Genomic DNA, 144,179 nt, shown 5'->3' on the forward strand with positions numbered 1-144,179 from the left:
AAAAAACAATGTTGCTTACCGTTTTAGTCAAACTTAGTGTTGCCTCCTTCAGGCTAGTTCCCTTCTGATTGCACACACTTCTTCCAGCGCTTCTGCCACTGATGGTAACATTTCTAGAACTCATCTTCTGTAATATCCTAAAAAGATAAAGAATGTAATTCTTTGTTTTTGGACACCACAGGAGAGCTAGATATATGAGGTGAGACAATAAAGTAACGAGACTGATGTGAAAAAACAATGTTGTTTACCGTTTTAGTCAAACTTAGTGTTGTCTCCTTCAGAATAGTTCCCTTCTGATTGCACACACTTTTTCCAGCGCTTCTGCCACTGATGGTAAAATTTCTGGAACTCATCTTCTGTAATATCCTAAAAAGCTAAAGAATGTAATTCTTTGTTTTTGGATACCACAGGAGAGCTAGATATATGAGGTGAGACAATAAAGTAATGAGACTGATGTGAAAAAACAATGTTGCTTACCGTTTTAGTCAAACTTAGTGTTGTCTCCTTCAGAGTAGTTCCCTTCTGATTGCACACACTTCCTCCAGCGCTTCTGCCACTGATGGTAAAATTTCTGGAACTCATCTTCTGTAATATCCTAAAAAGATAAAGAATGTAATTCTTTGTTTTTGGATACCACAGGAGAGCTAGGTATATGAGGCGAGACAATAAAGTAATGAGACTGATGTGAAAAAAAATGTTGCTTACCGTTTTAGTCAAACTTAGTGTTATCTCCTTTAGAGTAGTTCCCATCTGATTGCACACACCTTTTCCAGCGCTTATGCCACTGATGGTAACATTTCTAGAACTCATCTTCTGTAATATCATATCAAAAGCTAAAGAATGTAATTCTTTGTTTTTGGATACCACAGGAGAGCTAGATACATGAGGTGAGACAATAAAGTAATGAGACTGTGGTGAAAAAACAATGTTGCTTACCGTTTTAGTCAAACTTAGTGTTGTCTCCTTCAGAGTAGTTCCCTTCTGATTGCACACACTTTTTCCAGCGCTTCTGCCACTAATGGTAACATTTCTAGAACTCATCTTCTGTAATATCCTATCAAAAGCTAAAGAATGTAATTCTTTGTTTTTGGATACCACAGGAGAGCTAGATATATGAGGTGAGACAATAAAGTAATGAAACTGATGTCATAAAACAATGTTGCTTACCGTTTTACTCAAACTTAGTGTTGTCTCCTTCAGAGTAGTACCCTTCTGATTGCACACATTTTTCCATCGCTTCTGCCACAGATGGTAACATTTCTAGAACTCATCTCCTGTAATATCCTATCAAAAGCTAAAGAATGTAATTCTTTGTTTTTGGATACCACAGGAGAGCTAGATATATGAGGTGAGACAATAAAGGAATGAGACTGATGTGAAAAAACAATGTTGCTTACCGTTTTAGTCAAACTTAGTGTTGCCTCCTTCAGACTAGTTCCCTTCTGATTGCACACACTTCTTCCAGCGCTTCTGCCACTGATGGTAACATTTCTAGAACTCATCTTCTGTAATATCCTAAAAAGATAAAGAATGTAATTCTTTGTTTTTGGACACCACAGGAGAGCTAGATATATGAGGTGAGACAATAAAGTAATGAGACTGATGTGAAAAAACAATGTTGCTTACCGTTTTAGTCAAACTTAGTGTTGCCTCCTTCAGACTAGTTCCCTTCTGATTGCACACACTTCTTCCAGCGCATCTGCCACTGATGGTAACATTTCTAGAACTCATCTTCTGTAATATCCTAAAAAGATAAAGAATGTAATTCTTTGTGTTTGGACACCACAGGAGAGCTAGATATATGAGGTGAGACAATAAAGTAATGAGACTGATGTGAAAAAACAATGTTGCTTACCGTTTTAGTCAAACTTAGTGTTGTCTCCTTCAGAGTAGTTCCCTTCTGATTGCACACACTTTTTCCAGCGCTTCTGCCACTGATGGTAAAATTTGTGGAACTCATCTTCTGTAATATCCTAAAAAGATAAAGAATGTAATTCTTTGTTTTTGGATACCACAGGAGAGCTAGGTATATGAGGCGAGACAATAAAGTAATGAGACTGATGTGAAAAAAAATGTTGCTTACCGTTTTAGTCAAAGTTAGTGTTATCTCCTTTAGAGTAGTTCCCATCTGATTGCACACACCTTTTCCAGCGCTTCTGCCACTGATGGTAACATTTCTAGAACTCATCTTCTGTAATATCATATCAAAAGCTAAAGAATGTAATTCTTTGTTTTTGGATACCACAGGAGAGCTAGATATATGAGGTGAGACAATAAAGTAATGAGACTGATGTGAAAAAACAATGTTGCTTACCGTTTTAGTCAAACTTAGTGTTGTCTCCTTCAGAGTAGTTCCCCTCTGATTGCACACACTTTTTCCAGCGCTTCTGCCACTAATGGTAACATTTTTAGAACTCATCTTCTGTAATATCCTATCGAAAGCTAAAGAATGTAATTCTTTGTTTTTGGATACCACAGGAGAGCTAGATATATGAGGTGAGACAATAAAGTAATGAAACTGATGTCATAAAACAATGTTGCTTACCGTTTTACTCAAACTTAGTGTTGTCTCCTTCAGAGTAGTACCCTTCTGATTGCACACATTTTTCCAGCGCTTCTGCCACTGATGGTAACATTTCTAGAACTCATCTTCTGTAATATCCTATCAAAAGCTAAAGAATGTAATTCTTTGTTTTTGGATACCACAGGAGAGCTAGATATATGAGGTGAGACAATAAAGGAATGAGACTGATGTGAAAAAACAATGTTGCTTACCGTTTTAGTCAAACTTAGTGTTGCCTCCTTCAGACTAGTTCCCTTCTGATTGCACACACTTCTTCCAGCGCTTCTGCCACTGATGGTAACATTTCTAGAACTCATCTTCTGTAATATCCTAAAAAGATAAAGAATGTAATTCTTTGTTTTTGGACACCACAGGAGAGCTAGATATATGAGGTGAGACAATAAAGTAACGAGACTGATGTGAAAAAACAATGTTGTTTACCGTTTTAGTCAAACTTAGTGTTGTCTCCTTCAGAATAGTTCCCTTCTGATTGCACACACTTTTTCCAGCGCTTCTGCCACTGATGGTAAAATTTCTGGAACTCATCTTCTGTAATATCCTAAAAAGATAAAGAATGAAATTCTTTGTTTTTGGATACCACAGGAGAGCTAGATATATGAGGTGAGACAATAAAGTAATGAGACTGATGTGAAAAAACAATGTTGCTTACCGTTTTAGTCAAACTTAGTGTTGTCTCCTTCAGAGTAGTTCCCTTCTGATTGCACACACTTCCTCCAGCGCTTCTGCCACTGATGGTAAAATTTCTAGAACTCATCTTCTGTAATATCCTAAAAAGATAAAGAATGTAATTCTTTGTTTTTGGATACCACAGGAGAGCTAGGTATATGAGGCGAGACAATAAAGTAATGAGACTGATGTGAAAAAAAATGTTGCTTACCGTTTTAGTCAAACTTAGTGTTATCTCCTTTAGAGTAGTTCCCATCTGATTGCACACACCTTTTCCAGCGCTTATGCCACTGATGGTAACATTTCTAGAACTCATCTTCTGTAATATCATATCAAAAGCTAAAGAATGTAATTCTTTGTTTTTGGATACCACAGGAGAGCTAGATACATGAGGTGAGACAATAAAGTAATGAGACTGTGGTGAAAAAACAATGTTGCTTACCGTTTTAGTCAAACTTAGTGTTGTCTCCTTCAGAGTAGTTCCCTTCTGATTGCACACACTTTTTCCAGCGCTTCTGCCACTAATGGTAACATTTCTAGAACTCATCTTCTGTAATATCCTATCAAAAGCTAAAGAATGTAATTCTTTGTTTTTGGATACCACAGGAGAGCTAGATATATGAGGTGAGACAATAAAGTAATGAAACTGATGTCATAAAACAATGTTGCTTACCGTTTTACTCAAACTTAGTGTTGTCTCCTTCAGAGTAGTACCCTTCTGATTGCACACATTTTTCCAGCGCTTCTGCCACAGATGGTAACATTTCTAGAACTCATCTCCTGTAATATCCTATCAAAAGCTAAAGAATGTAATTCTTTGTTTTTGGATACCACAGGAGAGCTAGATATATGAGGTGAGACAATAAAGGAATGAGACTGATGTGAAAAAACAATGTTGCTTACCGTTTTAGTCAAACTTAGTGTTGCCTCCTTCAGACTAGTTCCCTTCTGATTGCACACACTTCTTCCAGCGCTTCTGCCACTGATGGTAACATTTCTAGAACTCATCTTCTGTAATATCCTAAAAAGATAAAGAATGTAATTCTTTGTTTTTGGACACCACAGGAGAGCTAGATATATGAGGTGAGACAATAAAGTAATGAGACTGATGTGAAAAAACAATGTTGCTTACCGTTTTAGTCAAACTTAGTGTTGTCTCCTTCAGAATAGTTCCCTTCTGATTGCACACACTTTTTCCAGCGTTTCTGCCACTGATGGTAAAATTTCTGGAACTCATCTTCTGTAATATCCTAAAAAGATAAAGAATGTAATTCTTTGTTTTTGGATACCACAGAAGAGCTAGATATATGAGGTGAGACAATAAAGTAATGAGACTGATGTGAAAAAACAATGTTGCTTACCGTTTTAGTCAAACTTAGTGTTGTCTCCTTCAGAGTAGTTCCCTTCTGATTGCACACACTTCCTCCAGCGCTTCTGCCACTGATGGTAACATTTCTGGAACTCGTCTTCTGTAATATCCTAAAAAGATAAAGAATGTAATTCTTTGTTTTTGGACACCACAGGAGAGCTAGATATATGAGGTGAGACAATAAAGTAATGAGACTGATGTGAAAAAACAATGTTGCTTACCGTTTTACTCAAACTTAGTGTTGTCTCCTTCAGAGTAGTTCCCTTCTGATTTGCACACACTTTATCCAGCGATTCTGCCACTGATGGTAAAATCTCTGGAACTCATCTTCTGTAATATCCTATCAAAAGCTAAAGAATGTAATTCTTTGTTTTTGGATACCACAGGAGAGCTAGATATATGAGGCGAGACAATAAAGTAATGAGACTGATGTGAAAAAACAATGTTGCTTAGCGTTTTAGTCAAACTTAGTGTTGTCTCCTTCAGAGTAGTTCCCTTCTGATTGCACACACTTTTTCCAGCGCTTCTGCCACTGATGGTAACATTTCTAGAACTCATCTTCTGTAATATCCTATCATAAGCTAATGAATGTAATTCTTTGTTTTTGGATACCACAGAAGAGCTAGATATATGAGGTGAGACAATAAAGTAATGAGACTGATGTGAAAAAACAATGTTGCTTACCGTTTTAGTCAAACTTAGTGTTGTCTCCTTCAGAGTAGTTCCCTCCTGATTGCACACACTTTTTCGAGCGCTTCTGCCACTGATGGTAACATTTCTGGAACTCATCTTCTGTAATATCCTATCAAAAGCTAAAGAATGTAATTCTTTGTTTTTGGATACCACAGGAGTGCTAGATATATGAGGTGAGACAATAAAGTAATGAGACTGATGTGAAAAAACAATGTTGCTTACCGTTTTAGTCAAACTTAGTGTTGCCTCCTTCAGACTAGTTCCCTTCTGATTGCACACACTTCTTCCAGCGCTTCTGCCACTGATGGTAACATTTCTAGAACTCATCTTCTGTAATATCCTAAAAAGATAAAGAATGTAATTCTTTGTTTATGGACACCACAGGAGAGCTAGATATATGAGGTGAGACAATAAAGTAATGAGACTGATGTGAAAAAAATTGTTGCTTACCGTTTTAGTCAAACTTAGTGTTGTCTCCTTCAGAGTAGTTCCCTTCTGATTGCACACACTTTTTCCAGCGCTTCTGCCACTGATGGTAAAATTTCTGGAACTCATCTTCTGTAATATCCTAAAAAGATAAAGAATGTAATTCCTTGTTTTTGGATACCACAGGAGAGCTAGATATATTAGGCGAGACAATAAAGTAATGAGACTGATGTGAAAAAACAATGTTGCTTACCGTTTTAGTCAAACTTAGTGTTGTCTCCTTCAGAGTAGTTCCCTTCTGATTGCACACACTTTTTCCAGCGCTTCTGCCACTGATGGTAACATTTCTGGAACTCATCTTCTGTAATATCCTAAAAAGATAAAGAATGTAATTCTTTGTTTTTTGATACCACAGGAGAGCTAGATATATGAGGCGAGACAATAAAGTAATGAGACTGATGTGAAAAAACAATGTTGCTTACCGTTTTAGTCAAACTTAGTGTTGTCTCCTTCAGAGTAGTTCCCTTCTGATTGCACACACTTTTTCCAGCGCTTCTGCCACTGATGGTAACATTTCTAGAACTCATCTTCTGTAATATCCTATCAAAAGCTAATGAATGTAATTCTTTGTTTTTGGATACCACAGGAGAGCTAGATATATGAGGTGAGACAATAAAGTAATGAGACTGATGTGAAAAAACAATGTTGCTTACCGTTTTAGTCAAACTTAGTGTTGTCTCCTTCAGAGTAGTTCCCTCCTGATTGCACACACTTTTTCGAGCGCTTCTGCCACTGATGGTAACATTTCTGGAACTCATCTTCTGTAATATCCTAAAAAGATAAAGAATGTAATTCTTTGTTTTTGGATACCACAGGAGAGCTAGATATATGAGGTGAGACAATAAAGTAATGAAACTGATGTCATAAAACAATGTTGCTTACCGTTTTAGTCAAACTTAGTGTTGCCTCCTTCAGACTAGTTCCCTTCTGATTGCACACACTTCTTCCAGCGCTTCTGCCACTGATGGTAACATTTCTAGAACTCATCTTCTGTAATATCGTAAAAAGATAAAGAATGTAATTCTTTGTTTTTGGACACCACAGGAGAGCTAGGTATATGAGGTGAGACAATAAAGTAATGAGACTGATGTGAAAAAACAATGTTGCTTACCGTTTTAGTCAAACTTAGTGTTGTCTCCTTCAGAGTAGTTCCCTTCTGATTGCACACACTTTTTCCAGCGCTTCTGCCACTGATGGTAAAATTTCTGGAACTCATCTTCTGTAATATCCTAAAAAGATAAAGAATGTAATTCCTTGTTTTTGGATACCACAGGAGAGCTAGATATATGAGGCGAGACAATAAAGTAATGAGACTGATGTGAAAAAACAATGTTCCTTACCGTTTTAGTCAAACTTAGTTTTGCCTCCTTCAGACTAGTTCCCTTCTGATTGCACACACTTCCTCCAGCGCTTCTGCCACTGATGGTAACATTTCTAGAACCCATCTTCTGTAATATCCTAAAAAGATAAAGAATGTAATTCTTTGTTTATGGACACCACAGGAGAGCTAGATATATGAGGTGAGACAATAAAGTAATGAGACTGATGTGAAAAAACAATGTTGCTTACCGTTTTAGTCAAACTTAGTGTTGTCTCCTTCAGAGTAGTTCCCTTCTGATTGCACACACTTTTTCCAGCGCTTCTGCCACTGATGGTAAAATTTCTGGAACTCATCTTCTGTAATATCCTAAAAAGATAAAGAATGTAATTCCTTGTTTTTGGATACCACAGGAGAGCTAGATATATGAGGCGAGACAATAAAGTAATGAGACTGATGTGAAAAAACAATGTTGCTTACCGTTTTAGTCAAACTTAGTGTTGTCTCCTTCAGAGTAGTTCCCTTCTGATTGCACACACTTTTTCCAGCGCTTCTGCCACTGATGGTAAAATCTCTGGAACTCATCTTCTGTAATATCCTAACAAAAGCTAAAGAATGTAATTCTTTGTTTTTTGATACCACAGGAGAGCTAGATATATGAGGCGAGACAATAAAGTAATGAGACTGATGTGAAAAAACAATGTTGCATACCGTTTTAGTCAAACTTAGTGTTGTCTCCTTCAGAGTAGTTCCCTTCTGATTGCACACACTTTTTCCAGCGCTTCTGCCACTGATGGTAAAATTTCTGGAACTCATCTTCTGTAATATCCTAAAAAGATAAAGAATGTAATTCCTTGTTTTTGGATACCACAGGAGAGCTAGATATATGAGGCGAGACAATAAAGTAATGAGACTGATGTGAAAAAACAATGTTGCTTACCGTTTTAGTCAAACTTAGTGTTGTCTCCTTCAGAGTAGTTCCCTTCTGATTGCACACACTTTTTCCAGCGCTTCTGCCACTGATGGTAACATTTCTGGAACTCATCTTCTGTAATATCCTAAAAAGATAAAGAATGTAATTCTTTGTTTTTTGATACCACAGGAGAGCTAGATATATGAGGCGAGACAATAAAGTAATGAGACTGATGTGAAAAAACAATGTTGCTTACCGTTTTAGTCAAACTTAGTGTTGTCTCCTTCAGAGTAGTTCCCTTCTGATTGCACACACTTTTTCCAGCGCTTCTGCCACTGATGGTAACATTTCTAGAACTCATCTTCTGTAATATCCTATCAAAAGCTAATGAATGTAATTCTTTGTTTTTGGATACCACAGGAGAGCTAGATATATGAGGTGAGACAATAAAGTAATGAGACTGATGTGAAAAAACAATGTTGCTTACCGTTTTAGTCAAACTTAGTGTTGTCTCCTTCAGAGTAGTTCCCTCCTGATTGCACACACTTTTTCGAGCGCTTCTGCCACTGATGGTAACATTTCTGGAACTCATCTTCTGTAATATCCTAAAAAGATAAAGAATGTAATTCTTTGTTTTTGGATACCACAGGAGAGCTAGATATATGAGGTGAGACAATAAAGTAATGAAACTGATGTCATAAAACAATGTTGCTTACCGTTTTAGTCAAACTTAGTGTTGCCTCCTTCAGACTAGTTCCCTTCTGATTGCACACACTTCTTCCAGCGCTTCTGCCACTGATGGTAACATTTCTAGAACTCATCTTCTGTAATATCGTAAAAAGATAAAGAATGTAATTCTTTGTTTTTGGACACCACAGGAGAGCTAGGTATATGAGGTGAGACAATAAAGTAATGAGACTGATGTGAAAAAACAATGTTGCTTACCGTTTTAGTCAAACTTAGTGTTGTCTCCTTCAGAGTAGTTCCCTTCTGATTGCACACACTTTTTCCAGCGCTTCTGCCACTGATGGTAAAATTTCTGGAACTCATCTTCTGTAATATCCTAAAAAGATAAAGAATGTAATTCCTTGTTTTTGGATACCACAGGAGAGCTAGATATATGAGGCGAGACAATAAAGTAATGAGACTGATGTGAAAAAACAATGTTCCTTACCGTTTTAGTCAAACTTAGTTTTGCCTCCTTCAGACTAGTTCCCTTCTGATTGCACACACTTCCTCCAGCGCTTCTGCCACTGATGGTAACATTTCTAGAACCCATCTTCTGTAATATCCTAAAAAGATAAAGAATGTAATTCTTTGTTTATGGACACCACAGGAGAGCTAGATATATGAGGTGAGACAATAAAGTAATGAGACTGATGTGAAAAAACAATGTTGCTTACCGTTTTAGTCAAACTTAGTGTTGTCTCCTTCAGAGTAGTTCCCTTCTGATTGCACACACTTTTTCCAGCGCTTCTGCCACTGATGGTAAAATTTCTGGAACTCATCTTCTGTAATATCCTAAAAAGATAAAGAATGTAATTCCTTGTTTTTGGATACCACAGGAGAGCTAGATATATGAGGCGAGACAATAAAGTAATGAGACTGATGTGAAAAAACAATGTTGCTTACCGTTTTAGTCAAACTTAGTGTTGTCTCCTTCAGAGTAGTTCCCTTCTGATTGCACACACTTTTTCCAGCGCTTCTGCCACTGATGGTAAAATCTCTGGAACTCATCTTCTGTAATATCCTAACAAAAGCTAAAGAATGTAATTCTTTGTTTTTTGATACCACAGGAGAGCTAGATATATGAGGCGAGACAATAAAGTAATGAGACTGATGTGAAAAAACAATGTTGCTTACCGTTTTAGTCAAACTTAGTGTTGTCTCCTTCAGAGTAGTTCCCTTCTGATTGCACACACTTTTTCCAGCGCTTCTGCCACTGATGGTAACATTTCTAGAACTCATCTTCTGTAATATCCTATCAAAAGGTAATGAATGTAATTCTTTGTTTTTGGATACCACAGGAGAGCTAGATATATGAGGTGAGACAATAAAGTAATGAGACTGATGTGAAAAAACAATGTTGCTTACCGTTTTAGTCAAACTTAGTGTTGTCTCCTTCAGAGTAGTTCCCTCCTGATTGCACACACTTTTTCGAGCGCTTCTGCCACTGATGGTAACATTTCTGGAACTCATCTTCTGTAATATCCTAAAAAGATAAAGAATGTAATTCTTTGTTTTTGGATACCACAGGAGAGCTAGATATATGAGGTGAGACAATAAAGTAATGAGACTGATGTGAAAAAACAATGTTGCTTACCGTTTTAGTCAAACTTAGTGTTGCCTCCTTCAGACTAGTTCCCTTCTGATTGCACACACTTCTTCCAGCGCTTCTGCCACTGATGGTAACATTTCTAGAACTCATCTTCTGTAATATCGTAAAAAGATAAAGAATGTAATTCTTTGTTTTTGGACACCACAGGAGAGCTAGGTATATGAGGTGAGACAATAAAGTAATGAGACTGATGTGAAAAAACAATGTTGCTTACCGTTTTAGTCAAACTTAGTGTTGTCTCCTTCAGAGTAGTTCCCTTCTGATTGCACACACTTTTTCCAGCGCTTCTGCCACTGATGGTAAAATTTCTGGAACTCATCTTCTGTAATATCCTAAAAAGATAAAGAATGTAATTCCTTGTTTTTGGATACCACAGGAGAGCTAGATATATGAGGCGAGACAATAAAGTAATGAGACTGATGTGAAAAAACAATGTTCCTTACCGTTTTAGTCAAACTTAGTTTTGCCTCCTTCAGACTAGTTCCCTTCTGATTGCACACACACTTCCTCCAGCGCTTCTGCCACTGATGGTAACATTTCTAGAACCCATCTTCTGTAATATCCTAAAAAGATAAAGAATGTAATTCTTTGTTTATGGACACCACAGGAGAGCTAGATATATGAGGTGAGACAATAAAGTAATGAGACTGATGTGAAAAAACAATGTTGCTTACCGTTTTAGTCAAACTTAGTGTTGTCTCCTTCAGAGTAGTTCCCTTCTGATTGCACACACTTTTTCCAGCGCTTCTGCCACTGATGGTAAAATTTCTGGAACTCATCTTCTGTAATATCCTAAAAAGATAAAGAATGTAATTCCTTGTTTTTGGATACCACAGGAGAGCTAGATATATGAGGCGAGACAATAAAGTAATGAGACTGATGTGAAAAAACAATGTTGCTTACCGTTTTAGTCAAACTTAGTGTTGTCTCCTTCAGAGTAGTTCCCTTCTGATTGCACACACTTTTTCCAGCGCTTCTGCCACTGATGGTAAAATCTCTGGAACTCATCTTCTGTAATATCCTATCAAAAGCTAAAGAATGTAATTCTTTGTTTTTTGATACCACAGGAGAGCTAGATATATGAGGCGAGACAATAAAGTAATGAGACTGATGTGAAAAAACAATGTTGCTTACCGTTTTAGTCAAACTTAGTGTTGTCTCCTTCAGAGTAGTTCCCTTCTGATTGCACACACTTTTTCCAGCGCTTCTGCCACTGATGGTAACATTTCTGGAACTCATCTTCTGTAATATCCTAAAAAGATAAAGAATGTAATTCTTTGTTTTTGGATACCACAGGAGAGCTAGATATATGAGGTGAGACAATAAAGTAATGAGACTGATGTGAAAAAACAATGTTGCTTACCGTTTTAGTCAAACTTAGTGTTGCCTCCTTCAGACTAGTTCCCTTCTGATTGCACACACTTCTTCCAGCGCTTCTGCCACTGATGGTAACATTTCTAGAACTCATCTTCTGTAATATCGTAAAAAGATAAAGAATGTAATTCTTTGTTTTTGGACACCACAGGAGAGCTAGGTATATGAGGTGAGACAATAAAGTAATGAGACTGATGTGAAAAAACAATGTTGCTTACCGTTTTAGTCAAACTTAGTGTTGTCTCCTTGAGAGTAGTTCCCTTCTGATTGCACACACTTTTTCCAGCGCTTCTGCCACTGATGGTAAAATTTCTGGAACTCATCTTCTGTAATATCCTAAAAAGATAAAGAATGTAATTCCTTGTTTTTGGATACCACAGGAGAGCTAGATATATGAGGCGAGACAATAAAGTAATGAGACTGATGTGAAAAAACAATGTTCCTTACCGTTTTAGTCAAACTTAGTTTTGCCTCCTTCAGACTAGTTCCCTTCTGATTGCACACACTTCCTCCAGCGCTTCTGCCACTGATGGTAACATTTCTAGAACCCATCTTCTGTAATATCCTAAAAAGATAAAGAATGTAATTCTTTGTTTTTGGACACCACAGGAGAGCTAGATATATGAGGTGAGACAATAAAGTAATGAGACTGATGTGAAAAAACAATGTTGCTTACCGTTTTAGTCAAACTTAGTGTTGTCTCCTTCAAAGTAGTTCCCTTCTGATTTGCACACACTTTTTCCAGCGCTTCTGCCACTGATGGTAAAATCTCTGGAACTCATCTTCTGTAATATCCTATCAAAAGCTAAACAATGTAATTCTTTGTTTTTGGATACCACAGGAGAGCTAGATATATGAGGCGAGACTATAAAGTAATGAGACTGATGTGAAAAAAAATGTTGCTTACCGTTTTAGTCAAACTTAGTGTTGTCTCCTTCAGAGTAGTTCACTTCTGATTGCACACAATTTTTCCAGCGCTTCTGCCACTGATGGTAACATTTCTAGAACTCATCTTCTGTAATATCCTATCAAAAGCTAATGAATGTAATTCTTTGTTTTTGGATACCACAGGAGAGCTAGATATATGAGGTGAGACAATAAAGTAATGAGACTGATGTGAAAAAACAATGTTGCTTACCGTTTTAGTCAAACTTAGTGTTGTCTCCTTCAGAGTAGTTCCCTCCTGATGGCACACACTTTTTCGAGCGCTTCTGCCACTGATGGTAACATTTCTGGAACTCATCTTCTGTAATATCCTAAAAAGATAAAGAATGTAATTCTTTGTTTTTGGATACCACAGGAGAGCTAGATATATGAGGTGAGACAATAAAGTAATGAGACTGATGTGAAAAAACAATGTTGCTTACCGTTTTAGTCAAACTTAGTGTTGCCTCCTTCAGACTAGTTCCCTTCTGATTGCACACACTTCTTCCACCGCTTCTGCCACTGATGGTAACATTTCTAGAACTCATCTTCTGTAATATCCTAAAAAGATAAAGAATGTAATTCTTTGTTTTTGGACACCACAGGAGAGCTAGATATATGAGGTGAGACAATAAAGTAATGAGACTGATGTGAAAAAACAATGTTGCTTACCGTTTTAGTCAAACTTAGTGTTGTCTCCTTCAGAGTAGTTCCCTTCTGATTGCACACACTTTTTCCAGCGCTTCAGCCACTGATGGTAACATTTCTAGAACTCATCTTCTGTAATATCCTATCAAAAGCTAATGAATGTAATTCTTTGTTTTTGGATACCACAGGAGAGCTAGATATATGAGGTGAGACAATAAAGTAATGAGACTGATGTGAAAAAACAATGTTGCTTACCGTTTTAGTCAAACTTAGTGTTGCCTCCTTCAGACTAGTTCCCTTCTGATTGCACACACTTCTTCCAGCGCTTCTGCCACTGATGGTAACATTTCTAGAACTCATCTCCTGTAATATCCTATCAAAAGCTAAAGAATGTAATTCTTTGTTTTTGGATACCACAGGAGAGCTAGATATATGAGGTGAGACAATAAAGTAATGAGACTGATGTGAAAAAACAATGTTGCTTACCGTTTTAGTCAAACTTAGTGTTGTCTCCTTCAGAGTCGTTCCCTTCTGATTGCACACACTTTTTCCAGCGCTTCTGCCACTGATGGTAACATTTCTGGAACTCATCTTCTGTAATATCGTAAAAAGATAAAGAATGTAATTCTTTGTTTTTGGATACCACAGGAGAGCTAGGTATATGAGGCGAGACAATAAAGTAATGAGACTAATGTGAAAAAACAATGTTGCTTACCGTTTTAGTCAAACTTAGTGTTGTCTCCTTCAGAGTAGTTCCCTTGTGATTGCACACACTTTTTCCAGCGCTTCTGCCACTGATGGTAACATTTCTAGAACTCATCTTCTGTAATATCCTATCAAAAGCTAAAGAATATAATTCTATGTTTTTGGATACCACAGGAAAGCTAGATATATGAGGTGAGACAATAAAGTAATGAGACTGATGTGAAAAAACAATGTTGCTTACCGTTTTAGTCAAACTTAATGTTGTCTCCTTCAGAGTAGTTCCCTTCTGATTGCACACACTTTTTCAAGCGCTTCTGCCACTGATGGTAATATTTCTAGAACTCATCTCCTGTAATATCCTATCAAAAGCTAAAGAATGTAATTGTTTGTTTTTGGATACCACAGGAGAGCTAGATATATGAGGTGAGACAATAAAGTAATGAGACTGATGTGAAAAAAAATGTTGCTTACCGTTTTAGTCAAACTTAGTGTTATCTCCTTCAGAGTAGTTCCCTTCTGATTGCACACACCTTTTCCAGCGCTTCTGCCACTGATGGTAACATTTCTAGAACTCATCTTCTGTAATATCATATCAAAAGCTAAAGAATGTAATTCTTTGTTTTTGGATACCACAGGAGAGCTAGATATATGAGGTGAGACAATAAAGTAATGAGACTGATGTGAAAAAACAATGTTGCTTACCGTTTTAGTCAAACTTAGTGTTGTCTCCTTCAGAGTAGTTCCCTTCTGATTGCACACACTTTTTCCAGCGCTTCTGCCACTGATGGTAACATTTCTAGAACTCATCTTCTGTAATATCCTATCAAAAGCTAAAGAATGTAATTCTGTGTTTTTGGATACCACAGGAGAGCTAGATATATGAGGTGAGACAATAAAGTAATGAGACTGATGTGAAAAAACAATGTTGCTTACCGTTTTAGTCAAACTTAGTGTTGTCTCCTTCAGAGTAGTTCCCTCCTGATTGCACACACTTTTTCGAGCGCTTCTGCCACTGATGGTAACATTTCTGGAACTCATCTTCTGTAATAACCTAAAAAGATAAAGAATGTAATTCTTTGTTTTTGGATACCACAGGAGAGCTAGGTATATGAGGTGAGACAATAAAGTAATGAGACTGATGTGAAAAAACAATGTTGCTTACCGTTTTAGTCAAACTTAGTGTTGCCTCCTTCAGACTAGTTCCCTTCTGATTGCACACACTTCTTCCAGCGCTTCTGCCACTGATGGTAACATTTCTAGAACTCATCTTCTGTAATATCCTAAAAAGATAAAGAATGTAATTCTTTGTTTTTGGACACCACAGGAGAGCTAGATATATGAGGTGAGACAATAAAGTAATGAGACTGATGTGAAAAAACAATGTTGCTTACCGTTTTAGTCAAACTTAGTGTTGTCTCCTTCAGAGTAGTTCCCTTCTGATTGCACACACTTTTTCCAGCGCTTCAGCCACTGATGGTAACATTTCTAGAACTCATCTTCCGTAATATCCTATCAAAAGCTAATGAATGTAATTCTTTGTTTTTGGATACCACAGGAGAGCTAGATATATGAGGTGAGACAATAAAGTAATGAGACTGATGTGAAAAAACAATGTTGCTTACCGTTTTAGTCAAACTTAGTGTTGCCTCCTTCAGACTAGTTCCCTTCTGATTGCACACACTTCTTCCAGCGCTTCTGCCACTGACGGTAACATTTCTAGAACTCATCTCCTGTAATATCCTATCAAAAGCTAAAGAATGTAATTCTTTGTTTTTGGATACCACAGGAGAGCTAGATATATGAGGTGAGACAATAAAGTAATGAGACTGATGTGAAAAAACAATGTTGCTTACCGTTTTAGTCAAACTTAGTGTTGCCTCCTTCAGACTAGTTCCCTTCTGATTGCACACACTTCTTCCAGCGCTTCTGCCACTGATGGTAACATTTCTAGAACTCATCTCCTGTAATATCCTATCAAAAGCTAAAGAATGTAATTCTTTGTTTTTGGATACCACAGGAGAGCTAGATATATGAGGTGAGACAATAAAGTAATGAGACTGATGTGAAAAAACAATGTTGCTTACCGTTTTAGTCAAACTTAGTGTTGTCTCCTTCAGAGTCGTTCCCTTCTGATTGCACACACTTTTTCCAGCGCTTCTGCCACTGATGGTAAAATTTCTGGAACTCATCTTCTGTAATATCCTAAAAAGATAAAGAATGTAATTCTTTGTTTTTGGATACCACAGGAGAGCTAGGTATATGAGGCGAGACAATAAAGTAATGAGACTAATGTGAAAAAACAATGTTGCTTACCGTTTTAGTCAAACTTAGTGTTGTCTCCTTCAGAGTAGTTCCCTTCTGATTGCACACACTTTTTCCAGCGCTTCTGCCACTGATGGTAACATTTCTAGAACTCATCTTCTGTAATATCCTATCAAAAGCTAAAGAATGTAATTCTATGTTTTTGGATACCACAGGAAAGCTAGATATATGAGGTGAGACAATAAAGTAATGAGACTGATGTGAAAAAACAATGTTGCTTACCGTTTTAGTCAAACTTAATGTTGTCTCCTTCAGAGTAGTTCCCTTCTGATTGCACACACTTTTTCAAGCGCTTCTGCCACTGATGGTAATATTTCTAGAACTCATCTCCTGTAATATCCTATCAAAAGCTAAAGAATGTAATTGTTTGTTTTTGGATACCACAGGAGAGCTAGATATATGAGGTGAGACAATAAAGTAATGAGACTGATGTGAAAAAAAATGTTGCTTACCGTTTTAGTCAAACTTAGTGTTATCTCCTTCAGAGTAGTTCCCTTCTGATTGCACACACCTTTTCCAGCGCTTCTGCCACTGATGGTAACATTTCTAGAACTCATCTTCTGTAATATCATATCAAAAGCTAAAGAATGTAATTCTTTGATTTTGGATACCACAGGAGAGCTAGATATATGAGGTGAGACAATAAAGTAATGAGACTGATGTGAAAAAACAATGTTGCTTACCGTTTTAGTCAAACTTAGTGTTGTCTCCTTCAGAGTAGTTCCCTTCTGATTGCACACACTTTTTCCAGCGCTTCTGCCACTGATGGTAACATTTCTAGAACTCATCTTCTGTAATATCCTATCAAAAGCTAAAGAATGTAATTCTGTGTTTTTGGATACCACAGGAGAGCTAGATATATGAGGTGAGACAATAAAGTAATGAAACTGGTGTCATAAAACAATGTTGCTTACCGTTTTACTCAAACTTAGTGTTGTCTCCTTCAGAGTAGTACCCTTCTGATTGCACACATTTTTCCAGCGCTTCTGCCACTGATGGTAACATTTCTAGAACTCATCTCCTGTAATATCCTATCAAAAGCTAAAGAATGTAATTCTTTGTTTTTGGATACCACAGGAGAGCTAGATATATGAGGTGAGACAATAAAGTAATGAGACTGATGTGAAAAAACAATGTTGCTTACCGTTTTAGTCAAACTTAGTGTTGCCTCCTTCAGACTAGTTCCCTTCTGATTGCACACACTTCTTCCAGCGCTTCTGCCACTGATGGTAACATTTCTAGAACTCATCTTCTGTAATATCCTAAAAAGATAAAGAATGTAATTCTTTGTTTTTGGACACCACAGGAGAGCTAGATATATGAGGTGAGACAATAAAGTAATGAGACTGATGTGAAAAAACAATGTTGCTTACCGTTTTAGTCAAACTTAGTGTTGTCTCCTTCAGAATAGTTCCCTTCTGATTGCACACACTTTTTCCAGCGCTTCTGCCACTGATGGTAAAATTTCTGGAACTCATCTTCTGTAATATCCTAAAAAGATAAAGAATGTAATTCTTTGTTTTTGGATACCACAGGAGAGCTAGATATATGAGGTGAGACAATAAAGTAATGAGACTGATGTGAAAAAACAATGTTGCTTACCGTTTTAGTCAAACTTAGTGTTGTCTCCTTCAGAGTAGTTCCCTTCTGATTGCAAACACTTTTTCCAGCGCTTCTGCCACTGATGGTAACATTTCTAGAACTCATCTTCTGTAATATCCTTAAAAGATAAAGAATGTAATTCTTTGTTTTTGGATACCACAGGAGGGCTAGATATATGGGGTGAGACAATAAAGTAATAAGACTGATGTGAAAAAACAATGTTGCTTACCGTTTTAGTCAAACTTAGTTTTGTCTCCTTCAGAGTAGTTCCCTTCTGATTGCACACATTTTTCCAGCTCTTCTGCCACTGATGGTAACATTTCTAGAAGTCATCTCCTGTAATATCCTATTAAAAGCTAAAGAATGTAATTCTTTGTTTTTGGATACCACAGGAGAGCTAGATATATGAGATGAGACAATAAAGTAATGAGACTGATGTGAAAAAACAATGTTGCTTACCGTTTTAGTCAAACTTAGTGTTGTCTCCTTCTGAGTAGTTCCCTTCTGATTGCACACACCATTTCCAGCGCTTCTGCCACTGATGGTAACATTTCTAGAACTCATCTTCTGTAATATCCTAAAAAGATAAATAATGTAATTCTTTGTTTTTGGATACCACAAGAGAGCTAGATATATGAGGTGAGACAATAAAGTAATGAGACTGATGTGAAACAACAATGTTGCTTAGCGTTTTATTCAAACTTAGTGTTGTCTCCTTCAGAGTAGTTCCCTTCTGATTGCACACACTTTTTCCATCGCTTCTGCCACTGATGGTAACATTTCTAGAACTCATCTTCTGTAATATCCTAAAAAGATAAAGAAAGTAATTCTTTGTTTTTGGATACCACAGGAGACTTAGATATATGAGGTGAGACAATAAAGTAATGAGACTGATGTCAAAAAGAAATGTTGCTTTCCATTTTAGTCAAACTTAGTGTTGTCTCCTTCAGAGTAGTTCCCTTCTGATTGCACACACTTTTTCCAGCGCTTCTGCCACTGATGGTAACATTTCTAGAACTCATCTTCTGTAATATCCTATCAAAAGCTAAAGAATGTAATTCTTAGTTTTTGGATACCACAGGAGAGCTAGATATATGAGGTGAGACAATAAAGTAATGAGACTGATGTGAAAAAACAATGTTGCTTACCGTTTTAGTCAAACTTAGTGTTGTCTCCTTCAGAGTAGTTCCCTTCTGATTGCACACACTTTTTCCTGCGCTTCTGCCATTTCTGGAACTCATCTTCTGTAATTTCCTATCAAAATCTAAAGAATGTAATTCTTTGTTTTTCGATACCACAGGAGAGCTAGATATATGAGGTGAGACAATAAAGTAATGAGACTGATGTGAAAAAACAATGTTGCTTACCGTTTTACTCAAACTTAGTGTTGTCTCCTTCAGAGTAGTTCCCTTCTGATTGCACACACCATTTCCAGCGCTTCTGCCACTGATGGTAACATTTCTGGAACTCATCCTCTGTAATATCCTATCAAAAGCTTAGGAATGTAATTCTTTGTTTTTGGATACCACAGGAGAGCTAGATATATGAGGTGAATCAATAAAGTAATGAGACTGATGTGAAAAAACGATGTTGCTTACCGTTTTAGTCAAACTTAGTGTTGTCTCCTTCAGAGTAGTTCCCTTCTGATTGCACACACGTTTTCCAGCGCTTCTGCCACTGATGGTAACATTTCTTGAACTCATTTTCTGTAATATCCTGTCAAAAGCTAAAGAATGTAATTCTTTGTTTTTGGATACCACAGGAGAGCTAGATATATGAGGTGAGACAATAAAGTAATGAGACTGATGTGAAAAAACAATGTTGCCTACCGTTTTAATCAAACTTAGTGTTGTCTCCTTCAGAGTAGTTCCCTTCTGATTGCACACACGTTTTCCAGCGCTTCTGCCACTGATGGTAACATTTCTGGAACTCATCTTCTGTAATATCCTATCAAAAGCTAAAGAATGTAATTCTTTGTTTTTGGATACCACAGGAGAGCTAGATATATGAGGTGAAACAATAAAGTAATGAGACTGATGTGAAAAAACAATGTTGCTTACCGTTTTAGTCAAACTTAGTGTTGCCTCCTTCAGACTAGTTCCCTTCTGATTATCCTCACTTCTTCCAGCGCTTCTGCCACTGATGGTAACATTTCTAGAAATCATCTTCTATAATATCCTCAAAAGATAAAGAATGTAATTCTTTGTTTTTGGATACCACAGGAGAGCTAGATATATGAGGTGAGACAATAAAGTAATGAGACTGATGTGAAAAAACAATGTTGCTTACCGTTTTAGTCAAACTTAGTGTTGTCTCCTTCAGAGTAGTTCCCTTCTGATTGCACACACTTTTTCCAGCGCCTCAGCCACTGATGCGAAAATTTCTGTAACTCATCTTCTGTAATATCCTAAAAAGATAAAGAATGTAATACTTTGTTTTTGGATACCACAGGAGAGCTAGATATATGAGGCGAGACAATAAAGTAATGAGACTGATGTGAAAAAACAATGTTGCTTACCGTTTTAGTCAAACTTAGTGTTGTCTCCTTCAGAGTAGTTCCCTTCTGATTGAACACACCATTTCCAGCGCTTCTGCCACTGATGGTAACATTTCTAGAACTCATCATCTGTAATATCCTAAACAGATAAAGGATGTAATTCTTTGTTTTTGGATACCACAGGAGAGCTAGATATATGAGGTGAGACAATAAAGTAATGAGACTGATGTGAAAAAACAATGTTGCTTAGCGTTTTAGTCAAACTTAGTGTTGTCTCCATCAGAGTAGTTCCCTTCTGATTGCACACACTTTTTCCAGCGCTTCTACCACTGATGGTAACATTTCTAGAACTCATCTTCTGTAATATCCTATAAAGAATGTAATTCTTTGTTTTTGGATACCACAGGAGAGCTAGATATATGAGGTGAGACAATAAAGTAATGAGACTGATGTGAAAAAACAATGTTGCTTACCGTTTTAGTCAAACTTAGTGTTGCCTCCTTCAGACTAGTTCCCTTCTGATTGCGCACACTTCTTCCAGCGCTTCTGCCACTGATGGTAACATTTCTAGAACTCATCTCCTGTAATATCCTATCAAAAGCTAAAGAATGTAATTCTTTGTTTTTGGATACCACAGGAGAGCTAGATATATGAGGTGAGACAATAAAGTAATGAGACTGATGTGAGAAAACAATGTTGCTTACCGTTTTAGTCAAACTTATTGTTGCCTCCTTTAGACTAGTTCCCTTCTGATTGCACACACTTCTTCCAGCGCTTCTGCCACTGATGGTAACATTTCTAGAACTCATCTTCTGTAATATCCTATCAAAAGCTAAAGAATGTAATTCTTTGTTTTTGGATACCACAGGAGAGCTAGATATATGAGGTGAGACAATAAAGTAATGAGACTGATGTGAAAAAACAATGTTGCTTACCGTTTTAGTCAAACTTAGTGTTGTCTCCTTCAGAGTAGTTCCCTTCTGATTGCACACACTTTTTCCAGCGCTTCTGCCACTGATGGTAACATTTCTAGAACTCATCTTCTGTAATATCCTAAAAAGATAAAGAATGTAATTCTTTGTTTTTGGATACCACAGGAGAGCTAGATATATGAGGTGAGACAATAAAGAAATAAGACTGATGTGAAAAAACAATGTTGCTTACCGTTTTAGTCAAACTTAGTGTTCTCTCCTTCAGAGTAGTTCCCTTCTGATTGCACCCAATTTTTTGCATCGCTTCTGCCACTGATGGTAACATTTCTAGAACTCATCTTCTGTAATATCCTATCAAAGGCTAAAGAATGTAATTCTTTGTTTTTTATACCACAGGAGAGCTAGATATATGAGGCGAGACAATAAAGTAATGAGACTGATGTGAAAAAACAATGTTGCTTACCGTTTTAGTCAAACTTAGTGTTGTCTCCTTCAGAGTAGTTCCCTTCTGATTGCACACACTTTTTCCAGCACTTCTGCCACTGATGGTAACATTTCTAGAACTCATCTTCTGTAATATCCTAAAAAGATAAAGAATGTAATTCTTTGTTTTTGGACACCACAGGACAGCTAGATATATGAGGTGAGAAAATAAAGTAATGAGACTAATGTGAAAAAACAATGTTGCTTACCGTTTTAGTCAAACTTAGTGTTGTCTCCTTCAGAGTAGTTCCCTTCTGATTGCACACACTTTTTCCAGCGCTTCTGCCACTGATGGTAAAATTTCTGGAACTCATCTACTGTAATATCCTAAAAAGATAAAGAATGTAATTCTTTGTTTTTGGATACCACAGGAGAGCTAGATATATGAGGTGAGACAATAAAGTAATGAGACTGATGTGAAAAAACAATGTTGCTTACCGTTTTAGTCAAACTTAGTGTTGTCTCCTTCAGAGTAGTTCCCTTCTGATTGCACACACTTTTTCCAGCGCTTCTGCTACTGATGGTAAAATTTCTAGAACTCATCTTCTGTAATATCCTATCAAAAGCTAAAGAATGTAATTCTATGTTTTTGGATACCACAGGAGAGCTAGATATATGTGGTGAAACAATAAAGTAATGAGACTGATGTCAAAAACCAATGTTGCTTACCGTTTTAGTCAAACTTAGTGTTGTCTCCTTCAGAGTAGTTCCCTTCTGATTGCACACACTTTTTCCAGCGCTTCTGCCACTGACGGTAATATTTCTAAAACTCATCTCCTGTAATATCCTATCAAAAGCTAACGAATGTAATTCTTTGTTTTTCGATACCACAGGAGAGCTAGATATATGAGGTGAGACAATAAAGTAATGAGACTGATGTGAAAAAACAATGTTGCTTACCGTTTTAGTCAAACTTAGTGTTATCTCCTTCAGAGTAGTTCCCTTCTGATTGCACAGACCTTTTCCAGCGCTTCTGCCACTGATGGTAACATTTCTAGAACTCATCTTCTGTAATATCATATCAAAAGCTAAAGAATGTAATTCTTTGTTTTTGGATACCACAGGAGAGCTAGATATATGAGGTGAGACAATAAAGTAATGAGACTGATGTGAAAAAACAATGTTGCTTACCGTTTTAGTCAAACTTAGTGTTGTCTCCTTCAGAGTAGTTCCCTTCTGATTGCACACATTTTTCCAGCGCTTCTTCCACTGATGGTAACATTTCTAGAACTCATCTCCTGTAATATCCTATCAAAAGCTAAAGAATGTAATTCTTTGTTTTTGGATACCACAGGAGAGCTAGATATATGAGGTGAGACAATAAAGTAATGAGACTGATGTGAAAAAACAATGTTGCTTACCGTTTTAGTCAAACTTAGTGTTGCCTCCTTCAGACTAGTTCCCTTCTGATTGCACACACTTCTTCCAGTGCTTCTGCCACTGATGGTAACATTTCTAGAACTCATCATCTGTAATATCCTAAAAAGATAAAAAATGTAATTCTTTGTTTTTGGACACCACAGGAGAGCTAGATATATGAGGTGGGACAATAAAGTAATGAGACTGATGTGAAAAAACAATGTTGCTTACCGTTTTAGTCAAACTTAGTGTTGTCTCCTTCAGAATAGTACCCTTCTGATTGCACACACTTTTTCCAGCGCTTCTGCCTCTGATGGTAAAATTTCTGGACCTCATCTTCTGTAATATCCTAAAAAGATAAAGAATGTAATTCTTTGTTTTTGGATACCACAGGAGAGCTAGATATATGAGGTGAGACAATAAAGTAATGAGACTGATGTGAAAAAACAATGTTGCTTACCGTTTTAGTCAAACTTAGTGTTGTCTCCTTCAGAGTAGTTCCCTTCTGATTGCAAACACTTTTTCCAGCGCTTCTGCCACTGATGGTAACATTTCTAGAACTCATCTTCTGTAATATCCTAAAAAGATAAAAAATGTAATTCTTTGTTTTTGGATACCACAGGAGGGCTAGATATATGAGGTGAGACAATAAAGTAATAAGACTGATGTGAAAAAACAATGTTGCTTACCGTTTTAGTCAAACTTAGTTTTGTCTCCTTCAGAGTAGTTCCCTTCTGATTGCACATACTTTTTCCAGCGCATCTGCCACTGATGGTAACATTTCTAGAACTCATCTTCTGTAATATCCTAAAAAAATAAAGAATGTAATACTTTGTTTTTGGATACCACAGGAGAGCTAGATATATGAGGTGAGACAATAAAGTAATGAGACTGATGTGAAAAAACAATGTTGTTTACCGTTTTAGTCAAACTTAGTGTTGTCTCCTTCAGAGTAGTTCCCTTCTGATTGCACACACTTTTTCCAGCGCAACTGCCACTGATGGTAACATTTCTAGAACTCATCTTCTATAATATCCTAAAAAGATAAAGAATGTAATTCTTTGTTTTTGGATACCACAGGAGAGCTAGATATATGAGGTGAGACAATAAAGTAATGAGACTGATGTGAAAAAACAATGTTGCTTACCGTTTTAGTCAAACTTAGTGTTGTCTCCTTCAGAGTAGTTCCCTTCTGATTGCACACACTTTTTCCAGCGCTTCTGCCACTGATGGTAACATTTCTAGAACTCATCTTCTGTAATATCCTATCAAAAGCTAAAGAATGTAATTCTTTGTTTTTGGATACCACAGGAGAGCTAGATATATGAGGTGAGACAATAAAGTAATGAGACTGATGTGAAAAAACAATGTTGCTTACCGTTTTAGTCAAACTTAGTGTTGTCTCCTTCAGAGTAGTTCCATTCTGATTGCACACACTTTTTCCAGCGCTTCTGCCACTGACGGTAATATTTCTAAAACTCATCTCCTGTAATATCCTATCAAAAGCTAACGAATGTAATTCTTTGTTTTTCGATACCACAGGAGAGCTAGATATATGAGGTGAGACAATAAAGTAATGAGACTGATGTGAAAAAACAATGTTGCTTACCGTTTTAGCCAAAATTAGTGTTATCTCCTTCAGAGTAGTTCCCTTCTGATTGCACAGACCTTTTCCAGCGCTTCTGCCACTGATGGTAACATTTCTAGAACTCATCTTCTGTAATATCATATCAAAAGCTAAAGAATGTAATTCTTTGTTTTTGGATACCACAGGAGAGCTAGATATATGAGGTGAGACAATAAAGTAATGAGACTGATGTGAAAAAACAATGTTGCTTACCGTTTTAGTCAAACTTAGTGTTGTCTCCTTCAGAGTAGTTCCCTTCTGATTGCACACATTTTTCCAGCGCTTCTTCCACTGATGGTAACATTTCTAGAACTCATCTCCTGTAATATCCTATCAAAAGCTAAAGAATGTAATTCTTTGTTTTTGGATACCACAGGAGAGCTAGATATATGAGGTGAGACAATAAAGTAATGAGACTGATGTGAAAAAACAATGTTGCTTACCGTTTTAGTCAAACTTAGTGTTGCCTCCTTCAGACTAGTTCCCTTCTGATTGCACACACTTCTTCCAGTGCTTCTGCCACTGATGGTAACATTTCTAGAACTCATCATCTGTAATATCCTAAAAAGATAAAAAATGTAATTCTTTGTTTTTGGACACCACAGGAGAGCTAGATATATGAGGTGGGACAATAAAGTAATGAGACTGATGTGAAAAAACAATGTTGCTTACCGTTTTAGTCAAACTTAGTGTTGTCTCCTTCAGAATAGTACCCTTCTGATTGCACACAGTTTTTCCAGCGCTTCTGCCACTGATGGTAAAATTTCTGGACCTCATCTTCTGTAATATCCTAAAAAGATAAAGAATGTAATTCTTTGTTTTTGGATACCACAGGAGAGCTAGATATATGAGGTGAGACAATAAAGTAATGAGACTGATGTGAAAAAACAATGTTGCTTACCGTTTTAGTCAAACTTAGTGTTGTCTCCTTCAGAGTAGTTCCCTTCTGATTGCAAACACTTTTTCCAGCGCTTCTGCCACTGATGGTAACATTTCTAGAACTCATCTTCTGTAATATCCTAAAAAGATAAAAAATGTAATTCTTTGTTTTTGGATACCACAGGAGGGCTAGATATATGAGGTGAGACAATAAAGTAATAAGACTGATGTGAAAAAACAATGTTGCTTACCGTTTTAGTCAAACTTAGTTTTGTCTCCTTCAGAGTAGTTCCCTTCTGATTGCACATACTTTTTCCAGCGCATCTGCCACTGATGGTAACATTTCTAGAACTCATCTTCTGTAATATCCTAAAAAAATAAAGAATGTAATACTTTGTTTTTGGATACCACAGGAGAGCTAGATATATGAGGTGAGACAATAAAGTAATGAGACTGATGTGAAAAAACAATGTTGTTTACCGTTTTAGTCAAACTTAGTGTTGTCTCCTTCAGAGTAGTTCCCTTCTGATTGCACACACTTTTTCCAGCGCAACTGCCACTGATGGTAACATTTCTAGAACTCATCTTCTATAATATCCTAAAAAGATAAAGAATGTAATTCTTTGTTTTTGGATACCACAGGAGAGCTAGATATATGAGGTGAGACAATAAAGTAATGAGACTGATGTGAAAAAACAATGTTGCTTACCGTTTTAGTCAAACTTAGTGTTGTCTCCTTCAGAGTAGTTCCCTTCTGATTGCACACACTTTTTCCAGCGCTTCTGCCACTGATGGTAACATTTCTAGAACTCATCTTCTGTAATATCCTATCAAAAGCTAAAGAATGTAATTCTTTGTTTTTGGATACCACAGGAGAGCTAGATATATGAGGTGAGACAATAAAGTAATGAGACTGATGTGAAAAAACAATGTTGCTTACCGTTTTAGTCAAACTTAGTGTTGTCTCCTTCAGAGTAGTTCCCTTCTGATTGCACACACTTTTTCCAGCGCTTCTGCCACTGATGGTAACATTTCTAGAACTCATCTTCTGTAATATCCTAAAAAGATAAAGAATGTAATTCTTTGTTTTTGGATACCACAGGAGAGCTAGATATATGAGGTGAGACAATAAAGAAATAAGACTGATGTGAAAATACAATGTTGCTTACCGTTTTAGTCAAACTTAGTGTTCTCTCCTTCAGAGTAGTTCCCTTCTGATTGCACCCAATTTTTTGCAGCGCTTCTGCCACTGATGTTAACATTTCTAGAACTCATCTTCTGTAATATCCTATCAAAAGCTAAAGAATGTAATTCTTTGTTTTTTATACCACAGGAGAGCTAGATATATGAGGCGAGACAATAAAGTAATGAGACTGATGTGAAAAAACAATGTTGCTTACCGTTTTAGTCAAACTTAGTGTTGTCTCCTTCAGAGTAGTTCCCTTCTGATTGCACACACTTTTTCCAGCACTTCTGCCACTAATGGTAACATTTCTAGAACTCATCTTCTGTAATACCCTAAGAAGATAAAGAATGTAATTCTTTGTTTTTGGATACCACAGGAGAGCTAGATATATGAGGTGAGACAATAAAGAAATAAGACTGATGTGAAAAAACAATGTTGCTTACCGTTTTAGTCAAATTCAGTGTTCTCTCCTTCAGAGTAGTTCCCTTCTGATTGCACTCACTTTTTCCAACGCTTCTGCATCTGATGGTAACATTTCTAGAACTCATCTTCTGTAATATCCTAAAAAGATAAAGAATGTAATTCTTTGTTTTTGGATACCACAGGAGAGCTAGATATATGAGGTGAGACAATAAAGTAATGAGACTTATGTGAAAAAACAATGTTGCTTACCGTTTTAGTCAACCTTAGTGTTGTCTCCTTCAGAGTAGTTCCCTTCTGATTGCACACACTTTTTCCAGCGCTTCTGCCATTGATGGTAACATTTCTAGAACTCATCTTCTGTAATATCCTAAAAAGATAAAGAATGTAATTCTTTGTTTTTGGATACCACAGGAGAGCTAGATATATGAGGTGAGACAATAAAGTAATGAGACTGATGTGAAAAAACAATGTTGCCTACCGTTTTAGTCAAACTTAGTGTTGTCTCCTTCAGAGTAGTTCCCTTCTGATTGCACACACTTTTTCCAGCGCTTCTGCCACTGATGGTAACATTTCTAGAACTCATCTTCTGTAATATCCTATCAAAAGCTAAAGAATGTAATTCTTTGTTTTTGGATACCACAGGAGAGCTAAATATATGAGGTGAGACAATAAAGTAATGAGACTGATGTGAAAAAACAATGTTGCTTACCGTTTTAGTCAAACTTAGTGTTGTCTCCTTCAGAGTAGTTCCCTTCTGATTGCACACATCTTTTCCAGCGCTTCTGCCACTGATGGTAACATTTCTAGAACTCATCTTCTGTAATATCCTATCAAAAGCTAAAGAATGTAATTCTTTGTTTTTGGATCCCACAGGAGAGCTAGATATATGAGGTGAGACAATAAAGTAATGAGACTGATGTGAAAAAACAATGTTGCTTACCGTTTTAGTCAAACTTAGTGTTGTCTCCTTCAGAGTAGTTCCCTTCTGATTGCACACACTTTTTCCAGCGCTTCTGCCACTGATAGTAACATTTCTAGAACTCATCGTCTATAATATACTATCAAAAGCTAAAGAATGTAATTCTTTGTTTTTGGATACCACAGGAGAGCTAGATATATGAGGTGAGACAATAAAGTAATGAGACTGATGTGAAAAAACAATGTTGCTTACCGTTTTAGTCAAACTTAGTGTTGTCTCCTTCAGAGTAGTTCCCTTCTGATTGCACACACTTTTTCCAGCGCTTCTGCCACTGATGGTAACATTTCTAGAACTCATTTTCTGTAATATCGTATCAAAAGCTAAAGAATGTTATTCTTTGTTTTTGGATACCACAGGAGAGCTAGATATATGAGGTGAGACAATAAAGTATGAGACTGATGTGTAAAAACAATGTTGCTTACCGTTTTAGTCAAACTTAGTGTTGTCTCCTTCAGAGTAGTTCCCTTCTGATTGCACACACTTTTTCCAGCGCTTCTGCCACTGATGGTAACATTTCTGGAACTCATCTTCTGTAATATCCTATCAAAAGCTAAAGAATGTAATTCTTAGTTTTTGTATACCACAGGAGAGCTAGATATATGAGGTGAGACAATAAAGTAATGAGACTTATGTGAAAAAACAATGTTGCTTACCGTTTTAGTCAACCTTAGTGTTGTCTCCTTCAGAGTAGTTCGCTTCTGATTGCACACACTTTTTCCAGCGCTTCTGCCATTGATGGTAACATTTCTAGAACTCATCTTCTGTAATATCCTAAAAAGATAAAGAATGTAATTCTTTGTTTTTGGATACCACAGGAGAGCTAGATATATGAGGTGAGACAATAAAGAAATAAGACTGATGTGAAAAAACAATGTTGCTTACCGTTTTAGTCAAATTCAGTGTTCTCTCCTTCAGAGTAGTTCCCTTCTGATTGCACCCACTTTTTCCAGCGCTTCTGCCGATAATGGTAACATTTCTAGAACTCATCTTCTGTAATATCCTAAAAAGATAAAGAATTTAATTCTTTGTTTTTGGATGCCACAGGAGAGCTAGATATGTGAGGTGAGACAATAAAGTAATGAGACTGATGTGAAAAAACAATGTTGCTTACCGTTTTAGTCAAACTTAGTGTTGTCTCCTTCCGAGTAGTTCCCTTATGATTGCACACACTTTTTCCAGCGCTTCTGCAACTGATGGTAACATTTCTGAAACTCATCTTCTGTAATATCCTAAAAATATAAAGAATGTAATTCTTTGTTTTTGGATACCACAGGAGAGCTAGATATATGAGGTGAGACAATAAAGTAATGAGACTGATGTGAAAAAACAATGATACTTACCGTTTTAGTCAAACTTAGTGTTGTCTCCTTCAGAGTAGTTCCCTTCTGATTGCACGCACTTTTTCCAGCGCTTCTGCCACTGATGGTAACATTTCTAGAACTCACCTTCTGTAATATCCTATCAAAAGCTATAGAATGAAATTCTTTGTTTTTGGATACCACAGGAGAGCTAGATATATGAGGTGAGACAATAAAGTAATGAGACTGATGTGAAAAAACAACGTTGCTTGCCGTTTTAGTCAAAGTTAGTGTTGTCTCCTTCAGAGTAGTTCCCTTCTGATTGCACACACTTTTTCCTGCGCTTCTGCCACTGATGGTAACATTTCTAGAACTCATCTTCTGTAATATACTAAAAAAATAAAGAATGTAATTCTTTGTTTTTCGATACCACAGGGGAGCTAGGTATATGAGGTGAGACAATAAAGTAATAAGACTGATGTGAAAAAACAATGTTGCTTACCGTTTTAGTCAAACTTAGTGTTGTCTCCTTCAGAGTAGTTCCCTTCTGATTGCACACACTTTTTCCAGCGCTTCTGCCACTGATGGTAACATTTCTAGAACTCGTATTCTGTAATATCCTAAAAAGCTAAAGAATGTAATTCTTTGTTTTTGGATACCACAGGAGAGCTAGATATATGAGGTGAGACAATAATGTAATGAGACTGATGTGAAAAAACAATGTTGCTTAGCGTTTTAGTCAAACTTAGTGTTGTCTCCTTCAGAGTAGTTCCCTTCTGATTGCACACACTTTTTCCAGCGCTTCTGCCACTGATGGTAACATTTCTAGAACTCATCTTCTATAATATCCTATCAAAAGCTAAAGAATGTAATTCTTCGTTTTTGGATACCACAAGAGAGCTAGATATATGAGGTGACACAATAAAGTAATGAGACTGATGTGAAAAAACAATGTTGCTTACCGTTTTAGTCAAACTTAGTGTTGTCTCCTTCAGAGTAGTTCCCTTCTGATTGCACACACTTTTTCCAGCGCTTCTGCCACTGATGGTAACATTTCTAGAACTCATCTTCTGTAATATCCTATCAATAGCTAAAGAATGTAATTCTTTGTTTTTGGATACCACAGGAGAGCTAGATATATGAGGTGAGACAATAAAGTAATGAGACTGATGCGAAAAAACAATGTTGCTTACCATTTTAGTCAAACTTAGTGTTGTCTCCTTCAGAATTGTTCCCTTCTGATTGCACACACATTTTCCAGTGCTTCTGAAACTGATGGTAACATTTCTAGAACTCATCTTCTGTAATATCCTATAAAAAGCTTAAGAATGTAATTCTTTGCTTTTGGATACCACAGGAGAGCTGGATATATGAGGTGAGACATTAAAGTAATGAGACTGATGTGAAAAAACAATGTTGCTTAACGTTTTAGTCAAACTTAGTGTTGTCTCCTTCAGAGTAGTTCCCTTCTGATTGCTCACACTTTTTCCAGCGCTTCAGCCACTGATGGTAAAATTTCTGGAACTCATCTTCTGTAACATCCTATCAAAAGCTAAAGAATGTAATTCTTAGTTTTTGGATACCACAGGAGAGCTAGGTATATGAGGTGAGACAATAAAGTAATGAGACTGATGTGAAAAAACAATGTTGCTTGCCGTTTTAGTCAAACTTAGTGTTGCCTCCTTCAGAGTAGTTCCCTTCTGATTGCACACACTTTTTCCAGCGCTTCTGCCACTGATGGAAACATTTCTGGAGCTCATCTTCTGTAATATCCTATCAAAAGCTAAAGAATTTAATTATTAGTTTTTGGATACCACAGGAGAGCTAGATATATGAGGTGAGACAATAAAGTAATGAGACTTATGTGAAAAAACAATGTTGCTTACCGTTTTAGTCAAACTTAGTGTTGTCTCCTTCAGAGTAGTTCCCTTCTGATTGCACACACTTTTTCCAGCGCTTCTGCCACTGATGGTAACATTTCTAGAACTCATCTTCTATAATATCCTAAAAAGATAAAGAATGTAATTCTTTGTTTTTCGATACCACAGGAGCGCTAGATATATGAGGTGAGACAAAAAAGTAATAAGACTGATGTGAAAAAACCAAGTTGCTTACCGTTTCAGTCAAACTTAGTGTTGTCTCCTTCAGAGTAGTTCCCTTCTGATTGCATACACTATTTCCAGCGCTTCTGCCACTGATGGTAACATTTCTAGAACTCATCTTCTGTAATATCCTAAAAAGATAAAGAATGTAATTCTTTGTTTTTGGATACCACAGGAGAGCTAGATATATGAGGTGAGACAATAAAGTAATGAGACTGATGTGAAAAAAGAATGTTGCTTACCGTTTTAGTCAAACTTAGTGTTGTCTCCTTCAGAGTAGTTCCCTTCTGATTGCACACTCTTTTTCCAGGGCTTCTGCCACTGATGGTAACGTTGTTGGAACTCATTTTCTGTAATATCCTATCAAAAGCTAAAGAATGTAATTCTTTGTTTTTGGATACCACATGAGAGCTAGATATATGAGGTGACACAATAAAGTAATGAGACTGATTTGAAAAAACAATGTTGCTTACCGTTTTAGTCAAACTTAGTGTTGTCTCCTTCAGATTAGTTCCCTTCTGACTGCACACACTTTTTCCAGCGCTCCTGCCACTGATGGTAACATTTCTAGAACTCGTCTTCTGTAATATCCTAAAAGGATAAAGAATATAATTCTTTGTTTTTGGATACCACAGGAGAGCTAGATGTATGAGGTGAGACAATAAAGTATGAGTCTGATGTGAAAAAACAATGTTGCTTACCATTTTAGTCAAACTTAGTGTCGTCTCCTTCAGAGTAGTTCCCTTCTGATTGCACACACTTTTTCCAGCGCTTCTGAAACTAATGGTAACATTTCTAGAACTCATCTTCTGTAATAACCTATCAAAAGCTAAAGAATGTAATTCTTTGTTTTTGGATACCACAGGAGAGCTAGATATATGAGGTGAGACAATAAAGTAATGAGACTGATGTGAAAAAACAATGTTGCCTACCGTTTTAGTCAAACTTAGTGTTGTCTCCTTCAGAGTAGTTCCCTTCTAATTGCACACACTTATTCCAGCGCTTCTGCCACTAATGGTAACATTTCTAGAACTCATCTTTTGTAATATCCTATCAAAAGCTAAAGAATGTAATTCTTTGTTTTTGGATACCACAGGAGAGCTAAATATATGAGGTGACACAATAAAGTAATGAGACTGATGTGAAAAAACAATGTTGCTTACCGTTTTAGTCAAACTTAGTGTTGTCTCCTTCATAGTAGTTCCCTTCTGATTGCACACATCTTTTCCAGCGCTTCTGCCACTGATGGTAACATTTCTAGAACTCATCTTCTGTAATATCCTATCAAAAGCTAAAGAATGTAATTCTTTGTTTTTGGATCCCACAGGAGAGCTAGATATATGAGGTGAGACAATAAAGTAATGAGACTGATGTGAAAAAACAATGTTGCTTACCGTTTTAGTCAAACTTAGTGTTGTCTCCTTCAGAGTAGTTCCCTTCTGATTGCACACACTTTTTCCAGCGCTTCTGCCACTGATAGTAACATTTCTAGAACTCATCTTCTATAATATCCTATCAAAAGCTAAAGAGTGTAATTCTTTGTTTTTGGATACCACAGGAGAGCTAGATATATGAGGTGAGACAATAAAGTAATGAGACTTATGTGAAAAAACAATGTTGCTTACCGTTGTAGTCAACCTTAGTGTTGTCTCCTTCAGAGTAGTTCCCTTCTGATTGCACACACTTTTTCCAGCGCTTCTGCCATTGATGGTAACATTTCTAGAACTCATCTTCTGTAATATCCTAAAAAGATAAAGAATGTAATTCTTTGTTTTTGGATACCACAGGAGAGCTAGATATATGAGGTGAGACAATAAAGAAATAAGACTGATGTGAAAAAACAATGTTGCTTACCGTTTTAGTCAAATTCAGTGTTCTCTCCTTCAGAGTAGTTCCCTTCTGATTGCACCCACTTTTTCCAGCGCTTCTGCCGATGATGGTAACATTTCTAGAACTCATCTTCTGTAATATCTTAAAAAGATAAAGAATGTAATTCTTTGTTTTTGGATACCACAGGAGAGCTAGATATATGAGGTGAGACAATAAAGTAATGAGACTGATGTGAAAAAACAATGTTGCTTACCGTTTTAGTCAAACTTAGTGTTGTCTCCTTCAGAGTAGTTCCCTTCTGATTGCACACACCTCTTCCAGCGCTTCTGCCACTGATGGTAACATTTCTGGAACTCATCTTCTGTAATATCCTAAAAAGATAAAGAATGTAATTCTTTGTTTTTGGATACCACAGGACAGCTAGCCATATGAGGTGAGACAATAAAGTAATGAGACTGATGTGAAAAAACAATGTTGCTTACCGTTTTAGTCAAACTTAGTGTTGTCTCCTTCAGAGTAGTTCCCTTCTGATTGCACACATCTTTTCCAGCGCTTCTGCCACTGATGGTAACATTTCTAGAACTCATCTTCTGTAATATCCCATCATCTACATCTACTACATCTACATCTACATCCGTACTCCGCAAGCCACCTGACGGTGTGTGGCGGAGGGTACCCTGAGTACCTCTATCGGTTCTCCCTTCTATTCCAGTCTCGTATTGTACGTGTAAAGAAGGATTGTCGGTATGCTTCTGTGTGGGCTCTAATCTCTCTGATTTTACCCTCATGGTCTCTTCGCGAGATATACGTAGGAGGGAGCAATATACTGCTTGCCTCTTCGGTGAAGGTATGTTCTCGAAACTTCAACAAAAGCCCGTACCGAGCTACTGAGCGTCTCTCCTGCAGAGTCTTCCACTGGAGTTTATCTATCATCTCCGTAACGCTTTCGCAATTACTAAATGATCCTGTAACGAAGCGCGCTGCTCTCCGTTGGATCTTCTCTATCTCTTCTATCAACCCTACCTGGTGCGGATCCCACACTGCTGAGCAGTATTCAAGCATTGGGCGAACAAGCGTACTGTAACCTACTTCCTTTGTTGTCGGATTGCATTTCCTTAGGTTTCTTCCAATGAATCTCAGTCTGGCATCTGCTTTACCGACGATCAACTTCATAAGATCATTCCATTTTAAATCACTCCTAATGCGTACTCCCAGATAATTTATGGAATTAACTGCTTCCAGTTGCTGACCTGCTATTTTGTAGCTAAATGATAAGGGACCTATCTTTCTATGTATTCGCATCACATTACACTTCGCTACATTGAGATTCAATTGCCATTCCGTGCACCATGCGTCAATTCGCTGCAGATCCTCCTGCATTTCAGTACAATTTTTCATTGTTGCAACCTCTCGATACACCACAGCATCATCTGCAAAAAGCCTCAGTGAACTTCCGATGTCATCCACCAGGTCATTTATGTAAAAGCTAAAGAATGTAATTCTTAGTTTTTGGATACCACAGGAGAGCTAGGTATATGAGGTGAGACAATAAAGTAATGAGACTGATGTGAAAAAACAATGTTGTTTACTGTTTTAGTCAAACTTAGTGTTGTCTCCTTCAGAGTAGTTCCCTTCTGATTGCACACACTTTTTCCAGCGCTTCTGCCACTGATGGTAACATTTCTAGAACTCATCTTCTATAATATCCTATCAAAAGCTAAAGAATGTAATTCTTTGTTTTTGGATACCACAGGAGAGCTAGATATATGATGTGAGACAATAAAGTAATGAGACTGATGTGTAAAAACAATGTTGTTTACCGTTTTAGTCAAACTTAGTGTTGTCTCCTTCAGAGTAATTCCCTTCTGATTGCACCCACTTTTTCCAGCGCTTCTGCCACTGATAATAACATTTCTGGAACTCATCTTCTGTAATATCCTATCAAAAGCTAAAGAATGTAATTCTTTGTTTTTGGATACCACAGGAGAGCTAGATATGTGAGGTGAGACAATAAAGTAATGAGACTGATGTGAAAAAACAATGTTGCTTACCGTTTTAGTCAAACTTAGTGTTGTCTCCTTCATAGTAGTTCCCTTCTGATTGCACACATCTTTTCCAGCGCTTCTGCCACTGATGGTAACATTTCTAGAACTCATCTTCTGTAATATCCTATCAAAAGCTAAAGAATGTAATTCTTTGTTTTTGGATCCCACAGGAGAGCTAGATATATGAGGTGAGACAATAAAGTAATGAGACTGATGTGAAAAAACAATGTTGCTTACCGTTTTAGTCAAACTTAGTGTTGTCTCCTTCAGAGTAGTTCCCTTCTGATTGCACACACTTTTTCCAGCGCTTCTGCCACTGATAGTAACATTTCTAGAACTCATCTTCTATAATATCCTATCAAAAGCTAAAGAGTGTAATTCTTTGTTTTTGGATACCACAGGAGAGCTAGATATATGAGGTGAGACAATAAAGTAATGAGACTTATGTGAAAAAACAATGTTGCTTACCGTTGTAGTCAACCTTAGTGTTGTCTCCTTCAGAGTAGTTCCCTTCTGATTGCACACACTTTTTCCAGCGCTTCTGCCATTGATGGTAACATTTCTAGAACTCATCTTCTGTAATATCCTAAAAAGATAAAGAATGTAATTCTTTGTTTTTGGATACCACAGGAGAGCTAGATATATGAGGTGAGACAATAAAGAAATAAGACTGATGTGAAAAAACAATGTTGCTTACCGTTTTAGTCAAATTCAGTGTTCTCTCCTTCAGAGTAGTTCCCTTCTGATTGCACCCACTTTTTCCAGCGCTTCTGCCGATGATGGTAACATTTCTAGAACTCATCTTCTGTAATATCTTAAAAAGATAAAGAATGTAATTCTTTGTTTTTGGATACCACAGGAGAGCTAGATATATGAGGTGAGACAATAAAGTAATGAGACTGATGTGAAAAAACAATGTTGCTTACCGTTTTAGTCAAACTTAGTGTTGTCTCCTTCAGAGTAGTTCCCTTCTGATTGCACACACCTCTTCCAGCGCTTCTGCCACTGATGGTAACATTTCTGGAACTCATCTTCTGTAATATCCTAAAAAGATAAAGAATGTAATTCTTTGTTTTTGGATACCACAGGACAGCTAGCCATATGAGGTGAGACAATAAAGTAATGAGACTGATGTGAAAAAACAATGTTGCTTACCGTTTTAGTCAAACTTAGTGTTGTCTCCTTCAGAGTAGTTCCCTTCTGATTGCACACATCTTTTCCAGCGCTTCTGCCACTGATGGTAACATTTCTAGAACTCATCTTCTGTAATATCCCATCATCTACATCTACTACATCTACATCTACATCCGTACTCCGCAAGCCACCTGACGGTGTGTGGCGGAGGGTACCCTGAGTACCTCTATCGGTTCTCCCTTCTATTCCAGTCTCGTATTGTACGTGTAAAGAAGGATTGTCGGTATGCTTCTGTGTGGGCTCTAATCTCTCTGATTTTACCCTCATGGTCTCTTCGCGAGATATACGTAGGAGGGAGCAATATACTGCTTGCCTCTTCGGTGAAGGTATGTTCTCGAAACTTCAACAAAAGCCCGTACCGAGCTACTGAGCGTCTCTCCTGCAGAGTCTTCCACTGGAGTTTATCTATCATCTCCGTAACGCTTTCGCAATTACTAAATGATCCTGTAACGAAGCGCGCTGCTCTCCGTTGGATCTTCTCTATCTCTTCTATCAACCCTACCTGGTGCGGATCCCACACTGCTGAGCAGTATTCAAGCATTGGGCGAACAAGCGTACTGTAACCTACTTCCTTTGTTGTCGGATTGCATTTCCTTAGGTTTCTTCCAATGAATCTCAGTCTGGCATCTGCTTTACCGACGATCAACTTCATAAGATCATTCCATTTTAAATCACTCCTAATGCGTACTCCCAGATAATTTATGGAATTAACTGCTTCCAGTTGCTGACCTGCTATTTTGTAGCTAAATGATAAGGGACCTATCTTTCTATGTATTCGCATCACATTACACTTCGCTACATTGAGATTCAATTGCCATTCCGTGCACCATGCGTCAATTCGCTGCAGATCCTCCTGCATTTCAGTACAATTTTTCATTGTTGCAACCTCTCGATACACCACAGCATCATCTGCAAAAAGCCTCAGTGAACTTCCGATGTCATCCACCAGGTCATTTATGTAAAAGCTAAAGAATGTAATTCTTAGTTTTTGGATACCACAGGAGAGCTAGATATATGAGGTGAGACAATAAAGTAATGAGACTGATGTGAAAAAACAATGTTGTTTACTGTTTTAGTCAAACTTAGTGTTGTCTCCTTCAGAGTAGTTCCCTTCTGATTGCACACACTTTTTCCAGCGCTTCTGCCACTGATGGTAACATTTCTAGAACTCATCTTCTATAATATCCTATCAAAAGCTAAAGAATGTAATTCTTTGTTTTTGGATACCACAGGAGAGCTAGATATATGATGTGAGACAATAAAGTAATGAGACTGATGTGTAAAAACAATGTTGTTTACCGTTTTAGTCAAACTTAGTGTTGTCTCCTTCAGAGTAATTCCCTTCTGATTGCACCCACTTTTTCCAGCGCTTCTGCCACTGATAATAACATTTCTGGAACTCATCTTCTGTAATATCCTATCAAAAGCTAAAGAATGTAATTCTTTGTTTTTGGATACCACAGGAGAGCTAGATATGTGAGGTGAGACAATAAAGTAATGAGACTGATGTGAAAAAACAATGTTGCTTACCGTTTTAGTCAAACTTAGTGTTGTCTCCTTCCGAGTAGTTCCCTTATGATTGCACACACTTTTTCCAGCGCTTCTGCCACTGATGGTAACATTTCTGGAACTCATCTTCTGTAATATCCTAAAAAGATAAAGAATGTAATTCTTTGTTTTTGGATACCACAGGAGAGCTAGATATATGAGGTGAGGCAATAAAGTAATGAGACTGATGTGAAAAAACAATGATGCTTACCGTTTTAGTCAAACTTAGTGTTGTCTCCTTCAGAGTAGTTCCCTTCTGATTGCACGCACTTTTTCCAGCGCTTCTGCCACTGATGGTAACATTTCTAGAACTCACCTTCTGTAATATCCTATCAAAAGCTAAAGAATGTAATTCTTTGTTTTTGGATACCACAGGAGAGCTAGATATATGAGGTGACACAATAAAGTAATGAGACTGATGTGAAAAAACAATGTTGCTTACCGTTTTAGTCAAAGTTAGTGTTGTCTCCTTCAGAGTAGTTCCCTTCTGATTGCACACACTTTTTCCAGCGCTTCTGCCACTGATGGTAACATTTCTAGAACTCATCTTCTGTAATATCCTATCAATAGCTAAAGAATGTAATTCTTTGTTTTTGGATACCACAGGAGAGCTAGATATATGAGGTGAGACAATAAAGTATGAGACTGATGTGAAAAAACAATGTTGCTTACCGTTTTAGTCAAACTTAGTGTTGTCTCCTTCAGAGTAGTTCCCTTCTGATTGCACACACTTTTTCCAGCGCTTCTGCCACTGATGGTAACATTTCTAGAACTCATCTTCTATAATATCCTAAAAAGATAAAGAATGTAATTCTTTGTTTTTCGATACCACAGGAGAGCTAGATATATGAGGTGAGACAATAAAGTAATAAGACTGATGTGAAAAAACAATGTTGCTTACCGTTTTAGTCAAACTTAGTGTTGTCTCCTTCAGAGTAGTTCCCTTCTGATTGCATACACTATTTCCAGCGCTTCTGCCACTGATGGTAACATTTCTAGAACTCATCTTCTGTAATATCCTAAAAAGATAAAGAATGTAATTCTTTGTTTTTGGATACCACAGGAGAGCTAGATATATGAGGTGAGACAATAAAGAAATAAGACTGATGTGAAAAAACAATGTTGCTTACCGTTTTAGTCAAATTCAGTGTTCTCTCCTTCAGAGTAGTTCCCTTCTGATTGCACCCACTTTTTCCAGCGCTTCTGCCGATGATGGTAATATTTCTAGAACTCATCTTCTGTAATATCCTAAAAAGATAAAGAATGTAATTCTTTGTTTTTGGATACCACAGGAGAGCTAGATATATGAGGTGAGACAATAAAGTAATGAGACTGATGTGAAAAAACAATGTTGCTTACCGTTTTATTCAAACGTAGTGTTGTCTCCTTCAGAGTAGTTCCCTTCTGATGGCACACACTTTTTCCAGGGCTTCTGCCACTGATGGTAACGTTGTTGGAACTCATTTTCTGTAATATCCTATCAAAAGCTGAAGAATGTAATTCTTTGTTTTTGGATACCACAGGAGAGCTAGATATATGAGGTGACACAATAAAGTAATGAGACTGATTTGAAAAAACAATGTTGCTTACCGTTTTAGTCAAACTTAGTGTTGTCTCCTTCAGATTAGTTCCCTTCTGACTGCACACACTTTTTCCAGCGCTTCTGCCACTGATGGTAACATTTCTAGAACTCATCTTCTGTAATATCCTAAAAAGATAAAGAATATAATTCTTTGTTTTTGGATACCACAGGAGAGCTAGATGTATGAGGTGAGACAATAAAGTATGAGTCTGATGTGAAAAAACAATGTTGCTTACCATTTTAGTCAAACTTAGTGTTGTCTCCTTCAGAGTAGTTCCCTTCTGATTGCACACACTTTTTCCAGCGCTTCTGAAACTGATGGTAACATTTCTAGAACTCATCTTCTGTAATAACCTATCAAAAGCTAAAGAATGTAATTCTTTGTTTTTGGATACCACAGGAGAGCTAGATATATGAGGTGAGACAATAAAGTAATGAGACTGATGTGAAAAAACAATGTTGCCTACCGTTTTAGTCAAACTTAGTGTTGTCTCCTTCAGAGTAGTTCCCTTCTGATTGCACACACTTTTTCCAGCGCTTCTGCCACTGATGGTAACATTTCTAGAACTCATCTTCTGTAATATCCTATCAAAACCTAAAGAATGTAATTCTTTGTTTTTGGATCCCACAGGAGAGCTAGATATATGAGGTGAGACAATAAAGTAATGAGACTGATGTGAAAAAACAATGTTGCTTACCGTTTTAGTCAAACTTAGTGTTGTCTCCTTCAGAGTAGTTCCCTTCTGATTGCACACACTTTTTCCAGCGCTTCTGCCACTGATAGTAACATTTCTAGAACTCATCTTCTATAATATCCTATCAAAAGCTAAAGAATGTAATTCTTTGTTTTTGGATACCACAGGAGAGCTAGATATATGAGGTGAGACAATAAAGTAATGAGACTGATGTGAAAAAACAATGTTGTTTACCGTTTTAGTCAAACTTAGTGTGGTCTCCTTCACAGTAGTTCCCTTCTGATTGCACACACTTTTTCCAGCGCTTCTGCCACTGATGGTAACATTTCTAGAACTCATTTTCTGTAATATCGTATCAAAAGCTAAAGAATGTTATTCTTTGTTTTTGGATACCACAGCAGAGCTAGATATATGAGGTGAGACAATAAAGTATGAGACTGATGTGAAAAAACAATGTTGCTTACCGTTTTAGTCAAACTTAGTGTTGTCTCCTTCAGAGTAGTTCCCTTCTGATTGCACACACTTTTTCCAGCGCTTCTGCCACTGATGGTAACATTTCTGGAACTCATCTTCTGTAATATCCTATCAAAAGCTAAAGAATGTAATTCTTAGTTTTTGTATACCACAGGAGAGCTAGATATATGAGGTGAGACAATAAAGTAATGAGACTTATGTGAAAAAACAATGTTGCTTACCGTTTTAGTCAACCTTAGTGTTGTCTCCTTCAGAGTAGTTCCCTTCTGATTGCACACACTTTTTCCAGCGCTTCTGCCATTGATGGTAACATTTCTTGAACTCATCTTCTGTAATATCCTAAAAAGATAAAGAATGTAATTCTTTGTTTTTGGATACCACAGGAGAGCTAGATATATGAGGTGAGACAATTAAGAAATAAGACTGATGTGAAAAAACAATGTTGCTTACCGTTTTAGTCAAATTCAGTGTTCTCTCCTTCAGAGTAGTTCCCTTCTGATTGTACCCACTTTTTCCAGCGCTTCTGCCGATGATGGTAACATTTCTAGAACTCATCTTCTGTAATATCCTAAAAAGATAAAGAATGTAATTCTTTGTTTTTGGATACCACAGGAGAGCTAGAAATATGAGGTGAGACAATAAAGTAATGAGACTGATGTGAAAAAACAATGTTGCTTACCGTTTTAGTCAAACTTAGTGTTGTCTCCTTCAGAGTAGTTCCCTTCTGATTGCACACACTTTTCTAGCGCTTCTGCCACTGATGGTAACGTTTCTAGAACTCATCTTCTATAATATCCTATCAAAAGCTAAATAATGTAATTCTTTGTTTTAGGATACCACAGGAGAGCTAGATATATGAGGTGAGACAAAAAAGTAATGAGACTGATGTGAAAAAACAATGTTGCTTACCGTTTTAGTCAAACTTAGTGTTGTCTCCTTCAGAGTAGTTCCCTTCTGATTGCACACACTTTTTCCAGCGCTTCTGCCACTGATGGTAACATTTCTAGAACTCATCTTCTATAATATCCTAAAAAGATAAAGAATGTAATTCTTTGTTTTTCGATACCACAGGAGAGCTAGATATATGAGGTGAGACAATAAAGTAATAAGACTGATGTGAAAAAACAAAGTTGCTTACTGTTTTAGTCAAACTTAGTGTTGTCTCCTTCAGAGTAGTTCCCTTCTGATTGCATACACTATTTCCAGCGCTTCTGCCACTGATGGTAACATTTCTAGAACTCATCTTCTGTAATATCCTAAAAAGATAAAGAATGTAATTCTTTGTTTTTGGATACCACAGGAGAGCTAGATATATGAGGTGAGACAATAAAGAAATAAGACTGATGTGAAAAAACAATGTTGCTTACCGTTTTAGTCAAATTCAGTGTTCTCTCCTTCAGAGTAGTTCCCTTCTGATTGCACCCACTTTTTCCAGCGCTTCTGCCGATGATGGTAATATTTCTAGAACTCATCTTCTGTAATATCCTAAAAAGATAAAGAATGTAATTCTTTGTTTTTGGATACCACAGGAGAGCTAGATATATGAGGTGAGACAATAAAGTAATGAGACTGATGTGAAAAAAGAATGTTGCTTACCGTTTTATTCAAACGTAGTGTTGTCTCCTTCAGAGTAGTTCCCTTCTGATGGCACACACTTTTTCCAGCGCTTCTGCCACTGATGGTAACGTTGTTGGAACTCATTTTCTGTAATATCCTATCAAAAGCTAAAGAATGTAATTCTTTGTTTTTGGATACCACAGGAGAGCTAGATATATGAGGTGACACAATAAAGTAATGAGACTGATTTGAAAAAACAATGTTGCTTACCGTTTTAGTCAAACTTAGTGTTGTGTCCTTCAGATTAGTTCCCTTCTGACTGCACACACTTTTTCCAGCGCTTCTGCCACTGATGGTAACATTTCTAGAACTCATCTTCTGTAATATCCTAAAAAGATAAAGAATATAATTCTTTGTTTTTGGATACCACAGGAGAGCTAGATGTATGAGGTGAGACAATAAAGTATGAGTCTGATGTGAAAAAACAATGTTGCTTACCATTTTAGTCAAACTTAGTGTTGTCTCCTTCAGAGTAGTTCCCTTCTGATTGCACACACTTTTTCCAGCGCTTCTGAAACTGATGGTAACATTTCTAGAACTCATCTTCTGTAATAACTTATCAAAAGCTAAAGAATGTAATTCTTTGTTTTTGGATACCACAGGAGAGCTAGATATATGAGGTGAGACAATAAAGTAATGAGACTGATGTGAAAAAACAATGTTGCCTACCGTTTTAGTCAAACTTAGTGTTGTCTCCTTCAGAGTAGTTCCCTTCTGATTGCACACACTTTTTCCAGCGCTTCTGCCACTGATGGTAACATTTCTAGAACTCATCTTCTGTAATATCCTATCAAAAGCTAAAGAATGTAATTCTTTGTTTTTGGATACCACAGGAGAGCTAAATATATGAGGTGAGACAATAAAGTAATGAGACTGATGTGAAAAAACAATGTTGCTTACCGTTTTAGTCAAACTTAGTGTTGTCTCCTTCAGAGTAGTTCCCTTCTGATTGCACACATCTTTTCCAGCGCTTCTGCCACTGATGGTAACATTTCTAGAACTCATCTTCTGTAATATCCTATCAAAACCAAAAGAATGTAATTCTTTGTTTTTGGATCCCACAGGAGAGCTAGATATATGAGGTGAGACAATAAAGTAATGAGACTGATGTGAAAAAACAATGTTGCTTACCGTTTTAGTCAAACTTAGTGTTGTCTCCTTCAGAGTAGTTCCCTTCTGATTGCACACACTTTTTCCAGCGCTTCTGCCACTGATAGTAACATTTCTAGAACTCATCTTCTATAATATCCTATCAAAAGCTAAAGAATGTAATTCTTTGTTTTTGGATACCACAGGAGAGCTAGATATATGAGGTGAGACAATAAAGTAATGAGACTGATGTGAAAAAACAATGTTGTTTACCGTTTTAGTCAAACTTAGTGTGGTCTCCTTCACAGTAGTTCCCTTCTGATTGCACACACTTTTTCCAGCGCTTCTGCCACTGATGGTAACATTTCTAGAACTCATTTTCTGTAATATCGTATCAAAAGCTAAAGAATGTTATTCTTTGTTTTTGGATACCACAGGAGAGCTAGATATATGAGGTGAGACAATAAAGTATGAGACTGATGTGAAAAAACAATGTTGCTTACCGTTTTAGTCAAACTTAGTGTTGTCTCCTTCAGAGTAGTTCCCTTCTGATTGCACACACTTTTTCCAGCGCTTCTGCCACTGATGGTAACATTTCTGGAACTCATCTTCTGTAATATCCTATCAAAAGCTAAAGAATGTAATTCTTAGTTTTTGTATACCACAGGAGAGCTAGATATATGAGGTGAGACAATAAAGTAATGAGACTTATGTGAAAAAACAATGTTGCTTACCGTTTTAGTCAACCTTAGTGTTGTCTCCTTCAGAGTAGTTCCCTTCTGATTGCACACACTTTTTCCAGCGCTTCTGCCATTGATGGTAACATTTCTTGAACTCATCTTCTGTAATATCCTAAAAAGATAAAGAATGTAATTCTTTGTTTTTGGATACCACAGGAGAGCTAGATATATGAGGTGAGACAATAAAGAAATAAGACTGATGTGAAAAAACAATGTTGCTTACCGTTTTAGTCAAATTCAGTGTTCTCTCCTTCAGAGTAGTTCCCTTCTGATTGCACCCACTTTTTCCAGCGCTTCTGCCGATGATGGTAACATTTCTAGAACTCATCTTCTGTAATATCCTAAAAAGATAAAGAATGTAATTCTTTGTTTTTGGATACCACAGGAGAGCTAGATATATGAGGTGAGACAATAAAGTAATGAGACTGATGTGAAAAAACAATGTTGCTCACCGTTTTAGTCAAACTTAGTGTTGTCTCCTTCAGAGTAGTTCCCTTCTGATTGCACACACCTCTTCCAGCGCTTCTGCCACTGATGGTAACATTTCTGGAACTCATCTTCTGTAATATCCTAAAAAGATAAAGAATGTAATTCTTTGTTTTTGGATACCACAGGAGAGCTAGACATATGAGGTGAGACAATAAAGTAATGAGACTGATGTGAAAAAACAATGTTGCTTACCGTTTTAGTCAAACTTAGTGTTGTCTCCTTCAGAGTAGTTCCCTTCTGATTGCACACATCTTTTCCAGCGCTTCTGCCACTGATGGTAACATTTCTAGAACTCATCTTCTGTAATATCCCATCATCTACATCTACTACATCTACATCTACATCCGTACTCCGCAAGCCACCTGACGGTGTGTGGCGGAGGGTACCCTGAGTACCTCTATCGGTTCTCCCTTCTATTCCAGTCTCGTATTGTACGTGGAAAGAAGGATTGTCGGTATGCTTCTGTGTGGGCTCTAATCTCTCTGATTTTATCCTCATGGTCTCTTCGCGAGATATACGTAGGAGGGAGCAATATACTGCTTGACTCTTCGGTGAAGGTATGTTCTCGAAACTTCAACAAAAGCCCGTACCGAGCTACTGAGCGTCTCTCCTGCAGAGTCTTCCACTGGAGTTTATCTATCATCTCCGTAACGCTTTCGCAATTACTAAATGATCCTGTAACGAAGCGCGCTGCTCTCTGTTGGATCTTCTCTATCTCTTCTATCAACCCTACCTGGTGCGGATCCCACACTGCTGAGCAGTATTCAAGCATTGGGCGATCAAGCGTACTGTAACCTACTTCCTTTGTTGTCGGATTGCATTTCCTTAGGATTCTTCCAATGAATCTCAGTCTGGCATCTGCTTTACCGACGATCAACTTTATATGATCATTCCATTTTAAATCACTCCTAATGCGTACTCCCAGATAATTTATGGAATTAACTGCTTCCAGTTGCTGACCTGCTATTTTGTAGCTAAATGATAAGGGACCTATCTTTCTATGTATTCGCATCACATTACACTTCGCTACATTGAGATTCAATTGCCATTCCGTGCACCATGCGTCAATTCGCTGCAGATCCTCCTGCATTTCAGTACAATTTTTCATTGTTGCAACCTCTCGATACACCACAGCATCATCTGCAAAAAGCCTCAGTGAACTTCCGATGTCATCCACCAGGTCATTTATGTAAAAGCTAAAGAATGTAATTCTTAGTTTTTGGATACCACAGGAGAGCTAGATATATGAGGTGAGACAATAAAGTAATGAGACTGATGTGAAAAAACAATGTTGTTTACCGTTTTAGTCAAACTTAGTGTTGTCTCCTTCAGAGTAGTTCCCTTCTGATTGCACACACTTTTTCCAGCGCTTCTGCCACTGATGGTAACATTTCTAGAACTCATCTTCTATAATATCCTATCAAAAGCTAAAGAAGGTAATTCTTTGTTTTTGGATACCACAGGAGAGCTAGATATATGAGGTGAGACAATAAAGTAATGAGACTGATGTGAAAAAACAATGTTGTTTACCGTTTTAGTCAAACTTAGTGTTGTCTCCTTCAGAGTAATTCCCTTCTGATTGCACCCACTTTTTCCAGCGCTTCTGCCACTGATAATAACATTTCTGGAACTCATCTTCTGTAATATCCTATCAAAAGCTAAAGAATGTAATTCTTTGTTTTTGGATACCACAGGAGAGCTAGATATGTGAGGTGAGACAATAAAGTAATGAGACTGATGTGAAAAAACAATGTTGCTTACCGTTTTAGTCAAACTTAGTGTTGTCTCCTTCCGAGTAGTTCCCTTATGATTGCACACACTTTTTCAAGCGCTTCTGCCACTGATGGTAACATTTCTGGAACTCATCTTCTGTAATATCCTAAAAAGATAAAGAATGTAATTCTTTGTTTTTGGATACCACAGGAGAGCTAGATATATGAGGTGAGACAATAAAGTAATGGGACTGATGTGAAAAAACAATGATGCTTACCGTTTTAGTCAAACTTAGTGTTGTCTCCTTCAGAGTAGTTCCCTTCTGATTGCACGCACTTTTTCCAGCGCTTCTGCCACTGATGGTAACATTTCTAGAACTCACCTTCTGTAATATCCTATCAAAAGCTAAAGAATGTAATTCTTTGTTTTTGGATACCACAGGAGAGCTAGATATATGAGGTGAGACAATAAAGTAATGAGACTGATGTGAAAAAACAACGTTGCTTGCCGTTTTAGTCAAAGTTAGTGTTGTCTCCTTCAGAGTAGTTCCCTTCTGATTGCACACACTTTTTCCAGCGCTTCTGCCACTGATGGTAATATTTCTGGAACTCATCTTCTGTAATATCATATCAAAAGCTAAAGAATGTAATTATTAGTGTTTGGATACCACAGGAGAGCTAGATATATGAGGTGAGACAATAAAGTAATGAGACTGATGTGAAAAAACAACGTTGCTTGCCGTTTTAGTCAAAGTTAGTGTTATCTCCTTCAGAGTAGTTCCCTTCTGATTGCACACACTTTTTCCTGCGCTTCTGCCACTGATGGTAACATTTCTAGAACTCATCTTCTGTAATATACTAAAAAAATAAAGAATGTAATTCTTTGTTTTTCGATACTACAGGAGAGCTAGGTATATGAGGTGAGACATTAAAGTAATAAGACTGATGTGAAAAAACAATGTTGCTTACCGTTTTAGTCAAACTTAGTGTTGTCTCCTTCAGAGTAGTTCCCTTCTGATTGCATACGCTTTTTCCAGCGCTTCTGCCACTGATGGTAACATTTCTAGAACTCATATTCTGTAATATCCTAAAAAGATAAAGAATGTAATTCTTTGTTTTTGGATACCACAGGAGAGCTAGATATATGAGGTGAGACAATAATGTAATGAGACTGATGTGAAAAAACAATGTTGCTTACCGTTTTAGTCAAACTTAGTGTTGTCTCCTTCAGAGTAGTTCCCTTCTGATTGCACACACTTTTTCCAGCGCTTCTGCCACTGATAGTAACATTTCTAGAACTCATCTTCTATAATATCCTATCAAAAGCTAAAGAATGTAATTCTTTGTTTTTGGATACCACAGGAGAGCTAGATATATGAGGTGAGACAATAAAGTAATGAGACTGATGTGAAAAAACAATGTTGTTTACCGTTTTAGTCAAACTTAGTGTGGTCTCCTTCACAGTAGTTCCCTTCTGATTGCACACACTTTTTCCAGCGCTTCTGCCACTGATGGTAACATTTCTAGAACTCATTTTCTGTAATATCGTATCAAAAGCTAAAGAATGTTATTCTTTGTTTTTGGATACCACAGGAGAGCTAGATATATGAGGTGAGACAATAAAGTATGAGACTGATGTGAAAAAACAATGTTGCTTACCGTTTTAGTCAAACTTAGTGTTGTCTCCTTCAGAGTAGTTCCCTTCTGATTGCACACACTTTTTCCAGCGCTTCTGCCACTGATGGTAACATTTCTGGAACTCATCTTCTGTAATATCCTATCAAAAGCTAAAGAATGTAATTCTTAGTTTTTGTATACCACAGGAGAGCTAGATATATGAGGTGAGACAATAAAGTAATGAGACTTATGTGAAAAAACAATGTTGCTTACCGTTTTAGTCAACCTTAGTGTTGTCTCCTTCAGAGTAGTTCCCTTCTGATTGCACACACTTTTTCCAGCGCTTCTGCCATTGATGGTAACATTTCTTGAACTCATCTTCTGTAATATCCTAAAAAGATAAAGAATGTAATTCTTTGTTTTTGGATACCACAGGAGAGCTAGATATATGAGGTGAGACAATAAAGAAATAAGACTGATGTGAAAAAACAATGTTGCTTACCGTTTTAGTCAAATTCAGTGTTCTCTCCTTCAGAGTAGTTCCCTTCTGATTGCACCCACTTTTTCCAGCGCTTCTGCCGATGATGGTAACATTTCTAGAACTCATCTTCTGTAATATCCTAAAAAGATAAAGAATGTAATTCTTTGTTTTTGGATACCACAGGAGAGCTAGATATATGAGGTGAGACAATAAAGTAATGAGACTGATGTGAAAAAACAATGTTGCTTACCGTTTTAGTCAAACTTAGTGTTGTCTCCTTCAGAGTAGTTCCCTTCTGATTGCACACACCTCTTCCAGCGCTTCTGCCACTGATGGTAACATTTCTGGAACTCATCTTCTGTAATATCCTAAAAAGATAAAGAATGTAATTCTTTGTTTTTGGATACCACAGGAGAGCTAGACATATGAGGTGAGACAATAAAGTAATGAGACTGATGTGAAAAAACAATGTTGCTTACCGTTTTAGTCAAACTTAGTGTTGTCTCCTTCAGAGTAGTTCCCTTCTGATTGCACACATCTTTTCCAGCGCTTCTGCCACTGATGGTAACATTTCTAGAACTCATCTTCTGTAATATCCCATCATCTACATCTACTACATCTACATCTACATCCGTACTCCGCAAGCCACCTGACGGTGTGTGGCGGAGGGTACCCTGAGTACCTCTATCGGTTCTCCCTTCTATTCCAGTCTCGTATTGTACGTGGAAAGAAGGATTGTCGGTATGCTTCTGTGTGGGCTCTAATCTCTCTGATTTTATCCTCATGGTCTCTTCGCGAGATATACGTAGGAGGGAGCAATATACTGCTTGACTCTTCGGTGAAGGTATGTTCTCGAAACTTCAACAAAAGCCCGTACCGAGCTACTGAGCGTCTCTCCTGCAGAGTCTTCCACTGGAGTTTATCTATCATCTCCGTAACGCTTTCGCAATTACTAAATGATCCTGTAACGAAGCGCGCTGCTCTCCGTTGGATCTTCTCTATCTCTTCTATCAACCCTACCTGGTGCGGATCCCACACTGCTGAGCAGTATTCAAGCATTGGGCGATCAAGCGTACTGTAACCTACTTCCTTTGTTGTCGGATTGCATTTCCTTAGGATTCTTCCAATGAATCTCAGTCTGGCATCTGCTTTACCGACGATCAACTTTATATGATCATTCCATTTTAAATCACTCCTAATGCGTACTCCCAGATAATTTATGGAATTAACTGCTTCCAGTTGCTGACCTGCTATTTTGTAGCTAAATGATAAGGGACCTATCTTTCTATGTATTCGCATCACATTACACTTCGCTACATTGAGATTCAATTGCCATTCCGTGCACCATGCGTCAATTCGCTGCAGATCCTCCTGCATTTCAGTACAATTTTTCATTGTTGCAACCTCTCGATACACCACAGCATCATCTGCAAAAAGCCTCAGTGAACTTCCGATGTCATCCACCAGGTCATTTATGTAAAAGCTAAAGAATGTAATTCTTAGTTTTTGGATACCACAGGAGAGCTAGATATATGAGGTGAGACAATAAAGTAATGAGACTGATGTGAAAAAACAATGTTGTTTACCGTTTTAGTCAAACTTAGTGTTGTCTCCTTCAGAGTAATTCCCTTCTGATTGCACCCACTTTTTCCAGCGCTTCTGCCACTGATAATAACATTTCTGGAACTCATCTTCTGTAATATCCTATCAAAAGCTAAAGAATGTAATTCTTTGTTTTTGGATACCACAGGAGAGCTAGATATATGAGGTGAGACAATAAAGTAATGGGACTGATGTGAAAAAACAATGATGCTTACCGTTTTAGTCAAACTTAGTGTTGTCTCCTTCAGAGTAGTTCCCTTCTGATTGCACGCACTTTTTCCAGCGCTTCTGCCACTGATGGTAACATTTCTAGAACTCACCTTCTGTAATATCCTATCAAAAGCTAAAGAATGTAATTCTTTGTTTTTGGATACCACAGGAGAGCTAGATATATGAGGTGAGACAATAAAGTAATGAGACTGATGTGAAAAAACAACGTTGCTTGCCGTTTTAGTCAAAGTTAGTGTTGTCTCCTTCAGAGTAGTTCCCTTCTGATTGCACACACTTTTTCCAGCGCTTCTGCCACTGATGGTAATATTTCTGGAACTCATCTTCTGTAATATCATATCAAAAGCTAAAGAATGTAATTATTAGTTTTTGGATACCACAGGAGAGCTAGATATATGAGGTGAGACAATAAAGTAATGAGACTGATGTGAAAAAACAACGTTGCTTGCCGTTTTAGTCAAAGTTAGTGTTGTCTCCTTCAGAGTAGTTCTCTTCTGATTGCACACACTTTTTCCTGCGCTTCTGCCACTGATGGTAACATTTCTAGAACTCATATTCTGTAATATCCTAAAAAGATAAAGAATGTAATTCTTTGTTTTTGGATACCACAGGAGAGCTAGATATATGAGGTGAGACAATAATGTAATGAGACTGATGTGAAAAAACAATGTTGCTTACCGTTTTAGTCAAACTTAGTGTTGTCTCCTTCTGAGTAGTTCCCTTCTGATTGCACACACTTTTTCCAGCGCTTCTGCCACTGATGGTAACATTTCTAGAACTCATCTTCTATAATATCCTATCAAAAGCTAAAGAATGTAATTCTTTGTTTTTGGATACCACAGGAGAGCTAGATATATGAGGTGACACAATAAAGTAATGAGACTGATGTGAAAAAACAATGTTGCTTACCGTTTTAGTCAAACTTAGTGTTGTCTCCTTCAGAGTAGTTCCCTTCTGATTGCACGCACTTTTTCCAGCGCTTCTGCCACTGATGTTAACATTTCTAGAACTCATCTTCTGTAATATCCTATCAATAGCTAAAGAATGTAATTCTTTGTTTTTGGATACCACAGGAGAGCTAGATATATGAGGTGAGACAATAAAGTATGAGACTGATGTGAAAAAACAGTGTTGCTTACCGTTTTAGTCAAACTTAGTGTTGTCTCCTTCAGAGTAGTTCTCTTCTGATTGCATACACTTTTTCCAGCGCTTCTGCCACTGATGGTAACATTTCTAGAACTCATCTTCTGTAATATCCTAAAAAGATAAAGCATGTAATTCTTTGTTTTTGGATACCACAGGAGAGCTAGATATATGAGGTGAGACAATAAAGTAATGAGACTGATGTGAAAAAAAATGTTGCTTACCGTTTTAGTCAAACTTAGTGTTGTCTCCTTCTGAGTAGTTCCCTTCTGATTGCACACACTTTTCTAGCGCTTCTGCCACTGATGGTAACATTTCTAGAACTCATCTTCTATAATATCCTATCAAAAGCTAAATAATGTAATTCTTTGTTTTTGGATTCCACAGGAGAGCTAGATATATGAGGTGAGACAATAAAGTAATGAAACCGATGTGAAAAAACAATGTTGCTTACCGTTTTAGTCAAACTTAGTGTTGTCTCCTTCAGAGTAGTTCCCTTCTGATTGCACACACTTTTTCCAGCGCTTCTGCCACTGATGGTAACATTTCTAGAACTCATCTTCTGTAATATCCTAAAAAGATAAAGAATGTAATTCTTTGTTTTTGAATACCACAGGAGAGCTAGATATATGAGGTGAGACAATAAAGTAATGAGACTGATGTGAAAAAAGAATGTTGCTTACCGTTTTAGTCAAACTTAGTGTCGTCTCCTTCAGAGTAGTTCCCTTCTGATTGCACACACTTTTTTTAGCGCTTCTGCCACTGATGGTAACAATTCTAGAACTCATCTTCTGTAATAACCTATCAAAAGCTAAAGAATGTATTTCTTTGTCTTTGGATACCACAGGAGAGCTAGATATATGAGGTGAGACAATAAAGTAATGAGACTGATGTGAAAAAACAATGTTACTTACCGTTTTAGTCAAACTTAGTGTTGTCTCCTTCAGAGTAGTTCCCATCTGGTGGCACACACTTTTTCCAGCGCTTCTGCCACTGATGGTAACATTTCTGGAACTCATCTTCTGTAATATCCTAAAAAGATAAAGAATGTAATTCTTTGTTTTTGGATACCACAGGAGAGCTAGATATATGACGTGAGACAATACTGATGGGAAAAAACAATGTTGCCTACCGATTCAGTCAAACTTAGTGTTGTCTCCTTCAGAGTAGTTCCCTTCTGATTGCACACACTTTTTCCAGCGCTTCTGCCACTGATGGTAACATTTCTGGAACTCATCTTCTGTAATATCCTATCAAAAGCTAAAGAATGTAATTCTTTCTTTTTGGATACCACAGAAGAGCTAGATATATCAAATGAGACAATAAAGCAATGAGACTGATGTGAAAAAACAATGTTGCTTACCGTTTTAGTCAAACTTAGTGTTGTCTCCTTCAGAGTAGTTCCCTTCTGATTGCACACACTTTTTCCAGCGCTTCTGCCTCTGATGGTAACATTTCTGGAACTCGTCTTCTGTAATATCCTATCAAAAGCTAAAGAATGTAATTCTTTGTTTTTGGATACCACAGGAGAGCTAGATATATGAGGTGAGACAATAAAGTAATGAGACTGATGTGAAAAAACAATGTTCCTTACCGTTTTAGTCAAACTTAGTGTTGTCTCCTTCAGAGTAGTTCCCTTCTGATGGCACACACTTTTTCCAGCGCTTCTGCCACTGATGGTAACATTTCTGGAACTCATCTTCTGTAATATCCTAAAAAGATAAAGAATGTAATTCTTTGTTTTTGGATACCACAGGAGAGCTAGATATATGACGTGGGACAATAAAGTAAAGAGACTGATGGGAAAAAACAATGTTGCTTACCGTTTCAGTCAAACTTAGTGTTGTCTCCTTCAGAGAAGTTCCCTTCTGATTGCACACACTTTTTCCAGCGCTTCTGCCACTGATGGTAACATTTCTGGAACTCATCTTCTGTAATATCCTATCAAAAGCTAAATAATGTAATTCTTTGTTTTTGGATACCACAGGAGAGCTAGATATATAAGGTGAGACAATAAAGTAATGAGACTGATGTGAAAAAACAATGTTGCTTACCGTTTTACTCAAACTTAGTGTTGTCTCCTTCAGAGTAGTTCCCTTCTGATTGCACACACTTTTTCCTGCGCTTCTGCCACTGATGGTAACATTTCTAGAACTCATCTTCTGTAGTATCCTATCAAAAGCTAAAGAATGTAATTCTTTGTTTTTAGATACCACAGAAGAGCTACATATATGATGTCAGACAATAAAGTAATGAGACTGATGTGAAAAAACAATGTTGCTTACCATTTTAGTCAAACTTAGTGTTGTCTAGTTCAGTGTAGTTCCCTTCTGATTGCACCCACTTTTTCCAGCGCTTCCGCCAGTGATGGTAACATTTCTCGAACTCATCTTCTGTAATATCCTATCAAAAGCTAAAGAATGTAATTCTTTGTTTTTGGATACCACAGGAGAGCTAGATATATGAGGTGAGACAATAAAGTAATGAGACTGATGTGAAAAAACAATGTTGCTTACCGTTTTAGTCAAATTTAGTGTTGTCTCCTTCAGAGTAGTTCCCTTCTGATGGCACACACTTTTTCCAGCACTTCTGCCACTGATGGTAACATTTCTGGAACTCATCTTCTGTAATATCCTAAAAAGATAAAGAATGTAATTCTTTGTTTTTGGATATCACAGGAGAGCTAGATATATGAGGTGAGACAATAAAGTAATGAGACTGATGTGAAAAAACAATGTTGCTTACCGTTTTACTCAAACTTACTGTTGTCTCCTTCAGAGTAGTTCCCTTCTGATGGCACACACTTTTTCCTGCGCTTCTGCCACTGATGGTAACATTTCAAGAACTCATCTTCTGTAACATCCTATCAAAAGCTAAAGAATGTAATTCTTTGTTTTTGGATACCACAGGAGAGCTAGATATATGAGGTGAGACAATAAAGTAATGAGACTGATGTGAAAAAACAATGTTGCTTACCGTTTTAGTCAAACTTAGTGTTGTCTCCTTCAGAGTAGTTCCCTTCTGATTGCACACACTTTTTCCAGCGCTTCTGCAACTGATGGTATCATTTCTGGAACTCATCTTCTGCAATATCCTATCAAAAGCTAAATAATGTAATTCTCTGTTTTTGGATACCACAGGAGAACTAGATATATGAGGTGAGACAATAAAGTAATGAGATTGATGTGAAAAAACAATGTTGCTTACCGTTTTAGTCAAACTTAGTGTTGTCTCCTTCAGAGTAGTTCCCTTCTGATTGCACCCACTTTTTCCAGCGCTTGTGCCACTGATGGTAACAATTCTAGAACTCATCTTCTGTAATATCCTATCAAAAGCTAAAGAATGTAATTCTTTGTTTTTGGATACCACAGGAGAGCTAGATATATGAGGTGAGACAACAAAGTAATGAGACTGATGTGAAAAAACCATGTTGCTTACCGTTTTAGTCAAACTTAGTGTTGTCTCCTTCAGAGTAGTTCCCTTCTGATGGCACACACTTTTTCCAGCACTTCTGCCACTGATGGTAACGTTTCTGGAACTCATCTTCTGTAATACCCTATCAAAAGCTAAAGAATGTAATTCTTTGTTTTTGGATACCACAGGAGAGCTTGATATATGAGATGGGACAATAAGGTAATGAGACTGATGTGAGAAAACAATGTTGCTTACCGTTTTAGTCAAACTTAGTGTTGTCTCCTTCAGAGTAGTTCCCTTCTGATTGCACACACTTTTTCCAGCGCTTCTGCCACTGATGGTAAGATTTCTGGAACTCATCTTCTGTAATATCCTATCAAAAGCTAAAGAATGTAATTCTTTGTTTTTAGATACCACAGAAGAGCTACATATATGAGGTCAGACAATAAAGTAATGAGACTGATGTGAAAAAACAATGTTGCTTACCGTTTTACTCAAACTTAGTGATGTCTCCTTCAGAGTAGTTCCCATCTGATTGCACACACTTTTTCCTGCACTTCTGCCACTGATGGTAACATTTCTAGAACTCATCTTCTGTAATATCCTATCAAAAGCTAAAGAATGTAATTCTTTGTTTTTGGATACCACAGGAGAGCTAGATAAATGAGGTGAGACAATAAAGTAATGAGACTGATGTGAAAAAACAATGTTGCTTACCGTTTTAGTCAAACTTAGTGTTGTCTCCTTCAGAGTAGTTCCCTTCTGATTGCACACTCTTTTTCCGGCGCTTCTGCCACTGATGGTAACATTTCTCGAACTCATCTTCTGTAATATCCTATCAAAAGCTAAAGAATGTAATTCTTTGTTTTTGGATACCACAGGAGAGCTAGATATATGACGTGAGACAATAAAGTAATGAGACTGATGTGAAAAAACAATGTTGCTTACCGTTTTAATCAAATTTAGTGTTGTCTCCTTCAGAGTAGTTCCCTTCTGATGGCACACACTTTTTCTGGCACTTCTGCCACTGATGGTAACATTTCTGGAACTCATCTTCTGTAATATCCTAAAAAGATAAAGAATGTAATTCTTTGTTTTTGGATATCACAGGAGAGCTAGATATATGAGGTGAGACAATAAAGTAATGAGACTGATGTGAAAAAACCATGTTGCTTACCGTTTTACTTAAACTTAGTGTTGTCTCCTTCAGAGTAGTTGCCTTCTGATGGCACACACTTTTTCCTGCGCTTCTGCCACTGATGGTAACATTTCTAGAACTCATCGTCTGTAATATCCTATCAAAAGCTAATGAATGTAATTCTTTGTTTTTGGATACCACAAGAGAGCTACATATTGAGGTGAGACAATAAAGCAATGAGACTGATGTGAAAATACAATGTTGCTTACCGTTTTAGTCAAACGTAGTGTTGTCTCCTTCAGAGTAGTTCCCTTCTGATTGCACACACTTTTTCCAGCGCTTCTGCAACTGATGGTATCATTTCTGGAACTCATCTTCTGCAATATCATATCAAAAGCTAAAGAATGTAATTATTAGTTTTTGGATACCACAGGAGAGCTAGATATATGAGGTGAGACAATAAAGTAATGAGACTGATGTGAAGAAACAATGTTGCTTACCGTTTTAGTCAAACTTAGTGTTGTCTCCTTCAGAGTAGTTCCCTTCTGATTGCACCCACTTTTTCCAGCGCTTCTGCCACTGATGGTAACATTTCTAGAACTCATCTTCTGTAATATCCTATCAAAAGCTAAAGAATGTAATTCTTTGTTTTTGGATACCACAGGAGAGCTACATATATGAGGTGAGACAATAAAGTAATGAGGCTGATGTGAAAAAACAATATTGCTTACCGTTTTAGTCAAACTTAGTGTTGTCTCCTTCAGAGTAGCTCCCTTCTGATTGCACACACTTTTTCCAGCGCTTCTGCCACGGATGGTAACATTTCTGGAACTCATCTTCTGTAATATCCTATCAAAAGATAAAGAATGTAATTCTTTGTTTTTGGATACCACAGGAGAGCTAGATATATGAGGTGGGACAATAAAGTAATGAGACTGATGTGAGAAAACAATGTTGCTTACCGTTTTAGTCAAACTTAGTGTTGTCTCCTTCAGAGTAGTTCCCTTCTGATTGCACACACTTTTTCCAGCGCTTCTGCCACTGATGGTAACATTTCTGGAACTAATCTTCTGTAATATCCTAAAAAGATAAAGAATGTAATTCTTTGTTTTTGGATACCACAGGAGAGCTAGATATATGAGGCGAGACAATAAAGTAAAGAGACTAATGTGAAAAAACAATGTTGCTTACCGTTTTAGTCAAACTTAGTGTTGTCTCCTTCAGAGTAGTTCCCTTCTGATTGCACACACTTTTTCCAGCGCTTCTGCCACTGATGATAACATTTCTAGAACTCATCTTCTGTAATATCCTATCAAAAGCTAAAGAATGTAATTCTTTGTTTTTGGATGCCACAGGAGAGCTAGATATATGAGGTGAGTCATAAAGTAATGAGACTGATGTGACAAAACAATGTTGCTTACCGTTTTAGTCAAACTTAGTGTTGTCTCCATCAGAGTAGTTCCCTTCTGATTGCACACACTTTTTCCTGCGCTTCTGCCACTGATGGTAACATTTCTGGAACTCATCTTCTGTAATATCCTATCAAAAGCTAAAGAATGTAATTCTTTGTTCTTGGATACCACAGGAGAGCTACATATATGAGGTGAGACAATAAAGTAATGAGACTGATGTGAAAAAACAATGTTGCTTACCGTTTTAGTCAAACTTAGTGTTGTCTCCTTCAGAGTAGTTCCCTTCTGATGGCACACACTTCTTCCTGCGCTTCTGCCACTGATGGTAACATTTCTAGAACTCATCTTCTGTAATATCCTATCAAAAGCAAAACAATGTAATTCTTTGTTTTTCGATACCACTGGAGAGCTAGGTATATGAGGTGAGACAATAAAGTAATAAGACTGATGTGAAAAAACAATGTTGCTTACCGTTTTAGTCAAACTTAGTGTTGTCTCCTTCAGAGTAGTTCCCTTCTGATAGCATACACTTTTTCCAGCGCTTCTGCCACTGATGGTAACATTTCTAGAACTCATATTCTGTAATAACCTAAAAAGATAAAGAATGTAATTCTTTGTTTTTGGATACCACAGGAGAGCTAGATATATGAGGTGAGACAATAATGTAATGAGACTGATGTGAAAAAACAATGTTGCTTACCGTTTTAGTCAAAATTAGTGTTGTCTCCTTCAGAGTAGTTCCCTTCTGATTGCACACACTTTTACCAGCGCTTCTGCCACTGATGGTAACATTTCTAGAACTCATCTTCTATAATATCCTATCAAAAGCTAAAGAATGTAATTCTTTGTTTTTGGATACCACAGGAGAGCTAGATATATGAGGTGAGACAATAAAGTATGAGACTGACGTGAAAAAACAATGTTGCTTACCATTTTAGTCAAACTTAGTGTTGTCTCCTTCAGAGTTGTTCCCTTCTGATTGCAAACACATTTTATAGCGCTTCTGAAACTGAAGGTAACATTTCTAGAACTCATCTTCTGTAATATCCTATAAAAAGCTAAGGAATGTAATTCTTTGCTTTTGGATACCACAGGAGAGCTGGATATATGAGGTGAGACATTAAAGTAATGAGACTGATGTGAAAAAACAATGTTGCTTAACGTTTTAGTCAAACTTAGTGTTGTCTCCTTCAGAGTAGTTCCCTTCTGATTGCCCACACTTTTTGCAGCGCTTCAGCCACTGATGGTAAAATTTCTGGAACTCATCTTCTGTAATATCCTATCAAAAGCTAAAGAATGTAATTCTTTGTTTTTGGATACCACAGGAGAGCTAGATATATGACGTGAGACAATAAAGTAATGAGACTGATGTGAAAAAACAATGTTGCTTACCGTTTTAGTCAAACTTAGTGTTGTCTCCTTCAGAGTAGTTCCCTTCTGATTGCACACACTTTTTCCAGCGCTTCTGCCACTGATGGTAACATTTCTGGAACTCATCTTCTGTAATATCCTATCAAAAGCTAAAGAATGTAATTATTAGTTTTTAGATACCACAGGAGAGCTAGATATATGAGGTGAGACAATAAAGTAATGAGACTTATGTGAAAAAACAATGTTGCTTACCGTTTTAGTCAAACTTAGTGTTGTCTCCTTCAGAGTAGTTCCCTTCTGATTGCACACACTTTTTCCAGCGCTTCTGCCACTGATGGTAACATTTCTAGAACTCATCTTCTGTAATATCCTAAAAAGATAAAGAATGTAATTCTTTGTTTTTCGATACCACAGGAGAGCTAGATATATGAGGTGAGACAATAAAGTAATAAGACTGATGTGAAAAAACAATGTTGCTTACCGTTTTAGTCAAACTTAGTGTTGTCTCCTTCAGAGTAGTTCCCTTCTGATTGCATACACTATTTCCAGCGCTTCTGCCACTGATGGTAACATTTCTAGAACTCATCTTCTGTAATATCCTAAAAAGATAAAGAATGTAATTCTTTGTTTTTGGATACCACAGGAGAGCTAGATATATGAGGTGAGACAATAAAGTAATGAGACAGATGTGAAAAAACAATGTTGCTTACCGTTTTAGTCAATCTTAGTGTTGTCTCCTTCAGATTAGTTCCCTTCTGATTGCACACACTTTTTCCAGCGCTTCTGCCACTGATGGTAACATTTCTAGAACTCATCTTCTGTAATATCCTAAAAAGATAAAGAATATAATTCTTTGTTTTTGGATACCACAGGAGAGCTAGATATATGAGGTGAGACAATAAAGTATGAGTCTGATGTGAAAAAACAATGTTGCTTACCATTTTAGTCAAACTTAGTGTCGTCTTCTTCAGAGTAGTTCCCTTCTGATTGCACACACTTTTTCCAGCGCTTCTGAAACTGATGGTAACATTTCTAGAACTCATCTTCTGTAATAACCTATCAAAAGCTAAAGAATGTAATTCTTTGCTTTTGGATACCACAGGAGAGCTGGATATATGAGGTGAGACAATAAAGTAATGAGACTTATGTGAAAAAACAATGTTGCTTACCGTTTTAGTCAAACTTAGTGTTGTCTCCTTCAGAGTAGTTCCCTTCTGATTGCACACACTTTTTCCAGCGCTTCTGCCACTGATGGTAACATTTCTATAACTCATCTTCTGTAATATCCTATCAAAAGCTAAGGAATGTAATTATTATTTTTGGATACCACAGGAGTGCTAGATATATGAGGTGAGACAATAAAGTAAAGAGACTTATGTGAAAAAACAATGTTGCTTACCGTTTTAGTCAAACTTAGTGTTGTCTCCTTCAGAGTAGTTCCCTTCTGATTGCACACACTTTTTCCAGCGCTTCTGCCACTGATGGTAACATTTCTAGAACTCATCTTCTGTAATATCCTAAAAAGATAAAGAATGTAATTCTTTGTTTTTGGATACCACAGGAGAGCTAGATATATGAGGTGAGACAATAAAGTAATAAGACAGATGTGAAAAAACAATGTTGCTTACCGTTTTAGTCAAACTTAGTGTTGTCTCCTTCAGAGTAGTTCCCTTCTGATTGCATACACTTTTTTCCAGCGCTTCTGCCACTGATGGTAACATTTCTAGAACTCATCTTCTGTAATATCCTAAAAAGATAAAGCATGTAATTCTTTGTTTTTGGATACCACAGGAGAGCTAGGTATATGAGGTGAGACAATAAAGTAATGAGACTGATGTGAAAAAAGAATGTTGCTTACCGTTTTAGTCAAACTTAGTGTTGTCTCCTTCAGAGTAGTTCCCTTCTGATTGCACACACTTTTCTAGCGCTTCTGCCACTGATGGTAACATTTCTAGAACTCATCTTCTATAATATCCTATCAAAAGCTAAATAATGTAATTCTTTGTTTTTGGATACCACAGGAGAGCTAGATATATGAGGTGACACAATAAAGTAATGAGACTGATGTGAAAAAACAATGTTGCTTACCGTTTTAGTCAAACTTAGTGTTGTCTCCTTCAGATTAGATCCCTTCTGATTGCACACACTTTTTCCAACGCTTCTGCCACTGATGGTAACATTTCTAGAACTCATCTTCTGTAATATCCTAAAAAGATAAAGAATATAATTCTTTGTTTTTGGATACCACAGGAGAGCTAGGTATATGAGGTGAGACAATAAAGTATGAGACTGATGTGAAAAAACAATGTTGCTTACCATTTTAGTCAAACTTAGTGTTGTCTCCTTCAGAGTAGTTCCCTTCTGATTGCACACACTTTTTCCAGCGCTTCTGAAACTGATGGTAACATTTCTAGAACTCATCTTCTGTAATATCCTATCAAAAGCTAAAGAATGTAATTCTTTGTTTTTGGATACCACAGGAGAGCTAGATATATGAGGTGAGACAATAAAGTAATGAAACCGATGTGAAAAAACAATGTTGCTTACCGTTTTAGTCAAACTTAGTGTTGTCTCCTTCAGAGTAGTTCCCTTCTGATTGCACACACCTTTTCCAGCGCTTCTGCCACTGATGGTAACATTTCTAGAACTCATCTTCTGTAATATCCTAAAAAGATAAAGAATGTAATTCTTCGTTTTTCGATACCACAGGAGAGCTAGATATATGAGGTGAGACAATAAAGTAATGAGACTGATGTGAAAAAAGAATGTTGCTTACCGTTTTAGTCAAACTTAGTGTTGTCTCCTTCAGAGTAGTTCCCTTCTGATAGCACACACTTTTTTTAGCGCTTCTGCCACTGATGGTAAAAATTCTAGAACTCATCTTCTGTAATAACATATCAAAAGCTAAGGAATGTAATTCTTTGTCTTTGGATACCACAGGAGACCTAGATATATGAGGTGAGACAATAAAGTAATGAGACTGATGTGAAAAAACAATGTTGCTTACCGTTTTAGTCAAACTTAGTGTTGTCTCCTTCAGAGTAGTTACCATCTGATGGCACAAACTTTTTCCAGCGCTTCTGCCACTGATGGTAACATTTCTGGAACTCATCTTCTGTAATATCCTAAAAAGATAAAGAATGTAATTCTTTGTTTTTGGATACCACAGGAGAGCTAGATATATGACGTGAGACAATACTGATGGGAAAAAACAATGTTGCTTACCGTTTTAGTCAAACTTAGTGTTGTCTCCTTCAGAGTAGTTCCCTTCTGATTGCACACACTTTTTCCAGCGCTTCTGCCACTGATGGTAACATTTCTGGAATTCATCTTCTGTAATATCCTATCAAAAGCTAAATAATGTAATTTTTTTTTTTGGATACCACAGGAGAGCTAGATATATGAGGTGACACAATAAAGTAATGAGACTGATGTGAAAAAACAATGTTGCTTACCGTTTTACTGAAATTTAGTGTTGTCTCCTTCAGAGTAGTTCCCTTCTGATGGCACACACTTTTTCCTGCGCTTCTGCCACTGATGGTAACATTTCTAGAACTCATCTTCTGTAATACCCTATCAAAAGCTAAAGAATGTAATTCTTTGTTTTTTGGATACCACAGGAGAGCTAGATATATGAGGTGAGACAATAAAGTAATGAGACTGATGTGAAAAAACAATGTTGCTTACCGTTTTAGTCAAACTTAGTGTTGTCTCCTTCAGAGTAGTTCCCTTCTGATTGCACACACTTTTTCCAGCACTTCTGCCACTGATGGTAACATTTCTGGAACTCATCTTCTGTAATATACTAAAAAGATAAAGAATGTAATTCTTTGTTTTCGGATACCACAGGAGAGCTAGATATATGAGGTGAGACAATAAAGTAATGAGACTGATGTGAAGAAACAATGTTGCTTACCGTTTTAGTCAAACTTAGTGTTGTCTCCTTCAGAGTAGTTCCCTTCTGATTGCACACACTTTTTCCAGCGCTTCTGCCACTGATGGTAACATTTCTGGAACTCATCTTCTGTAATATCCTATCAAAAGCTAAAGAATGTAATTCTTTTTTTTGGATACCACAGGAGAGCTAGATATATGAGGTGAGACAATAAAGTAATGAGACTGATGTGAAAAAACATTGTTGCTTACCGTTTTAGTCAAACTTAGTGTTGTCTCCTTCAGAGTAGTTCCCTTCTGATTGCACACACTTTTTCCAGCGATTCTGCCACTGATGGTAACACATCTAGAACTCATCTTCTGTAATATCCTAAAAAGATAAAGAATGTAATTCTTTGTTTTTGGATACCACAGGAGAGCTAGATATATGACGTGAGACAATAAAGTGATGAGACCGATGTGAAGAAACAATGTTGCTTACCGTTTTAGTCAAACTTAGTGTTGTCTCCTTCAGAGTAGTTCCCTTCTGATTGCACACACTTTTTTTTAGCGCTTCTGCCACTGATGGTATCAATTCTAGAACTCATCTTCTGTAATATCCTATCAAAAGCTAAAGAATGTAATTCTTTCTTTTTGGATACCACAGGAGAGCTAGATATATCAAATGAGACAATAAAGTAATGAGACTGATGTGAAAAAACAATGTTGCTTACCGTTTTAGTCAAACTTAGTGTTGTCTCCTTCAGAGTAGTTCCCTTCTGATTGCACACACTTATTCCAGCGCTTCTGCCTCTGATGGTAACATTTCTGGAACTCATCTTCTGTAATATCCTATCGAAAGCAAAACAATGTAATTCTTTGTTTTTCGATACCACAGGAGAGCTAGGTATATGAGGTGAGACAATAATGTAATGAGACTGATGTGAAAAAACAATGTTGCTTACCGTTTTAGTCAAAATTAGTGTTGTCTCCTTCAGAGTAGTTCCCTTCTGATTGCACACACTTTTTCCAGCGCTTCTGCCACTGATGGTAACATTTCTAGAACTCATCTTCTATAATATTTTATCAAAAGCTAAAGAATGTAATTCTTTGTTTTTGGATACCACAGGAGAGCTAGATATATGAGGTGAGACAATAAAGTATGAGACTGATGTGAAAAAACAATGTTGCTTACCATTTTAGTCAAACTTAGTGTTGTCTCCTTCAGAGTTGTTCCCTTCTGATTGCACACACATTTTATAGCGCTTCTGAAACTGAAGGTAACATTTCTAGAACTCATCTTCTGTAATATCCTATAAAAAGCTAAGGAATGTAATTCTTTGCTTTTGGATACCACAGGAGAGCTGGATATATGAGGTGAGACATTAAAGTAATGAGACTGATGTGAAAAAACAATGTTGCTTAACGTTTTAGTCAAACTTAGTCTTGTCTCCTTCAGAGTAGTTCCCTTCTGATTGCTCACACTTTTTGCAGCGCTTCAGCCTTTGATGGTAAAATTTCTGGAACTCATCTTCTGTAATATCCTATCAAAAGCTAAAGAATGTAATTCTTAGTTTTTGGATACCACAGGAGAGCTAGGTATATGAGTTGAGACAATAAAGTAATGAGACTGATGTGAAAAAACAATGTTGCTTGCCGTTTTAGTCAAACTTAGTGTTGTCTCCTTCAGAGTAGTTCCCTTCTGATTGCACACACTTTTTCCAGCACTTCTGCCACTGATGGTAACATTTCTGGAACTCATCTTCTGTAATATCCTATCAAAAGCTAAAAAATGTAATTATTAGTTTTTGGATACCACAGGAGAGCTAGATATATGAGGTGAGACAATAAAGTAATGAGACTTATGTGAATAAACAATGTTGCTTACCGTTTTAGTCAAACTTAGTGTTGTCTCCTTCAGAGTAGTTCCCTTCTGATTGCACACACTTTTTCCAGCGCTTCTGCCACTGATGGTAACATTTCTAGAACTCATCTTCTGTAATATCCTAAAAAGATAAAGAATGTAATTCTTTGTTTTTCGATACCACAGGAGAGCTAGATATATGAGGTGAGACAATAAAGTAATAAGACTGATGTGAAAAAACAATGTTGCTTACCGTTTTAGTCAAACTTAGTGTTGTCTCCTTCAGAGTAGTTCCCTTCTGATTGCATACACTATTTCCAGCGCTTCTGCCACTGATGGTAACATTTCTAGAACTCATCTTCTGTAATATCCTAAAAAGATAAAGAATGTAATTCTTTGTTTTTGGATACCACAGGAGAGCTAGATATATGAGGTGAGACAATAAAGTAATGAGACTGATGTGAAAATAGAATGTTGCTTACCGTTTTATTCAAACTTAGTGTAGTCTCCTTCAGAGTAGTTCCCTTCTGATTGCACACACTTTTTCCAGGGCTTCTGCCACTGATGGTAACGTTTTTGGAACTCATTTTCTGTAATATCCTATCAAAAGCTAAAGAATGTAATTCTTTGTTTTTGGATACCACAGGAGAGCTAGATATATGAGGTGACACAATAAAGTAATGAGACTGATTTGAAAAAACAATGTTGCTTACCGTTTTAGTCAAACTTAGTGTTGTCTCCTTCAGATTAGTTCCCTTCTGATTGCACACACTTTTTCCAGCGCTTCTGCCACTGATGGTAACATTTCTAGAACTCATCTTCTGTAATATCCTAAAAAGATAAAGAATATAATTCTTTGTTTTTAGATACCACAGGAGAGCTGGATATATGAGGTGAGACAATAAAGTAATGAGACTTATGTGAAAAAACAATGTTGCTTACCGTTTTAGTCAAACTTAGTGTTGTCTCCTTCAGAGTAGTTCCCTTCTGATTGCACACACTTTTTCCAGCGCTTCTGCCACTGATGGTAACATTTCCATAACTCATCTTCTGTAATATCCTATCAAAAGCTAAGGAATGTAATTATTAGTTTTTGGATACCACAGGAGTGCTAGATATATGAGGTGAGACAATAAAGTAATGAGACTTATGTGAAAAAACAATGTTGCTTACCGTTTTAGTCAAACTTAGTGTTGTCTCCTTCAGAGTAGTTCCCTTCTGATTGCACACACTTTTTCCAGCGCTTCTGCCACTGATGGTAACATTTCTAGAACTCATCTTCTGTAATATCCTAAAAAGATAAAGAATATAATTCTTTGTTTTTAGATACCACAGGAGAGCTGGATATATGAGGTGAGACAATAAAGTAATGAGACTTATGTGAAAAAACAATGTTGCTTACCGTTTTAGTCAAACTTAGTGTTGTCTCCTTCAGAGTAGTTCCCTTCTGATTGCACACACTTTTTCCAGCGCTTCTGCCACTGATGGTAACATTTCCATAACTCATCTTCTGTAATATCCTATCAAAAGCTAAGGAATGTAATTATTAGTTTTTGGATACCACAGGAGTGCTAGATATATGAGGTGAGACAATAAAGTAATGAGACTTATGTGAAAAAACAATGTTGCTTACCGTTTTAGTCAAACTTAGTGTTGTCTCCTTCAGAGTAGTTCCCTTCTGATTGCACACACTTTTTCCAGCGCTTCTGCCACTGATGGTAACATTTCTAGAACTCATCTTCTGTAATATCCTAAAAAGATAAAGAATGTAATTCTTTGTTTTTGGATACCACAGGAGAGCTAGATATATGAGGTGAGACAATAAAGTAATAAGACAGATGTGAAAAAACAATGTTGCTTACCGTTTTAGTCAAACTTAGTGTTGTCTCCTTCAGAGTAGTTCCCTTCTGATTGCATACACTTTTTCCAGCGCTTCTGCCACTGATGGTAACATTTCTAGAACTCATCTTCTGTAATATCCTAAAAAGATAAAGCATGTAATTCTTTGTTTTTGGATACCACAGGAGAGCTAGGTATATGAGGTGAGACAATAAAGTAATGAGACTGATGTGAAAAAAGAATGTTGCTTACCGTTTTAGTCAAACTTAGTGTTGTCTCCTTCAGAGTAGTTCCCTTCTGATTGCACACACTTTTCTAGCGCTTCTGCCACTGATGGTAACATTTCTAGAACTCATCTTCTATAATATCCTATCAAAAGCTAAATAATGTAATTCTTTGTTTTTGGATACCACAGGAGAGCTAGATATATGAGGTGACACAATAAAGTAATGAGACTGATGTGAAAAAACAATGTTGCTTACCGTTTTAGTCAAACTTAGTGTTGTCTCCTTCAGAATAGATCCCTTCTGATTGCACACACTTTTTCCAACGCTTCTGCCACTGATGGTAACATTTCTAGAACTCATCTTCTGTAATATCCTAAAAAGATAAAGAATATAATTCTTTGTTTTTGGATACCACAGGAGAGCTAGGTATATGAGGTGAGACAATAAAGTATGAGACTGATGTGAAAAAACAATGTTGCTTACCATTTTAGTCAAACTTAGTGTCGTCTCCTTCAGAGTAGTTCCCTTCTGATTGCACACACTTTTTCCAGCGCTTCTGAAACTGATGGTAACATTTCTAGAACTCATCTTCTGTAATATCCTATCAAAAGCTAAAGAATGTAATTCTTTGTTTTTGGATACCACAGGAGAGCTAGATATATGAGGTGAGACAATAAAGTAATGAAACCGATGTGAAAAAACAATGTTGCTTACCGTTTTAGTCAAACTTAGTGTTGTCTCCTTCAGAGTAGTTCCCTTCTGATTGCACACACCTTTTCCAGCGCTTCTGCCACTGATGGTAACATTTCTAGAACTCATCTTCTGTAATATCCTAAAAAGATAAAGAATGTAATTCTTTGTTTTTCGATACCACAGGAGAGCTAGATATATGAGGTGAGACAATAAAGTAATGAGACTGATGTGAAAAAAGAATGTTGCTTACCGTTTTAGTCAAACTTAGTGTTGTCTCCTTCAGAGTAGTTCCCTTCTGATTGCACACACTTTTTTTAGCGCTTCTGCCACTGATGGTAACAATTCTCGAACTCATCTTCTGTAATAACCTATCAAAAGCTAAAGAATGTAATTCTTTGTCTTTGGATACCACAGGAGAGCTAGATATATGAGGTGAGACAATAAAGTAATGAGACTGATGTGAAAAAACAATGTTGCTTACCGTTTTAGTCAAACTTTGTGTTGTCTCCTTCAGAGTAGTTCCCATCTGATGGCACAAACTTTTTCCAGCGTTTCTGACACTGATGGTAACATTTCTGGAACTCGTCTTCTGTAATATCCTAAAAAGATAAAGAATGTAATTCTTTGTTTTTGGATACCACAGGAGAGCTAGATATATGACGTGAGACAATACTGATGGGAAAAAACAATGTTGCTTACCGTTTTAGTCAAACTTAGTGTTGTCTCCTTCAGAGTAGTTCCCTTCTGATTGCACACACTTTTTCCAGCGCTTCTGCCACTGATGGTAACATTTCTGGAATTCATCTTCTGTAATATCCTATCAAAAGCTAAATAATGGAATTTCGTTGTTTTTGGATACCACAGGAGAGCTAGATATATGAGGTGAGACAATAAAGTAATGAGACTGATGTGAAAAAACAATGTTGCTTACCGTTTTAGTCAAACTTAGTGTTGTCTCCTTTAGAGTAGTTCCCATCTGATTGCACACACTTTTTCCTGCACTTCTGCCACTGATGGTAACATTTCTAGAACTCATCTTCTGTAATATCCTATCAAAAGCTAAAGAATGTAATTCTTTGTTTTTGGATACCACAGGAGAGCTAGATAAATGAGGTGAGACAATAAAGTAATGAGACTGATGTGAAAAAACAATGTTGCTTACCGTTTTAGTCAAACTTAGTGTTGTCTCCTTCAGAGTAGTTCCCTTCTGATTGCACACACTTTTTCCAGCGCTTCTGCCACTGATGGTAACATTTCTGGAACTCATCTTCTGTAATATCCTATCAAAAGCTAAAGAATGTAATTCTTTTTTTTGGATACCACAGGAGAGCTAGATATATGAGGTGAGACAATAAAGTAATGAGACTGATGTGAAAAAACATTGTTGCTTACCGTTTTAGTCAAACTTAGTGTTGTCTCCTTCAGAGTAGTTCCCTTCTGATTGCACACACTTTTTCCAGCGATTCTGCCACTGATGGTAACATTTCTAGAACTCATCTTCTGTAATATCCTAAAAAGATAAAGAATGTAATTCTTTGTTTTTGGATACCACAGGAGAGCTAGATATATGACGTGAGACAATAAAGTGATGAGACCGATGTGAAGAAACAATGTTGCTTACCGTTTTAGTCAAACTTAGTGTTGTCTCCTTCAGAGTAGTTCCCTTCTGATTGCACACACTTTTTTTTAGCGCTTCTGCCACTGATGGTATCAATTCTAGAACTCATCTTCTGTAATATCCTATCAAAAGCTAAAGAATGTAATTCTTTCTTTTTGGATACCACAGGAGAGCTAGATATATCATATGAGACAATAAAGTAATGAGACTGATGTGAAAAAACAATGTTGCTTACAGTTTTAGTCAAACTTAGTGTTGTCTCCTTCAGAGTAGTTCCCTTCTGATTGCACACACTTTTTCCAGCGCTTCTGCCTCTGATGGTAACATTTCTGGAACTCATCTTCTGTAATATCCTATCAAAAGCTAAAGAATGTAATTCTTTGTTTTTGGATACCACAGGAGAGCTAGATATATGAGGTGAGACAATAAAGTAATGAGACTGATTTGAAAAAACAATGTTGCTTACCGTTTTAGTCAACCTTAGTGTTGTCTCCTTCAGAGTAGTTCCCTTCTGATTGCTCACACTTTTTCCAGCGCTTCTGCCACTGATGGTAACATTTCTGGAACTCATCTTCTGTAATATCCTAAAAAGATAAAGAATGTAATTCTTTGTTTTTGGATACCACAGGAGAGCTAGATATATGACGTGAGACAATAAAGTAAAGAGACTGATGGGAAAAAACAATGTTGCTTACCGTTTCAGTCAAACTTAGTGTTGTCTCCTTCAGAGAAGTTCCCTTCTGATTGCACACACTTTTTCCAGCGCTTCTGCCACTGATGGTAACATTTCTGGAACTCATCTTCTGTAATATCCTATCAAAAGCTAAAGAATGTAATTCTTTGTTTTTGGATACCACAGGAGAGCTAGATATATGAGGTGAGACAATAAAGTAATGAGACTGATGTGAAAAAACAATGTTGCTTACCGTTTTACTCAAACTTAGTGTTGTCTCCTTCAGAGTAGTTCCCTTCTGATTGCACACACTTTTTCCTGCACTTCTGCCACTGATGGTAACATTTCTAGAACTCATCTTCTGTAATATCCTAAAAAGATAAAGAATATAATTCTTTGTTTTTAGATACCACAGGAGAGCTGGATATATGAGGTGAGACAATAAAGTAATGAGACTTATGTGAAAAAACAATGTTGCTTACCGTTTTAGTCAAACTTAGTGTTGTCTCCTTCAGAGTAGTTCCCTTCTGATTGCACACACTTTTTCCAGCGCTTCTGCCACTGATGGTAACATTTCCATAACTCATCTTCTGTAATATCCTATCAAAAGCTAAGGAATGTAATTATTAGTTTTTGGATACCACAGGAGTGCTAGATATATGAGGTGAGACAATAAAGTAATGAGACTTATGTGAAAAAACAATGTTGCTTACCGTTTTAGTCAAACTTAGTGTTGTCTCCTTCAGAGTAGTTCCCTTCTGATTGCACACACTTTTTCCAGCGCTTCTGCCACTGATGGTAACATTTCTAGAACTCATCTTCTGTAATATCCTAAAAAGATAAAGAATGTAATTCTTTGTTTTTGGATACCACAGGAGAGCTAGATATATGAGGTGAGACAATAAAGTAATAAGACAGATGTGAAAAAACAATGTTGCTTACCGTTTTAGTCAAACTTAGTGTTGTCTCCTTCAGAGTAGTTCCCTTCTGATTGCATACACTTTTTCCAGCGCTTCTGCCACTGATGGTAACATTTCTAGAACTCATCTTCTGTAATATCCTAAAAAGATAAAGCATGTAATTCTTTGTTTTTGGATACCACAGGAGAGCTAGGTATATGAGGTGAGACAATAAAGTAATGAGACTGATGTGAAAAAAGAATGTTGCTTACCGTTTTAGTCAAACTTAGTGTTGTCTCCTTCAGAGTAGTTCCCTTCTGATTGCACACACTTTTCTAGCGCTTCTGCCACTGATGGTAACATTTCTAGAACTCATCTTCTATAATATCCTATCAAAAGCTAAATAATGTAATTCTTTGTTTTTGGATACCACAGGAGAGCTAGATATATGAGGTGACACAATAAAGTAATGAGACTGATGTGAAAAAACAATGTTGCTTACCGTTTTAGTCAAACTTAGTGTTGTCTCCTTCAGAATAGATCCCTTCTGATTGCACACACTTTTTCCAACGCTTCTGCCACTGATGGTAACATTTCTAGAACTCATCTTCTGTAATATCCTAAAAAGATAAAGAATATAATTCTTTGTTTTTGGATACCACAGGAGAGCTAGGTATATGAGGTGAGACAATAAAGTATGAGACTGATGTGAAAAAACAATGTTGCTTACCATTTTAGTCAAACTTAGTGTCGTCTCCTTCAGAGTAGTTCCCTTCTGATTGCACACACTTTTTCCAGCGCTTCTGAAACTGATGGTAACATTTCTAGAACTCATCTTCTGTAATATCCTATCAAAAGCTAAAGAATGTAATTCTTTGTTTTTGGATACCACAGGAGAGCTAGATATATGAGGTGAGACAATAAAGTAATGAAACCGATGTGAAAAAACAATGTTGCTTACCGTTTTAGTCAAACTTAGTGTTGTCTCCTTCAGAGTAGTTCCCTTCTGATTGCACACACCTTTTCCAGCGCTTCTGCCACTGATGGTAACATTTCTAGAACTCATCTTCTGTAATATCCTAAAAAGATAAAGAATGTAATTCTTTGTTTTTCGATACCACAGGAGAGCTAGATATATGAGGTGAGACAATAAAGTAATGAGACTGATGTGAAAAAAGAATGTTGCTTACCGTTTTAGTCAAACTTAGTGTTGTCTCCTTCAGAGTAGTTCCCTTCTGATTGCACACACTTTTTTTAGCGCTTCTGCCACTGATGGTAACAATTCTCGAACTCATCTTCTGTAATAACCTATCAAAAGCTAAAGAATGTAATTCTTTGTCTTTGGATACCACAGGAGAGCTAGATATATGAGGTGAGACAATAAAGTAATGAGACTGATGTGAAAAAACAATGTTGCTTACCGTTTTAGTCAAACTTTGTGTTGTCTCCTTCAGAGTAGTTCCCATCTGATGGCACAAACTTTTTCCAGCGTTTCTGCCACTGATGGTAACATTTCTGGAACTCGTCTTCTGTAATATCCTAAAAAGATAAAGAATGTAATTCTTTGTTTTTGGATACCACAGGAGAGCTAGATATATGACGTGAGACAATACTGATGGGAAAAAACAATGTTGCTTACCGTTTTAGTCAAACTTAGTGTTGTCTCCTTCAGAGTAGTTCCCTTCTGATTGCACACACTTTTTCCAGCGCTTCTGCCACTGATGGTAACATTTCTGGAATTCATCTTCTGTAATATCCTATCAAAAGCTAAATAATGGAATTTCGTTGTTTTTGGATACCACAGGAGAGCTAGATATATGAGGTGAGACAATAAAGTAATGAGACTGATGTGAAAAAACAATGTTGCTTACCGTTTTAGTCAAACTTAGTGTTGTCTCCTTTAGAGTAGTTCCCATCTGATTGCACACACTTTTTCCTGCACTTCTGCCACTGATGGTAACATTTCTAGAACTCATCTTCTGTAATATCCTATCAAAAGCTAAAGAATGTAATTCTTTGTTTTTGGATACCACAGGAGAGCTAGATAAATGAGGTGAGACAATAAAGTAATGAGACTGATGTGAAAAAACAATGTTGCTTACCGTTTTAGTCAAACTTAGTGTTGTCTCCTTCAGAGTAGTTCCCTTCTGATTGCACACACTTTTTCCAGCGCTTCTGCCACTGATGGTAACATTTCTGGAACTCATCTTCTGTAATATCCTATCAAAAGCTAAAGAATGTAATTCTTTTTTTTGGATACCACAGGAGAGCTAGATATATGAGGTGAGACAATAAAGTAATGAGACTGATGTGAAAAAACATTGTTGCTTACCGTTTTAGTCAAACTTAGTGTTGTCTCCTTCAGAGTAGTTCCCTTCTGATTGCACACACTTTTTCCAGCGATTCTGCCACTGATGGTAACATTTCTAGAACTCATCTTCTGTAATATCCTAAAAAGATAAAGAATGTAATTCTTTGTTTTTGGATACCACAGGAGAGCTAGATATATGACGTGAGACAATAAAGTGATGAGACCGATGTGAAGAAACAATGTTGCTTACCGTTTTAGTCAAACTTAGTGTTGTCTCCTTCAGAGTAGTTCCCTTCTGATTGCACACACTTTTTTTTAGCGCTTCTGCCACTGATGGTATCAATTCTAGAACTCATCTTCTGTAATATCCTATCAAAAGCTAAAGAATGTAATTCTTTCTTTTTGGATACCACAGGAGAGCTAGATATATCATATGAGACAATAAAGTAATGAGACTGATGTGAAAAAACAATGTTGCTTACAGTTTTAGTCAAACTTAGTGTTGTCTCCTTCAGAGTAGTTCCCTTCTGATTGCACACACTTTTTCCAGCGCTTCTGCCTCTGATGGTAACATTTCTGGAACTCATCTTCTGTAATATCCTATCAAAAGCTAAAGAATGTAATTCTTTGTTTTTGGATACCACAGGAGAGCTAGATATATGAGGTGAGACAATAAAGTAATGAGACTGATTTGAAAAAACAATGTTGCTTACCGTTTTAGTCAACCTTAGTGTTGTCTCCTTCAGAGTAGTTCCCTTCTGATTGCTCACACTTTTTCCAGCGCTTCTGCCACTGATGGTAACATTTCTGGAACTCATCTTCTGTAATATCCTAAAAAGATAAAGAATGTAATTCTTTGTTTTTGGATACCACAGGAGAGCTAGATATATGACGTGAGACAATAAAGTAAAGAGACTGATGGGAAAAAACAATGTTGCTTACCGTTTCAGTCAAACTTAGTGTTGTCTCCTTCAGAGAAGTTCCCTTCTGATTGCACACACTTTTTCCAGCGCTTCTGCCACTGATGGTAACATTTCTGGAACTCATCTTCTGTAATATCCTATCAAAAGCTAAAGAATGTAATTCTTTGTTTTTGGATACCACAGGAGAGCTAGATATATGAGGTGAGACAATAAAGTAATGAGACTGATGTGAAAAAACAATGTTGCTTACCGTTTTACTCAAACTTAGTGTTGTCTCCTTCAGAGTAGTTCCCTTCTGATTGCACACACTTTTTCCTGCACTTCTGCCACTGATGGTAACATTTCTAGAACTCATCTTCTGTAATATCCTATCAAAAGCTAAAGAATGTAATTCTTTGTTTTTAGATACCACAGAAGAGCTACATATATGAGGTCAGACAATAAAGTAATGAGACTGATGTGAAAAAACAATGTTGCTTAACGTTTTAGTCAAACTTAGTGTTGTCTCCTTCAGAGTAGTTCCCTTCTGATTGCACCCACTTTTTCCAGCGCTTCTGCCACTGATGGTAACATTTCTCGAACTCATCTTCTGTAATATGCTATCAAAAGCTAAAGAATGTAATTCTTTGTTTTTGGATACCACAGGAGAGCTAGATATATGAGGTGAGACAATAAAGTAATGAGACTGATGTGAAAAAACCATGTTGCTTACCGTTTTAGTCAAATTTAGTGTTGTCTCCTTCAGAGTAGTTCCCTTCTGATGGCACACACTTTTTCCAGCACTTCTGCCACTGATGGTAACATTTCTCGAACTCATCTTCTGTAATATCCTAAAAAGATAAAGAATGTAATTCTTTGTTTTTGGATACCACAGGACAGCTAGATATATGGGGTGAGACAATAAAGTAATGAGACTGATGTGAAGAAACAATGTTGCTTACCGTTTTACTCAAACTTAGTGTTGTCTCCTTCAGAGTAGTTCCCTTCTGATTGCACACACTTTTTCCAGCGCTTCTGCCACTGATGGTAACATTTCTGGAACTCATCTTCTGTAATATCCTATCAAAAGCTAAAGAATGTAATTCTTTGTCTTTGGATACCACAGGAGAGCTAGATATATGAGGTGGGACAATAAGGTAATGAGACTGATGTGAGAAAACAATGTTGCTTACAGTTTTAGTCAAACTTAGTGTTGTCTCCTTCAGAGTAGTTCCCTTCTGATTGCACACACTTTTTCCAGCGCTTCTGCCACTGATGGCAACATTTCTAGAACTCATCTTCTGTAATATCCTAAAAAGATAAAGCATGTAATTCTTTGTTTTTGGATACCAGAGGAGAGCTAGGTATATGAGGTGAGACAATAAAGTAATGAGACTGATGTGAAAAAAGAATGTTGCTTACCGTTTTAGTCAAACTTAGTGTTGTCTCCTTCAGAGTAGTTCCCTTCTGATTGCACACACTTTTCTAGCGCTTCTGACACTGATGGTAACATTTCTAGAACTCATCTTCTATAATATCCTATCAAAAGCTAAATAATGTAATTCTTTGTTTTTGGATACCACAGGAGAGCTAGATATATGAGGTGAGACAATAAAGTATTGAGACTGATGTGAAAAAACAATATTGCTTACCGTTTTAGTCAAACTTAGTGTTGTCTCCTTCAGATTAGATCCCTTCTGATTGCACACACTTTTTCCAACGCTTCTGCCACTGATGGTAACATTTCTAGAACTCATCTTCTGTAATATCGTAAAAAGATAAAGAATATAATTCTTTGTTTTTGGATACCACAGGAGAGCTAGGTATATGAGGTGAGACAATAAAGTATGAGACTGATGTGAAAAAACAATGTTGCTTACCATTTTAGTCAAACTTAGTGTCTTCTCCTTCAGAGTAGTTCCCTTCTGATTGCACACACTTTTTTTAGCGCTTCTGCCACTGATGGTAACAATTCTAGAACTCATCTTCTGTAATAACCTATCAAAAGCTAAAGAATGTAATTCTTTGTCTTTGGATACCACAGGAGAGCTAGATATATGAGGTGAGACAATAAAGTAATGAGACTGATGTGAAAAAACAATGTTGCTTACCGTTTTAGTCGAACTTAGTGTTGTCTCCTTCAGAGTAGTTCCCATCTGATGGCACAAACTTTTTCCAGCGCTTCTGCCACTGATGGTAACATTTCTGGAACTCATCTTCTGTAATATCCTAAAAAGATAAAGAATGTAATTCTTTGTTTTTGGATACCATAGGAGAGCTAGATATATGACGTGAGACAATACTGATGGGAAAAAACAATGTTGCTTACCGTTTTAGTCAAACTTAGTGTTGTCTCCTTCAGAGTAGTTCCCATCTGATTGCACACACTTTTTCCTGCACTTCTGCCACTGATGGTAACATTTCTAGAACTCATCTTCTGTAATATCCTATCAAAAGCTAAAGAATGTAATTCTTTGTTTTTGGATACCACAGGAGAGCTAGATAAATGAGGTGAGACAATAAAGTAATGAGACTGATGTGAAAAAACAATGTTGCTTACCGTTTTAGTCAAACTTAGTGTTGTCTCCTTCAGAGTAGTTCCCTTCTGATTGCACACACTTTTTCCAGCGCTTCTGCCACTGATGGTAACATTTCTGGAACTCATCTTCTGTAATATCCTATCAAAAGCTGAAGAATGTAATTCTTTTTTTTGGATACCACAGGAGAGCTAGATATATGAGGTGAGACAATAAAGTAATGAGACTGATGTGAAAAAACATTGTTGCTTACCGTTTTAGTCAAACTTAGTGTTGTCTCCTTCAGAGTAGTTCCCTTCTGATTGCACACACTTTTTCCAGCGATTCTGCCACTGATGGTAACATTTCTAGAACTCATCTTCTGTAATATCCTAAAAAGATAAAGAATGTAATTCTTTGTTTTTGGATACCACAGGAGAGCTAGATATATGACGTGAGACAATAAAGTGATGAGACCGATGTGAAGAAACAATGTTGCTTACCGTTTTAGTCAAACTTAGTGTTGTCTCCTTCAGAGTAGTTCCCTTCTGATTGCACACACTTTTTTTTAGCGCTTCTGCCACTGATGGTATCAATTCTAGAACTCATCTTCTGTAATATCCTATCAAAAGCTAAAGAATGTAATTCTTTCTTTTTGGATACCACAGGAGAGCTAGATATATCATATGAGACAATAAAGTAATGAGACTGATGTGAAAAAACAATGTTGCTTACCGTTTTAGTCAAACTTAGTGTTGTCTCCTTCAGAGTAGTTCCCTTCTGATTGCACACACTTTTTCCAGCGCTTCTGCCTCTGATGGTAACATTTCTGGAACTCATCTTCTGTAATATCCTATCAAAAGCTAAAGAATGTAATTCTTTGTTTTTGGATACCACAGGAGAGCTAGATATATGAGGTGAGACAATAAAGTAATGAGACTGATTTGAAAAAACAATGTTGCTTACCGTTTTAGTCAACCTTAGTGTTGTCTCCTTCAGAGTAGTTCCCTTCTGATTGCTCACACTTTTTCCAGCGCTTCTGCCACTGATGGTAACATTTCTGGAACTCATCTTCTGTAATATCCTAAAAAGATAAAGAATGTAATTCTTTGTTTTTGGATACCACAGGAGAGCTAGATATATGACGTGAGACAATAAAGTAAAGAGACTGATGGGAAAAAACAATGTTGCTTACCGTTTCAGTCAAACTTAGTGTTGTCTCCTTCAGAGAAGTTCCCTTCTGATTGCACACACTTTTTCCAGCGCTTCTGCCACTGATGGTAACATTTCTGGAACTCATCTTCTGTAATATCCTATCAAAAGCTAAAGAATGTAATTCTTTGTTTTTGGATACCACAGGAGAGCTAGATATATGAGGTGAGACAATAAAGTAATGAGACTGATGTGAAAAAACAATGTTGCTTACCGTTTTACTCAAACTTAGTGTTGTCTCCTTCAGAGTAGTTCCCTTCTGATTGCACACACTTTTTCCTGCACTTCTGCCACTGATGGTAACATTTCTAGAACTCATCTTCTGTAATATCCTATCAAAAGCTAAAGAATGTAATTCTTTGTTTTTAGATACCACAGAAGAGCTACATATATGAGGTCAGACAATAAAGTAATGAGACTGATGTGAAAAAACAATGTTGCTTAACGTTTTAGTCAAACTTAGTGTTGTCTCCTTCAGAGTACTTCCCCTCTGATTGCACCCACTTTTTCCAGCGCTTCTGCCACTGATGGTAACATTTCTCGAACTCATCTTCTGTAATATGCTATCAAAAGCTAAAGAATGTAATTCTTTGTTTTTGGATACCACAGGAGAGCTAGATATATGAGGTGAGACAATAAAGTAATGAGACTGATGTGTAAAAACCATGTTGCTTACCGTTTTAGTCAAATTTAGTGTTGTCTCCTTCAGAGTAGTTCCCTTCTGATGGCACACACTTTTTCCAGCACTTCTGCCACTGATGGTAACATTTCTCGAACTCATCTTCTGTAATATCCTAAAAAGATAAAGAATGTAATTCTTTGTTTTTGGATACCACAGGACAGCTAGATATATGGGGTGAGACAATAAAGTAATGAGACTGATGTGAAGAAACAATGTTGCTTACCGTTTTACTCAAACTTAGTGTTGTCTCCTTCAGAGTAGTTCCCTTCTGATTGCACCCCCTTTTTCCAGCGCTTCTGCCACTGATGGTAACATTTCTGGAACTCATCTTCTGTAATATCCTATCAAAAGCTAAAGAATGTAATTCTCTGTCTTTGGATACCACAGGAGAGCTAGATATATGAGGTGGGACAATAAGGTAATGAGACTGATGTGAGAAAACAATGTTGCTTACAGTTTTAGTCAAACTTAGTGTTGTCTCCTTCAGAGTAGTTCCCTTCTGATTGCACACACTTTTTCCAGCGCTTCTGCCACTGATGGCAACATTTCTAGAACTCATCTTCTGTAATATCCTAAAAAGATAAAGAATATAATTCTTTGTTTTTGGATACCACAGGAGAGCTAGGTATATGAGGTGAGACAATAAAGTATGAGACTGATGTGAAAAAACAATGTTGCTTACCATTTTAGTCAAACTTAGTGTCTTCTCCTTCAGAGTAGTTCCCTTCTGATTGCACACACTTTTTTTAGCGCTTCTGCCACTGATGGTAACAATTCTAGAACTCATCTTCTGTAATAACCTATCAAAAGCTAAAGAATGTAATTCTTTGTCTTTGGATACCACAGGAGAGCTAGATATATGAGGTGAGACAATAAAGTAATGAGACTGATGTGAAAAAACAATGTTGCTTACCGTTTTAGTCAAACTTAGTGTTGTCTCCTTCAGAGTAGTTCCCATCTGATGGCACAAACTTTTTCCAGCGCTTCTGCCACTGATGGTAACATTTCTGGAACTCATCTTCTGTAATATCCTAAAAAGATAAAGAATGTAATTCTTTGTTTTTGGATACCATAGGAGAGCTAGATATATGACGTGAGACAATACTGATGGGAAAAAACAATGTTGCTTACCGTTTTAGTCAAACGTAGTGTTGTCTCCTTCAGAGTAGTTCCCTTCTGATTGCACACACTTTTTCCAGCGCTTCTGCCACTGATGGTAACATTTCTGGAATTCATCTTCTGTAATATCCTATCAAAAGCTAAATAATGTAATTTTTTGTTTTTGGATACCACAGGAGAGCTAGATATATGAGGTGACACAATAAAGTAATGAGACTGATGTGAAAAAACAATGTTGCTTACCGTTTTACTCAAACTTAGTGTTGTCTCCTTCAGAGTAGTTCCCTTCTGATGGCACACACTTTTTCCTGCGCTTCTGCCACTGATGGTAACATTTCTAGAACTCATCTTCTGTAATATCCTATCAAAAGCTAAAGAATGTAATTCTTTGTTTTTGGATACCACAGGAGAGCTAGATATATGAGGTGAGACAATAAAGTAATGAGACTGATGTGAAAAAACAATTTTGCTTACCGTTTTAGTCAAACATAGTGTTGTCTCCTTCAGATTAGTTCCCTTCTGATTGCACACACTTTTTCCAGCACTTCTGCCACTGATGGTAACATTTCTGGAACTCATCTTCTGTAATATTCTAAAAAGATAAAGAATGTAATTCTTTGTTTTTGGATACCACAGGAGAGCTAGATATATGAGGTGAGACAATAAAGTAATGAGACTGATGTGAAGAAACAATGTTGCTTACCGTTTTAGTCAAACTTAGTGTTGTCTCCTTCAGAGTAGTTCCCTTCTGATTGCACACACTTCTTCCAGCGCTTCTGCCACTGATGGTAACATTTCTGGAACTCATCTTCTGTAATATCCTATCAAAAGCTAAAGAATGTAATTCTTTTTTTTTTATACCACAGGAGAGCTAGATATATGAGGTGAGACAATAAAGTAATGAGACTGATGTAAAAAAACATTGTTGCTTACCGTTTTAGTCAAACTTAGTGTTGTCTCCTTCAGAGTAGTTCCCTTCTGATTGCACACACTTTTTCCAGCGATTCTGCCACTGATGGTAACATTTCTAGAACTCATCTTCTGTAATATCCTAAAAAGATAAAGAATGTAATTCTTTGTTTTTGGATACCACAGAAGAGCTAGATATATGACGTGAGACAATAAAGTGATGAGACCGATGTGAAGAAACAATGTTGCTTACCGTTTTAGTCAAACTTAGTGTTGTCTCCTTCAGAGTAGTTCCCTTCTGATTGCACACACTTTTTTTAGCGCTTCTGCCACTGATGGTATCAATTCTAGAACTCATCTCCTGTAATATCCTATCAAAAGCTAAAGAATGTAATTCTTTCTTTTTGGATACCACAGGAGAGCTAGATATATCAAATGAGACAATAAAGTAATGAGACTGATGTAAAAAAACAATGTTGCTTACCGTTTTAGTCAAACTTAGTGTTGTCTCCTTCAGAGTAGTTCCCTTCTGATTGCACACACTTTTTCCAGCGCTTCTGCCTCTGATGGTAACATTTCTGGAACTCATCTTCTGTAATATCCTATCAAAAGCTAAAGAATGTAATTCTTTGTTTTTGGATACCACAGGAGAGCTAGATATATGAGGTGAGACAATAAAGTAATGAGACTGATGTGAAAATACAATGTTGCTTACCGTTTTAGTCAAACTTAGTGTTGTCTCCTTCAGAGTAGTTCCCTTCTGATTGCTCACACTTTTTCCAGCGCTTCTGCCACTGATGGTAACATTTCTGGAACTCATCTTCTGTAATATCCTAAAAAGATAAAGAATGTAATTCTTTGTTTTTGGATACCACAGGAGAGCTAGATATATGACGTGAGACAATAAAGTAAAGAGACTGATGGGAAAAAACAATGTTGCTTACCGTTTCAGTCAAACTTAGTGTTGTCTCCTTCAGAGAAGTTCCCTTCTGATTGCACACACTTTTTCCAGCGCTTCTGCCACTGATGGTAACATTTCTGGAACTCATCTTCTGTAATATCCTATCAAAAGCTAAAGAATGTAATTCTTTGTTTTTGGATACCACAGGAGAGCTAGATATATGAGGTGAGACAATAAAGTAATGAGACTGATGTGAAAAAACAATGTTGCTTACCGTTTTACTCAAACTTAGTGTTGTCTCCTTCAGAGTAGTTCCCTTCTAATTGCACACACTTTTTCCTGCACTTCTGCCACTGATGGTAACATTTCTAGAACTCATCTTCTGTAATATCCTATCAAAAGCTAAAGAATGTAATTCTTTGTTTTTAGATACCACAGAAGAGCTACATATATGAGGTCAGACAATAAAGTAATGAGACTGATGTGAAAAAACAATGTTGCTTAACGTTTTAGTCAAACTTAGTGTTGTCTCCTTCAGAGTAGTTCCCTTCTGATTGCACCCACTTTTTCCAGCGCTTCTGCCACTGATGGTAACATTTCTCGAACTCATCTTCTGTAATATGCTATCAAAAGCTAAAGAATGTAATTCTTTGTTTTTGGATACCACAGGAGAGCTAGATATATGAGGTGAGACAATAAAGTAATGAGACTGATGTGAAAAAACCATGTTGCTTACCGTTTTAGTCAAATTTAGTGTTGTCTCCTTCAGAGTAGTTCCCTTCTGATGGCACACACTTTTTCCAGCACTTCTGCCACTGATGGTAACATTTCTCGAACTCATCTTCTGTAATATCCTAAAAAGATAAAGAATGAAATTCTTTGTTTTTGGATACCACACGAGAGCTAGATAAATGATGTGAGACAATAAAGTAAAGAGACTGATGGGAAAAAACAAGGTTGCTTACCGTTTTAGTCAAACTTAGTGTTGTCTCCTTCAGAGTAGTTCCCTTCTGATTGCACACACTTTTTCCAGCGCTTCTGCCACAGATGGTAACATTTCTGGAACTCATCTTCTGTAATATCCTATCAAAAGCTAAAGAATGTATTTCTTTGTTTTTGGATACCACAGGAGAGCTAGATATATGAGGTGAGACAATAAAGTAATGAGACTGATGTGAAAAAACAATGTTGCTTACCGTTTTAGTCAAACTTAGTGTTGTCTCCTTCAGAGTAGTTCCCATCTGATTGCACACACTTTTTCCTGCACTTTTGCCACTGATGGTAACATTTCTTGAACTCATCTTCTGTAATATCCTATCAAAAGCTAAAGAATGTAATTCTTTGTTTTTGGATACCACAGGAGAGCTAGATAAATGAGGTGAGACAATAAAGTAATGAGACTGATGTGAAAAAACAATGTTGCTTACCGTTTTAGTCAAACTTAGTGTTGTCTCCTTCAGAGTAGTTCCCTTCTGATTGCACACACTTTTTCCAGCGCTTCTGCCACTGATGGTAACATTTCTCGAACTCATCTTCTGTAATATCCTATCAAAAGCTAAAGAATGTAATTCTTTGTTTTTGGATACCACAGGAGAGCTAGATATATGAGGTGAGACAATAAAGTAATGAGACTGATGTGAAAAAACAATGTTGCTTACCGTTTTAGTCAAATTTAGTGTTGTCTCCTTCAGAGTAGTTCCCTTCTGATGGCACACACTTTTTCCGGCACTTCTGCCACTGATGATAACATTTCTGGAACTCATCTTCTGTAATATCCTAAAAAGATAAAGAATGTAATTCTTTGTTTTTGGATATCACAGGAGAGCTAGATATATGAGGTGAGACAATAAAGTAATGAGACTGATGTGAAAAAACAATGTTGCTTACCGTTTTACTTAAACTTAGTGTTGTCTCCTTCAGAGTAGTTCCCTTCTGATGGCACACACTTTTTCCTGCGCTTCTGCCACTGATGGTAACATTTCTAGAACTCATCGTCTGTAATATCCTATGAAAAGCTAAAGAATGTAATTCTTTGTTTTTGGATACCACAGGAGAGCTGGATATATGAGGTGAGACAGTAAAGTAATGAGACTGATGTGAAAATACAATGTTGCTTACCGTTTTAGTCAAACTTAGTGTTGTCTCCTTCAGAGTAGTTCCCTTCTGATTGCACACACTTTTTCAGCGCTTCTGCAACTAATGGTATCATTTCTGGAACTCATCTTCTGCAATATCCTATCAAAAGCTAAAGAATGTAATTCTTTGTTTTTGGATACCACAGGAGAGCTAGATATATGAGGTGAGACAATAAAGTAATGAGACTGATGTGAAGAAACAATGTTGCTTAACGTTTTAGTCAAACTTAGTGTTGTCTCCTTCAGAATAGTACCCTTCTGATTGCACCCACTTTTTCCAGCGCTTCTGCCATTGATGGTAACATTTCTAGAACTCATCTTCTGTAATATCCTATCTAAAGCTAAGGAATGTAATTCTTTGTTTTTGGATACCACAGGAGAGCTACATATATGAGGTGAGACAATAAAGTAATGAGACTGATGTGAAAAAACAATATTGCTTACCGTTTTAGTCAAACTTAGTGTTGTCTCCTTCAGAGTAGTTCCCTTCTGATTGCACACACTTATTCCAGCGCTTCTGCCACTGATGGTAACATTTCTGGAACTCATCTTCTGTAATATCCTATCAAAAGATAAAGAATGTAATTCTTTGTTTTTGGATACCACAGGAGAGCTAGATATATGAGGTGGGACAATAAAGTAATGAGACTGATGTGAGAAAACAATGTTGCTTACCGTTTTAGTCAAACTTAGTGTTGTCTCCTTCAGAGTAGTTCCCTTCTGATTGCACACACTTTTTCCAGCGCTTCTGCCACTGATGGTAACATTTCTGGAACTCATCTTCTGTAATATCCTATCAAAAGCTAAAGAATGTAATTCTTTGTCTTTGGATACCACAGGAGAGCTAGATATATGAGGTGGGACAATAAGGTAATGAGACTGATGTGAGAAAACAATGTTGCTTACCGTTTTAGTCAAACTTAGTGTTGTCTCCTTCAGAGTAGTTCCCTTCTGATTGCACACACTTTTTCCAGCGCTTCTGCAACTGATGGTATCATTTCTGGAACTCATCTTCTGCAATATCCTATCAAAAGCTAAAGAATGTAATTCTTTGTTTTTGGATACCACAGGAGAGCTAGATATATGAGGTGAGACAATAAAGTAATGAGACTGATGTGAAGAAACAATGTTGCTTACCGTTTTAGTCAAATTTAGTGTTGTCTCCTTCAGAGTAGTTCCCTTCTGATGGCACACACTTTTTCGAGCGCTTCTGCCACTGACGGTAACATTTCTAGAACTCATCTTCTGTAATATCCTATCAAAAGCTAAAGAATGTAATTCTTTGTTTTTGGATACCACAGGAGAGCTAGATATATGAGGTGAGTCAATAAAGTAATGAGACTGATGTGACAGAACAATGTTGCTTACCGTTTTAGTCAAACTTAGTGTTGTCTCCATCAGAGTAGTTCCCTTCTGATTGCACACACTTTTTCCTGCGCTTCTGCCACTGATGGTAACATTTCTGTAACTCATCTTCTGTAATATCCTATCAAAAGCTAAAGAATGTAATTCTTTGTTTTTGGATACCACAGGAGAGCTACATATTTGAGGTGAGACAATAAAGTAATGAGACTGATGTGAAAAAACAATGTTGCTTACCGTTTTAGTCAAACTTAGTGTTGTCTCCTGCAGAGTAGTTCCCTTCTGATTGCACACACTTTTTCCAGCGCTTCTGCCACTGATGGTAACATTTCTGGAACTCATCTTCTGTAATATCCTATCAAAAGATAAAGAATGTAATTCTTTGTTTTTGGATACCACAGGAGAGCTAGATATATGAGGTGGGACAATAAAGGAATGAGACTGATGTGAGAAAACAATGTTGCTTACCGTTTTAGTCAAACTTAGTGTTGTCTCCTTCAGAGTAGTTCCCTTCTGATTGCACACACTTTTTCCAGCGCTTCTGCCACTGATGGTAACATTTCTGGAACTCATCTTCTGTAATATCCTATCAAAAGCTAAAGAATGTAATTCTTTGTCTTTGGATACCACAGGAGAGCTAGATATATGAGGTGGGACAATAAGGTAATGAGACTGATGTGAGAAAACAATGTTGCTTACCGTTTTAGTCAAACTTAGTGTTGTCTCCTTCAGAATAGTTCCCTTCTGATTGCACACACTTTTTCCAGCGCTTCTGCCACTGATGGTAACATTTCTAGAACTCATCTTCTGTAATATCCTAAAAAGATAAAGAATGTAATTCTTTGTTTTTGGATACCACAGGAGAGCTAGATATATGGGGTGAGACAATAAAGTAATGAGACTGATGTGAAGAAACAATGTTGCTTACCGTTTTAGTCAAATTTAGTGTTGTCTCCTTCAGAGTAGTTCCCTTCTGATGGCACACACTTTTTCCGGCACTTCTGCCACTGATGGTAACATTTCTGGAACTCATCTTCTGTAATATCCTAAAAAGATAAAGAATGTAATTCTTTGTTTTTGGATATCACAGGAGAGCTAGATATATGAGGTGAGACAATAAAATAATGAGACTGATGTGAAAAAACAATGTTGCTTACCGTTTTACTTAAACTTAGTGTTGTCTCCTTCAGAGTAGTTCCCTTCTGATGGCACACACTTTTTCCTGCGCTTCTGCCACTGATGGTAACATTTCTAGAACTCATCGTCTGTAATATCCTATCAAAAGCTAAAGAATGTAATTCTTTGTTTTTGGATACCACAGGAGAGCTAGATACATGAGGTGAGACAATAAAGTAATGAGACTGATGTGAAAATACAATGTTGCTTACCGTTTTAGTCAAACTTAGTGTTGTCTCCTTCAGAGTAGTTCCCTTCTGATTGCACACACTTTTTCCAGCGCTTCTGCAACTGATGGTATCATTTCTGGAACTCATCTTCTGCAATATCCTATCAAAAGCTAAAGAATGTAATTCTTTGTTTTTGGATACCACAGGAGAGCTAGATATATGAGGTGAGACAATAAAGTAATGAGACTGATGTGAAGAAACAATGTTGCTTACCGTTTTAGTCAAATTTGGTGTTGTCTCCTTCAGAGTAGTTCCCTTCTGATGGCACACACTTTTTCGAGCGCTTCTGCCACTGACGGTAACATTTCTAGAACTCATCTTCTGTAATATCCTATCAAAAGCTAAAGAATGTAATTCTTTGTTTTTGGATACCACAGGAGAGCTAGATATATGAGGTGTGTCAATAAAGTAATGAGACTGATGTGACAAAACAATGTTGCTTACCGTTTTAGTCAAACTTAGTGTTGTCTCCATCAGAGTAGTTCCCTTCTGATTGCACACACTTTTTCCTGCGCTTCTGCCACTGATGGTAACATTTCTGTAACTCATCTTCTGTAATATCCTATCAAAAGCTAAAGAATGTAATTCTTTGTTTTTGGATACCACAGGAGAGCTACATATTTGAGGTGAGACAATAAAGTAATGAGACTGATGTGAAAAAACAATGTTGCTTACCGTTTTAGTCAAACTTAGTGTTGTCTCCTTCAGAGTAGTTCCCTTCTGATTGCACACACTTATTCCAGTGCTTCTGCCACTGATGGTAACATTTCTGGAACTCATCTTCTGTAATATCCTATCAAAAGATAAAGAATGTAATTCTTTGTTTTTGGATACCACAGGAGAGCTAGATATATGAGGTGGGACAATAAAGTAATGAGACTGATGTGAGAAAACAATGTTGCTTACCGTTTTAGTCAAACTTAGTGTTGTCTCCTTCAGAGTAGTTCCCTTCTGATTGCACACACTTTTTCCAGCGCTTCTGCCACTGATGGTAACATTTCTGGAACTAATCTTCTGTAATATCCTAAAAAGATAAAGAATGTAATTCTTTGTTTTTGGGTACCACAGGAGAGCTAGATATATGAGGCGAGACAATAAAGTAAAGAGACTAATGTGAAAAAACAATGTTGCTTACCGTTTTAGTCAAACTTAGTGTTGTCTCCTTCAGAGTAGTTCCCTTCTGATTGCACACACTTATTCCAGCGCTTCTGCCACTGATGGTAACATTTCTGGAACTCATCTTCTGTAATATCCTATCAAAAGATAAAGAATGTAATTCTTTGTTTTTTGATACCACAGGAGAGCTAGATATATGAGGTGGGACAATAAAGTAATGAGACTGATGTGAGAAAACAATGTTGCTTACCGTTTTAGTCAAACTTAGTGTTGTCTCCTTCAGAGTAGTTCCCTTCTGATTGCACACACTTTTTCCAGCGCTTCTGCCACTGATGGTAACATTTCTGGAACTCATCTTCTGTAATATCCTATCAAAAGCTAAAGAATGTAATTCTTTGTCTTTGGATACCACAGGAGAGCTAGATATATGAGGTGGGACAATAAGGTAATGAGACTGACGTGAGAAAACAATGTTGCTTACCGTTTTAGTCAAACTTAGTGTTGTCTCCTTCAGAGTAGTTCCCTTCTGATTGCACACACTTTTTCCAGCGCTTCTGCCACTGATGGTAACATTTCTAGAACTCATCTTCTGTAATATCCTAAAAAGATAAAGAATGTAATTCTTTGTTTTTGGATACCACAGGAGAGCTAGATATATGGGGTGAGACAATAAAGTAATGAGACTGATGTGAAGAAACAATGTTGCTTACCGTTTTAGTCAAATTTAGTGTTGTCTCCTTCAGAGTAGTTCCCTCCTGATGGCACACACTTTTTCGAGCGCTTCTGCCACTGACGGTAACATTTCTAGAACTCATCGTCTGTAATATCCTATCAAAAGCTAAAGAATGTAATTCTTTGTTTTTGGATACCACAGGAGAGCTAGATATATGAGGTGAGACAATAAAGTAATGAGACTGATGTGAAAATACAATGTTGCTTACCGTTTTAGTCAAACTTAGTGTTGTCTCCTTCAGAGTAGTTCCCTTCTGATTGCACACACTTTTTCCAGCGCTTCTGCAACTGATGGTATCATTTCTGGAACTCATCTTCTGCAATATCCTATCAAAAGCTAAAGAATGTAATTCTTTGTTTTTGGATACCACAGGAGAGCTAGATATATGAGGTGAGACAATAAAGTAATGAGACTGATGTGAAGAAACAATGTTGCTTACCGTTTTAGTCAAACTTAGTGTTGTCTCCTTCAGAGTAGTTCCCTTCCGATTGCACCCACTTTTTCCAGCGCTTCTGCCACTGATGGTAACATTTCTAGAACTCATCTTCTGTAATATCCTATCAAAAGCTATGGAATGTAATTCTTTGTTTTTGGATACCACAGGAGAGCTACATATATGAGGTGAGACAATAAAGTAATGAGACTGATGTGAAAAAACAATATTGCTTACCGTTTTAGTCAAACTTAGTGTTGTCTCCTTCAGAGTAGTTCCCTTCTGATTGCACACACTTATTCCAGCGCTTCTGCCACTGATGGTAACATTTCTGGAACTCATCTTCTGTAATATCCTATCAAAAGATAAAGAATGTAATTCTTTGTTTTTGGATACCACAGGAGAGCTAGATATATGAGGTGGGACAATAAAGTAATGAGACTGATGTGAGAAAACAATGTTGCTTACCGTTTTAGTCAAACTTAGTGTTGTCTCCTTCAGAGTAGTTCCCTTCTGATTGCACACACTTTTTCCAGCGCTTCTGCCACTGATGGTAACATTTCTGGAACTAATCTTCTGTAATATCCTAAAAAGATAAAGAATGTAATTCTTTGTTTTTGGGTACCACAGGAGAGCTAGATATATGAGGCGAGACAATAAAGTAAAGAGACTAATGTGAAAAAACAATGTTGCTTACCGTTTTAGTCAAACTTAGTGTTGTCTCCTTCAGAGTAGTTCCCTTCTGATTGCACACACTTATTCCAGCGCTTCTGCCACTGATGGTAACATTTCTGGAACTCATCTTCTGTAATATCCTATCAAAAGATAAAGAATGTAATTCTTTGTTTTTGGATACCACAGGAGAGCTAGATATATGAGGTGGGACAATAAAGTAATGAGACTGATGTGAGAAAACAATGTTGCTTACCGTTTTAGTCAAACTTAGTGTTGTCTCCTTCAGAGTAGTTCCCTTCTGATTGCACACACTTTTTCCAGCGCTTCTGCCACTGATGGTAACATTTCTGGAACTCATCTTCTGTAATATCCTATCAAAAGCTAAAGAATGTAATTCTTTGTCTTTGGATACCACAGGAGAGCTAGATATATGAGGTGGGACAATAAGGTAATGAGACTGATGTGAGAAAACAATGTTGCTTACCGTTTTAGTCAAACTTAGTGTTGTCTCCTTCAGAATAGTTCCCCTCTGATTGCACACACTTTTTCCAGCGTTTCTGCCACTGATGGTAACATTTCTGGAACTCATCTTCTGTAATATCCTAAAAAGATAGAGAATGTAATTCTTTGTTTTTGGATATCACAGGAGAGCTAGATATATGAGGTGAGACAATAAAGTAATGAGACTGATGTGAAGAAACAATGTTGCTTACCGTTTTAGTCAAATTTAGTGTTGTCTCCTTCAGAGTAGTTCCCTCCTGATGGCACACACTTTTTCGAGCGCTTCTGCCACTGACGGTAACATTTCTAGAACTCATCGTCTGTAATATCCTATCAAAAGCTAAAGAATGTAATTCTTTGTTTTTGGATACCACAGGAGAGCTAGATATATGAGGTGAGACAATAAAGTAATGAGACTGATGTGAAAATACAATGTTTCTTACCGTTTTAGTCAAACTTAGTGTTGTCTCCTTCAGAGTAGTTCCCTTCTGATTGCACACACTTTTTCCAGCGCTTCTGCAACTGATGGTATCATTTCTGGAACTCATCTTCTGCAATATCCTATCAAAAGCTAAAGAATGTAATTCTTTGTTTTTGGATACCACAGGAGAGCTAGATATATGAGGTGAGACAATAAAGTAATGAGACTGATGTGAAGAAACAATGTTGCTTACCGTTTTAGTCAAACTTAGTGTTGTCTCCTTCAGAGTAGTTCCCTTCCGATTGCACCCACTTTTTCCAGCGCTTCTGCCACTGATGGTAACATTTCTAGAACTCATCTTCTGTAATATCCTATCAAAAGCTAAGGAATGTAATTCTTTGTTTTTGGATACCACAGGAGAGCTACAAATATGAGGTGAGACAATAAAGTAATGAGACTGATGTGAAAAAACAATATTGCTTACCGTTTTAGTCAAACTTAGTGTTGTCTCCTTCAGAGTAGTTCCCTTCTGATTGCACACACTTATTCCAGCGCTTCTGCCACTGATGGTAACATTTCTGGAACTCATCTTCTGTAATATCCTATCAAAAGGTAAAGAATGTAATTCTTTGTTTTTGGGTACCACAGGAGAGCTAGATATATGAGACGAGACAATAAAGTAAAGAGACTAATGTGAAAAAACAATGTTGCTTACCGTTTAAGTCAAACTTAGTGTGGTCTCCTTCAGAGTAGTTCCCTTCTGATTGCACACACTTTTTCGAGCGCTTCTGCCACTGACGGTAACATTTCTAGAACTCATCTTCTGTAATATCCTATCAAAAGCTAAAGAATGTAATTCTTTGTTTTTGGATACCACAGGAGAGCTAGATATATGAGGTGAGTCAATAAAGTAATTAGACTGATGTGACAAAACAATGTTGCTTACCGTTTTAGTCAAACTTAGTGTTGTCTCCATCAGAGTAGTTCCCTTCTGATTGCACACACTTTTTCCTGCGCTTCTGCCACTGATGGTAATATTTCTGGAACTCATCTTCTGTAATATCCTATCAAAAGCTAAAGAATGTAATTCTTTGTTTTTGGATACCACAGGAGAGCTACATATATGAGGTGAGACAATAAAGTAATGAGACTGATGTGAAAAAACAATGTTGCTTACCGTTTTAGTCAAACTTAGTGTTGTCTCCTTCAGAGTAGTTCCCTTCTGGTTGCACACACTTATTCCAGCGCTTCTGCCACTGATGGTAACATTTCTGGAACTCATCTTCTGTAATATCCTATCAAAAGATAAAGAATGTAATTCTTTGTTTTTGGATACCACAGGAGAGCTAGATATATGAGGTGGGACAATAAAGTAATGAGACTGATGTGAGAAAACAATGTTGCTTACCGTTTTAGTCAAACTTAGTGTTGTCTCCTTCAGAGTAGTTCCCTTCTGATTGCACACACTTTTTCCAGCGCTTCTGCCACTGATGGTAACATTTCTGGAACTCATCTTCTGTAATATCCTATCAAAAGCTAAAGAATGTGTTCTTTGTTTTTGGGTACCACAGGAGAGCTAGATATATGAGGCGAGACAATAAAGTAAAGAGACTAATGTGAAAAAACAATGTTGCTTACCGTTTTAGTCAAACTTAGTGTTGTCTCCTTCAGAGTAGTTCCCTTCTGATTGCACACACTTATTCCAGCGCTTCTGCCACTGATGGTAACATTTCTGGAACTCATCTTCTGTAATATCCTATCAAAAGATAAAGAATGTAATTCTTTGTTTTTGGATACCACAGGAGAGCTAGATATATGAGGTGGGACAATAAAGTAATGAGACTGATGTGAGAAAACAATGTTGCTTACCGTTTTAGTCAAACTTAGTGTTGTCTCCTTCAGAGTAGTTCCCTTCTGATTGCACACACTTTTTCCAGCGCTTCTGCCACTGATGGTAACATTTCTGGAACTCATCTTCTGTAATACCCTATCAAAAGCTAAAGAATGTAATTCTTTGTCTTTGGATACCACAGGAGAGCTAGATATATGAGGTGGGACAATAAGGTAATGAGACTGATGTGAGAAAACAATGTTGCTTACCGTTTTAGTCAAACTTAGTGTTGTCTCCTTCAGAATAGTTCCCTTCTGATTGCACACACTTTTTCCAGCGCTTCTGCCACTGATGGTAACATTTCTAGAACTCATCTTCTGTAATATCCTAAAAAGATAAAGAATGTAATTCTTTGTTTTTGGATACCACAGGAGAGCTAGATATATGGGGTGAGACAATAAAGTAATGAGACTGATGTGAAGAAACAATGTTGCTTACCGTTTTAGTCAAATTTAGTGTTGTCTCCTTCAGAGTAGTTCCCTTCTGATGGCACACACTTTTTCCGGCACTTCTGCCACTGATGGTAACATTTCTGGAACTCATCTTCTGTAATATCCTAAAAAGATAAAGAATGTAATTCTTTGTTTTTGGATATCACAGGAGAGCTAGATATATGAGGTGAGACAATAAAGTAATGAGACTGATGTGAAAAAACAATGTTGCTTACAGTTTTACTTAAACTTAGTGTTGTCTCCTTCAGAGTAGTTCCCTTCTGATGGCACACACTTTTTCCTGCGCTTCTGCCACTGATGGTAACATTTCTAGAACTCATCGTCTGTAATATCCTATCAAAAGCTAATGAATGTAATTCTTTGTTTTTGGATACCACAGGAGAGCTAGATATATGAGGTGAGACAATAAAGTAATGAGACTGATGTGAAAATACAATGTTGCTTACCGTTTTAGTCAAACTTAGTGTTGTCTTCTTCAGAGTAGTTCCCTTCTGATTGCACACACTTTTTCCAGCGCTTCTGCAACTGATGGTATCATTTCTGGAACTCATCTTCTGCAATATCCTATCAAAAGCTAAAGAATGTAATTCTTTGTTTTTGGATACCACAGGAGAGCTAGATATATGAGGTGAGACAATAAAGTAATGAGACTGATGTGAAAAAACAATGTTGCTTACCGTTTTAGTCAAACTTAGTGTTGTCTCCTTCAGAGTAGTTCCCTTCTGGTTGCACACACTTATTCCAGCGCTTCTGCCACTGATGGTAACATTTCTGGAACTCATCTTCTGTAATATCCTATCAAAAGATAAAGAATGTAATTCTTTGTTTTTGGATACCACAGGAGAGCTAGATATATGAGGTGGGACAATAAAGTAATGAGACTGATGTGAGAAAACAATGTTGCTTACCGTTTTAGTCAAACTTAGTGTTGTCTCCTTCAGAGTAGTTCCCTTCTGATTGCACACACTTTTTCCAGCGCTTCTGCCACTGATGGTAACATTTCTGGAACTCATCTTCTGTAATATCCTATCAAAAGCTAAAGAATGTAATTCTTTGTTTTTGGATACCACAGGAGAGCTAGATATATGAGGTGAGACAATAAAGTAATGAGACTGATGTGAAAAAACAATGTTGCTTACCGTTTTAGTCAAACTTAGTGTTGTCTCCTTCAGAGTAGTTCCCTTCTGATTGCACACACTTTTTCCAGCGCTTCTGCCACTGATGGTAACATTTCTGGAACTCATCTTCTGTAATATCCTATCAAAAGCTAAAGAATGTAATTCTTTGTTTTTAGATACCACAGAAGAGCTACATATATGAGGTCAGACAATAAAGTAATGAGACTGATGAAAAAAACAATGTTGCTTACCGTTTTAGTCCAACTTAGTGTTGTCTCCTTCAGAGTAGTTCCCTTCTGATTGCACACACTTTTTCCAGCGCTTCTGCCACTGATGGTAACATTTCTGGAACTCATCTTCTGTAATATCCTATCAAAAGCTAAAGAATGTAATTCTTTGTTTTTGGATACCACAGGAGAGCTAGATATATGAGGTGAGACAATAAAGTAATGAGACTGATGTGAAAAAAACAATGTTGCTTACCGTTTTAATCAAACTTAGTGTTGTCTCCCTCAGAGTAGTTCCCTTCTGATTGTACACACTTTTTCCAGATCTTCTGCCACTGATGGTATCATTTCTGGAACTCATCTTCTGTATTATCCTAAAAAGATAAAGAATGTAAATCTTTGTTTTTGGATACCAAAGGGGAGCTACATATATGAGGTGAGACAATAAAGTAATGAGACTGATGTGAAAAAACAATGTTGCTTACCGTTTTAGTCAAACTTAGTGTTGTATCCTTCATAGTAGTTCCCTTCTTATTGCACACACTTTTTCCAGCGCTTCTGCCACTGATGGTAACATTTCTGAATCTTATCTTCTGTAATATCTTATCAAAAGCTAAAGAATGTAATTCTTTGTTTTTGGATGCCACAGGAGAGCTAGATATATGAGGTGAGACAATAAAGTAATGAGACTGATGTGAAAAAACAATGTTGCTTACCGTTTTAGTCAAACTTAGTGTTGTCTCCTTCAGAGTAGTTCCCTTCTGATTGCACACACTTTTTCCAGCGCTTCTGCCACTGATGGTAAAATTTCTGGAACTCATCTTCTGTAATATCCTATCACAAGCTAAAGAGTGTAATTCTTTGTTTTTGGATACCACAGGAGAGCTAGATATATGAGGTGAGACAATAAAGTAATGAGACTGATGTGAAAAAACAATGTTGCTTACCGTTTTAGTCAAACTTAGTGTTGTCTCCTGCAGAGTAGTTCCCTTCTAATTGCACACACTTTTTCCAGCGCTTCTGCCACTGATGGTAACATTTCTGGAACTCATCTTCTGTAATATCCTATCAAAAGCTAAAGAATGTAATTCTTTGTTTTTGGATACCACAGGAGAGCTAGATATATGAGGTGGGACAATAAGGTAATGAGACTGATGTGAGAAAACAATGTTGCTTACCGTTTTAGTCAAACTTAGTGTTGTCTCCTTCAGAGTAGTTCCCTTCTAATTGCACACACTTTTTCCAGCGCTTCTGCCACTGATGGTAACATTTCTAGAACTCATCTTCTGTAATACCCTAAAAAGATAAAGAATGTAATTCTTTGTTTTTGGATACCACAGGAGAGCTAGATATATGACGTGAGACAATAAAGTAATGAGACTGATGTGAAAAAACAATGTTGCTTACCGTTTTACTCAAACTTAGTGTTGTCTCCTTCAGAGTAGTTCCCATCAGATTGCACACACTTTTTCCTGCACTTCTGCCACTGATGGTAACATTTCTAGAACTCATCTTCTGTAATATCCTATCAAAAGATAAAGAATGTAATTCTTTGTTTTTGGATACCACAGGAGAGCTAGATATATGAGGTGAGACAATAAAGTAATGAGACTGATGTGAAAAAACAATGTTGCTTACCGTTTTAGTCAAACTTAGTGTTGTCTCCTTCAGAGTAGTTCCCTTCTGATTGCACACACTTTTTCCAGCGCTTCTGCCACTGATGGTAACATTTCTCGAACTCATCTTCTGTAATATCCTATCAAAAGCTAAAGAATGTAATTCTTTGTTTTTGGATACCACAGGAGAGCTAGATATATGAGGTGAGACAATAAAGTAATGAGACTGATGTGAAAAAACAATGTTGCTTACCGTTTTACTTAAACTTAGTGTTGTCTCCTTCAGAGTAGTTCCCTTCTGATGGCACACACTTTTTCCTGCGCTTCTGCCACTGATGGTAACATTTCTAGAACTCATCGTCTGTAATATCCTATCAAAAGCTAAAGAATGTAATTCTTTGTTTTTGGATACCACAGGAGAGCTAGATATATGAGGTGAGACCATAAAGTAATGAGACTGATGTGAAAATACAATGTTGCTTACCGTTTTAGTCAAACTTAGTGTTGTCTCCTTCAGAGTAGTTTCCTTCTGATGGCACACACTTTTTCCAGCGCTTCTGTCACTGATGGTAACATTTCTAGAACTCATCGTCTGTAATATCCTATCAAAAGCTAAAGAATGTAATTCTTTGTTTTTGGATACCACAGGAGAGCTAGATATATGAGGTGAGACCATAAAGTAATGAGACTGATGTGAAAATACAATGTTGCTTACCGTTTTAGTCAAACTTAGTGTTGTCTCCTTCAGAGTAGTTTCCTTCTGATGGCACACACTTTTTCCAGCGCTTCTGTCACTGATGGTAACATTTCTAGAACTCATCGTCTGTAATATCCTATCAAAAGCTAAAGAATGTAATTCTTTGTTTTTGGATACCACAGGAGAGCTAGATATATGAGGTGAGACAATAAAGTAATGAGACTGATGTGAAAAAACAATACTGCTTAACGTTTTAGTCAAACTTAGTATTGTCTCCTTCAGAGTAGTTCCCTTCTGATTGCACACACTTTTTCCAGCGCTTCTGCCACTGATGGTAACATTTCCGGAACTCATCTTCTGTAATATCCTATCAAAAGATAAAGAATGTAATTCTTTGTTTTTGGATACCACAGGAGAGCTAGATATATGAGGTGGGACAATAAAGTAATGAGACTGATGTGAGAAAACAATGTTGCTTACCGTTTTAGTCAAACTTAGTGTTGTCTCCTTCAGAGTAGTTCCCTTCTGATTGCACACACTTTTTCCGGCGCTTCTGCCACTGATGGCAACATTTCTGGAACTAATCTTCTGTAATATCCTAAAAAGATAAAGAATGTAATTCTTTGTTTTTGGATACCACAGGAGAGCTAGATATATGAGGCGAGACAATAAAGTAAAGAGACTGATGTGAAAAAACAATGTTGCTTACCGTTTAAGTCAAACTTAGTGTGGTCTCCTTCAGAGTAGTTCCCTTCTGATTGCACACACTTTTTCGAGCGCTTCTGCCACTTATGGTAACATTTCTAGAACTCATCTTCTGTAATATCCTATCAAAAGCTAAAGAATGTAATTCTTTGTTTTTGGATACCACAGGAGAGCTAGATATATGAGGTGAGTCAATAAAGTAATGAGACTGATGTGACATAACAATGTTGCTTACCGTTTTAGTCAAACTTAGTGTTGTCTCCATCAGAGTAGTTCCCTTCTGATTGCACACACTTTTTCCTGCGCTTCTGCCACTGATGGTAACATTTCTGGAACTCATCTTCTGTAATATCCTATCAAAAGCTAAAGAATGTAATTCTTTGTTTTTTGGATACCACAGGAGAGCTACATATATGAGGTGAGACAATAAAGTAATGAGACTGATGTGAAAAAACAATGTTGCTTACCGTTTTAGTCAAACTTAGTGTTGTCTCCTTCAGAGTAGTTCCCTTCTGATGGCACACACTTTTTCCTGCGCTTCTGCCACTGATGGTCACATTTCTAGAACTCATCTTCTGTAATATCCTATCAAAAGCAAAACAATGTAATTCTTTGTTTTTGGATACAACACGAGAGCTAGATATATGAGGTGAGACAATAAAGTAATGAGACTGATGTGAAAAAACAATGTTGCTTACAGTTTTAGTCAAACTTAGTGTTGTCTCCTTCAGAGTAGTTCCCTTCTGATTGCACACACTTTTTCCAGCGCTTCTGCCACTGATGGTATCATTTCTGGAACTCATCTTCTGTAATATCCTATCAAAAGCTAAAGAATGTAAATCTTTGTTTTTGGATACCACAGGAGAGCTAGATAAATGAGGTGAGACAATAAAGTAATGAGACTGATGTGAAAAAACAATGTTGCTTACCGTTTTAGTCAAACTTAGTGTTGTCTCCTTCAAAGTAGTTTCCTTCTGATTGCACACACTTTTTCCAGCGCTTCTGCCACTGATGGTAACATTTCTGGAACTCATCTTCTGTAATATCCTATCAAAAGCTAAAGAATGTAATTCTTTGTTTTTAGATACCACAGAAGAGCTACATATATGAGGTCAGACAATAAAGTAATGAGACTGATGTGAAAAAACAATGTTGCTTACCGTTTTAGTCAAACTTAGTGTTGTCTCCTTCAGAGTAGTTCCCTTCTGATTGCACACACTTTTTCCAGCGCTTCTGCCACTGATTGTAACATTTCTGGAACTCATCTTCTGTAATATCCTATCAAAAGCTAAAGAATGTAATTCTTTGTTTTTGGATACCACAGGAGAGCTAGATATATGAGGTGAGACAATAAAGTAATGAGACTGATGTGAAAAAACAATGTTGCTTACCGTTTTAATCAAACTTAGTGTTGTCTCCTTCAGAGTAGTTCCCCTCTGATTGTACACACTTTTTCCAGCGCTTCTGCCACTGATGGTAACATTTCTGGAACTCATCTTCTGTAATATCCAAAAAAGATAAAGAATGTAATTCTTTGTTTTTGGATACCAAAAAGGAGCTACATATATGAGGTAAGACAATAAAGTAATGAGACTGATGTGAAGAAACAATGTTGCTTACCGTTTTAGTCAAACTTAGTGTTGTCTCCTTCAGAGTAGTTCCCTTCTGATTGCACACACTTTTTCCAGCGCTTCTGCCACTGATGGTAACATTTCTGGAACCCATCTTCTGTAATATCCTATCAAAAGCTAAAGAATGTAATTCTTTGTTTTTGGATACCACAGGAGAGCTAGATAAATGAGGTGAGACAATAAAGTAATGAGACTGATGTGAAAAAACAATGTTGCTTACTGTTTTAGTCAAACTTAGTGTTGTCTCCTTCAGAGTAGTTCCCTTCTGATGGCACTCACTTTTTCCAGCGCTTCTGCCACTGATGGTAACATTTCTGGAACTCATCTTCTGTAATGTCCTATCAAAAGCTAAAGAATGTAAATCTTTGTTTTTGGATACCACAGGAGAGCTAGATATATGAGGTGAGACAATAAAGTAATGAGACTGATGTGAAAAAACAATGTTGCTTACCGTTTTAGTCAAACTTCGTGTTGTATCCTTCATAGTAGTTCCCTTCTGATTGCACACACTTTTTCCAGCGCTTCTGCCACTGATGGTAACATTTCTGGATCTTATCTTCTGTAATATCCTATCAAAAGCTAAAGAATGTAATTCTTTGTTTTTGGATGCCACAGGAGAGCTAGATATATGAGGTGAGACAATAAAGTAATGAGACTGATGTGAAAAAACAATGTTGCTTACCGTTTTAGTCAAACTTAGTGTTGTCTCCTTCAGAGTAGTTCCCTTCTGATTGCACACACTTTTTCCAGCGCTTCTGCCACGGATGGTAAAAATTCTGGAACTCATCTTCTGTAATATCCTATCAAAAGCTAAAGAATGTAATTCTTTGTTTTTGGATACCACAGGAGAGCTAGATATATGAGGTGAGACAATAAAGTAATGAGACTGATGTGAAAAAACAATGTTGCTTACCGTTTTAGTCAAACTTAGTGTTGTCTCCTTCAGAGTAGTTCCCTTCTGATTGCACACACTTTTTCCAGCGCTTCTGCCACTGATGGTAACATTTCTGGAACTCATCTTCTGTAATATCCTATCAAAAGCTAAAGAATGTAATTCTTTGTTTTTGGATACCACAGGAGAGCTAGATAAATGAGGTGAGACAATAAAGTAATGAGACTGATGTGAAAAAACAATGTTGCTTACCGTTTTAGTCAAACTTAGTGTTGTCTCCTTCAAAGTAGTTCCCTTCTGATTGCACACACTTTTTCCAGCGCTTCTGCCACTGATGGTAACATTTCTGGAACTCATCTTCTGTAATATCCTATCAAAAGCTAAAGAATGTAATTCTTTGTTTTTAGATACCACAGAAGAGCTACATATATGAGGTCAGACAATAAAGTAATGAGACTGATGTGAAAAAACAATGTTGCTTACCGTTTTAGTCAAACTTAGTGTTGTCTCCTTCAGAGTAGTTCCCTTCTGATTGCACACACTTTTTCCAGCGCTTCTGCCACTGATGGTAACATTTCTGGAACTCATCTTCTGTAATATCCTATCAAAAGCTAAAGAATATAATTCTTTGTTTTTGGATACCACAGGAGAGCTAGATATATGAGGTGAGACAATAAAGTAATGAGACTGATGTGAAAAAACAATGTTGCTTACCGTTTTAATCAAACTTAGTGTTGTCTCCTTCAGAGTAGTTCCCCTCTGATTGTACACACTTTTTCCAGCGCTTCTGCCACTGATGGTATCATTTCTGGAACTCATCTTCTGTAATATCCTAAAAAGATAAAGAATGTAATTCTTTGTTTTTGGATACCAAAAAGGAGCTACATATATGAGGTGAGACAATAAAGTAATGAGACTGATGTGAAGAAACAATGTTGCTTACCGTTTTAGTCAAACTTAGTGTTGTCTCCTTCAGAGTAGTTCTCTTCTGATTGCACACACTTTTTCCAGCGCTTCTGCCACTGATGGTAACATTTCTGGAACCCATCTTCTGTAATATCCTATCAAAAGCTAAAGAATGTAATTCTTTGTTTTTTGGATACCACAGGAGAGCTAGATAAATGAGGTGAGACAATAAAGTAATGAGACTGATGTGAAAAAACAATGTTGCTTACTGTTTTAGTCAAACTTAGTGTTGTCTCCTTCAGAGTAGTTCCCTTCTGATGGCACACACTTTTTCCAGCGCTTCTGCCACTGATGGTAACATTTCTGGAACTCATCTTCTGTAATATCCTATCAAAAGCTAAAGAATGTAAATCTTTGTTTTTGGATACCACAGGAGAGCTAGATATATGAGGTGAGACAATAAAGTAATGAGACTGATGTGAAAAAACAATGTTGCTTACCGTTTTAGTCAAACTTCGTGTTGTATCCTTCATAGTAGTTCCCTTCTGATTGCACACACTTTTTCCAGCGCTTCTGCCACTGATGGTAACATTTCTGGATCTTATCTTCTGTAATATCCTATCAAAAGCTAAAGAATGTAATTCTTTGTTTTTGGATGCCACAGGAGAGCTAGATATATGAGGTGAGACAATAAAGTAATGAGACTGATGTGAAAAAACAATGTTGCTTACCGTTTTAGTCAAACTTAGTGTTGTCTCCTTCAGAGTAGTTCCCTTCTGATTGCACACACTTTTTCCAGCGCTTCTGCCACGGATGGTAAAATTTCTGGAACTCATCTTCTGTAATATCCTATCAAAAGCTAAAGAATGTAATTCTTTGTTTTTGGATACCACAGGAGAGCTAGATATATGAGGTGAGACAATAAAGTAATGAGACTGATGTGAAAAAACAATGTTGCTTACCGTTTTAGTCAAACTTAGTGTTGTCTCCTTCAGAGTAGTTCCCTTCTAATTGCACACAGTTTTTCCAGCGCTTCTGCCACTGAAGGTAACATTTCTGGAACTCATCTTCTGTAATATCCTATCAAAAGGTAATGAATGTAATTCTTTGTTTTTGGATACCACAGGAGAGCTAGATATATGAGGTGAGACAATAAAGTAATGAGACTGATGTGAAGAAACAATGTTGCTTACCGTTTTAGTCAAACTTAGTGTTGTCTCCTTCAGAGTAGTTCCCTTCTGATTGCACACACTTTTTCCAGCGCTTCTGCCACTTATGGTAACATTTCTCGAACTCATCTTCTGTAATATCCTATCAAAAGCTAAAGAATGTAATTCTTTGTCTTTGGATACCACAGGAGAGCTAGATATATGAGGTGAGACAGTAAAGTAATGAGAATGATGTGAAAATACAATGTTGCTTACCGTTTTAGTCAAACTTAGTGTTGTCTCCTTCAGAGTAGTTCCCTTCTGATTGCACACACTTTTTCCAGCGCTTCTGCCACTGATGGTAACATTTCTGGAACTCATCTTCTGTAATATCCTATCAAAAGCTAAAGAATGTAATTCTTTGTTTTTGGATACCACAGGAGAGCTAGATAAATGAGGTGAGACAATAAAGTAATGAGACTGATGTGAAAAAACAAAGTTGCTTACCGTTTTAGTCAAACTTAGTGTTGTCTCCTTCAGAGTAGTTCCCTTCTGATTGCACACACTTTTTCCAGCGCTTCTGCCACTGATGGTAACATTTCTGGAACTCATCTTCTGTAATATCCTATCAAAAGCTAAAGAATGTAATTCTTTGTTTTTGGATACCACAGGAGAGCTAGATATATCAGGTGAGACAATAAAGTAATGAGACTGATGTGAAAAAACAATGTTGCTTACCGTTTTAGTCAAACTTAGTGTTGTCTCCTTCAGAGTAGTTCCCTTCTGATTGCACACACTTTTTCCAGCGCTTCTGCCACTGATGGTAACATTTCTGGAACTCATCTTCTGTAATATCCTATCAAAAGCTAAAGAATGTAATTCTTTGTTTTTGGATACCACAGAAGAGCTACATATATGAGGTCAGACAATAAAGTAATGAGACTGATGTGAAAAAACAATGTTGCTTACCGTTTTAGTCAAACTTAGTGTTGTCTCCTTCAGAGTAGTTCCCTTCTGATTGCACACACTTTTTCCAGCGCTTCTGAAACTGATGGTAACATTTCTGGAACTCATCTTCTATAATATCCTATCAAAAGCTAAAGAATGTAATTCTTTGTTTTTAGATACCACAGGAGAGCTAGATATATGAGGTGAGACAATAAAGTAAAGAGACTGATGTGAAAAAACAATGTTGCTTACCGTTTTAATCAAACTTAGTGTTGTCTCCTTCAGAGTAGTTCCCTTCTGATTGCACACACTTTTTCCAGCGCTTCTGCCACTGATGGTATCATTTCTGGAACTCATCTTCTGTAATATCCTAAAAAGATAAAGAATGTAAATCTTTGTTTTTGGATACCACAGGAGTGCTACATATATGAGGTGAGACAATAAAGTAATGAGACTGATGTGAAGAAACAATGTTGCTTACCGTTTTAGCCAAACTTAGTGTTGTCTCCTTCAGAGTAGTTCCCTTCTGATTGCACACACTTTTTCCAGCGCTTCTGCCACTGATGGTAACATTTCTAGAACTCATCTTCTGTAACATCCTAAAAAGATAAAGAATGTAATTCTTTGTTTTTGGATACCACAGGAGGGCTAGATATATGAGGTGAGACAATAAAGTAATAAGACTGATGTGAAAAAACAATGTTGCTTACCGTTTTAGTCAAACTTAGTTTTGTCTCCTTCAGAGTAGTTCCCTTCTGATTGCACACACTTTTTCCAGCGCATCTGCCACTGATGGTAACATTTCTAGAACTCATCTTCTGTAATATCCTAAAAAGATAAAGAATGTAATACTTTGTTTTTGGATACCACAGGAGAGCAAGATATATGAGGTGAGACAATAAAGTAATGAGACTGATGTGAAGAAACAATGTTGTTTACCGTTTTAGTCAAACTTAGTGTTGTCTCCTTCAGAGTAGTTCCCTTCTGATTGCACACACTTTTTCCAGCGCATCTGCCACTGATGGTAACATTTCTAGAACTCATCTTCTGTAATATCCTATCAAAAGCTAAAGAATGTAATTCTTTGTTTTTGGATACCACAGGAGAGTTAGATATATGAGGTGAGACAATAAAGTAATGAGACTGATGTGAAAAAACAATGTTGCTTACCGTTTTAGTCAAACTTAGTGTTGTCTCCTTCAGAGTAGTTCCCTTCTGATTGCACACACTTTTTCCAGCGCTTCTGCCACTTATGGTAACATTTCTCGAACTCATCTTCTGTATTATCCTATCAAAAGCTACAGAATGTAATTCTTTGCTTTTGGATACCACAGGAGAGCTACATATATGAGGTGAGACAATAAAGTAATGACACGGATGTGAAAAAACAATGTTGCTTACCGTTTTAGTCAAACTTAGTGTTGTCTCCTTCAGAGTAGTTCCCTTGTAATTGCACACACTTTTTCCAGCGCTTCTGCCACTGATGGTAACATTTCTGGAACTCATCTTCTGCAATATCCTATCAAAAGCTAAAGAATGTAATTCTTTGTTTTTGGATACCACAGGAGAACTAGATATATGAGGTGAGATAATAAAGTAATGAGACTGATGTGAAAAAACAAAGTTGCTTACCATTTTAGTCAAACTTAGTGTTGTCTCCTTCAGAGTAGTTCCCTTCTGATTGCACACGCTTTTTCCAAGGCTTCTGCACCTGATGGTAACATTTCTGGAACTCATCTTCTGTAATATCCTATCAAAAGCTAAAGAATGTAATTCTTTGTTTTTGGATACCACAGTAGAGCTAGATATATGAGGTGAGACAATAAAGTAATGAGACTGATGTGAAAAAATAATGTTGCTTACCGTTTTAGTCAAACTTAGCGTTGTCTCCTTCAGAGTAGTTCCCTTCTGATTGCACACACTTTTTCCAGCGCTTCTGCCACTGATGGTAACATTTCTGGAACTCATCTTCTGTAATGTCCTATCAAAAGCTAAAGAATGTAATTCTTTGTTTTTGGATACCACAGGAGAGCTAGATATATGAGGTGAGACAATAAAGTAATGAGACTGATGTGAAAAAACAATGTTGCTTACCGTTTTAGTCAAACTTAGTGTTGTCTCCTTCAGAGTAGTTCCCTTCTAATTGCACGCACTTTTTCCAGCGCTTCTGCCACTGATGGTAACATTTCTGGAACTCATCTTCTGTAATATCCTATCAAAAGATAAAGAATGTAATTCTTTGTTTTTGGATACCACAGGAGAGCTAGATAAATGAGGTGAGACAATAAAGTAATGAGACGGATGTGAAAAAACAATGTTGCTTACCGTTTTAGTCAAACTTAGTGTTGTCTCCTTCAGAGTAGTTCCCTTCTGATTGCAAACCCTTTTTCCAGCGCTTCTGCCACTGATGGTAACATTTCTGGAACTCATCTTCTGTAACATCCTATCAAAAGCTAAAGAATGTAATTCTTTGTTTTTGGATACCACAGGAGAGCTAGATATATGAGATGAGACAATAAAGTAATAAGACTGATGTGAAACAACAATGTTGCTTACCGTTTTAGTCAAACTTAGTGTTGTCACCTTCATTGTAGATCCCTTCTTATTGCACACACTTTTTCCAGCGCTTTTGCCACTGATGGTAACATTTCTGGAACTCCTCTTCTGTAATACCCTATCAAAAGCTAAAGTATGTAATTCTTTGTTTTTGGATACCACAGGAGAGCTAGATATATGAGGTGAGACAATAAAGTAATGAGACTGATGTGAAAAAACAATGTTGCTCACCGTTTTAGTCAAACTTAAATTTGTCTCCTTCAGAGTAGTTCCCTTCTGATTGCACACACTTTTTCCAGCGCTTCTGCCACTGATGGTAACATTTCTAGAACTCATCTTCTGTAAGATCCTATCAAAAGCTAAAGAATGTAATTCTTTGTTTTTGGATGCCACAGGAGAGCTAGATATATGAGGTGAGACAATAAAGTAATGAGACTGATGGGAAAAAACAATGTTGCTTACCGTTTTACTCAATCTTAGTGTTGTCTCCTTCAGAGTAGTTTCCTTCTGATTGCACACACTTTTTCCTGCGCTTCTGCCACTGATGGTAACATTTCTGGAACTCATCTTCTGTAATATCCTATCAAAAGCTAAAGAATGTAATTCTTTCTTTTTGGATACCACAGGAGAGCTAGATATATGAGGTGAGACAATAAAGTAATGAGACTGATGTGAAAAAACAATGTTGCTTACCGTTTTAGTCAAACTTAGTGTTGTCTCCTTCAGAGTAGTTCCCTTCTGATTGCACACACTTTTTCCAGCGCTTCTGCCACTGATGGTAACATTTCTGGAACTCATCTTCTGTAATATCCTATCAAAAGCTAAAGAATGTAATTCTTTGTTTTTGGCTCCCACAGGAGAGCTAGATATATGAGGTGAGACAATAAAGTAATGAGACTGATGTGAAAAAACAATGTTGCTTACCGTTTTAGTCAAACTTAGTGTTGTCTCCTTCAGAGTAGTTTCCTTCTGATTGAACACACTTTTTCCAGCGCTTCTGCCACTGATGGTAACATTTCTGGAACTCATCTCCTGCAATATCCTATCAAAAGCTACAGAATGTAATTCTTTGTTTTTGGATACCACAGGAGAGCTAGATATATGAGGTGAGACAATAAAGTAATGAGACTGATATGAAAAAACAATGTTGCTTACCGTTTTAGTCAAACTTAGTGTTGTCTCCTTCAGAGTAGTTCCCTTCTGATTGCACACACTTTTTCCAGCGCTTCTGCCACTGATGGTAACATTTCTGGAACTCATCTTCTGTAATATCCTATCTAAAGCTAAAGAATGTAATTCTTTGTTTTTGGATACCACAGGAGAGCTACATATATGAGGTGAGACAGTAAAGTAATGAGACTGATGTGAAAAAACAATGTTGCTTACCGTTTTAGTCAAACTTAGTGTTGTCTCCTTTAGAGTAGTTCCCTTCTAATTGCACACACTTTTTCCAGCGCTTCTGCCACTGATGGTAACATTTCTGGAACTCAACTTCTGTAATATCCTATCAAAAGCTAAAGAATGTAATTCTTTGTTTTTGGATACCACAGGAGACCTACATATATGAGGTGAGACAATAAAGTAATGAGGCTGATGTGAAAAAACAATGTTGCTTACCGTTTTAGTCAAACTTAGTGTTGTCTCCTTCAGAGTAGTTCCCTTCTGATTGCACACACTTTTTCCAGCGATTCTGCCACTGATGGTAATATTTCTGGAACTCATCTTCTGTAATATCCTATCAAAAGCTAAAGAATGTAATTCTTTGTTTTTGGATACCACAGGAGATCTAGATATATGAGGTGAGACAATAAAGTAATGAGACTGATGTGAAAAAACAATGTTGCTTACCGTTTTAGTCAAACTTAGTGTTGTCTCCTTCAGAGTAGTTCCCTTCGGACTGCACACACTTTTTCCAGCGCTTCTGCCACTGATGGTAACATTTCTAGAACTCATCTTCTGTAATATCCTATCAAAAGCTAAAGACTGTAATTCTTTGTTTTTGGATACCACAGCAGAGCTAGATATATGAGGTGAGACAATGAAGTAATGAGACCGATGTGAAGAAACAATATTGCTTACCGTTTTAGTCAAACTTAGTGTTGTCTCCTTCAGAGTAGTTCCCTTCTGATTGCACCCACTTTTTCCAGCGTTTCTGCCACTGTTGGTAACATTTCTAGAACTCATCTTCTGTAAGATCCTATCAAAAGCTAAAGAATGTAATTCTTTGTTTTTGGATGCCACAGGAGAGCTAGATATATGAGGTGAGACAATAAAGTAATGAGACTGATGGGAAAAAACAATGTTGCTTACCGTTTTACTCAATCTTAGTGTTGTCTCCTTCAGAGTAGTTTCCTTCTGATTGCACACACTTTTTCCAGCGCTTCTGCCACTGATGGTAACATTTCTCGAACTCATCTTCTGTAATATCCTATCAAAAGCTAAAGAATGTAATTCTTTGTTTTTGGATACCACAGGAGAGCTAGATATATGAGGTGAGACAATAAAGTAATGAGACTGATGTGAAAAAACAATGTTGCTTACCGTTTTAGTCAAACTTAGTGTTGTCTCCTTCAGAGTAGTTCCCTTCTGATTGCACACACTTTTTCCAGCGCTTCTGCCACTGATGGTAACATTTCTGGAACTCATCTTCTGTAATATCCTATCAAAAGATAAAGAATGTAATTCTTTGTTTTTGGATACCACAGGAGAGCTAGATATATGAGGTGAGACAATAAAGTAATGAGACTGATGTGAAAAAACCATGTTGCTTACCGTTTTAGTCAAACTTAGTGTTGTCTAATTCAGAGTAGTTCCCTTCTGATTGCACACACTTTTTCCAGCGCTTCTGCCACTGATGGTAACATTTCTGGAACTCATCTCCTGCAATATCCTATCAAAAGCTACAGAATGTAATTCTTTGTTTTTGGATACCACAGGAGAGCTAGATATATGAGGTGAGACAATAAAGTAATGAGACTGATGTGAAAAAACAATGTTGCTTACCGTTTTAGTCAAACTTAGTGTTGTCTCCTTCAGAGTAGTTCCCTTCTGATTGCACACACTTTTTAGAGCGCTTCTGCCACTGATGGTAACATTTCTGGAACTCATCTTCTGTAATATCCTATCTAAAGCTAAAGAATGTAATTCTTTGTTTTTGGATACCACAGGAGAGCTAGATATATGAGGTGAGACAATAAAGTAATGAGACTGATGTGAAAAAACAATGTTGCTTACCGTTTTAGTCAAAATAATGTTGTCTCCTTCAGAGTAGTTCCCTTCTGATTGCACACACTTTTTCCAGCGCTTCTGCCACTGATGGTAACATTTCTGGAACTCATCTTCTGTAATATCCTATCAAAAGCTAAAGAATGTAATTCTTTGTTTTGGGATACCACAGGAGAGCTACATATATGAGGTGAGACAATAAAGTAATGAGACTGATGTGAAAAAAAAAATGTTGCTTACCGTTTTAGTCAAACTTAGTGTTGTCTCCTTCAGAGTAGTTCCCTTCTGATTGCACACACTTTTTCCAGCGCTTCTGCCACTGACGTTAACATTTCTGGAACTCATCTTCTGTAATATCCTATCAAAAGCTAAAGAATGTAATTCTTTGTTTTTGGATACCACAGGAGAGCTACATATATGAGGTGAGACAGTAAAGTAATGAGACTGATGTGAAAAAACAATGTTGCTTACCGTTTTAGTCAAACTTAGTGTTGTCTCCTTCAAAGTAGTTCCCTTCTAATTGCACACACTTTTTCCAGCGCTTCTACAACTGATGGTAACATTTCTAAAACTCATCTTCTGTAATATCCTATCGAAAGCTAAAGAATGTAATTCTTTGTTTCTGGATACCACAGGAGAGCTAGATATATGAGGTGAGATAATAAAGTAATGAGACTGATGTGAAAAAACAATGTTGCTTACCGTTTTAGTCAAACTTAGTGTTGTCTCCTTCAGAGTAGTTCCCTTCTGATTGCACACACTTTTTCCAGCGCTTCTGCCACTGATGGTAATATTTCTGGAACTCATCTTCTGTAATATCCTATTAAAAGCTAAAGAATGTAATTCTTTGTTTTTGGATACCACAGGAGAGCTAGATATATGAGGTGAGACAATAAAGTAATGAGACTGATGTGAAAAAACAATGTTGCTTACCGTTTTAGTCAAACTTAGTGTTGTCTCCTTCAGATTAGTTCCCTTCTGACTGCACTCACTTTTTCCAGCGCTTCTGCCACTGATGGTAACATTTCTAGAACTAATCTTCTGTAATATCCTATCAAAACCTAAAGAATGTAATTCTTTGTTTTTGGATACCACAGGAGAGCTAGATATATTAGGTGAGACAATAAAGTAATGAGACTGATTTGAAAAAACAATGTTGCTTACCGTTTTAGTCAAACTTAGTGTTGTCTCCTTCGGAGTAGTTCCCTTCTGATGGCACACACTTTTTCCAGCGCTTCTGCCACTGATGGTAACATTTCTAGAACTCATCTTCTGTAATATCCTATCAAAAGCTAAAGAATGTAATCTTTGTTTTTGGATACCACAGGAGAGACAACAAAGTAATGAGACTGATGTGAAAAAACAATGTTGCTTACCGTTTTAGTCAAACTTGGTGTTGTCTGCTTCAGAGTAGTTCCCTTCTTATTGCACACACTTTTTCCAGCGCTTCTGCCACTGATGGTAACATTTCTAGAACTCATCTTCTGTAATATCCTATCAAAAGCTAAAGAATGTAATCCTTTGTTTTTGGATACCACAGGAGAGCTAGGTATATGAGGTGAGACAATTAAGTAATGAGACTGATGTGAAAAAACAATGTTGCTTACCGTTTTAGTCAAACTTAGTGTTGTCTCCTTCAGAGTAGTTCCCTTCTGATTGCACACAATTTTCCAGCGCTTCTGCCACTGATGGTAACATTTCTGGAACTCATCTTCTGTAATATCCTATCAATAGCTAAAGAATGTAATTCTTTGTTTTTGGATACCACAGGAGAGCTAGGTATATGAGGTGAGACAATTAAGTAATGAGACTGATGTGAAAAAACAATGTTGCTTACCGTTTTAGTCAAACTTAGTGTTGTCTCCTTCAGAGTAGTTCCCTTCTGATGGCACACACTTTTTCCAGCGCTTCTGCCACTGATGGTAACATTACTAGAACTCATCTTCTGTAATATCCTATCAAAAGCTAAAGAATGTAATCTTTGTTTTTGGATATCACAGGAGAGAAAATAAAGTAATGAGACTGATGTGAAAAAACAATGTTGCTTACCGTTTTAGTCAAACTTAGTGTTGTCTCCTTCAGAGTAGTTCCCTTCTAATTGCACACACTTTTTCCAGCGCTTCTGCCACTGATGGTAACATTTCTGGAACTCATCTTCTGTAATATCCTATCAAAAGCTAAAGAATGTAATTCTTTGTTTTTGGATACCACAGGAGACCTACATATATGAGGTGAGACAATAAAGTAATGAGGCTGATGTGAAAAAACAATGTTGCTTACCGTTTTAGTCAAACTTAGTGTTGTCTCCTTCAGAGTAGTTCCCTTCTGATTGCACACACTTTTTCCAGCGCTTCTGCCACTGATGGTAATATTTCTGGAACTCATCTTCTGTAATATCCTATCAAAAGCTAAAGAATGTAATTCTTTGTTTTTGGATACCACAGGAGAGCTAGATATATGAGGTGAGACAATAAAGTAATGAGACTGATGTGAAAAAACAATGTTGCTTACCGTTTTAGTCAAACTTAGTGTTGTCTCCTTCAGAGTAGTTCCCTTCTGACTGCACACACTTTTTCCAGCGCTTCTGCCACTGATGGTAACATTTCTAGAACTCATCTTCTGTAATATCCTATCAAAAGCTAAAGAATGTAATTCTTTGTTTTTGGATACCACAGGAGAGCTAGATATATTAGGTGAGACAATAAAGTAATGAGACTGATGTGAAAGAACAATGTTGCTTACCGTTTTAGTCAAACTTAGTGTTGTCTCCTTCGGAGTAGTTCCCTTCTGATGGCACACACTTTTTCCAGCGCTTCTGCCACTGATGGTAACATTTCTAGAACTCATCTTCTGTAATATCCTATCAAAAGCTAAAGAATGTAATCTTTGTTTTTAGATACCACAGGAGAGACAACAAAGTAATGAGACTGATGTGAAAAAACAATGTTGCTTACCGTTTTAGTCAAACTTGGTGTTGTCTGCTTCAGAGTAGTTCCCTTCTTATTGCACACACTTTTTCCAGCGCTTCTGCCACTGATGGTAACATTTCTAGAGCTCATCTTCTGTAATATCCTATCAAAAGCTAAAGAATGTAATTCTTTGTTTTTGGATACCACAGGAGAGCTAGGTATATGAGGTGAGACAATTAAGTAATGAGACTGATGTGAAAAAACAATGTTGCTTACCGTTTTAGACAAACTTAGTGTTGTCTCCTTCAGAGTAGTTCCCTTCTGATTGCACACACTTTTTCCAGCGCTTCTGCCACTGACGTTAACATTTCTGGAACTCATCTTCTGTAATATCCTATCAAAAGCTAAAGAATGTAATTCTTTGTTTTTGGATACCACAGGAGAGCTACATATATGAGGTGAGACAATAAAGTAATGAGACTGATGTGAAAAAACAATGTTGCTTACCGTTTTAGTCAAACTTAGTGTTGTCTCCTTCAGAGTAGTTCCCTTCTGATTGCACACACTTTTTCCAGCGCTTCTGCCACTGATGGTAATATTTCTGGAACTCATCTTCTGTAATATCCTATCAAAAGCTAAAGAATGTAATTCTTTGTTTTTGGATACCACAGGAGAGTTAGATATATGAGGTGAGACAATAAAGTAATGAGACTGATGTGAAAAAACAATGTTGCTTACCGTTTTAGTCAAACTTAGTGTTGTCTCCTTCTGAGTAGTTCCCTTCTGACTGCACACACTTTTTCCAGCGCTTCTGCCACTGATGGTAACATTTCTAGAACTCATCTTCTGTAATATCCTATCAAAAGCTAAAGAATGTAATTCTTTGTTTTTGGATACCACAGGAGAGCTAGATATATTAGGTGAGACAATAAAGTAATGAGACTGATGTGAAAAAACAATGTTGCTTACCGTTTTAGTCAAACTTAGTGTTGTCTCCTTCGGAGTAGTTCCCTTCTGATGGCACACACTTTTTCAAACGCTTCTGCCACTGATGGTAACATTTCTAGAACTCATCTTCTGTAATATCCTATCAAAAGCTAAAGAATGTAATCTTTGTTTTTGGATACCACAGGAGAGACAACAAAGTAATGAGACTGATGTGAAAAAACAATGTTGCTTACCGTTTTAGTCAAACTTGGTGCCGTCTGCTTCAGAGTAGTTCCCTTCTTATTGCACACACTTTTTCCAGCGCTTCTGCCACTGATGGTAACATTTCTAGAACTCATCTTCTGTAATATCCTATCAAAAGCTAAAGAATGTAATTCTTTGTTTTTGGATACCACAGGAGAGCTAGATATATTAGGTGAGACAATAAAGTAATGAGACTGATGTGAAAGAACAATGTTGCTTACCGTTTTAGTCAAACTTAGTGTTGTCTCCTTCGGAGTAGTTCCCTTCTGATGGCACACACTTTTTCCAGCGCTTCTGCCACTGATGGTAACATTTCTAGAACTCATCTTCTGTAATATCCTATCAAAAGCTAAAGAATGTAATCTTTGTTTTTGGATACCACAGGAGAGACAACAAAGTAATGAGACTGATGTGAAAAAACAATGTTGCTTACCGTTTTAGTCAAACTTGGTGTTGTCTGCTTCAGAGTAGTTCCCTTCTTATTGCACACACTTTTTCCAGCGCTTCTGCCACTGATGGTAACATTTCTAGAACTCATCTTCTGTAATATCCTATCAAAAGCTAAAGAATGTAATTCTTTGTTTTTGGATACCACAGGAGAGCTAGGTATATGAGGTGAGACAATTAAGTAATGAGACTGATGTGAAAAAACAATGTTGCTTACTGTTTTAGTCAAACTTAGTGTTGTCTCCTTCAGAGTAGTTCCCTTCTGATTGCACACACTTTTTCCAGCGCTTCTGCCACTGACGTTAACATTTCTGGAACTCATCTTCTGTAATATCCTATCAAAAGCTAAAGAATGTAATTCTTTGTTTTTGGATACCACAGGAGAGCTACATATATGAGGTGAGACAATAAAGTAATGAGACTGATGTGAAAAAACAATGTTGCTTACCGTTTTAGTCAAACTTAGTGTTGTCTCCTTCAAAGTAGTTCCCTTCTAATTGCACACACTTTTTCCAGCGCTTCTGCCACTGATGGTAACATTTCTGGAACTCATCTTCTGTAATATCCTATCAAAAGCTAAAGAATGTAATTCTTTGTTTTTGGATACCACAGGAGACCTACATATATGAGGTGAGACAATAAAGTAATGAGGCTGATGTGAAAAAACAATGTTGCTTACCGTTTTAGTCAAACTTAGTGTTGTCTCCTTCAGAGTAGTTCCCTTCTGATTGCACACACTTTTTCCAGCGCTTCTGCCACTGATGGTAATATTTCTGGAACTCATCTTCTGTAATATCCTATCAAAAGCTAAAGAATGTAATTCTTTGTTTTTGGATACCACAGGAGAGCTAGATATATGAGGTGAGACAATAAAGTAATGAGACTGATGTGAAAAAACAATGTTGCTTACCGTTTTAGTCAAACTTAGTGTTGTCTCCTTCAGAGTAGTTCCCTTCTGACTGCACACACTTTTTCCAGCGCTTCTGCCACTGATGGTAACATTTCTAGAACTCATCTTCTGTAATATCCTATCAAAAGCTAAAGAATGTAATTCTTTGTTTTTGGATACCACAGGAGAGCTAGATATATTAGGTGAGACAATAAAGTAATGAGACTGATGTGAAAGAACAATGTTGCTTACCGTTTTAGTCAAACTTAGTGTTGTCTCCTTCGGAGTAGTTCCCTTCTGATGGCACACACTTTTTCCAGCGCTTCTGCCACTGATGGTAACATTTCTAGAACTCATCTTCTGTAATATCCTATCAAAAGCAAAAGAATGTAATCTTTGTTTTTAGATACCACAGGAGAGACAACAAAGTAATGAGACTGATGTGAAAAAACAATGTTGCTTACCGTTTTAGTCAAACTTGGTGTTGTCTGCTTCAGAGTAGTTCCCTTCTTATTGCACACACTTTTTCCAGCGCTTCTGCCACTGATGGTAACATTTCTAGAGCTCATCTTCTGTAATATCCTATCAAAAGCTAAAGAATGTAATTCTTTGTTTTTGGATACCACAGGAGAGCTAGGTATATGAGGTGAGACAATTAAGTAATGAGACTGATGTGAAAAAACAATGTTGCTTACCGTTTTAGACAAACTTAGTGTTGTCTCCTTCAGAGTAGTTCACTTCTGATTGCACACACTTTTTCCAGCGCTTCTGCCACTGACGTTAACATTTCTGGAACTCATCTTCTGTAATATCCTATCAAAAGCTAAAGAATGTAATTCTTTGTTTTTGGATACCACAGGAGAGCTACATATATGAGGTGAGACAATAAAGTAATGAGACTGATGTGAAAAAACAATGTTGCTTACCGTTTTAGTCAAACTTAGTGTTGTCTCCTTCAGAGTAGTTCCCTTCTGATTGCACACACTTTTTCCAGCGCTTCTGCCACTGACGTTAACATTTCTGGAACTCATCTTCTGTAATATCCTATCAAAAGCTAAAGAATGTAATTCTTTGTTTTTGGATACCACAGGAGAGCTACATATATGAGGTGAGACAATAAAGTAATGAGACTGATGTGAAAAAACAATGTTGCTTACCGTTTTAGTCAAACTTAGTGTTGTCTCCTTCAGAGTAGTTCCCTTCTGATTGCACACACTTTTTCCAGCGCTTCTGCCACTGATGGTAATATTTCTGGAACTCATCTTCTGTAATATCCTATCAAAAGCTAAAGAATGTAATTCTTTGTTTTTGGATACCACAGGAGAGTTAGATATATGAGGTGAGACAATAAAGTAATGAGACTGATGTGAAAAAACAATGTTGCTTACCGTTTTAGTCAAACTTAGTGTTGTCTCCTTCTGAGTAGTTCCCTTCTGACTGCACACACTTTTTCCAGCGCTTCTGCCACTGATGGTAACATTTCTAGAACTCATCTTCTGTAATATCCTATCAAAAGCTAAAGAATGTAATTCTTTGTTTTTGGATACCACAGGAGAGCTAGATATATTAGGTGAGACAATAAAGTAATGAGACTGATGTGAAAAAACAATGTTGCTTACCGTTTTAGTCAAACTTAGTGTTGTCTCCTTCGGAGTAGTTCCCTTCTGATGGCACACACTTTTTCAAACGCTTCTGCCACTGATGGTAACATTTCTAGAACTCATCTTCTGTAATATCCTATCAAAAGCTAAAGAATGTAATCTTTGTTTTTGGATACCACAGGAGAGACAACAAAGTAATGAGACTGATGTGAAAAAACAATGTTGCTTACCGTTTTAGTCAAACTTGGTGCTGTCTGCTTCAGAGTAGTTCCCTTCTTATTGCACACACTTTTTCCAGCGCTTCTGCCACTGATGGTAACATTTCTAGAACTCATCTTCTGTAATATCCTATCAAAAGCTAAAGAATGTAATTCTTTGTTTTTGGATACCACAGGAGAGCTAGATATATTAGGTGAGACAATAAAGTAATGAGACTGATGTGAAAGAACAATGTTGCTTACCGTTTTAGTCAAACTTAGTGTTGTCTCCTTCGGAGTAGTTCCCTTCTGATGGCACACACTTTTTCCAGCGCTTCTGCCACTGATGGTAACATTTCTAGAACTCATCTTCTGTAATATCCTATCAAAAGCTAAAGAATGTAATCTTTGTTTTTGGATACCACAGGAGAGACAACAAAGTAATGAGACTGATGTGAAAAAACAATGTTGCTTACCGTTTTAGTCAAACTTGGTGTTGTCTGCTTCAGAGTAGTTCCCTTCTTATTGCACACACTTTTTCCAGCGCTTCTGCCACTGATGGTAACATTTCTAGAACTCATCTTCTGTAATATCCTATCAAAAGCTAAAGAATGTAATTCTTTGTTTTTGGATACCACAGGAGAGCTAGGTATATGAGGTGAGACAATTAAGTAATGAGACTGATGTGAAAAAACAATGTTGCTTACTGTTTTAGTCAAACTTAGTGTTGTCTCCTTCAGAGTAGTTCCCTTCTGATTGCACACACTTTTTCCAGCGCTTCTGCCACTGACGTTAACATTTCTGGAACTCATCTTCTGTAATATCCTATCAAAAGCTAAAGAATGTAATTCTTTGTTTTTGGATACCACAGGAGAGCTACATATATGAGGTGAGACAATAAAGTAATGAGACTGATGTGAAAAAACAATGTTGCTTACCGTTTTAGTCAAACTTAGTGTTGTCTCCTTCAAAGTAGTTCCCTTCTAATTGCACACACTTTTTCCAGCGCTTCTGCCACTGATGGTAACATTTCTGGAACTCATCTTCTGTAATATCCTATCAAAAGCTAAAGAATGTAATTCTTTGTTTTTGGATACCACAGGAGACCTACATATATGAGGTGAGACAATAAAGTAATGAGGCTGATGTGAAAAAACAATGTTGCTTACCGTTTTAGTCAAACTTAGTGTTGTCTCCTTCAGAGTAGTTCCCTTCTGATTGCACACACTTTTTCCAGCGCTTCTGCCACTGATGGTAATATTTCTGGAACTCATCTTCTGTAATATCCTATCAAAAGCTAAAGAATGTAATTCTTTGTTTTTGGATACCACAGGAGAGCTAGATATATGAGGTGAGACAATAAAGTAATGAGACTGATGTGAAAAAACAATGTTGCTTACCGTTTTAGTCAAACTTAGTGTTGTCTCCTTCAGAGTAGTTCCCTTCTGACTGCACACAATTTTTCCAGCGCTTCTGCCACTGATGGTAACATTTCTAGAACTCATCTTCTGTAATATCCTATCAAAAGCTAAAGAATGTAATTCTTTGTTTTTGGATACCACAGGAGAGCTAGATATATTAGGTGAGACAATAAAGTAATGAGACTGATGTGAAAGAACAATGTTGCTTACCGTTTTAGTCAAACTTAGTGTTGTCTCCTTCGGAGTAGTTCCCTTCTGATGGCACACACTTTTTCCAGCGCTTCTGCCACTGATGGTAACATTTCTAGAACTCATCTTCTGTAATATCCTATCAAAAGCAAAAGAATGTAATCTTTGTTTTTAGATACCACAGGAGAGACAACAAAGTAATGAGACTGATGTGAAAAAACAATGTTGCTTACCGTTTTAGTCAAACTTGGTGTTGTCTGCTTCAGAGTAGTTCCCTTCTTATTGCACACACTTTTTCCAGCGCTTCTGCCACTGATGGTAACATTTCTAGAGCTCATCGTCTGTAATATCCTATCAAAAGCTAAAGAATGTAATTCTTTGTTTTTGGATACCACAGGAGAGCTAGGTATATGAGGTGAGACAATTAAGTAATGAGACTGATGTGAAAAAACAATGTTGCTTACCGTTTTAGACAAACTTAGTGTTGTCTCCTTCAGAGTAGTTCCCTTCTGATTGCACACACTTTTTCCAGCGCTTCTGCCACTGACGTTAACATTTCTGGAACTCATCTTCTGTAATATCCTATCAAAAGCTAAAGAATGTAATTCTTTGTTTTTGGATACCACAGGAGAGCTACATATATGAGGTGAGACAATAAAGTAATGAGACTGATGTGAAAAAACAATGTTGCTTACCGTTTTAGTCAAACTTAGTGTTGTCTCCTTCAGAGTAGTTCCCTTCTGATTGCACACACTTTTTCCAGCGCTTCTGCCACTGATGGTAATATTTCTGGAACTCATCTTCTGGAATATCCTATCAAAAGCTAAAGAATGTAATTCTTTGTTTTTGGATACCACAGGAGAGCTAGATATATGAGGTGAGACAATAAAGTAATGTGACTGATGTGAAAAAACAATGTTGCTTACCGTTTTAGTCAAACTTAGTGTTGTCTCCTTCTGAGTAGTTCCCTTCTGACTGCACACACTTTTTCCAGCGCTTCTGCCACTGATGGTAACATTTCTAGAACTCATCTTCTGTAATATCCTATCAAAAGCTAAAGAATGTAATTCTTTGTTTTTGGATACCACAGGAGAGCTAGATATATTAGGTGAGACAATAAAGTAATAGACTGATGTGAAAAAACAATGTTGCTTACCGTTTTAGTCAAACTTAGTGTTGTCTCCTTCGGAGTAGTTCCCTTCTGATGGCACACACTTTTTCAAACGCTTCTGCCACTGATGGTAACATTTCTAGAACTCATCTTCTGTAATATCCTATCAAAAGCTAAAGAATGTAATCTTTGTTTTTGGATACCACAGGAGAGACAACAAAGTAATGAGACTGATGTGAAAAAACAATGTTGCTTACCGTTTTAGTCAAACTTGGTGCTGTCTGCTTCAGAGTAGTTCCCTTCTTATTGCACACACTTTTTCCAGCGCTTCTGCCACTGATGGTAACATTTCTAGAACTCATCTTCTGTAATATCCTATCAAAAGCTAAAGAATGTAATTCTTTGTTTTTGGATACCACAGGAGAGCTAGATATATTAGGTGAGACAATAAAGTAATGAGACTGATGTGAAAGAACAATGTTGCTTACCGTTTTAGTCAAACTTAGTGTTGTCTCCTTCGGAGTAGTTCCCTTCTGATGGCACACACTTTTTCCAGCGCTTCTGCCACTGATGGTAACATTTCTAGAACTCATCTTCTGTAATATCCTATCAAAAGCTAAAGAATGTAATCTTTGTTTTTGGATACCACAGGAGAGACAACAAAGTAATGAGACTGATGTGAAAAAACAATGTTGCTTACCGTTTTAGTCAAACTTGGTGTTGTCTGCTTCAGAGTAGTTCCCTTCTTATTGCACACACTTTTTCCAGCGCTTCTGCCACTGATGGTAACATTTCTAGAACTCATCTTCTGTAATATCCTATCAAAAGCTAAAGAATGTAATTCTTTGTTTTTGGATACCACAGGAGAGCTAGGTATATGAGGTGAGACAATTAAGTAAAGAGACTGATGTGAAAAAACAATGTTGCTTACCGTTTTAGTCAAACTTAGTGTTGTCTCCTTCAGAGTAGTTCCCTTCTGATTGCACACACTTTTTCCAGCGCTTCTGCCACTGACGTTAACATTTCTGGAACTCATCTTCTGTAATATCCTATCAAAAGCTAAAGAATGTAATTCTTTGTTTTTGGATACCACAGGAAAGCTACATATATGAGGTGAGACAATAAAGTAATGAGACTGATGTGAAAAAACAATGTTGCTTACCGTTTTAGTCAAACTTAGTGTTGTCTCCTTCAAAGTAGTTCCCTTCTAATTGCACACACGTTTTCCAGCGCTTCTGCCACTGATGGTAACATTTCTGGAACTCATCTTCTGTAATATCCTATCAAAAGCTAAAGAATGTAATTCTTTGTTTTTGGATACCACAGGAGACCTACATATATGAGGTGAGACAATAAAGTAATGAGGCTGATGTGAAAAAACAATGTTGCTTACCGTTTTAGTCAAACTTAGTGTTGTCTCCTTCAGAGTAGTTCCCTTCTGATTGCACACACTTTTTCCAGCGCTTCTGCCACTGATGGTAATATTTCTGGAACTCATCTTCTGTAATATCCTATCAAAAGCTAAAGAATGTAATTCTTTGTTTTTGGATACCACAGGAGAGCTAGATATATGAGGTGAGACAATAAAGTAATGAGACTGATGTGAAAAAACAATGTTGCTTACCGTTTTAGTCAAACTTAGTGTTGTCTCCTTCTGAGTAGTTCCCTTCTGACTGCACACACTTTTTCCAGCGCTTCTGCCACTGACGGTAACATTTCTAGAACTCATCTTCTGTAATACCCTATCAAAAGCTAAAGAATGTAATTCTTTGTTTTTGGATACCACAGGAGAGCTAGATATATTAGGTGAGACAATAAAGTAATGAGACTGATGTGAAAAAACAATGTTGCTTACCGTTTTAGTCGAACTTAGTGTTGTCTCCTTCGGAGTACTTCCCTTCTGATGGCACACACTTTTTCCAGCGCTTCTGCCACTGATGGTAACATTTCTAGAACTCATCTTCTGTAATATCCTATCAAAAGCTAAAGAATGTAATCTTTGTTTTTGGATACCACAGGAGAGACAACAAAGTAATGAGACTGATGTGAAAAAACAATGTTGCTTACCGTTTTAGTCAAACTTGGTGTTGTCTGCTTCAGAGTAGTTCCCTTCTTATTGCACACACTTTTTCCAGCGCTTCTGCCACTGATGGTAACATTTCTAGAACTCATCTTCTGTAATATCCTATCAAAAGCTAAAGAATGTAATTCTTTGTTTTTGGATACCACAGGAGAGCTAGGTATATGAGGTGAGACAATTAACTAATGAGACTGATGTGAAAAAACAATGTTGCTTACCGTTTTAGTCAAACTTAGTGTTGTCTCCTTCAGAGTAGTTCCCTTCTGATGGCACACAATTTTCCAGCGCTTCTGCCACTGATGGTAACATTTCTGGAACTCATCTTCTGTAATATCCTATCAATAGCTAAAGAATGTAATTCTTTGTTTTTGGATACCACAGGAGAGCTAGGTATATGAGGTGAGACAATTAAGTAATGAGACTGATGTGAAAAAACAATGTTGCTTACCGTTTTAGTCAAACTTAGTGTTGTCTCCTTCAGAGTAGTTCCCTTCTGATGGCACACACTTTTTCCAGCGCTTCTGCCACTGATGGTAACATTTCTAGAACTCATCTTCTGTAATATCCTATCAAAAGCTAAAGAATATAATCTTTGTTTTTGGATATCACAGGAGAGAAAATAAAGTAATGAGACTGATGTGAAGAAACAATGTTGCTTACCGTTTTAGTCAAACTTAGTGTTGTCTGCTTCAGAGTAGTTCCCTTCTGATTGCACACACTTTTTCCAGCGCTTCTGCCACTGATGGTAACATTTCTAGAACTCATCTTCTGTAATATCCTATCAAAAGCTAAAGAATGTAATTCTTTGTTTTTGGATACCACAGGAGAGCTACATATATGAGGTGAGACAGTAAAGTAATGAGACTGATGTGAAAAAACAATGTTGCTTACCGTTTTAGTCAAACTTAGTGTTGTCTCCTTCAGAGTAGTTCCCTTCTAATTGCACACACTTTTTCCAGCGCTTCTGCCACTGATGGTAACATTTCTGGAACTCATCTTCTGTAATATCCTATCGAAAGCTAAAGAATGTAATTCTTTGTTTTTGGATACCACAGGAGAGCTAGATATATGAGGTGAGACAATAAAGTAATGAGACTGATGTGAAAAAACAATGTTGCTTACCGTTTTAGTCAAACTTAGTGTTGTCTCCTTCAGAGTAGTTCCCTTCTGACTGCACACACTTTTTCCAGCGCTTCTGCCACTGATGGTAACATTTCTAGAACTCATCTTCTGTAATATCCTATCAAAAGCTAAAGAATGTAATTCTTTGTTTTTGGATACCACAGGAGAGCTAGATATATTAGGTGAGACAATTAAGTAATGAGACTGATGTGAAAAAACAATGTTGCTTACCGTTTTAGTCAAACTTAGTGTTGTCTCCTTCAGAGTAGTTCCCTTCTGATGGCACACAATTTTCCAGCGCTTCTGCCACAGATGGTAACATTTCTGGAACTCATCTTCTGTAATATCCTATCAATAGCTAAAGAATGTAATTCTTTGTTTTTGGATACCACAGGAGAGCTAGGTATATGAGGTGAGACAATTAAGTAATGAGACTGATGTGAAAAAACAATGTTGCTTACCGTTTTAGTCAAACTTAGTGTTGTCTCCTTCAGAGTAGTTCCCTTCTGATGGCACACACTTTTTCCAGCGCTTCTGCCACTGATGGTAACATTTCTAGAACTCATCTTCTGTAATATCCTATCAAAAGCTAAAGAATGTAATCTTTGTTTTTGGATATCACAGGAGAGAAAATAAAGTAATGAGACTGATGTGAAAAAACAATGTTGCTTACCGTTTTAGTCAAACTTAGTGTTGTCTGCTTCAGAGTAGTTCCCTTCTGATTGCACACACTTTTTCCAGCGCTTCTGCCACTGATGGTAACATTTCTAGAACTCATCTTCTGTAATATCCTATCAAAAGCTAAAGAATTAAATTCTTTGTTTTTGGATACCACAGGAGAGCTAGATATATGAGGTGAGACAATAAAGTAATGAGACTGATGTGAAAAAACAATGTTGCTTACCGTTTTGGTCAATCTTACTGTTGTCTCCTTCAGAGTAGTTCCCTTCTGATTGCACACACTTTTTCCAGCGCTTCTACAACTGATGGTAACATTTCTAGAACTCATCTTCTGTAATATCCTATCAAAAGCTAAAGAATGTAATTCTTTGTTTTTGGATACCACAGGAGAGCTAGGTATATGAGGTGAGACAATTAAGTAATGAGACTGATGTGAAAAACAATGTTGCTTACCGTTTTAGTCAAACTTAGTGTTGTCTCCTTCAGAGTAGTTCCCTTCTGATGGCACACAATTTTCCAGCGCTTCTGCCACTGATGGTAACATTTCTGGAACTCATCTTCTGTAATATCCTATCAATAGCTAAAGAATGTAATTCTTTGTTTTTGGATACCACAGGAGAGCTAGGTATATGAGGTGAGACAATTAAGTAATTAGACTGATGTGAAAAAACAATGTTGCTTACCGTTTTATTCAAACCTCGTGTTGTCTCCTTCAGAGTAGTTCCCTTCTGATTGCACACACTTCTTCCAGCGCTTCTGCCACTGATGGTAACATTTCTAGAACTCATCTTCTGTAATATCCTATCAAAAGCTAAAGAATGTAATTCTTTGTTTTTGGATACCACAGGAGAGCTAGATATATGAGGTGAGACAATAAAGTAATGAGACTGATGTGAAAAAACAATGTTGCTTACCGTTTTAGTCAAACTTAGTGTTGTCTGCTTCAGAGTAGTTCCCTTCTGATTGCACACACTTTTTCCAGCGCTTCTGCCACTGATGGTAACATTTCTAGAACTCATCTTCTGTAATATCCTATCAAAAGCTAAAGAATTAAATTCTTTGTTTTTGGATACCACAGGAGAGCTAGATATATGAGGTGAGACAATAAAGTTATGAGACTGATGTGAAAAAACAATGTTGATTACCGTTTTGGTCAATCTTACTGTTGTCTCCTTCAGAGTAGTTCCCTTCTGATTGCACACACTTTTTCCAGCGCTTCTACAACTGATGGTAACATTTCTGGAACTCATCTTCTGTAATATCCTATCAAAAGCTAAAGAATGTAATTCTTTGTTTCTGGATACCACAGGAGAGCTAGATATATGAGGTGAGATAATAAAGTAATGAGACTGATGTGAAAAAACGATGTTGCTTACCGTTTTAGTCAAACTAAGTGTTGTCTCCTTCAGAGTAATTCCCTTCTGATGGCACACACTTTTTCCAGCGCTTCTGCCACTGATGGTAACATTTCTAGAACTCATCTTCTGTAATATCCTATCAAAAGCTAAAGAATGTAATCTTTGTTTTTGGATATCACAGGAGAGAAAATAAAGTAATGAGACTGATGTGAAAAAACAATGTTGCTTACCGTTTTAGTCAAACTTAGTGTTGTCTGCTTCAGAGTAGTTCCCTTCTGATTGCACACACTTTTTCCAGCGCTTCTGCCACTGATGGTAACATTTCTAGAACTCATCTTCTGTAATATCCTATCAAAAGCTAAAGAATTAAATTCTTTGTTTTTGGATACCACAGGAGAGCTAGATATATGAGGTGAGACAATAAAGTAATGAGACTGATGTGAAAAAACAATGTTGCTTACCGTTTTGGTCAATCTTACTGTTGTCTCCTTCAGAGTAGTTCCCTTCTGATTGCACACACTTTTTCCAGCGCTTCTACAACTGATGGTAACATTTCTGGAACTCATCTTCTGTAATATCCTATCAAAAGCTAAAGAATGTAATTCTTTGTTTCTGGATACCACAGGAGAGCTAGATATATGAGGTGAGATAATAAAGTAATGAGACTGATGTGAAAAAACAATGTTGCTTACCGTTTTACTCAAACTTAGTGTTGTCTCCTTCAGAGTAGTTCCCTTCTGATTGCACACACTTTTTCCAGCGCTTCTGCCACTGATGGTAACATTTCTGGAACTCATCTTCTGTAATATCCTATCAAAAGCTAAATAATGTAATTCTTTGTTTTTGGATACCACAGGAGAGCTAGATATATGAGGTGAGACAATAAAGTAATGAGACTGATGAGAAAAAACAATGTTGCTTACCGTTTTAGTCAATCTTAGTGTTGTCTCCTTCAGAGTAGTTCCCTTCTGATTGCACACACTTTTTCCAGCGCTTCTGCCACTGATGGTAACATTTCTGGAACTCATCTTTTGTAATATCCTATCAAAAGGTGAAGAATATAATTCTTTGTTTTTGGATACCACAGGAGAGCTAGATATATGAGGTGAGACAATAAAGTAATGAGACTGATGTGAAAAAACAATGTTGCTTACCGTTTTAGTCATCTTAGTGTTGTCTCCTTCAGAGTAGTTCCCTTCTGATTGCACACACTTTTTCCAGCGCTTCTGCCACTGATGGTAACATTTATGGAACTCATCTTCTGTAATATCCTATCGAAAGCTAAAGAATGTAATTCGTTGTTTTTGCATACCACAGGGGAGCTAGATATATGAGGTGACACAATAAAGTAATGAGACTGATGTGAGAAAACAATGTTGCTTACCGTTTTAGTCAAACTTAGTGTTGTCTCCTTCAGAGTAGTTCCCTTTTGATTGCACACACTTTTTCCAGTGCTTCTGCCACTGATGGTAACATTTCCGGATCTCATCTTCTGTAATATCCTATCAAAAGCTAAAGAATGTAATTCTTTGTTTTTGGATACCACAGGAGAGCTAGATATATGAGGTGAGACAATAAAGTAATGAGACTGATGTGAAAAAACTATGATGCTTACCGTTTCAGACAAACTTAGTGTTGTCTCCTTCAGAGTAGTTCCCTTCTGATTGCACACGCTTTTTCCAGCGCTTCTGCCACTGATGGTAACATTTCTAGATCTCATCTTCTGTAATTTTTGTAAAAAGATAAAGAATGTAATTCTTTGTTTTTGGATACCACAGGAGAACTAGGTATGTGAGGTGAGGCAATAAAATAATGAGACTGATGTGAAAAAACAATGTTGCTTACCGTTTTAGTCAAACTTAGTGTTGTCTCCTTCAGAGTAGTTCCCTTCTGATTGCACACACTTTATCCAGCGCTTCTGTCACTGATGGTAACATTTCTGGAACTCATCTTCTGTAATATCCTATCAAAAGCTAAAGAATGTAATTCTTTGTTTTTGGATACCACAGGAGAGCTAGATATATGAGGTGAGACAATAAAGTAATGAGACTGATGTGAAAAAACAATGTTGCTTACCATTTTAGTCAAACTTAGTGTTGTCTCCTTCAGAGGATTTCCCTTCTGATTGCACACACTTTTTCCAGCGCTTCTGCCACTGATGGTAACATTTCTAGAACTCATCTTCTGTAATATTCTATCAAAAGCTAAAGAACGTAATTCTTTGTTTTTGGATACCACAGGAGAGCTAGATATATGAGGTGAGACAATAAAGTAATGAGACTGATATGAAAAAACAATGTTGCTTACCGTTTTAGTAAATCTTAGTGTTGTCTCCTTCAGAGTAGTTCCCTTCTGATTGCACACACTTTTTCCAGCGCTTCTGCCACTGATGGTAACATTTCTGGAACTCATCTTCTGTAATGTCCTATCAAAAGCTAAAGAATGTAATTCTTCGTTTTTGGATACAACAGGAGAGCTAGATATATGAGGTGAGATAATAAAGTAATGAGACTGATGTGAAAAAACAATGTTGCTACCCGTTTTAGTCAAACTTAGTGTTGTCTCCTTCAGAGTAGTTCCCTTCTGACTGCACACACTTTATCCAGCGCTTCTGTCACTGATGGTAACATTTCTGGAACTCATCTTCTGTAATATCCTATCAAAAGCTAAAGAATGTAATTCTTTGTTTTTGGATACCACAGGAGAGCTAGATATATGAGGTGAGACAATAAAGTAATGAGACTGATGTGAAAAAACAATGTTGCTTACATTTTAGTCAAACTTAGTGTTGTCTCCTTCAGAGGAGTTCCCTTCTGATTGCACACACTTTTTCCAGCGCTTCTGCCACTGATGGTAACATTTCTAGAACTCATCTTCTGTAATATTCTATCAAAAGCTAAAGAACGTAATTCTTTGTTTTTGGATACCACAGGAGAGCTAGATATATGAGGTGAGACAATAAAGTAATGAGACTGATGTGAAAAAACAATGTTGCTTACCGTTTTAGTCAATCTTAGTGTTGTCTCCTTCAGAGTAGTTCCCTTCTGATTGCACACACTTTTTCCAGCGCTTCTGCCACTGATGGTAACATTTCTGGAACTCATCTTCTGTAATGTCCTATCAAAAGCTAAAGAATGTAATTCTTTGTTTTTGGATACAACAGGAGAGCTAGATATATGAGATGAGATAATAAAGTAATGAGACTGATGTGAAAAAACAATGTTGCTTACCGTTTTACTCAAACTTAGTTTTGTCTCCTTCAGAGTACTTCCCTTCTGATTGCACACACTTTTTCCAGCGCTTCTGCCACTGATGGTAACATTTCAAGAACTCATCTTCTGTAATATCCTATCAAAAGCTAAAGAATTAAATTCTTTGTTTTTGGATACCACAGGAGAGCTAGATATATGAGGTGAGACAATAAAGTAATGAGACTGATGTGAAAAATCAATGTTGCTTACCGTTTTGGTCAATCTTACTGTTGTCTCCTTCAGAGTAGTTCCCTTACGATTGCACACACTTTTTCCAGCGCTTCTACAACTGATGGTAACATTTCTGGAACTCATCTTCTGTAATATCCTATCAAAAGCTAAAGAATGTAATTCTTTGTTTCTGGAAACCACAGGAGAGCTAGATATATGAGGTGAGATAATAAAGTAATGAGACTGATGTGAAAAAACAATGTTGCTTACCGTTTTACTCAAACTTAGTGTTGTCTCCTTCAGAGTAGTTCCCTTCTGATTGCACACACTTTTTCCAGCGCTTCTGCCACTGATGGTAACATTTCTGGAACTCATCTTCTGTAATATCCTATCAAAAGCTAAATAATGTAATTCTTTGTTTTTGGATACCACAGGAGAGCTAGATATATGAGGTGAGACAATAAAGTAATGAGACTGATGAGAAAAAACAATGTTGCTTACCGTTTTAGTCAAACTTAGTGTTGTCTCCTTCAGAGTAGTTCCCTTCTGATTGCACACACTTTTTCCAGCGCTTCTGCCACTGATGGTAACATTTCTGGAACTCATCTTTTGTAATATCCTATCAAAAGGTGAAGAATATAATTCTTTGTTTTTGGATACCACAGGAGAGCTAGATATATGAGGTGAGACAATAAAGTAATGAGACTGATGTGAAAAAACAATGTTGCTTACCGTTTTAGTCATCTTAGTGTTGTCTCCTTCAGAGTAGTTCCCTTCTGATTGCACACACTTTTTCCAGCGCTTCTGCCACTGATGGTAACATTTATGGAACTCATCTTCTGTAATATCCTATCAAAAGCTAAAGAATGTAATTCGTTGTTTTTGCATACCACAGGGGAGCTAGATATATGAGGTGACACAATAAAGTAATGAGACTGATGTGAAAAAACAATGTTGCTTACCGTTTTAGTCAAACTTAGTGTTGTCTCCTTCAGAGTAGTTCCCTTTTGATTGCACACACTTTTTCCAGCGCTTCTGCCACTGATGGTAACATTTCCGGATCTCATCTTCTGTAATATCCTATCAAAAGCTAAAGAATGTAATTCTTTGTTTTTGGATACCACAGGAGAGCTAGATATATGAGGTGAGACAATAAAGTAATGAGACTGATGTGAAAAAACTATGATGCTTACCGTTTCAGACAAACTTAGTGTTGTCTCCTTCAGAGTAGTTCCCTTCTGATTGCACACGCTTTTTCCAGCGCTTCTGCCACTGATGGTAACATTTCTAGATCTCATCTTCTGTAATTTTTGTAAAAAGATAAAGAATGTAATTCTTTGTTTTTGGATACCACAGGAGAACTAGGTATGTGAGGTGACGCAATAAAATAATGAGACTGATGTGAAAAAACAATGTTGCTTACCGTTTTAGTCAAACTTAGTGTTGTCTGCTTCAGAGTAGTTCCCTTCTGAGTGCACACACTTTTTCCAGCGCTTCTGCCACTGATGGTAACATTTCTAGAACTCATCTTCTGTAATATCGTATCAAAAGCTAAAGAATTAAATTCTTTGTTTTTGGATACCACAGGAGAGCTAGATATATGAGGTGAGACAATAAAGTAATGAGACTGATGTGAAAAAACAATGTTGCTTACCGTTTTGGTCAATCTTACTGTTGTCTCCTTCAGAGTAGTTCCCTTCTGATTGCACACACTTTTTCCAGCGCTTCTACAACTGATGGTAACATTTCTGGAACTCATCTTCTGTAATATCCTATCAAAAGCTAAAGAATGTAATTCTTTGTTTCTGGATACCACAGGAGAGCTAGATATATGAGGTGAGATAATAAAGTAATGAGACTGATGTGAAAAAACAATGTTGCTTACCGTTTTACTCAAACTTAGTGTTGTCTCCTTCAGAGTAGTTCCCTTCTGATTGCACACACTTTTTCCAGCGCTTCTGCCACTGATGATAAATTTCTGGAACTCATCTTCTGTAATATCCTATCAAAAGCTAAAGAATGTAATTCTTTGTTTTTGGATACCACAGGAGAGCTAGATATATGAGGTGAGACAATAAAGTAATGAGACTGATGTGAAAAAACAATGTTGCTTACCATTTTAGTCAAACTTAGTGTTGTCTCCTTCAGAGGAGTTCCCTTCTGATTGCACACACTTTTTCCAGCGCTTCTGCCACTGATGGTAACATTTCTAGAACTCATCTTCTGTAATATTCTATCAAAAGCTAAAGAACGTAAATCTTTGTTTTTGGATACCACAGGAGAGCTAGATATATGAGGTGAGACAATAAAGTACAGAGACTGATGTGAAAAAACAATGTTGCTTACCGTTTTAGTCAAACTTAGTGTTGTCTCCTTCAGAGTAGTTCCCTTCTGATTGCACACACTTTTTCCAGCGCTTCTGGCACTGATGGTAACATTTCTGGAACTCATCTTCTGTAATGTCCTATCAAAAGCTAAAGAATGTAATGTTTCGTTTTTGGATACAACAGGAGAGCTAGATATATGAGGTGAGATAATAAAGTGATGAGACTGATGTGAAAAAACAATGTTGCTATCCATTTAGTCAAACTTAGTGTTGTCTCCTTCAGAGTAGTTCCCTTCTGATTGCACACACTTTATCCAGCGCTTCTGTCACTGATGGTAACTTTTCTGGAACTCATCTTCTGTAATATCCTATCAAAAGCTAAAGAATGTAATTCTTTGTTTTTGGATACCACAGGAGAGCTAGATATATGAGGTGAGACAATAAAGTAATGAGACTGATGTGAAAAAACAATGTTGCTTACCATTTTAGTCAAACTTAGTGTTGTCTCCTTCAGAGGATTTCCCTTCTGATTGCACACACTTTTTCCAGCGCTTCTGCCACTGATGGTAACATTTCTAGAACTCATCTTCTGTAATATTCTATCAAAAGCTAAAGAACGTAATTCTTTGTTTTTGGATACCACAGGAGAGCTAGATATATGAGGTGAGACAATAAAGTAATGAGACTGATGTGAAAAAACAATGTTGCTTACCGTTTTAGTCAATCTTAGTGTTGTCTCCTTCAGAGTAGTTCCCTTCTGATTGCACACACTTTTTCCAGCGCTTCTGCCACTGATGGTAACATTTCTGGAACTCATCTTCTGTAATGTCCTATCAAAAGCTAAAGAATGTAATTCTTCGTTTTTGGATACAACAGGAGAGCTAGATATATGAGGTGAGATAATAAAGTAATGAGACTGATGTGAAAAAACAATGTTGCTACCCGTTTTAGTCAAACTTAGTGTTGTCCCCTTCAGAGTAGTTCCCTTCTGATTGCACACACTTTATCCAGCGCTTCTGTCACTGATGGTAACATTTCTGGAACTCATCTTCTGTAATATCCTATCAAAAGCTAAAGAATGTAATTCTTTGTTTTTGGATACCACAGGAGAGCTAGATATATGAGATGAGACAATAAAGTAATGAGACTGTTGTGAAAAAACAATGTTGCTTACATTTTAGTCAAACTTAGTGTTGTCTCCTTCAGAGGAGTTCCCTTCTGATTGCACACACTTTTTCCAGCGCTTCTGCCACTGATGGTAACATTTCTAGAACTCATCTTCTGTAATATTCTATCAAAAGCTAAAGAACGTAATTCTTTGTTTTTGGATACCACAGGAGAGCTAGATATACGAGGTGAGACAATAAAGTAATAAGACTGATGTGAAAAAACAATGTTGCTCACCGTTTTAGTCAATCTTAGTGTTGTCTCCTTCAGAGTAGTTCCCTTCTGATTGCACACACTTTTTCCAGCGCTTCTGCCACTGATGGTAACATTTCTGGAACTCATCTTCTGTAATGTCCTATCAAAAGCTAAAGAATGTAATTCTTTGTTTTTGGATACAACAGGAGAGCTAGATATATGAGGTGAGATAATAAAGTAATGAGACTGATGTGAAAAAACAATGTTGCTACCCGTTTTAGTCAAACTTAGTGTTGTCTCCTTCAGAGTAGTTCCCTTCTGATTGCACACACTTTATCCAGCGATTCTGTCACTGATGGTAACATTTCTGGAACTCATCTTCTGTAATATCCTATCAAAAGCTAAAGAATGTAATTCTTTGTTTTTGGATACCACAGGAGAGCTAGATATATGAGGTGAGACAAAAAAGTAATGAGACTGATGTGAAAATACAATGTTGCTTACCGTTTTAGTCAAACTTAGTGTTGTCTCCTTCAGAGTAGTTCCCTTCTGATTGCACACACTTTTTCCAGCGCTTCTGCCACTGATGGTAACATTTCTGGAACTCATCTTCTGTAATATCCTATCAAAAGCTAAAGAATGTAATTCTTTGTTTTTGGATACCACAGGAGAGACAATAAAGTAATGAGACTGATGTGAAAAAACAATGTTGCTTACCGTTTTAGTCAAACTTAGTGTTGTCTGCTTCAGAGTAGTTTCCTTCTTACTGCACACACTTTTTCCAGCGCTTCTGCCACTGATGGTAACATTTCTAGAACTCATCTTCTGTAATATCCTATCAAAAGCTAAAGAATTAAATTCTTTGTTTTTGGATACCACAGGAGAGCTAGATATATGAGGTGAGACAATAAAGTAATGAGACTGATGTGAAAAAACAATGTTGCTTACCGTTTTGGTCAATCTTACTGTTGTCTCCTTCAGAGTAGTTCCCTTCTGATTGCACACACTTTTTCCAGCGCTTCTACAACTGATGGTAACATTTCTGGAACTCATCTTCTGTAATATCCTATCAAAAGCTAAAGAATGTAATTCTTTGTTTTTGGATACAACAGGAGAGCTAGATATATGAGGTGACACAATAAAGTAATGAGACTGATGTGAAAAAACAATGTTGCTTACCGTTTTACTCAAACTTAGTGTTGTCTCCTTCAGAGTAGTTCCCTTCTGATTGCACACACTTTTTCCAGCGCTTCTGCCACTGATGGTAACATTTCTGGAACTCATCTTCTGTAATATCCTATCAAAAGCTAAAGAATGTAATTCGTTGTTTTTGGATACCACAGGGGAGCTAGATATATGAGGTGACACAATAAAGTAATGAGACTGATGTGAAAAAACAATGTTGCTTACCGTTTTAGTCAAACTTAGTGTTGTCTCCTTCAGAGTAGTTCCCTATTGATTGCACACACTTTTTACAGCGCTTCTGAAACTGATGGTAACATTTCTGGATCTCATCTTCTGTAATATCCTATCAAAAGCTAAAGAATGTAATTCTTTGTTTTTGGATACCAAAGGAGAGCTAGATATATGAGGTGAGACAATAAAGTAATGAGACTGATGTGAAAAAACTATGTTGCTTACCGTTTCAGACAAACTTAGTGTTGTCTCCTTCAGAGTAGTTCCCTTCTGATTGCACACACTTTTTCCAGCGCTTCTGCCACTGATGGTAACATTTCTAGATCTCATCTTCTGCAATTTTCCTAAAAAGATAAAGAATGTAATTCTTTGTTTTTGGATACCACAGGAGAACTAGATATATGAGGTGAGACAATAAAGTAATGAGACTGATGTGAAAAAACAATGTTGCTTACCGTTTTAGTCGAACTTAGTGTTGTCTCCTTCAGAGTAGTTCACTTCTGATTGCACACACTTTTTCCAGGGCTTCTGCCACTGATGGTAACGTTTTTGGAACTCATTTTCTGTAATATCCTATCAAATGCTAAAGAATGTAATTCTTTGTTTTTGGATACCACAGGAGAGCTAGATATGTGAGGTGAGACAATAAAATAATGAGACTGATGTGAAAAAACAATGTTGCTTACCGTTTTAGTCAAACTTAGTGTTGTCTCCTTCAGAGTAGTTCCATTCTGATTGCACACACTTTTTCCAGCGCTTCTGCCACTGATGATAAATTTCTGGAACTCATCTTCTGTAATATCCTATCAAAAGCTAAAGAATGTTATTCTTTGTTTTTGGATACCACAGGAGAGCTAGATATATGAGGTGAGACAATAAAGTAATGAGACTGATGTGAAAAAACAATGTTGCTTACCATTTTAGTCAAACTTAGTGTTGGCTCCTTCAGAGGAGTTCCCTTCTGATTGCACACACTTTTTCCAGCGCTTCTGCCACTGATGGTAACATTTCTAGAACTCATCTTCTGTAATATTCTATCAAAAGCTAAAGAACGTAATTCTTTGTTTTTGGATACCACAGGAGAGCTAGATATATGAGGTGAGACAATAAAGTAATGAGACTGATGTGAAAAAACAATGTTGCTTAACGTTTTCAAAATGGTTCAAATGGCTCTGAGCACTATGGGACTCAACTGCTGTGGTTATTTGTCCCCTAGAACTTAGAACTACTTAAACCTAACTAACCTAAGGACATCACACACATCCATGCCCGCGGCAGGATTCGAACCTGCGACCGTAGCAGTCGCACGGTCCCGGACTGCGCGCCTAGAACCGCGAGACAATCGCGGCCGGCGCTTACAGTTTTAGTCAATCTTAGTGTTGTCTCCTTCAGAGTAGTTCCCTTCTGATTGCACACACTTTTTCCAGCGCTTCTGCCACTGATGGTAACATTTCTAGATCTCATCTTCTGTAATTTTCCTAAGAAGATAAAGAATGTAATTCTTTGTTTTTGGATACCACAGGAGAACTAGATATATGAGGTGAGACAATAAAGTAATGAGACTGATGTGAAAAAACAATGTTGCTTACCGTTTTAGTCGAACTTAGTGTTGTCTCCTTCAGAGTAGTTCACTTCCGATTGCACACACTTTTTCCAGGGCTTCTGCCACTGATGGTAACGTTTTTGGAACTCATTTTCTGTAATATCCTATCAAAAGCTAAAGAATGTAATTCTTTGTTTTTGGATACCACAGGAGAGCTAGATATGTGAGGTGAGACAATAAAATAATGAGACTGATGTGAAAAAACAATGTTGCTTACCGTTTTAGTCAAACTTAGTGTTGTCTCCTTCAGAGTAGTACCCTTCTGAATGCACACACTTTTTCCAACGCTTCTGCCACTGATGATAAATTTCTGGAACTCATCTTCTGTAATATCCTATCAAAAGCTAAAGAATGTAATTCTTTGTTTTTGGATACCACAGGAGAGCTAGATATATGAGGTGAGACAATAAAGTAATGAGACTGATGTGAAAAAACAATGTTGCTTACCATTTTAGTCAAAGTTAGTGTTGGCTCCTTCAGAGGAGTTCCCTTCTGATTGCACACACTTTTTCCAGCGCTTCTGCCACTGATGGTAACATTTCTAGAACTCATCTTCTGTAATATTGTATCAAAAGCTAAAGAACGTAATTCTTTGTTTTTGGATACCACAGGAGATCTAGATATATGAGGTGAGACAATAAAGTAATGAGACTGATGTGAAAAAACAATGTTGCTTTCCGTTTTAGTCAATCTTAGTGTTGTCTCCTTCAGAGTAGTTCCCTTCTGATTGCACACACTTTTTCCAGCGCTTCTGCCACTGATGGTAACATTTCTGGAACTCATCTTCTGTAATGTCCTATCAAAAGCTAAAGAATGTAATTCTTTGTTTTTGGATACAACAGGAGAGCTAGATATATGAGGTGAGATAATAAAGTAATGAGACTGATGTGAAAAAACAATGTTGCTACCCGTTTTAGTCAAACTTAGTGTTGTCTTATTCAGAGGAGTTCCCTTCTGATTGCACACACTTTATCCAGCGCTTCTGTCACTGATGGTAACATTTCTGGAACTCATCTTCTGTAATATCCTATCAAAAGCTAAAGAATGTAATTCTTTGTTTTTGGATACCACAGGAGAGCTAGATATATGAGGTGAGACAAAAAAGTAATGAGACTGAAGTGAAAAAACAATGTTGCTTACCGTTTTAGTCAAACTTAGTGTTGTCTCCTTCAGAGTAGTTCCCTTCTGATTGCACACACTTTTTCCAGCGCTTCTGCCACTGATGGTAACATTTCTAGAACTCATCTTCTGTAATATCCTATCAAAAGCTAAAGAATGTAATTCTTTCTTTTTGGATACCACAGGAGAGACAATAAAGTAATGAGACTGATGTGAAAAAAAAATGTTGCTTACCGTTTTAGTCAAACTTAGTGTTGTCTGCTTCAGAGTAGTTTCCTTCTTACTGCACACACACTTTTTCTAGCGCTTCTGCCACTGATGGTAACATTTCTAGAACTCATCTTCTGTAATATCCTATCAAAAGCTAAAGAATTAAATTCTTTGTTTTTGGATACCACAGGAGAGCTAGATATATGAGGTGAGACAATAAAGTAATGAGACTGATGTGAAAAAACAATGTTGCTTACCGTTTTGGTCAATCTTACTGTTGTCTCCTTCAGAGTAGTTCCCTTCTGATTGCACACACTTTTTCCAGCGCTTCTACAACTGATGGTTACATTTCTGGAACTCATCTTCTGTAATATCCTATCAAAAGCTAAAGAATGTAATTCTTTGTTTTTGGATACCACAGGAGAGCTAGATATATGAGGTGAGATAATAAAGTAATGAGACTGATGTGAAAAAACAATGTTGCTTACCGTTTTACTCAAACTTAGTGTTGTCTCCTTCAGAGTAGTTCCCTTCTGATTGCACACACTTTTTCCAGCGCTTCTGCCACTGATGGTAACATTTCTGGAACTCATCTTCTGTAATATCCTATCAAAAGCTAAATAATGTAATTCTTTGTTTTTGGATACCACAGGAGAGCTAGATATATGAGGTGAGACAATAAAGTAATGAGACTGATGTGAAAAAACAATGTTGCTTACCGTTTTAGTCAATTTTAGTGTTGTCTCCTTCAGAGGAGTTCCCTTCTGATTGCGCACACTTTTACCAGCGCTTCTGCCACTGATGGTAACATTTCTGGAACTCATCTTTTGTAATATCCTATCAAAAGGTGAAGAATATAATTCTTTGTTTTTGGATACCACAGGAGAGCTAGATATATGAGGTGAGACAATAAAGTAATGAGACTGATGTGAAAAAACAATGTTGCTTACCGTTTTAGTCATCTTAGTGTTGTCTCCTTCAGAGTAGTTCCCTTCTGATTCCACACACTTTTTCCAGCGCTTCTGCCACTGATGATAAATTTCTGGAACTCATCTTCTGTAATATCCTATCAAAAGCTAAAGAATGTTATTCTTTGTTTTTGGATACCACAGGAGAGCTAGATATATGAGGTGAGACAATAAAGTAATGAGACTGATGTGAAAAAACAATGTTGCTTACCATTTTAGTCAAACTTAGTGTTGGCTCCTTCAGAGGAGTTCCCTTCTGATTGCACACACTTTTTCCAGCGCTTCTGCCACTGATGGTAACATTTCTAGAACTCATCTTCTGTAATATTCTATCAAAAGCTAAAGAACGTAATTCTTTGTTTTTGGATACCACAGGAGAGCTAGATATATGAGGTGAGACAATAAAGTAATGAGACTGATGTGAAAAAACAATGTTGCTTATCGTTTTCAAAATGGTTCAAATGGCTCTGAGCACTATGGGACTCAACTGCTGTGGTTATTTGTCCCCTAGAACTTAGAACTACTTAAACCTAACTAACCTAAGAACATCACACACATCCATGCCCGCGGCAGGATTCGAACCTGCGACCGTAGCAGTCGCACGGTCCCGGACTGCGCGCCTAGAACCGCGAGACCACCACGGCCGGCGCTTACCGTTTTAGTCAATCTTAGTGTTGTCTCCTTCAGAGTAGTTCCCTTCTGATTGCACACACTTTTTCCAGCGCTTCTGCCACTGATGGTAACATTTCTAGATCTCATCTTCTGTAATTTTCCTAAGAAGATAAAGAATGTAATTCTTTGTTTTTGGATACCACAGGAGAACTAGATATATGAGGTGAGACAATAAAGTAATGAGACTGATGTGAAAAAACAATGTTGCTTACCGTTTTAGTCGAACTTAGCGTTGTCTCCTTCAGAGTAGTTCACTTCCGATTGCACACACTTTTTCCAGGGCTTCTGCCACTGATGGTAACGTTTTTGGAACTCATTTTCTGTAATATCCTATCAAAAGCTAAAGAATGTAATTCTTTGTTTTTGGATACCACAGGAGAGCTAGATATGTGAGGTGAGACAATAAAATAATGAGACTGATGTGAAAAAACAATGTTGCTTACCGTTTTAGTCAAACTTAGTGTTGTCTCCTTCAGAGTAGTACCCTTCTGATTGCACACACTTTTTCCAACGCTTCTGCCACTGATGATAAATTTCTGGATCTCATCTTCTGTAATAACCTATCAAAAGCTAAAGAATGTAATTCTTTGTTTTTGGATACCACAGGAGAGCTAGATATATGAGGTGAGACAATAAAGTAATGAGACTGATGTGAAAAAACAATGTTGCTTACCATTTTAGTCAAAGTTAGTGTTGGCTCCTTCAGAGGAGTTCCCTTCTGATTGCACACACTTTTTCCAGCGCTTCTGCCACTGATGGTAACATTTCTAGAACTCATCTTCTGTAATATTCTATCAAAAGCTAAAGAACGTAATTCTTTGTTTTTGGATACCACAGGAGAGCTAGATATATGAGGTGAGACAATAAAGTAATGAGACTGATGTGAAAAAACAATGTTGCTTACCGTTTTAGTCAATCTTAGTGTTGTCTCCTTCAGAGTAGTTCCCTTCTGATTGCACACACTTTTTCCAGCGCTTCTGCCACTGATGGTAACATTTCTGGAACTCATCTTCTGTAATATCCTATCAAAAGCTAAAGAATGTAATTCTTTGTTTTTGGATACAACAGGAGAGCTAGATATATGAGGTGAGATAATATAGTAATGAGACTGATGTGAAAAAACAATGTTGCTACCCGTTTTAGTCAAACTTAGTGTTGTCTTATTCAGAGGAGTTCCCTTCTGATTGCACACACTTTATCCAGCGCTTCTGTCACTGATGGTAACATTTCTGGAACTCATCTTCTGTAATATCCTATCAAAAGCTAAAGAATGTAATTCTTTGTTTTTGGATACCACAGGAGAGCTAGATATATGAGGTGAGACAAAAAAGTAATGAGACTGATGTGAAAAAACAATGTTGCTTACCGTTTTAGTCAAACTTAGTGTTGTCTCGAGAATGAGATTTTCACTCTGCAGCGGAGTGTGCGCTGATATGAAACTTCCTGGCAGACGGATACTGGCAGAAGTAAAGCTGTGAGTACCGGACGTGAGTCGTGCTTCGGTAGCTCAGTTGGTAGAGCACTTGCCCGCGAAAGGCAAAGGTCCCGAGTTCGAGTCTAGGTCGGGCACACAGTTTTAATCTGCCAGGAAGTTTCTTAGTGTTGTCTCCTTCAGAGTAGTTCCCTTCTGATTGCACACACTTTTTCCAGCGCTTCTGCCACTGATGGTAACATTTCTGGAACTCATCTTCTGTAATATCCTATCAAAAGCTAAAGAATGTAATTCTTTGTTTTTGGATACCACAGGAGAGACAATAAAGTAATGAGACTGATGTGAAAAAAAAATGTTGCTTACCGTTTTAGTCAAACTTAGTGTTGTCTGCTTCAGAGTAGTTTCCTTCTTACTGCACACACTTTTTCTAGCGCTTCTGCCACTGATGGTAACATTTCTAGAACTCATCTTCTGTAATATCCTATCAAAAGCTAAAGAATTAAATTCTTTGTTTTTGGATACCACAGGAGAGCTAGATATATGAGGTGAGACAATAAAGTAATGAGACTGATGTGAAAAAACAATGTTGCTTACCGTTTTGGTCAATCTTACTGTTGTCTCCTTCAGAGTAGTTCCCTTCTGATTGCACACACTTTTTCCAGCGCTTCTACAACTGATGGTTACATTTCTGGAACTCATCTTCTGTAATATCCTATCAAAAGCTAAAGAATGTAATTCTTTGTTTTTGGATACCACAGGAGAGCTAGATATATGAGGTGAGATAATAAAGTAATGAGACTGATGTGAAAAAACAATGTTGCTTACCGTTTTAGTCAAACTTAGTGTTGTCTCCTTCAGAGGAGTTCCCTTCTGATTGCACACACTTTTTCCAGCGCTTCTGCCACTGATGGTAACATTTCTGGAACTCATCTTCTGTAATATCCTATCAAAAGCTAAATAATGTAATTCTTTGCTTTTGGATACCACAGGAGACCTAGATATATGAGGTGAGACAATAAAGTAATGAGACTGATGTGAAAAAACAATGTTGCTTACCGTTTTAGTCAAACTTAGTGTTGTCTCCTTCAGAGGAGTTCCCTTCTGATTGCACACACTTTTACCAGCGCTTCTGCCACTGATGGTAACATTTCTGGAACTCATCTTTTGTAATATCCTATCAAAAGGTGAAGAATATAATTCTTTGTTTTTGGATACCACAGGAGAGCTAGATATATGAGGTGAGACAATAAAGTAATGAGACTGATGTGAAAAAACAATGTTGCTTACCGTTTTAGTCATCTTAGTGTTGTCTCCTTCAGAGTAGTTCCCTTCTGATTGCACACACTTTTTCCAGCGCTTCTGCCACTGATGGTAACATTTATGGAACTCATCTTCTGTAATATCCTATCAAAAGCTAAAGAATGTAATTCGTTGTTTTTGGATACCACAGGGGAGCTAGATATATGAGGTGAGAAAATAAAGTAATGAGACTGATGTGAAAAAACAATGTTGCTTACCGTTTTAGTCAAACTTAGTGTTGTCTCCTTCAGAGGAGTTCTCTTCTGATTGCACACACTTTTTCCAGCGCTTCTGCCACTGATGGTAACATTTCTAGAACTCATCTTCTGTAATATTCTTTCAAAAGCTAAAGAACGTAATTCTTTGTTTTTGGATACCACAGGAGAGCTAGATATATGAGGTGAGACAATAAAGTAATGAGACTGATGTTAAAAAACAATGTTGCTTACCGTTTTAGTCAATCTTAGTGTTGTCTCCTTCAGAGTAGTTCCCTTCTGATTGCACACACTTTTTCCAGCGCTTCTGCCACTGATGGTAACATTTCTGGAACTCATCTTCTGTAATATCCCATCAAAAGCTAAAGAATGTAATTCTTTGTTTTTGGATACAACAGGAGAGCTAGATATATGAGGTGAGATAATAAAGTAATGAGACTGATGTGAAAAAACAATGTTGCTACCCGTTTTAGTCAAACTTAGTGTTGTCTCCTTCAGAGGAGTTCCCTTCTGATTGCACACACTTTATCCAGCGCTTCTGTCACTGATGGTAACATTTCTGGAACTCATCTTCTGTAATATCCTATCAAAAGCTAAAGAATGTAATTCTTTGTTTTTGGATACCACAGGAGAGCTAGATATATGAGGTGAGACAAAAAAGTAATGAGACTGATGTGAAAAAACAATGTTGCTTACCGTTTTAGTCAATCTTAGTGTTGTCTCCTTCAGAGTAGTTCCCTTCTGATTGCACACACTTTTTCCAGCGCTTCTGCCACTGATGGTAACATTTCTAGATCTCATCTTCTGTAATTTTTTTAAAAGGTAAATAATGTGATTCTTTGTTTTTGGATACCACAGGAGAGCGAGATATATGAGGTGAGACAATAAAGTAATGAGACTGATGTGAAAAAACAATGTTGCTTACCGTTTTAGTCAAACTTAGTGTTGTCTCCTTCAGAGGAGTTCCCTTCTGATTGCACACACTTTTTCCAGCGCTTCTGCCACTGATGGTAACATTTCTAGAACTCATCTTCTGTAATATTCTTTCAAAAGCTAAAGAACGTAATTCTTTGTTTTTGGATACCACAGGAGAGCTAGATATATGAGGTGAGACAATAAAGTAATGAGACTGATGTGAAAAAACAATGTTGCTTACCGTTTTAGTCAATCTTAGTGTTGTCTCCTTCAGAGTAGTTCCCTTCTGATTGCACACACTTTTTCCAGCGCTTCTGCCACTGATGGTAACATTTATGGAACCCATCTTCTGTAATATCCCATCAAAAGCTAAAGAATGTAATTCTTTGTTTTTGGATACAACAGGAGAGCTAGATATATGAGGTGAGATAATAAAGTAATGAGACTGATGTGAAAAAACAATGTTGCTACCCGTTTTAGTCAAACTTAGTGTTGTCTCCTTCAGAGGAGTTCCCTTCTGATTGCACACACTTTATCCAGCGCTTCTGTCACTGATGGTAACATTCCTGGAACTCATCTTCTGTAATATCCTATCAAAAGCTAAAGAATGTAATTCTTTGTTTTTGGATACCACAGGAGAGCTAGATATATGAGGTGAGACAAAAAAGTAATGAGACTGATGTGAAAAAACAATGTTGCTTACCGTTTTAGTCAAACTTAGTGTTGTCTCCTTCAGAGTAGTTCCCTTCTGATTGCACACACTTTTTCCAGCGCTGCTGCCACTGATGGTAACATTTCTGGAACTCATCTTCTGTAATATCCTATCAAAAGCTAAAGAATGTAATTCTTTGTTTTTGGATACCACAGGAGAGACAATAAAGTAATGAGACTGATGTGAAAAAAAAATGTTGCTTACCGTTTTAGTCAAACTTAGTGTTGTCTGCTTCAGAGTAGTTTCCTTCTTACTGCACACACTTTTTCTAGCGCTTCTGCCACTGATGGTAACATTTCTAGAACTCATCTTCTGTAATATCCTATCAAAAGCTAAAGAATTAAATTCTTTGTTTTTGGATACCACAGGAGAGCTAGATATATGAGGTGAGACAATAAAGTAATGAGACTGATGTGAAAAAACAATGTTGCTTACCGTTTTGGTCAATCTTACTGTTGTCTCCTTCAGAGTAGTTCCCTTCTGATTGCACACACTTTTTCCAGCGCTTCTACAACTGATGGTTACATTTCTGGAACTCATCTTCTGTAATATCCTATCAAAAGCTAAAGAATGTAATTCTTTGTTTTTGGATACCACAGGAGAGCTAGATATATGAGGTGAGATAATAAAGTAATGAGACTGATGTGAAAAAACAATGTTGCTTACCGTTTTACTCAAACTTAGTGTTGTCTCCTTCAGAGTAGTTCCCTTCTGATTGCACACACTTTTTCCAGCGCTTCTGCCACTGATGGTAACATTTCTGGAACTCATCTTCTGTAATATCCTATCAAAAGCTAAATAATGTAATTCTTTGTTTTTGGATACCACAGGAGACCTAGATAAATGAGGTGAGACAATAAAGTAATGAGACTGATGTGAAAAAACAATGTTGCTTACCGTTTTAGTCAAACTTAGTGTTGTCTCCTTCAGAGGAGTTCCCTTCTGATTGCACACACTTTTACCAGCGCTTCTGCCACTGATGGTAACATTTCTGGAATTCATCTTTTGTAATATCCTATCAAAAGGTGAAGAATATTTTTCTTTGTTTTTGGATACCACAGGAGAGCTAGATATATGAGGTGAGACAATAAAGTAATGAGACTGATGTGAAAAAACAATGTTGCTTACCGTTTTAGTCATCTTAGTGTTGTCTCCTTCAGAGTAGTTCCCTTCTGATTGCACACACTTTTTCCAGCGCTTCTGCCACTGATGGTAACATTTATGGAACTCATCTTCTGTAATATCCTATCAAAAGCTAAAGAATGTAATTCGTTGTTTTTGGATACCACAGGGGAGCTAGATATATGAGGTGAGAAAATAAATTAATAAGACTGATGTGAAAAAACAATGTTGCTTACCGTTTTAGTCAAACTTAGTGTTGTCTCCTTCAGAGGAGTTCTCTTCTGATTGCACACACTTTTTCCAGCGCTTCTGCCACTAATGGTAACATTTCTAGAACTCATCTTCTGTAATATTCTTTCAAAAGCTAAAGAACGTAATTCTTTGTTTTTGGATACCACAGGAGAGCTAGATATATGAGGTGAGACAATAAAGTAATGAGACTGATGTCAAAAAAGAATGTTGCTTACCGTTTTAGTCAATCTTAGTGTTGTCTCCTTCAGAGTAGTTCCCTTCTGATTGCACACACTTTTTCCAGCGCTTCTGCCACTGATGGTAACATTTCTGGAACCCATTTTCTGTAATATCCCATCAAAAGCTAAAGAATGTAATTCTTTGTTTTTGGATACAACAGGAGAGCTAGATATATGAGGTGAGATAATAAAGTAATGAGACTGATGTGAAAAAACAATGTTGCTACCCGTTTTAGTCAAACTTAGTGTTGTCTCCTTCAGAGGAGTTCCCTTCTGATTGCACACACTTTATCCAGCGCTTCTGTCACTGATGGTAACATTTCTGGAACTCATCTTCTGTAATATCCTATCAAAAGCTAAAGAATGTAATTCTTTATTTTTGGATACCACACGAGAGCTAGATATATGAGGTGAGACAAAAAAGTAATGAGACTGATGTGAAAAAACAATGTTGCTTACCGTTTTAGTCAATCTTAGTGTTGTCTCCTTCAGAGTAGTTCCCTTCTGATTGCACACACTTTTTCCAGCGCTTCTGCCACTGATGGTAACATTTCTAGATCTCATCTTCTGTAATTTTCCTAAAAAGATAAAGAATGTGATTCTTTGTTTTTGGATACCACAGGAGAGCGAGATATATGAGGTGAGACAATAAAGTAATGAGACTGATGTGAAAAAACAATGTTGCTTACCGTTTTAGTCAAACTTAGTGTTGTCTCCTTCAGAGGAGTTCCCTTCTGATTGCACACACTTTTTCGAGCGCTTCTGCCACTGATGGTAACATTTCTAGAACTCATCTTCTGTAATATTCTTTCAAAAGCTAAAGAACGTAATTCTTTGTTTTTGGATACCACAGGAGAGCTAGATATATGAGGTGAGACAATAAAGTAATGAGACTGATGTGAAAAAACAATGTTGCTTACCGTTTTAGTCAATCTTAGTGTTGTCTCCTTCAGAGTAGTTCCCTTCTGATTGCACACACTTTTTCCAGCGCTTCTGCCACTGATGGTAACATTTCTGGAACTCATCTTCTGTAATATCCCATCAAAAGCTAAAGAATGTAATTCTTTGTTTTTGGATACAACAGGAGAGCTAGATATATGAGGTGAGATAATAAAGTAATGAGACTGATGTGAAAAAACAATGTTGCTACCTGTTTTAGTCAAACTTAGTGTTGTCTCCTTCAGAGGAGTTCCCTTCTGATTGCACACACTTTATCCAGCGCTTCTGTCACTGATGGTAACATTCCTGGAACTCATCTTCTGTAATATCCTATCAAAAGCTAAAGAATGTAATTCTTTGTTTTTGGATACCACAGGAGAGCTAGATATATGAGGTGAGACAAAAAAGTAATGAGACTGATGTGAAAAAACAATGTTGCTTACCGTTTTAGTCAAACTTAGTGTTGTCTCCTTCAGAGTAGTTCCCTTCTGATTGCACACACTTTTTCCAGCGCTTCTGCCACTGATGGTAACATTTCTGGAACTCATCTTCTGTAATATCCTATCAAAAGCTAAAGAATGTAATTCTTTGTTTTTGGATACCACAGGAGAGACAATAAAG

This window comes from Schistocerca gregaria, chromosome 5 (assembly GCF_023897955.1).
Source record: "Schistocerca gregaria isolate iqSchGreg1 chromosome 5, iqSchGreg1.2, whole genome shotgun sequence".
Lineage (NCBI taxonomy): Eukaryota > Metazoa > Arthropoda > Insecta > Orthoptera > Acrididae > Schistocerca > Schistocerca gregaria.